This window comes from Pseudopodoces humilis, chromosome 8 (assembly GCF_049639895.1).
Source record: "Pseudopodoces humilis isolate 2021_Gansu_Grassland_sample_001 chromosome 8, ASM4963989v1, whole genome shotgun sequence".
NCBI lineage: Eukaryota > Metazoa > Chordata > Aves > Passeriformes > Paridae > Pseudopodoces > Pseudopodoces humilis.
Genome location: NC_142207.1, coordinates 26904277 through 27048455, shown reverse-complemented (window position 1 = coordinate 27048455; position 144179 = coordinate 26904277). Strand labels below are relative to the sequence as shown.

The window sequence follows — 144179 nt, the reverse complement described above, 5'->3', positions numbered from 1 at the left end:
AAACTGAGCCATTTGTGAAGCTGTAAACCTGGATCAGAAGATTCTGAGTTCAGTTTCTGCCCCTTCTGAAATTTTTCATGATCCTGGATGAAATATTTTCCTTTGTATAACCCTCCTGCCTCCAGACAGTAAGGACTGACTGGGCTGCTTTTCATCCCATGCTTTCTGCACACGTGTGCTCAGACCCAAGCACCAGATCATGCAAATGTGAACATGGCTTTATTGCTTCTGAAGTACTAGAGATAATTCTGTGTTTGTACAGCACCTAGCAGATGAAAAGCAGAGCATCATTTGGGACATCTAAGTACTATGGTTATGCAAATAATGATGGTACATTTTACCTTATAACAGAGACAACATGCATACTGTGGCAGTGAAGTCTGTTTTTGATAATTAGCTACATAGCAGATTGGGGAGAATTGCAATTAGCTACAATCACTAATGAAAAAGCATGACACTTTGACAAGGAAACAATTTAGGAGATTAATCTGCAGGATGGATGTTGATTGTGATTTCCAAAGGAGGTAAAAAGGTCAATACTAATACTGGAGTTTGTATGGCATTAAGATAATTAGGTTGAGGTATCTTTTTATTTTGAAGAAGTCTTTAGTAGCAGGATAATATCAGTTCTGCAAAAACTATCTTCCACTGAGGCTAAAATATGATTAGTGATATCAGTTCAAAAACTCATGCTGGGTAGAAATCATTTGACAGGAGCTTTATATATTGTACTGCTGTTGGAACATTGAACTGTAATTGGCATTTTTTTTCATCTTTTAAAATATCAAGCTTTGTTTTCCCAGTCAGCTTCTATACTGTTGCTCCACTGTTATTTAAATAAGTGTCTGTTCTGTGCAAACTGCAAGAAGATTAAGCATTTCCTGAAGTTGCTGGTTAAAGCAAAATAAAGACTGCATTTTTCCTTGGTCTGATTCTGTTTGCCATTTGTCTCTGGCTCTGATGGAAAACTGGAGAGAGTGGCTCATGTGTCTTATGCTGGATGGCAAATTAAAGCCTGTGTGTCATTAGGGTTTTGCTTTTCTCTTAAATTCTCAGCTGAGCCAGTGTCTGAACAGCTCTGTATACATTCTCAGTCCTCTCCATCTGCATCAAAGCACAATCTTTTCAACAAAGCATCTGATTCATGAGACAACCATACAGGAGTTAAAGTAGGAGTGTGCCATATGTGGCTGTGTTGGATCCATCAGGTGTTAGGAGAAAGAAAGGTAGTGGGTATTCAGTGCAAATCTATCCAGTGAAAACACCTCACAACTCACATTGTTTCTTGTGCTGGGATAAACTTGGGTGGAAAAAGCCTATTTGTCCTCTTTAATGTCTCGCTTTACTCTGTGTCCTCTTTCATCTTGTTAATTATGTACAGTGCACAGATTCTGCAAGGGCAATGTCTTTACACTCAGTCAGGAACCCACCAAGACAGGCACCTTTTCCTCATGGGAAATTCTCAAGAATGACTTCATAGGCCTGGGGTTGTGACTGGCATCTTCTGACTTAGAGCACAATGGAAATCAGTGAGTACCAGGAGAAAGGATAATACTTTTGCTTTTCAGCATCTTCTTTAAGCTCTACCCCTGACATTAGAATGACAGTAAAGCACATGTCAGCTGCATAAACTCTAGTTTGAGACCTGAAATCCTTTTCTCAAGGCTGTTTTATAACCCTGAAATTAAATTTAAAATGTTACATTATTAAGACTACAATTTCTTCCTTATGCTTCCAGATTTCTTGTTCCACCGCAGCACCCTGAGCACCACAGTCAGGTGAAAGCCGTCAGGGCTCTGACACATTTTCAGCCAAGCCTGAGATGCATCATCCCAGTCTGAAGGGCACATGGCACTTTCAGCACTGGAAATACACAGTATCTGGTGGAAATCAGCAAAGTAACATTTACCCAGCCCTTTATGAAATTATGAAAACCCAGCCCTGTTTTCCTCTTACTTGAAGAACTTTATTATTTCTATAAAACACACAGCCCTCTGTTATAATTAGATGCCTTTATATGACCCCAGGGTCACACTCTTCTGGAACCTGAGTTCAGCTGTACTGACAGCAATCTCTGCTGTCATGCTGGCAGCAAAATCCTCTGTTGGTGACACACCTACATTTCAGAGTGAGCAAAACCAACAGGTTTCATTACCACAGGCTGCAAAGAAAACACTTTCTTCTGTATTCAATGAAATTCCATAAAGCTGAAGGGCAAGGTTAAAGTGAAAACTGAGCTAAAACAAGAATTCAAGGGAGAAAGGAAGCTGGTGCCAAGAATGCTTTAATAACCCTTTTCTCTTCCAATGTTTGTACCAAAGTGACCTCTTAACTTCTTAAGCAAAATACTGTATTTGTTGTCTACCATTCAATCACTTAAGGGAAGCATTTAGTCCCCCATTTCATATATGCTGTGATGCTGTAATAGGATTTGTGTACCACTGACAAATCAATGTGGGAATAGTATCCTATTCAGAAAAGCTTTGAACTTTTCCTTCAGAACAAAAAAAAAAAAAAACCTGAAGTAACAAATCTGGTTTCTATAGATTTCTGCATCATGATTTATGCAAACTTTGACTTCTTTATAGCTGCAAAATTTAAAAGAGTAGCATTCCAACTATGTTCTCTGATGTCAAAAGCTGTTCCCTCAGCCAGATGCTGAAGATAGTGTCCTCTATTTAGCTGCCTGTTTCCTCTTAACTCTGAATTGCCCATTCTTCTCTCAACTTTGTTTGAAATCTGCTAATAAATTTACAAGTCACACAGGACATGAGCCTACATGCACAAAAAATTACTCCTCCATTGTGACTGTCACAGTCCCATTTCCTTTGGGAACCAGCTGATTAACCCAAAACAGAACTCCTTGAGCTGCCAGGAGGTGCTCTGTAGCTGAGGGCTAGACTTTGTCACACAGCTTGGCAAATTTGAGCTCCCATTACCAGTCATTGACAGAGTCAGGTCAATCATTTTTTCGTTTGTCTGAAGTCTGGGTTGCAAGATGTGTGGTGGTGTAAACACCTCTGTGTTTGTTGAAATAGATCCATATCCTGTAACACAGACTCACTGAAAAACATGGCTCCAAGAGAAGTCTGGAGTCTGACAGGCCATCCTTCCCACCACATAGTGGGCTGATACATGATTATATCCTGGTCTGTAGTCATTTGCCTTTCTTATTCTAAAGTAAAATTCCATTGACTTTCCAGGTAAGATACTTTCAGAACTTTCTTGCTGCTATCACAAATTGTGCTAAGAATTAAGAGACTTTTGAAAGTTGTAAAGTCTCCTATTAGTTGTATCCAAGTGGGAGTCTGTTGGCCACAGCATCATTAGAGGAAGATGTAAAGTATTATTTTATTAACTGTGTTATTAATTAATTTCTTATAATTATAATTAATTTATTTATTAACTGTGCTCCGCTGACCACCCCATATGCAGATTTGGAGCCTCCTTTATTAAGAGCTACTTGTTAAGAAACAGTTGCTAATATTTTCTGTTGCATTATTAATCACAGTAATAACTATGTTACTCATGTATGGCTTAAGTATTACTCAGAAGTGCTCTTATGTTAATGCTAGACAGATTCCTCTGGAAAATTCTAACATCCCTACCTGCAGTGTAGAACTTAAGAGTTCTGAAGAAAAACAGTAGAACAGGATTTGAAAGGCAAAATGCCTTGGTACTGTTAAAAACATTGCAACCATGGATAGATCATTTTGCTTATTGGGTTCTCTGTTTCACTTGGCCCTTGTGTCAGTTTAGGTCATAGTTTCTGAGGAATGTATTACATATTCCTGTATTATATATGTTCTCTGACTTATGCCTCTGCCATAATGCAGTTAATTAATACTTTTTAGTGGCTGCAAATAAGCCACAGTCCATAAGTGTTTAACATCATTCCTTCAGTGATATATCCTTAGTGGTCACAGAAAAGCAATGTTAACTTCAGTTAAGAGATTTGCCAGAAGTATCTTTGCCTGCTCATTCACTCCATCGTTCTTGCCCATGGAGCTGCAAATGACACAAAGCATTCTTACCACCACTGCATCCTTCAGGGTAGGTAAACAAATATATTTTTGGCACTTATAATTGGAGGCCAGCTCACTACAAGCTATTAAAAATAGAGGGTTTTGGTACAGATCTATCCTACCTTGGCACCTGAAAAAATGGGAATAGTGAGTTCAGTGGCTTTTGGGACAAATTTGGGACTGCTAGAAATGGGTGCAATTCTGTTAAGACAAGTGAGGTTATAGTTACTGTTTTTAATTTAACAGTCAGAATTCATTATTAGAGTACAGTAAGAAGTCTAGAAATTAGAGAGGCTTAGTTATTAAGAGGTTAATGGCTTTTTAACCTAAAGTTTGTGTGTCATTAATTCATGTTATCTCAAGGTTACTGTGTTTTGATGCAGGTGTACTTCAGAGCAAGAGTTTTGTCCTCTGCAATAATCTATCTATGACAGCACTGAAAAATGAGACTACAGTGGTGCTTTATGTATGAGCACTGTGCTAGAGAGCAAGTGTGTAGAAAGCTGATACAAAGTGTGAAAATGTAAATCAGGTGCCTGCCAAGCCAGGACATGTGTGAAACAAATGTTATCTCAGTGGTGCTGACAGGTGTTAGCAGCAGCCAGCACAGGGGGTTTCTGCTAGTGCTTTGTACTTAGATCTTTCTGTTAAGTGAATCCCAGTTCTTGTTTTTCCATGTGGAGAGCTTCTGTCTTTTTACTGTTTTTGTATAACAGCAGATAGGTAATATGGTGGAGTGATTTGGTTCTGGACTAGTTCAGGCCCTGCAGCCCCTGGAAAGGGGTGAAGGGTCCTGATTTCCTGCCTGCCTCTGTCTCCCTGTGTAAACCTTGAGAGTTCACCGTGCTCGCAAGAAGAGATAAAGGGCTGGAGGTGACTGAATGCTGAAATTAAGTAAGAGTTGTGTTAGATCTCTAATTCTTGTGTTGTGTTGCTCTAGAACATTTTTTTCATTTAAGTTTTCTTGCATTTGGCAAGGATAGAGATGGTACTTGTACAGGTGTTATTCTGTCATGTAATGGTGGAGGAAGAGACTGTACAGGGAAATGCAGGGACCAAATGCTCTTAGTCAAAATTACCAAAGCACTGCATACAGTATCACTGGCAGGGACTGGGGGGCCATCTGAGTGAGCAGTTGCATGTGCATTCAAAATGAATGTGTGTCTATGCATTCAAAAGTCAGTTGGACACTTGGAATACATGTAGAAAGTAAAATATTTTTGAGAATGGGGAAGGACTTGAAGATGAGGGATTTAAGGATTACTGCATTTCAGTCTTGTTTTAGAAAGAACTTGTTTTCTGCTAACAAATATATAACTGGGGAAAGTAATTTAGCAGCTTTTAGTTTAGTAGAGGGTGATATGTAGCATCCAATATTTGGAAGCTAAAGCTAGACAATTTCAGTGAGGACTACATCACAAGATTTTAGCTGTGAAAGACCAAGGTATTTTGCATGTGATGATCGTCAGGAGAGAAGTATCTGGAATGCCAAACTAAATTTCCTATATCCCTATTCTAGCTCACATGAAAGGTATATAGATGGAGAAAAGTACTGGAAAGTAGAGCAATAAATGATTTAAAAAAAAAAATACAACAAACAAACAGGAGATCCCAGATGAGGCTTTCTCAACATGAGATGTACAGTGTTTATCCTGTAGTGTAAAGAAAGTATAAAGTATATAGAGACTCTTCTGTGCTGTGTGTGTCCTCGTTGGGCATATCTCATTGTCTGCTCTGTGTGGGCCTGACTCCTGTTGTTGGCTTATTGGAGGGTTGCTTCTTAGGCTGTTATCTGCCTTTCTTCTTGTTCCCTTCCGGTTCCCCTGTTCAACTGACCAAAAATATTCCCTCATTTCAGTATATGGGTAAAACTCTAATAGAGAGTTTGTGTATTCATAACAACAGTGTGAGTGCTCCCCTTTACTCAGTTTAATTATTTATTGCAGAAGGCTGCAACCTTTTTGTGTTTCCCAAAACTGCCCAAAAAAATCCATAAAATGCCATAAAATCAGAGTGGATTGACTCCTTTTGAGATCCTCATAAATCACCTTAAATGTCTGTAACATTAGCTAGAGAGAGTTGACAGCATAAAGGAAGCCCTTATGAGGTCTCCTAATAAAGAGCTGCACTAGTTTTTGCTGTGTGAGAATCTAACCTTTAGTACTGGAATCTGCTATAAATTCTTCTAGCTATACCACAAGGTCCAGGTCCCATGAATATGTACACAGGCATAATTTTACTTGCTGGTTGGTGCCATTGCTGTGTGATTCTGTCCCCTTATTTAAAGAGACTAAGATTACAGAAAGCATTGCTAAGTAAAGAGCTGTAAAAATCTGTGTTGTAGGGGGTATCCAGGCTCTATTTCCTGTAGAATTAGAGAACACATCCAAGTCATCTACAAAAATGCCCAAGGTCATCATTAAGTCTGTTATGTGATCTGTTGGATCAACACACACACAGCCATGTATTCCATGCAATTTAATATTCTCATTTTACCACAATTTTTTATCATGGGCACCAAACATTATTGTCTCAAGAGGCTGTTTACACTGAGAGGTATTTAAAAAGGTTACTGTTAGTGTGGAAATAGAGTTGATTATGTTGTAGTATGAACCAGATTTTTCTTCTTGTGGTAAGACCTTTCCAGCTTCAGATGTAAAAACCTTAGGCCCAGATCCAGTCTCTCCAATGCTTTTGCTGACAGCTGGGATAGGCCTTCAGTGCTCTCATATTGGCCCAGTACCTGGTAAGTCCTTGGCTCCTCCATTTTCTGACATTTTCTGCAATAAATTAGATTATACAAAATGCCTTGGCTTCTAGTTGCAACTTCACATATGGTGAAATGAGCTCAGCACTTAGTTATGGGGCTTTTTCCTCAATCCTCCCTCCTGGTGACAATTCCAAAAGCTTATGTGGAAAATAGGAAAAATTGAAGCAAGTACTGTAGGTCTGAAAGCATGGAGCTCTTGATACAAGCATATGTCAAACAGAAAAACATCTTCAAATCATCTCTGAGAACTCACAGAAAAAATATGATGCATGGGTCTTGTGCAAAAGATGAAGAATCTGGAATGTTAATGCTCTGAGCTAATTTGGAGGCATCTGTACTGGCCTGATACAAAGTCAATAGAATGAATGAGAAAGATTAAAACCTATCAGTTAGCCAACATTGGCTGGAAACACAGAAACTGAGTGAAGCCCTAATGGAGCCAGAGGGACAGGAAACATCTGTCGTACTGGCATAGTCAGCATTATTACTGGAAAGGACCTTACCTCACAGTCTTTGCTAGGGTGGGCTGAAGAATTTTAGGTTGAACTATATGTAGTTAACATTTAAGAGAACATATTCCAACTTTCTGCATTAATGACAACTATGTGTTATTTTGTTCTCAACTTTGATGAACTAGAATTTACTTCTTTGATCCTGACGATTTGGTGTGGTTTTTTAAGCTATCTCTTGACCACTGTTAAATGTTTTCCTCACTTGTGCACATTTGCAGTTCAGCTGCTGAAATAAAAAAAAAATAAATTCATCTGTAGTCATGACCATTACGTCAAAACATTTATATCTTCTTAACTGCAGTATTTCTGAAGTAACTGTGGGTCTTATTAAGTGACAGAAAAAGCAAAGTTGCCGCTAAAAGCCAGGCACTGGATTTATAAAGTTACATCGAAGTACAGTAACCACAGGGTGCCAAAGTCCATCATCAGTTCTGCTCCTTAGGGTGGTAATCGAAATAGGACCATGTGCAGGTGGGCTCACCAGATTGCTTTACACAGGCTTACCCAGTGATTATCTCAGCTCTATGTAATTACCACTCAACTTACAGCATCTGTCAGGACATGCATGTTTTTGACAAACCTTGTAACAGACATATATCTGCTTTTGAGCCCTCAATTTCCTTTTCTTGCATAACCACTTGTGATGCTTTATACTACAAGATTATATTGCTGAAGCTGGATGTCATAAAATTAGCATCAAGATACAATGCTGAAGAATAAAAGAACTTTTAAGAAGGGAAACATGAAAGAGCTAATAAATACTCCCGAACAAGCATCTCTGCTATGAAGGTTTGTTTACATGTTTAATTTAACAGGCAAATGATTAAACAGCAGTCTATATCAGAAGCTTCTTTTAGTCTGGCTTGCTCCTACTGTTCTGCTAGTAACTGAGGAGAATGCTCCTAGCCATTTTACAAGGCTGGTGGAGGGAAAGACCCAAGAGATTTCAGAGATACAAGCAAGTTCCTAACAGCTGTAAATAAAAAAATGTATTATAATGTCTTCACATTGGGTTGCATTTATAGTTTCAAATATATCCTGCTGTGGTCTCTGTGGGAGATGTGCTCCTGCTGTGCATCTCCCCAGGGATACGAGGCTTTTCCAAGGTCACATGGTGCTCTCAGTGCTGCTCTGCAGTGTGTTTTCCTCACTGATGTGCAGCATCAGCGCTCTGTCCACAGCAGGCTCCAGATATTCCCGAGGGAGAGGCTTCACTCCTGTACTGTGCCATATGGAGCTGAATGCTTTCACACAGCCTGGCAGGCAGAGTGCTTCAGCCTTGTCTCTGAGACCATTAGGATTGATGCCTCACTCTTGAACTTGATGATCAAACAGCTTTTATTACCAGCTGAGCTGTTCTTTTGAGGAGGAGAGTCCTTGGCTCCTGATGACACTTGAGACAGGGGACTGTTGATTGTGGATGCACACAAACACCCTCTGTCAGGAGAGACTGAACTAACTGGACAGCTGTGTAGCTGTGGCAGGGCCACTCCCACTGTGGCTGGTGGGGCAGGTGTCTTTCCCAGTATAACTGCACTGGTTGGTGCGGGTGCAGGAACAGGAGAGCTGCGTATTGTCACTGTACAAGTCCTGGGAATATGTGCCCCATATGACAGGAGCTGAGGAGGGAGGGACAACATTCTCTAATCTGCTCTATTAAGTCAGCCTCTGATAGGGGACTCTAGCTAGATAATGTGGCTGCAGTGGATTTATACTTCAGCAGAAATTGACTTTTAACCTTTACCAAAAAAACGGGTGAAGGAAGCAGAAGCTTTTTGATCCATAAGCTGAGTTATTCTGAAATCAATACCTACATTTTCCTGGAACTCCTAGGCCATCATGTCTGAGGATTTCTTCAAATTGATTAACATAAAGCCTTAATATTTGCTTTTTCTGCAATAGTATTACATAGATACATCCTGGGACCATGACATCTTTCTTACTAATGTGAAAATTAAATCAGACTGATGCTTTTTGCATGAATATTTTTTTTTCTGTGTATTCCCACCTCCTAGTATAACTGGAGTATGCAGTGGGATTTTTACTAATTTTTATGAGAAGGATGGGCAGAAGTCCAGTGATCTGTGAGAACTTTAGCACAACTTTTGCATTCTTAAAGCACAGGATTGCTCTTGAACCTTATGATCGTTGCAGCTGCTTGAGATTCCTTAATTTAATAAAATTTGTGCCCCAGTTCTGCAACAACACAATTAACTCTGTTGTCTCTGCTACCTAGAAGATGTTTGTTTTGAACAGGTGGCATTAGCATCTAAGAATTATTAAAGTTTTAGTAATTCTTGAGGATTCTGATGGAAAGCAAAATGCTGCCCTTCTAAATTGTTCTTTCAAATTAATTATATAATGGCTAATTGCAGGGACTTAATAATTACTTAAAAGAAGTGCTGGTACTGGTAACACTAGCATTGAAGGAATTCAATAATGGCCAGAGTGATTCAATTTAAAGTGCTATTAATATTCTTACTGTGAGAACTATCAGTATGTTTGAAGTATCTGACACCCTACTGAAATCAGTAGGGCACTGTTAATACATAGGAGATCTTTTATGGGTCACCCAATAAGTTTCCTGTAAGGACTTGATGACGGGAAAATTTTTTGTTGCATGAGCTTACACAATTATCTGAATTTTTGCAGTGTACAGTGGTAAACTCTGTGAAATGAGTTCTGAGAATCTATGTAATTAAACTGCTAAGAGCTATAAACCCACTGTGTTAAAGTACAGTGTGTACTTTTTGTAAAGAGGAGCTGTAAATTTTCTGGAATAGAATCTAGCTATAAATTACCAGTAGTTTTCAAAACTCTTAAACAAAGTGGTTCAGTTTTTCCAAAGTTTCATTGTTTGGTGTTGACAGTGGTTTCCTTAAAAAAATTATGGTCTCTCCTCTCTTGATACATCCACAGCCTCTTTATTCACATTTATCCAGTGGAAGTTAAAAATGTGAAGCAAGAGAAGAATCTGAGATGCATTGCTTTGCATTGTCATGCATTGCTTTGTATGTGGACTGTGACTGAGCTTCCATGGTGCACGTCTCTGATATAGAAAGGTGTGGGGGTAATGAGGCAGAACTTTCCTAGCCTGTAACTGTGGGTCTGTAGGGGAAGGCTGTGGGATCTATGTGGAGAATTGAAACTGTATGAAATCTATGTGGAGATTATTGGAACCATCAGTACTTGAGTTCTTAAGTAGAGGAAGATTGTGTATTCCAGTTCCCTGATATAAACTCATACAAAGCCTATTCAGGCTTTTACACAGGGTGAAGAAACTGAATTGTCAGTATCCATGCAACATTTTATTGCTTTTAGAAACTGGATTTTGCTACCTTTACCTTCCACCTAGTAGAGTAATAAATCCTAGCTTTGCACTAAGTGAGCTCCTGGACTAGGCCACAATCAAGTTGTGTGTGTTATTCTGAATCTGGCCACTGTGTGCTTAACAGAGGTTTTGGATGAAGGGTAATGCATAGGTAGTGTAGCTGCCTTGTTTTTCTCGAGTCATAGAACTGGAATAACAAGACAGTTTTGTCATATTCACTGAGCTGCTCATTTGCATGTGGAATTTATTTGCATGCTATTGACATTTGGGGGGAAAGCGCTAGGAAGGTTCTGGGTGGATCTGCACTTGATGCAGAACAGATCTCTGGCTACAGTTGGATGGGAACAAAATTATCCTGGCCTGTGAGAAAAGTTGACAAACTTGGCTTCACAAAAATGTCTCAGTTGTGTGCATTTTTTGTTTGGAAAGATGTAGCAGTGCCTTGGAAGTAAGGCATAGATGTTAGGTACTCATAGGAAGGAAAATTTAATTTCAAATCACCTTCTGCATGGCTTCCTTTCATCTTTGGTAAATTCTTGTAGATTCACTCTTTCCATCTTCAAAATATTTTTCTGGTTTATTGAAAGGCTCTGTATAGTCCAAAGTTCTGTCCCTTACTGTGCCAGCCCAGTTTGTGATCTTGTATGAAAGAGACGTTTTCAGAGATAGCCTATGATTGCTTTCTGGGATTCTGAAATACACCAGCTACACACTTGTCAGCAGAATGATCCTTTGGTTTAATAAGTACAGGAGCCAGGAAAACTTGTTCTGTGTTTACCAGGACCAAACAGTCTGGTGGAATGAGTATTCAAGGTAGTGAACCGTGGCTGGAATGACGCAAATGTGTGTGGACACACTCAAAGCTACTCTTTTGCTTGGGGCAAATGTTAATGACACTTCCATGTCTCATGATAAATTCATTCAGACATTAAGTCACTGGAAAAATTACTCTCTGAAAAATATGCATATGTTCCTGCTGAGTCAAACCCTTGTAATAGCAGCATGCTTGGGAAGAAAAAAGTTTTAGTTATTTTGTGATCTTAAGAATGAAAACTTGGCTGAAAACATCATGGATTCAGACTAACGTGGTCATTTCAACTTGTCCAGCACATCTAACTTCCCTATGGCTTGGACTATATTAAAGACTGGGATCTGGGATGTCTGTGATTAAAGGAGGATATAGCTAAAGAGGATTTGGAGTAATTGGTGTACATTTGCACTGGAGAGAAGATTTTTGTGTTCAATTATTGTGTTTGGTAATTAATTCTTTAAAAAAAATATTTTTCAGAGATAACATGGTTGTGATCTGATTTATTTACTTATTTCTATAATTAATTTCTAGACTGGTACTGAAATGTTAATTTTAATTAGTGAAAGACTACTGCCTGAGTAAACAGTGCAGCACCTTTTGGGACGTCACCTGAGGTGAATGTAATAGAACATTTTCTACACAGTCAAGCAGTAAAAGTAATTGTTCAGCTTGTGCAGTGGTGATGTGACTATTCTTGGCAAGGAATAGCTAATTCTGGACTTGATGAGCCTTCCTGTGTGATTTTGGTCTCCTTTTACTTGATCTTTTTGTGCCTCAAGTACATCTGTTCAAAAGGCTGGTCATTTACCTAGATTTGTTGGTTTGGTTGTTCTGTGAGGATCATGTATATTCTTCCAGGCCGAGCTGTCTCCTTCCAACTCGTTATGTGTGTAGCACCTGGTATAGTACGTCCTCAGAGGTGCTATTGTAACACAGAGCTCTCTCCTATTAATAGTTATGAAGCATTTCCATTCATGTGAGCAGGAGCTGGACCTTGGTAAAACCAGGAAAAGGCTTCCCTGGGTGCTTGGAGGCTACGCTGGCCTCATGAACCTCAGAGAAACTTTAAGTGTCTGCAGCATGAAGCAGGGCTGGGCATTGTGTATGCCCCCCTGGTGTTTTTTCATGTGAGAAAGTTGCAGGATGAGCTTTAAATTCTAGATTTAATTCAGGCACCTGGAATATTTGATATATGTTGCATATAGTAGTTCTACAGTGAGGGTTTAAGGGAGCTCAGTTTGGTGTGGAAGGGAAGAAATCTATCTATGGAAAAAATTCCTTTCCACTTCTACAAAAATATTGTCTAGATGACCAGTGGCTGCCATCTCCTGTATAGGGAATACTTGTATTTATGCTCATATATGAGCAACCCAGCCCCACTAAGATGCTTTCTGCTAAGAAATGCATAGCAGTATGCATAAGGCAGGAACTGATAAATCAGTCACAAAATAAAGGCTTGCCATTTTCTCCTTAAAATTTTTTTAAAGAAACATATATACATATGTTCTTTATATGCAGGAATATATAAGCTTATGCTATTTTTTACTGTGTAGACAATACACACAAGATTACAAATCAGTTCAAAACTAAGTGCTTAGGTAATATCAAGCTGGAAGATGAATTTGCAGCAGAAGTTGCTGCTAGGTGATCACTGAAAGGAACACTGATTTCCAGTTTTTCCTTCAGTGGCTGCTGATAGGAACATGGATCCCTCAAGCCTGACATTACATAAAAATATTAGTATATGGATTCAAAATTTTGTGCCTTTTGGGTTCTGAACTTTTAGATTTAACCATATAAAGATGCACCTTGGAAAGGTCTGATGGGTGCTGATTTCCATCAGCTGTGGATCTGATCCAGGGGCTGTGTCATCACCCCAACAGGCACAAATCCCACTTTGAAGAGTTTTCATCAGTTCCTGTCCTGTGGGGACTAACTTCAGTTTGCACAGTGCACTGTAACTGAACTGGAGTCCACAGCAATCCCAGAGTCACTTCTGGAAATCTGTTTCACAAGGGACTTTATTTAGGTTTGAAAGCTATCCAGGCGCTTAGAAATGGCAGGTAAATCCCTCTTTGCATTAGAAAATCTCATTTAGTGCTTACTGCCAGTTAACTTCCATGGGAATTGAGTTTATTTGTGTTTTTGGAAAATCCCATGAGTACTTACGTGAATCTTTATCTACTCAAAATTCTGACTGTTGACAGTTTTGAAAGTATTATCTGATGATTAGCAAACTGGAGAGTTGTTTTGTGTCCCTATATTGGGATTTTAGTGATTGCTAACATGGTCCTGTCCAAAGGGTGCAACTTGTGTTTAGGAGGAAGATTACCTTCTGGCAAATGCCAATTAAATAATTTGTTATTTAATTTACATTTGTGATATTTCTTCTGCCACGTTTTAAGGTGTGGAGCTGCATGGACCAGAAAGGATTTCTGTGCCTGGAAGTTAAAAGCATTCAAGAGAAAACAGTGTTTCTGACCTTTAGAGTTGCCAGCACTGTATTTAATGTGCTTGTAATTTATTTGAAGGCTCCACTGATTTTTGTTTTAGGTTTTAATATCTGACACATTCACTTTACTTAAGGGATTCTGCCAAAAGCTATTCTAATCGCAGTTGAAAAGAAAAAGATGCATAGTCAAATGCCTCGCCCCTTATTCACTGTTCATAGAAAACCTCTATGAATGGGGATATCAGATATCTGCCTAGTCTGAGAGATTAGCGATTTTTGGAAAGAGCATCAGCTACTTGCACATGTAAAAAGTGTCTGATTTTTAACAGCCAAGTAAATAACTAGAAACACAGAGTGAATTTCACCTTATGAAGTGTTGGTAGTACAGAAACTGACAGATCATGAAAGTCATCCAGCAAAAACAAAGTTGGACTTGAGTAATATATGAAAGTTTCAGAGTCATTTGTACTTGGAGTTCTGGCAAGAAGCAGTAGCCATGGCTGTTTGTCTTGCTGCAGTGATAGTCTGCAAGAATAGGCAGCCAAGCCAGGACAGACAACTGCAGCTGACACTGGCTGCTCAGTGGAAGAGCTCAGATGGGTTTTAGCCCTCTGGATAAAGTTTACTTGCTGCAGCTCCAGACCCAGAACTGCTTTGAGACAGCAAATCTTCGATAGGAAACAGGAAAGTACAAACACTGCAAGTAGAGGCAACGGGCCCCACACTGTGCAGCATTTCTGATTGAAATGAGTTATTTGGCTTCAGAGTTGAGTAAGACTGTAAAAATACAGAAAAATACTGCTGGAAATGGAATTTTTGCCAAATTCAAAATTAGCAACTATGAGTGACAATAGTTAGCAGATGTCAAGTTTCTATTTATTTACTTGTTTTATGGAATGTTTATAAGTTTCATTTTAATCTTTCTTTCATTTTAATTTAATTTCATTTTAATCCGTCTTTCAAATTTTCTCATGTGAGATGCAGAGAATTTGTGTACCAGCTCTATAAAATAGCATCACTGAGGCATCTGTGTGAGATTCTATAGGATAAAGAAATTTCTCTGTATGTTTATTGTTGCTGTTGATCATGTTTGTTTACACAGTGAAACAAAATTAAACAACTCAGCAAATATGCAGAATAACCAATCTACTCTCACTGGCCTTTTGTTGGCATATCACCCACCTAGCTTCTCTGCAGGGCCTGCTGATAAAATTAACGTCCCTCCAAACACTAAGTAGCTGTCAGACGAGGAGTCTGGGCCCAGGCAAGGCAATGGCAAGACCATTTCCCTTCCCTGGAAGAGAAGAGCAAGGACTTGCCACAACTTACCATGCCACAGCTTACTGCAGCTGCTTGGTGCTCTGGAGCAATCCCAGGAATTGGCCTCTGCAGAGTAATTGCCACAGCTGTGGGTGTCTCCTGTGACCCTCCACACTTGCAAGGAAAGCATGAAGAGAAAAGGAAGAGGTGTATAATTTTACTTCCATGGTAGTCCTTTCATCCTGGCTGACATTGTTCTTGGTAAAACAGACACTGCAAAAATCTGTGTTAGCAGCTGTTTTCCCAATCAAAGAATTTGCTTTGGATGAGACTGTCAGCTGGCTGAAAACTGTCTCCAACCATCTGACTTTCCACAACGGGGTTGGGGATGTTACTTTTATCACCAATAAAATATGAGAACCTTTGGATGTGGCATTACCTGTCTGCCTTACACATCCTGGTAACATTTCCAACAGCTTTTTTTATTACTGTCAGCTTAATTTAAATCTCCTAATTTTTCTGTGCAGGAAAATGAGTAATGCAAGCTGAAGGGTGGATTTTTCAGTTGGCTTCTTCACCAGAAGGGCATATATTTTGTATGTTGAGGAGGGTATAGATGGAATGGGAAGGGACATAAGTTTACTTCTCTGCAGTTTGAAAGAGAATTTGAAAAATTACTCTTAATTTATTTCCAACTTCCTTGTGTAGGCAGCTAGACCATTGGCAAGGACTTAGTGTCCTTCACTTCAGGAATGACGTCTTGGGAATCTTACATGTTGACTCTCTGGTTTCATTCCATTTTAGAACTATATGGAAAAGAGGAAAAAATTTTCAACAGCCCGCTTCAAGAAAACTGAAAGGTGGGGTGGAGAGGACAGAATTCTGAGAGGCCAGACACCTAAGTCCTATTCCCCTATCTCTCATTTGATGCCAAACTGCAGGCAAATCACTTTAGATCTGTCTTATCTTTTCTTCTCATGCTTTTTTCTGCTTGCCTACCACCCTTGAAAATTCTGCACCTGACACAATAAAAAAGAGAGGTCTGGGTGGGGCTACCATTATTGGCAGTGTCTCTGCAGTGTTTCACCTGTGTCACATCTTCCAGTCCTTACCTGTTCCTATTTGGCAGCAACTGCTTGGTTTACTCACAGGTATTGTCTGATCAAAAATGTACATTTCAGTCATCTGGAAAATTCTACAACAGTGAATACTTCAGCCAGCATCCGGGATTCATATAATTCTGTTGAGCCTTCCTGTGCTAGTTAAATTGTCCTCAGGCTTAATGTGTCCATCACACTCTTTCTGACTTCTCAGTTCTCTCCTGGACACAAGGTATTCCAAAGATCTCCCAGGCACAGAGGTGTTACTGAATGTATGCCCAGATAACTTTGCTATTACAAGTGCTCCCATGTGGTTGATATTGCTGTGTTGCACACAGAGAACAAGGGTTATGCTAGAAGGTATGGAATCTTCCTGAAGCCTCTTCATAACAAAAGAACAACAAAAAAGGCACATTATAATGCTCTTTTCCTTTGGTGGGCATTGAGACAAAATGGTGGAATTAATTTGAATTTATTTGATTAATACCTTCTTTCATCTTGATGGGTGAAATTGTAACTCCAGGCAAGACAGCAGAAAGTCTGTTAAAGACATAACTAAGAAAAGTTATTCCCCTTCTGCATTTGCCTTCTGCAAAAAAGAAATTTGGATTTGAGGCTGCAAACTACTGTCTGGAGCTATTGCTTATTCAGAGCTCTAATATGTTGCAGAGATGGAAGACAGTGAAAAATTTTTCAAGGTACAGGTACTCAAAAGCCTGTCTTCATTTCAGTGCTGGCATCCTTTCAGCCATAGGCAGGGGTGACATTGCTTAGCACTGTCTGCACCTGCCTGCAGAACAGCATCTTCCATCTGTGCTGTCAGACTGCTCTGCTTTGTTGGCTCTGATGGTTTCAGGGGCCCCCAGTGAGTTACATCAGAGATGGACTTTGTCCAGGGATTCAGTCTTAATTTGAATTTACCACCTCCCCACCCAGAAGCTGGGCTCTGAGGTTATTTTAGGAGTGTATGTGTATATGTAATGATTCTCATGTGTTTTCCTCAGCAGGGTCTGATGGACTGCTGTGCTCTTTTCTTTATTTCCCATCTTTGGCATAATGAATTGTAGCCACAATTGCGTGAAGCCATCTACGAAGTAAGTTTTTCCAATGTTGACTTTTTTTCCAAAAGGTTACAGACTACTCTGCTGCTCAGTGTTTACTTAAAGAGAAAGAATGTAGCCACATATGTTCACATATATAAACCATAACTGGTCTGATGTTGTGCTGTGTACAATGCCTTTTTAAAAATAAGTGAAAACAGACCAGCACACAGCTTCAAACGCTAAGTGTACAAGAGAAAAGGAGGAAAAAAACCCTGATATTCTTGTTTCAACTTTTTTGCAAAGTATTGTGAGTACTGCACAGCAAATAAATGGGTAACTTGTCTGAAGTTTCTGCTCAGTCAGGACATAACTAACTGATAAAACTGAAACCCTGTTGTAAACATTTGGGGAGACAGCGATACTGACGTGAGATCCCCTGGTACAGTGTAACTGAAGCATATCTAGCAGCAGTGTTTCTGAACAGGGCGGGAATGGCTTTGTAAAATCCTTCTTGGCTGATGATTTCTGAAGAAAATAGGTCACAGACTCTTGATGGTCTTCTTGTGAAGAAGTCTATAGTCCTCAAGATAACCTCAATACCTAGCTGAATGGGCTTTGTATCTTCCTGCCAAACGAGGCATGGCTTTCAAATTAGAGCAAACCACACCGGTAAATGATTTCTGAGGCCCCGTTATGACACCCTTGTTCCAAAGGCTGAGGAGGACACGGCATTTCCAGCTATCCTGCTCTCACTCCAGGACTGTCAAGTAATTTGGCTACTGTGGTTCCAGGGACCTGGCAGAAGTTTTTTTGTCCCTGTAAAAATTTGCTAGAGCGATTGCTACAGCTTTTAGTTTAAATTACAGAACATGAGAGGGATTGTGCAGAAAAACATTGGGTTATGGATAAAACACTGAGCAGAGATGTGCAGGAGAATAAGCCACAAAATACTGTAAAGGAGTAACACGGGCTAAATGTGGCAAGTAACAGGGAGGAAGATAGCTGACCGTGGTTACATTCAGCAAAATTCATAGCTGATGGTTTGGATACATCCAGCAAAATTTAGTGTTGATTTACCAGAGCCTGACCTGTACCCCAACTGTGGTTATAAACATGGTTTATTCCATGCATTATGTATAATGACATAAACCATGCAACCCCAAGATCCATGAGGTTCCTGTGAAAGGTTCTGAAATGTCTAATTGCTCTTCTGGTAATTCATAAGTGGTCTGCACATGCAGACCTTGCTGCTTACATCATAGTATTGTCCTGTGAATTCTTGGTTTGCTAGTAAAAATACATTATTTCATGTTAAAGAAAAGGAAGGAAGGTTGCAGGAACAAATAGGAGATGTAGTTCAGGTCAGTAATTAATTTTCTATTTCTGTTTTCCCAGAAGTTATATATGTGTGTTGAGCTATGCTAAGTACATAGATTTTGTTGCAAGTATATATGCAGCATATCAGTGACCACAGAAGCATGCAAAAAATTATCTTCACTAGGACCATGTGCCCTGGCAATAATGTGCATTTCCTGCTAAATGTTTATCTCATTGTATCTGTGTTTACTTAGATGGTTTAATGTGTGCTTTGAAGCTATGGGGCTGCATTTGCACTTGTTTCCCCCACCAAGATTATGTGGCAGACAAGGAAACGAGCTTCTTAATGAAATGTGCTGAAGGGAATTTAACACATTTATATCCTCTGAGTACTCCTCTTCCTCTGGATTGAAGGGCTGTGGTGTTGATGGTGAAATGATGCACAAAGGATAGAGGATGATCAGTTAAAATCCAGTTGGAGTAACTGATAAGGCTTAAGGATTCTTGCTTTGATTGACAATGTAATTTAATGATAAACACAGAGGAGTCTGTTGTTGAACTGGGAACTGTGCAAAGAAGATTGCTTGGTGATGTGCACTGTCTTTGTGGGATAGCTGTAAACTTACTGAACTATCTTTGTTTCTTCTGAAGATCTGACAACAGGATGTGTAAGTAGCGTTGGAGTCTTAAAAATAGCAGAGAAGAATGTGTCCTTCAGATAACCCTTGATAACTTGTCACTGAAGGACAAAGGGCTCTTCTACACACCAAGGCCCAAAATACTGAATTTCAAGAATAGTTTCCACTATAGCTGCTGCTGATGATCTGTGCTGTTGGACTCCACAGGATTCTCGATTATTCTGTCCTTCTGATTTTTGCACTGTGCTTTCCTCTGGTGTGTTTACTCTAAGTTGTTCACCACACAGAATTCCTTGTGACTAAATAATACATGTTGAAGCTTCTTCAGAGTTTTTGGTAATCTCTCTGGCCATATGAAAATTCACAGACAAATTAGGCCCATTGAGCCTGAACCATTCTTTTTCTGAACCCAAGGCTTTTCTCCTCTGGTTGCTGTTCTTGGTAGATATGTTCTTTTGCTGTTTTTAAAGGGAGTTCTAAGAGGACAAAATACTAAGTAAAAAAAAACCACACAAGCAAAACACTTTCCTTACTCTTCTGTGAGTATTATGACAGAGAGTGAAAAATATGTGTCCATTTAGGGAAATATAAAAGGCAAGCATCTAGCAGGAATCCATCTGAGCTTATAAGAATACAGAAAGAATTTCTGATTTGAAACAGGAGTAATTGTGCTGACAGAGGAAGACTGACTTATTATACCTGACTAATTATCATGTGATTTTATCATTCTATAAAATCTCCTTCACAACTGTATGCAATATCATACTGAAAAATTAATCCTTTAGTTCCTCTATGTTATGTGCTTAATGACACTTAAAAATGCAAAAAATTCTGTGTGAAATGGAGAATAACTTAAAGCAGAAAACCAAACAAGGCTTATGGTATCAGCCAAAGTCCACCAAATTCACTTGTGATTTGTATCAGGCCCAAAATAACGAAATGAAATTTATAGATTATCAACGTCTTCATTTTCTCATTATCAACATGTTAATTTTCTTGCTGACTTTCTAATGGAGTAGTAGACTTTTTCAACAAAATTGAAAACTTACATAATTGTTTTAGAAAGGGGGAAGTAAGCACCTCAGATTACACACTGATTTCTGAATATACATAAACATTTGAAATCACTGAATGCCATGCACATGCTTAGAAAGTAAAGCAATTTTAAAGATGATTGATCTGCTGTCAAATTGAAAGAAATTTCCAGAAATGCTTTTAGTGAAAAATAATAAATAGTGGATGAAAAACACTTCAGAAGTGTACCATTCTTATTCCACATTATAAGTTATAGTTGGAAAAAGCTGTTAAAACAAATCTGATTTCTGTAAATGTAAACCAATCACCTCATGACACATTTTTCAACTGCAGTTTGTAATCAAATCATAGGCCCAAGTGAAAAGACTGATTTATTAGTAATGTAACCCAGGTTACACCCTACGTGTGTGCAGTCAGTAGATTCACAATGTGCTGTGTGATACGATGTGGATTACCCTGAGTTTAGCAACTCTGAGGAATCCAGCTTGAAATAAAGTGTGAGCACTGTTGGATGCTCCTCTGGATGTGTGCATCTGTGACCTTTGCAAGAGTTTTGCTGGAGGACAGTCAGTTATTCAGCTGCTGTAAATCTACCACATTCCAAAACCATCAGTCCCTCTGCATTCCTTTGCACAAGCTGATACTCCCTCTCAAAAGATACTGCATTATCTTACCCCGATGCTAACAGCAAAAGCATGTAAATCAATTTATTGAATTTATTAAGGGGAGTAGACTCATGAAAAACCTGTTGGATCACATCCTGTAAAATGAAAAACTTCAAATAAAAAAAAAAACTTCAGCTTGGCTGGAAAAAATCGATTATTGTTTTCTAGAATGGACATTTAGCAATAGATTATGGTATTCATATTTGGGAAGTTCTGAAAAGTGCTGAGAATTGAATTCTTCTACTCATATGTGCTGAAAAGAACATTTCTGTTCCAAAATCTCACTACCCATGCAGAAGATATCCCACTGAGCTGTGGGGAGGCCACCCGTGGTGCTCTGGCCTCAGAGCACCAGAGGTTCAGTGAGCAGAGCAGTCGGCTATGAAATGCAAAATGTTCTAGTTTGAGTTTGATCTCTGTTGACATGCCACGAAGCAACCCACTGCTTCCACCAAAATGTTTATGGTGGAACCAGTGGGAGTTCTCCCATCAGGTATGGAGCGAACCCATTGCTGGGAGCTGGAATGTGCTGGAGAGGGAGGGATGCTTTGGGACACAAAGCTGCTGCACCTGAAAACAGAAAGATTTGCTGGTTGTGAAATGATGCTATTTGTTTGGGTATGAGATTAGCACAATCTGTCATATGGTGTCGTTTCTTCCATTCATAAGAGGTTGCAATTATGAAATACTCTTATTTTGAATTATATATAAAATTCATTTGGTTCATATCATAAGTGCCTCTCCAAGCTTATCTGTGAATTTCATTATAATTCATAGCTTTCTCCTAAGGTAGCCCCAAACTAATCAGTGCTTTACAAGCTAATCAGCTCATACTGTCACAAGTGGCATAATGCAAGTAATTATGCTTTAATTCAACTTCTAAACAAGGAGGAGAAAAAATCAGATTGAACAAAAAGAGGCTTATCATGAACTCATGAATTGATAATCATGATTAATGTAGGGTCTCTGGGAGAAGATGTGGCTAAATCTCTTGCCTGTGACCTTTTCATTGGGTAAGGTAGAAAAATAAGCACATGTACATTGACTCAGCCAGCAGCCAAGAATCTGTTATCTCCAGCATCTTCTCCTAATCAAATCCATTATCACTTTCACATATGAAAAAAAAAATCTTTTCTCTCTTAGACAATCTCACTATTAAATATGGATGTTCTGGTTCTTTATGTCACCCAAATATTCAAGTGAAAGGACAAACTGTTTCTCTAAAAATGCCCAGTTTTGACAGAGAGTGAGGGTTGCCGGGTCCCATTCTTCATTGTGTCCTTGAATTCTGATAAACATGTCAACAATAATTGTCTCTAATATTTATATCAACATCTTCAAGGAAAGATGATATAAGAACAAAACAGTTTTCCTAGAGAAGCTAACTTTTAGTAGGTCTTTGTTTTGGAAAAATACTTTTGTGGCTTGGGTGACATGACAAAAAGAGAGAACCTCTATAAGCTCACCAGACAAGCCAGGTGAGAGGGGAACTCTTTGAGAGGGGAAAGGGAAGTAGTCAAAGTTCCACCATTGTATCAAAACCAGATGATACAGTGTCTACTCTGTATCAGAAATCACAAACCAGGTATACCTTCTTTTCCTGGAAAATAAATCAATATCAAACCAGAAGCTTCATCTTATTTAGCGCTGGCAGGAATTACTTCTAACTTGGGCCCATAAGGCTGCTTAGAAGTCAGTCACTAATTCAAATAGAACTTGTGTTGCATTAGAACTGGTGTTTCAGAAATAGATGGATTAGATTTCACTTGAATATTTGCCTTCACCATTTTGCAGAAATAATGAAAGGCATAAAAAGGGTAAATCAGGATAAGACCCAGACACACAGTCTGTCAGCTCTGCAGTTTCACTTTCTTGGAAATGAAATTGAGATCCATATGAGTGTACAGGGTTGTAAATGGAAAAGCTTTTCTATTTCACTGGACTGAATCTAGTGTAATATTCGGGATATTTTCATGTGCCAAGAAATTCTGCATTATATCGGAGCTTTAAATTTTATTATTTTTAGAATTTACATATTCTTTAAATTAACAGAACTGTAATTATCTGATTAGACTGAAATACGGGTATTTTAAACCAGTTAAAATAAAAATGCATTTGTTTAATATATAGTGTCATTTGGTAATGAGTTCCATCAGTTTAAATCCCAGAGATTAGCAGGATTTAAATATCATTAAAAAGTAGATGGCAAAATCAACTGTTACATATGCTTTTTAAGATTAGGTTATATATTCCTGAACCGTATAACTGGAGGATGTGAGAAGAAATCTCCCATTTATCAGGTCTCCAGTGAAATCAACTGCTCAATTAACCAGGCTAGATACTGGAGAGCTTGGTTTGTTCTCCAGGAGTGTGTGATGTGCAGCCTGAATGTGGAATGGGCTCTTTAGGTGCCACAGAACTGAACACCAGCCTCCACTTTCTGCATTCAGCAAGGAGCTGCAGCCTGGCCCAGGGTGCCAGATATAAGTGATTGGCATTAGTGGCTACATTTATGTCTCGGGGTTTTATATCAGGCACATATGTAGGTAAAGTGCTCCTGAAACTATGTAGTATTGAAGGATTCTTGAAGTGGGTGAAGAAATTCCAAGCAGATGCTGTTCTTCCTGTAATAGTGGTTGAAGCTGTGGGTAGTTGCAGTAAATTCAAACACTGAAGTTAGATTTATTTTTTTCCCCTTTTAATGCAAGGCAAGCTCTGTGAAAGCACAGTACTAAATAGTGTCTCTTCTTCTAACCAGCACCTGACCCCAGCCAGCAGCTGCTGACACTCCCTGCAGCAGCTCCTCACAAGCGGGGAGAAATTAGGAAAAACAGAATTGAGAGAACTCCACAGTGGAGAGAAAAACCAATTTAATAGGTGAAGAAAAGAATGGGGTGGGGGGAAACAAGTAAGGCAAAGGAGATGGCACCACCTCCTGCAGGCAGAGCGATGCCCAGGCAGTCTCTAAACTTCCACTTTGGAAGCCAAAAAACACACACACACACACACACACACATCTTTTTCTTCTTCCAGTTTTTATTTCTGAACTTGAGGATACATCATATCAAATGTCCCTTGGGTCACTCTGAGTCCCAGCTGTGTCCCATCCCAGGCTCTTGCCCACCCTCAGCCTGGCTGTGGGGGTGTAGTGGGAAACAGAGGTGGCCTTGACACTGTGCAAGCACAGCCCAGCAACAGCCAAAACACTGGTGTGTTGTCAGCAGTGTTGTAGCCACAGAGCCAAAACACAGCACCATAAGGGCTGCTGTGAATAAAGTTCACTCCATCCCAGTCAGACCCACCACAACCCCAAATCATACGACTTTTTTTGTTTTTTTTAGTTTACCATTGTACATCCTAATTTAAAATTCAGCTTTTCCTTTTTCTTTCAAAGTAGTTTCTCACTGTAGATACATCAAACACTCAGTTTCCCTCAGGTGGTTGCCACGTTTCATTGTTGCTGAGACTCCTTGGCCTATTCAGCTATGTTATGATCTCTGTCATGTTTTTCACTAGCACACTGAGGCCTATATTTGCTTATGTTACGTGCAAAATCTGTTTTGCTTAGCCTGGCATTCTTCTTGGTACTCCTGGTACGTCTTCACAGGTTCTTCAAAACTATTCATTTAGGACCAGTAGAAAAAGTTATTAGCCCTCTTTGTTCAGTCACCACATGTCTTTCAAATTTCTCTCTTTTATGATTGCTTTTCTACCCAACACTTCCAAATCATCTCTGTTATGACAGACATCTGCCCCTGTCTTGGCAGATCATGGCCTTTGCCGGCACAGAGAACATTCTCCCTTCATTCCAGTTGTCAAAATCATTATTGTGAGATTCTGAGGCAATGCTGCATACCCATTATTGTTTACTACCAGACAAGGTGTGTCTAGTTTTTAATCACATTGCTGGGTATAATGCCTAGCTCTAGACTTTGTATCACTGCATATTTGCATATACTCTGTATTTTTCTTGGGGCAATTGTGAGCAATTTACTTTTGCCTTCACTAGTCCCTATGACTGGAACCCACTTAATCCCTTCAGTTTCTCAATATCTTAATTAAAATTGACATCCCACATCCATCCTCATCTTTGCACAACAATTCTTTCAGGTTACTGGTTTGGAGGCACTGGATGCCAATTTCACTCCCTAATTCACAGTGCTAAGGAGCCTTTGTAACCCTTATTTGCCTGCAGGAACAACCCCAACCTTGCACTAATCCACTTAAAACTCTCACTCTGCTGTAGTCTCCTGGCCCAGCTTCAGAAGTTCCTCGTGGTTGATTCCATCTTCTCAGGTCAGTTTATAATCTCCTCCTACAGCTTTTCTGCCTTTCTTTTCACATTTTTAGGTTAAAAAAAAAATTACTATGTTGTTCTCACATGGAGTGAAATTAGTCATACAATTTGCCCCCTTCACCTGCGAAGATACTACAAATACTTGTTGGATCTGGGGAATTCTTTTGATCTCTTTTCCTTTCCTTAGCATCTGTGGCTCCAGACTTTTGAGCTTCTCCCAAGACTTCTCTCTAAGAAGAAAACACTAAAAATTTTCAGAATGTCATCACCTTTAGAAGAAATGTAACATTCCAGTAACTTTAAAATGTTTAAAATTCAGAACTACTAGTGATATTATCCAAGGGTTTTGTATATTTTCTTAAGTGTAAGGTGCACTACAGAATAGACATCAGTGAAGCTCTTCAACCAAATGTAATTGAAAAAAGTACTGCAGGAAAAGAGGAAGATTGTTGTGGAGGGGTCATGAATCGTTTGGCACTGATGACACCGTTGACTGACAAGTTAATATAAATATGTTAAAATGTAATAGGGGTTGGTTTTGATTGTTTATTGTTGTTGTTTATATAAGTATTTTTTTGGGTGTATATATAAAGTAGATCACAAATTTCTGTGGAAACTATACAAAGAACCCGAGCCTAGGGAGGTTGGGATAGTGTGAAAGCTAAGAAAATACAGCTAATGAGATAAAGTGAGGAAAAGGACTTCTTAGTCCAAAAAAAGGAAAAGCAAAATGGAGATAAAAATGAAAATATAGAAATTGTTCTAAGAACAGTGATAAAATGTCCTTCCACTAGACATGGGGAATTAATACACAACAAAGAAAACAGAAGTTGGATAAGGAGAAAGATGTTTTTGATTATACAGGCTTGGAAATGCTGGAGTTTTGAAGGAGGAACTTTCCTCAACAGTGTTGAACACATACCTGCCAGGATGGGCTAAGTCTGTTCTGGCATTCTCTTCTGCATCCCATCTATTTTCATACACTAACTTGATTTTTATTTCTACAGTAAAGGCAGTATTTTTTCCACTTTTGTTCTCACAGGAATTCTGATTCTTAATATTATTAATGTGCAAGTAATAACAAGACTATAAACCTTTCGGGTTTCTAATTTTTCTTTTTTATTTATTTTTTCCTAATTTTTAAAAAATGTGTAACTTAGGGACACATCACACCTTCCCCCATTCAGTTCAGTTTTGTTCATTTTCACAATTTTATTATGATCTTTGCACTATGTTATATTTTGTTTTCAAGTTCCAGCTCCTTGGCAGCCATGTCCAAGTGAAATGTTGCTTCTGCTTTTTCACAACTAGCAAAAAAATTATTCATTATGGGAATGTTTGACTAAACAGCACTCAAAAAAACCAAAGGTAAACCAATTATTTCTGAAAGATGTTACTGTTTGAAAACAAACTCATGCATTTGGGTATGCCTGAACAACAATTTTTAAGGCAGACAGTGCTGAGCTCGTCTAGACTGTGCTGAGCTATTTTAATATATTTCCCCAGAGTTTCAGATAGGAGAGCTGACTGGCACTTACATGACTCCTTGCTTCAGCTCCTACATAGCAAACAGGAAATGTTTTTGTGCAAATGGCAAAAGTGCCGGATTTTGTTAAAGCAAGTGAAAAGACTTTCAGAACAAGGATTTTGGAAACTGTGAGAACTTTATACTGATATAAGTTACTTTCATTGAAATCTTTGGGTAACTTGCTGCTGAGAGCAGCTCTGTATTTGATTTACATAATTTGGCTTTTTAATTTGTATATTTTTTGAATGTATTGCAAATGATTATGAAATTTTTCTGCCCTGCATATGAGCAAACCCCAAGCTTTCTACATTTGTCACCTGTGACTCTATGTAACAGTCATAAATTTCTTTTGTCGTTTAATTTTATAAGTACAAATTTTGGGATGATACAGAAAAGTGTTTCTCCTTAATTTATCTTGCACTTCTGACAATATTTTTCTGATTTATTTTACTGATGGTTTTGAAAACATGTATCTTCTTGTTTGCAAGATTTTCTGAATCCTAGGCTTCTTTTGGTCTCTTGAGTAAGAAAAAGATGCAAGAAATAATTATTCAGTAGTTATTATATATTTAACATGTTCAGGAATTAGGCATAAAATTCTCCCTCAATAAAGTCAGTTGCCTTTAAAGGCATTAAATCCCAAAGCTGGGTTGTTTCCTTTCCTAAGACTGAACTGCAAATAAGTTTTCCTTATGAGCTTCATTTACCTTAGGCTGAAATAGTATAACACACGCATAACTTGTTAAAGTTCTTCTGAAATTTGCAGAAGTGGAATGAAAAAGATCTCCAGTCTTGCCCAGTGTTTCTCCAGACGATACCTTTGAGTAACCACTGAGATCATAACACAGTTTAGGCTTGCCTTCTTCCAAACTCTGTCAGCTTCAGAGTAAAATCAGCCAGGATTAAGAAGTTATCCTCCATCTCCCATGGTCTCTTAGACTTGAATGTTTCAGTTCTGCAAGGGGCTGAGGAGCCTGGCCTTGACCCAGACAACTATTTGGATTTTAGGAGTTGTCACCCATGTAAAGTGATACACAGGTCAGTGCTGCTGTTCACCATTTCCCTTGTTCAAACCCTGAAAGATAAAGATCTTCATCCCAATAATTTCCACCAGAAGGTGGAAATTTCCACCGCCAGAAGGAAGGTGCCCAAGATGCACAGTCCTGGAAACTGGAAGGCTTTAGTGGAGAAGCCACACTGCCCGCTTTCATTCTTGTCACACTCTTTCTTAACCATCAATTACTGACTGTGACTGAGAAATGAGACACCGAGGTCAGGTTTATGATATGCCCCTGTGCCACTGGTGTTAAGTTTGAGTTTTCTTTCCTGGCTGAAATGTTCAGCTTCTGTCTCAGTTGATAGAAGGTGTGTCTCCTAATCTTTAAAATGTAGAAATGAGCATTGCTTTACTTTACCAAACAAATAATATCTGAAAACCACAAGACTGACAAAAATGTTTTTAGTTCTGGTGATGCAAACTGCTGAACTGGCAGGGAAGAGAAAGTGAAATCTTAGTGCCAGTAACGGCGGTGGGCCCCTCATTTCTCCTGAATTATTTTTCTGGGACCACGTGTTTTAGATGATTGGTTCAGAATTTTACTGCCCAGCTTATCTTTTAACTCTTCTATTCCAAATAAAATATGGAAATAAGTATTTTAATAGAACGTACTCAGTAGAAGATTTGAAATGCTAAAAGAACTAATCTTATGGGTATGAAGAAAACTCTCACTGCTCTGAACCACTTGCAGGTTATACTTAATGCCAGTCCCATAAGTCTGATATGATGGGAAAAGATCTTGATATCTTAAAAGAAGTTGCTGGTTTATGAATATTCTTCGGATATGTGTTTTTCCAGATGTTATTTTTGCAGTGGTTATTCTAATTATTGTTAAATAGTCAGAAACTGTCAATAAATATAACTGAAATGAAAGATTGTTTCAAAAGCCCTCATAGAAACGTCTTGGTTCATTCAACTATCAGATGAGCAGGTTGGCTAGCAATAAATCACACTTTATAAGTGACAGTTGATTATATTTTATTTGGAGTGATACTTAGGCAAGAGTAAAAGCTGTCAGAGAACATTAAATTTAATTGATAACATCAAAATATTAATAATGGGTGAAATTTGGAGGTCCTTGGGTTTTGATTCAGTGCTCTGCTTTAAAAGAAGCTGAATAAACATTAAGTAACAACTGATTCTGAATCTCAAAATGTGACCCAGTAATACTTACCACTTATATTGTGCTCTAAACTTTCAGAGCTCTACTAAGGGTCAAATTTGGAACACAAAGGGGCTATTGAAGTGAGCATGATTTGGTCAATTAACCTGTTAAATCTTTGCGTGCAAGGCAGTCAGAGGCCTGCTGTGGTTTTGGAGAGGGGTTACTCAGATCCAGCAAGTTACAATATGTTGAGAATCCTATAAAGGTTGTATCCAAGTAGGGGCCTTGTTGGACCCCTGCTCCTTGTGGAATAATAAATCACATGGAACTTTTTCAATTGGAAAAAACATATTAACTTGTCTGCTACTCCAGCTGGAGAGAATAAAATCATAATGTTTTATGATAAATTGCATATATTTCTAGTATATATACCATTTGTGAGACATTTTTCCCCTGAAGTTGAAACCACAATGACACATATAAACGGGTTTTTGTAATGCACCATCCATGGAGACTGGAGGAATATTAAGGATTAATTAAAAGCATAAGTCACCAAAGTTGATTAGAATGCAAACTAGGTCTAATTTCATGCAGGATCCATTAATGGCAGCCAAGGTTGTAGCAGAGAGACAAAAAGACTGAAGAGCTGCTATATTTAGATGAAAAAAATACACTAAAGGCAAGAATCCCACAAATGGGAGATGAAGGGTCAAAGTGACAAAGGCAATAGGAACCACAAACCAAAGAGGGGAATACTGCTGCTGGATTTCAGTCACATTGAGGGCTTCTCTGAGGTGACTTACCAGAACAAGCTAAGCGGTATTTGGTCAGAATTGCTGAGTGTTCTTGAGTTCTGCTTTCATGGAGGCAGAAGTGCCCAACTGGTTCTGCATGGACAGTCTATGTAGGTCTCTCACACCCTGCCCGATAGGCAAGACAGAGTGCTAACAGTGGCCCAAGCAAAATCAGTTTTGTGTGACAGTGGTATTCCCGTGGCCAGCTTGGGAAAGCTATTTCCTGTTGGTGCGAATTGTTCACTATTCTGATTCTTTCTCCTGGTGCTCCCTCAACATAGCCTATGACTATAGCTGAATAAGAAGAGAACTAAGATTTTCTGCTTATACCAGGTGAAGAGATGTATAGGCATACCTTTTGTTTAAATTGTGAGATTGTGAGCAGCAGGCATAAGCATTCCTCCTTCAAAAATCAGCATGACGTGATTTGGTTGGTTTTTAATAAAACTTTTGATATCATTCCTGTGTTGTGGGTATTAGCAATTACCATGCTGCTTTTCCCTTTCTCTGAAGCTTTCTACATGTTAATAGCAGCTTCACTTATTAATTTCTAGCACCATCCCTGCGGCCAGCTGTGTCATCACAATTGCTCAGCCATTTGACTCACTGTAGTTACTGGTTTGATGGATTACAATCAGGATTTTGATCCCAGAGCAGATTTGCAATAGCAATCAATGCTGAGCATGACAAATTATATCATCCTGAATCCATATTTGGCTAACTGCCAGCATTTCATCTCACTTGACCACTCTGTAGCTGTCTGTCTTTTTAATCACAACACCTAGCTAAGGGGTTTGTTGGTATCTGGAACAAGTATTAGAACTGCATTTTACTGTACCTTAAAGTCCTACATTAGATTTTATTGTAAATCTGAAGTTTTCTCCCTTTGGAGAGCCATTTTAGAAGAAATATGTATAGGCTTTTCTTCATTGCTTTTTGTTGTTTGGGGCATTGGTCTTGGAAATGCAGCTGGTCCTTTATATAATTTAGTCTAAATTAGCAACTGCTTCCTAGACTGTTTTATTACAGCTCAGTACTTCTGGGACTTAAGGTTTGATATTGCAAGTAGTCAAGTTTGCAATTCTTAATTTACAGCTGTTCCTGAAATACAAATGCGCAGCAACTATTTGTTGAGGCCCTCTTCATTAGTTCTCATGGAGAATATAAAACTTTGGGAATTTTGGTACCAATATAAGTGCTATCAAATCTCCAAAGTCCTGATGATCTCATAAGTAGCAAGGGTGAACCCTTTAAATACTAAAGCAAGATCTGTATAGTAGGAAATAACAATGACATTCTCCCACTGCTGTGTGTGGACATTACCCATCATTTTGAAAGCTCTGTTAGACTTGCCTCCTGTCCTTCAACTTTCTGGTTTTAACAAAAGGATAAATTATGTGGATTTGATTGGCAAAATTGCCAGCCTTCATCTGGTAGGTGCAAACTTAGTCTCCATTCAGGAAGTTATTTGCACTTCTGCTTGGTATTTATAGTCTAATTTAATGAGGTGTAAGAGAGAGGAGAGTGCTATGAAACCCAGCTCAGCAGCTTCAACATTTATTTGTTCACATTGGATATTCTCTTTTGTGGCTCTTGAAGATCTTTTCAATCATTGAAATTCACAGAAATTATACATATTATTTTTCTGTAGTTAATTCAGACTTTTCAGTTCTGAAGCTATACCATTCAGCTTGTGGTTTGTAGGGATGAAGGTAAAGTTTTTGAACTGTGCTTGCAAAACAATGTAATCTGTAACTGTATGACTCAATACTGCTGCAGCTAGGAAGTGTTGGATGTAGCATGGGAGCTATGGGAATGACGAGGATCTGCACGTAAATTTTCCGCTATTTTTTTCAATGTTGAATATCCAGTTTAGAGTTCAAGTGGAGTAATTTTTGCAATTGTAAACAGTGGTGCAGAGTGAAAAGCAGCTCTTTTAACATAAAAAACCTGTTCTACTTCAAAGGGTTTATTTAAAGCTGGGAATCCAATGGCATAACTGTTGCAGCCTGCAGCTTCACTCTATCCCCTTTCTTGATTTCCTTTTGTCTGCCTCTGTTCCTATGCGGATATTAACTCTTACTTTGCTGTAGACAAAACACAGCTTATACAGTGTTTGTGACATAAGGGGGGGAACAGCTAAGTTCTTCATTATTTTGTGGTCAGCTCAGCATGATAAACTTGGATTACATGACAGGTTTTACAAGAGGGAACAGGTTGTTCAGGTAGCTGTCTCCCAGGACCTACACGAGCAAACTACACTGTTGGGTGGAAAAGACCATCTGGATCTTTCATGATGTTCTCACACACACACTCTGAACCTCCGGTCCAGAAGAGTAGGACTTGCTGCTTTCTGCTTTGCCTGCATCTCTCTGTCTTCTCAACCTTCTCTTCCAGTTGTTTTCCAGCTTGTTTGTGTCAGTTTTTGTTTCACTAAGCCTTGCCCTCCTGCCTTCTATATCTCTTCTCAATTGCTTCTACTCAGGAATGGTGGGAGAACTCCTATGAGTTGTTTATCCATGAAGCTTTGGTGAATGGGATTAGTGGACTAATTTTTTTAATGTCACAGTGACTCCTTAATTATTTGATCTGTGTGCAGCCAGATAAAGAGCCCGAACCAGTTAGGAAGATATCATATTCCTTAGTTTTTTTTGTCTGTGGCATTCTTTCCCCTTGTTTTTTATTCTTTAGACAAGCTCTAAAGTGTCAGAATAAATCAGAAAATGCAATTCTGATGCCCCAGCAGTCTCCTCCTGCACCAGTTGTCATATTAATATTGATAACCTATTGGATATGCAGATGTGAAGTGTAATGATGGCTGGCATGTTACAAGTTCTTGACTACTCCTTTGGTGTGCTCCACTTAGCATTTTCCACACATTCCTGATGAACCTATTGTAGTTTCACTGTACATGTTCCTTCTTTGCAGTCATAGGTGTCCTGTAGGCAAGCAGCAACATGCTCGTTGTTGCACAGGTGTGTGAGCAGGAAAAGAAGATGCAGATAGTTTTTTGGGCACATTTTAACCAGAAAATGCTTCATCTGAGTTTTGTTTGATTCTTTTCATGCACATTGTTCTGCAAACAGCATAATCAGCCTCCTAATGTTCAGTTAGCCTTACGAAACGACAGCCTTTTGTTCCACCTTTTCATTAAACTTCATATCAGATTGAGCTTTCAGGACACAATGCAAAATCTGGCCTCAGACATTAGTTTCTGTTAAGATTCTGTATTTGGAAGTGAACTGTCAGTTCTGAGAGAAGAACGGGGCAGAACAAAATGGTCTTTGCCTTGCTGCCATGGTAATGGCAGTGAAGTGCTGATAAGTAACAATATCCATCTATGTGTGAGTTAACTCCTTATGTATTCTTCAGGGAGAAGTACTCTGGCATAGAATATAATCTTTCTCATAAAAATTTGAAGCCATACTAAGGATTATAATTAATAAGGGATTATATTCTTGTATAATAAATTGGGTCACAAATGGTACATGTTCATTACATTCTAGAAGATTCAGGGACCATGACTACAGAAGTATTGCGTGAATTCTGTGATGTGCAGTAAGGCACTTGTACAAAGGATGACCTCAAAGTTGGTGGGTTTTTATACTGCATCTGTATCTATATATCTCTCTTTTTTCAGTTTTGTCTTCTAGGTTTTTTAATGTTATCTCTCTCTTCTCTTAGTCTATGAGCTGTCCTTTCTGGTCTTTGAGAGTAGCAGGATGTATTTTGTGCATTAAATCAAGTCACTGCACCTAGATGGGTTTTGTTCTTGTTTTAGCCAGAGCATTGTTTTATGCAGATTTTTTTTTTTTTAATTTTAGGGTAACTTTCAACAGCCACTATAAGGTAAGTTTCCTGGTGGAGGGCTGTATTCTGTCCTCACACAGCTTTTCCATGCATTCATGGGTGAAGCACTTTCTGAGCTGGGACTTTCTCCTTGTTAAACAGAGGTGCTGTTTTCCTAGTGCAGAGCCCTGGGGGCACTTTCCTTTTGCTTTTGAGGAATTTGGATTCTACACTGTTGTGCTTCCCTTCAGTCTTTTCTGAGATAAAGCAAATCTATGTTTGGCATCATTCCATATTAAACCTTAAGTTACCTTGGTAATTTCTGAATCACATTACTCACATATTTTCTGTTATGATCATTGGACTTCTAAAGCACCCTGCTGATTGATCAAATCTTGGGGGTTTATACCTTTTCGCTTCTGTAATTACAATGCTTTAGTACTTTCCTTTAATTCCCTATATGCTGTGTAACAACACTAAAGCTATAGTACTTGCATTTATTGTTTCTTCTGACTTGATTATATGTTTCTGCCTGTTGATCAGCCCTTCTTTCAAATACCATCAGACATGTCACTGTCTGGACCATAATCTCAACTGCCAGGCTCCTGAGTTAGTAGTTAAATCATAATTTAAATGCGCCACTTTTGTTATTTACATTACTTCCCAGGTAAGTTTCATGTTGATCTTGAAACCACACTTCAAAGCACTCAATTCTTTTGTTCGCTTTTTCCTTCTGGCTAGGATTATCTTGTGCAGATAACTTTTGATGTGAAGGAGACCAGAGTAATGTCCACATGCAAAGCCAGTCCTTGAGTGTGGTCCTGTGCATGGCTGCCTGTTATATACATTTTTTATTTACACCAATGTAAGTGCCAGTAAAAGTCCCTTACACTCCAAATGGCAATGGAATACTTTGTTACCAGATTTGGTGTTTAAGGGAGATTGTCTTGATTTGTATGATTAGTAAATGACATGCTGGTTTTTTGCATGGAGATTTTTGATTGAATTGAGCCTGGCATATTAAGAGTAGAAAGTAAATTGTCATCTATAAACTCACCCAGCCCAAAGGAAAAAAGTTCAAACTGTTGTAAATTATTCTTGATAGCAGAAAGTAGAGTAGGGAAGGGGCTGAAGTAGCATTTTGCACAGTGCCTAGAACAGAACTCTTAACAGAAATTGGAATTGCTACACTTTTTGTGGAGCTTTTTTTCTTGTCCAGTGGTGTGAGAGAAAGGATTGTAAATAGTTTCTACTACAGATCATCTTGCACTACAAAACTTGGAAGCAGATCCACATCTTTCAGATGTCAATTTTTTCATCTGTCTTTAGTTCCCACATGAGATTAATCAGACACTATGACTGAATCCACTTTAGAGAAGTGGGACAACATTTAGAAAGTAAATAAATTAATTTAAAAGTCATGGTGCACAAACTAAAGATTGTCACAGAGTTGCAGCATTTGTACACCATATACGTAAAGCTGGAAAAGTATGTCTGTGACTCAGTACTGAGTTTTTATGTTTTAGAGTTAGAGTCATATAAAAGAGAAAGGCTTTTTTGCTAAATTTTGTTCAGTTGCTTTGCCATCAACACTTTGAGTTGGCTGTACATGTTTGAAAGTCAAAAGGGAAGAAGTAGCCTCTCTGTCAAAAGCCGCTCTCACAGACCCTCGCTTACTTGTGCCTAGAAAGACAGGGCTGTTGGCTATAAAATGAAGACTGTAATGTTCAAAAGCTCTCATTTAGCTTGTGAACTCTTGATTTTCTTCTCACAGTATCAAGTCCAGACAGAGGACAGCACTCTACTAGTGCTACCAGCTAATGGAAGTTTCCTGTTCTTCTGTTGCTGAAGTTCTGGGGTGGCCCAAGGCCTTTTGGAATATAAAGCTGCTAGATCAGACAGTGGCACAGTGCCCCCGGGTTTCTGAGGGTAGTTTTCTTTACAGGCAGGTGCTGCAGGAAAGTAACGCAAGTAACGCTGTGACAAAGTCATCACTGCACTGGGGATGTTCACAGTTCAACTGCAGGCACCTAAGTCTAGTGATCATGGGGCTGAAGGCTCCTGCAAGGTCAGTGGGACACCTACGGCTCCCTGACAGCCCAGGCCCTGAGGCTGCTGGCTTAGGCACTCAAGCTGGATGCCTGAAGCTAAACAGCAAAAGTGGCCTCTTTAGCCCAGGGTCTAGTTCAACCACAGGGCAGGAGTCCAACACAGCTGTTAACAGAGGTACGTTTTTGGCTGTCTCCAGTGTTGAGAGTATACCAGCACTCTGAATGCATGATGGAACTCCTCAAAAAGATGAGCATTAACCCTTCTTCAATATCCTGGAACTGCAAGCCATTTTCAGGAACTCTTCCAACCAACCACGTTTTGTGTGTATGTTTGTTTGTTGGTTTGTTGGTGGGTATTTTTGAGATTGACAGAGTTGTCCCTGTATCTTTCCCCTCCTTTTTGGATGCTCCCTCAGGACCAGGAGTGCTGTGGCCTCAAACAGTTCCATAAATAAGTATAGAATAATTTTTTATTCCTATGCTTTTCCACCTATTGATGAATTAAGAGCTTGTGCAAAAAGAAAGAGAGGACCAAAGATACCGAGCCTCATCTTGCTCACACAGAATCTGCTGCTTTGCAGACTGCCTTTCTCTAGAGTCCTGGGAAACACAGTGAGGAAGAGGATGAGGTTGCTCACCCTGTGTGTTGCTCAAACAAGAATGGGTGCCAAAGTCAGAGTCAGAATCCCAGGACCTGATATATATGGTGTATTGTTAGCCGTGTTTGTTTTGGGAGCTTTTGGTAATTTTTCTTCTAGGTTTTTGTCTCTCTATTTAATTATCCTTTTCATTACTGATTTCCTGACTTAATCTGAATGTGCATAAATCTCCACCACAGATTTATCATCTCTATAGAAAGCGCTTTCAGAGTGGTTGTGCAGCTTCCCAGAAAAGGGACACCGTTGGAAATGAAGCTTTCAGATTCAACAATAAGGCCACTATTATGCTGATTTTTGCCAAGCTTTCCCTCACTTTTTTCCCATTTACTACAAGAGTGAGCTCAAGGCTTCTTTTTGTTTGTTTTTGAACTTCAGTCATTCTTAAGTGTTTACCACCCTGCTCAAGTCCACTCACTCTGAAACATCGGACACTAGAAGATACGGTTGTGTTGCTTCTGGAATCAGAAAATGCTCAGGTTCTTTTTTTCAGCTGCATGTTTCTGTGAAGATTTTAACCAGCCTCTTTGCCAACCTTAAAAAAAAAAAAGGAAAAAAGAAAAAAGAAAAATATTTCTTAGAATATTGAACTTTGTCACAGTCCTTTGGGGACTTTGTACTTTTAAACAAATGTGAGATCTCAGAGAAGCAATTGAAATTATCTTTGATATAAATAATCTCATTGCAAAACAGATTTTTGTTTACACAGTATATAATCTGTATGTTCATAAGCATTTAATCAAATTCAGGTCTTGTCTGAGGAAACATAATGGTCATTGACTTATGTGTGGGTTGTGAATTATTCTTTCTGAATTTGACCTGCTTTGAGAGCTAAAAAAAGATACTGTCCTTCATTTTTTTTGCTTGGGATCACACAGGAGAGTGGAGAGGCTTTTCTATTTCTAAATTTTTTCAGCGTGTTGAATATGAGTTTCTGCTGATAACACGTAGGAAGCCAACCTCTCTAGGGTTTTGGTCCACTGTGGCTGTCAGAATTTTTTATAGTTATCATGAATTTTTTTTTTCTTCTTTCCATGCTTACACTCTATATAAAGCTCTTTGGGATTCCACCCAGGTCCCTTGATAGGATCCTCTGTCTTTTCTTTGCTTGGCTCCTTTCTCATAAGCCAAGCATCTATCTCCTGAAGATATATTCCTGTTAATCACTTCTGGTGCCTCTCTTTGAACTTATTTCCTCTAACATTCCAGGTTTTAACTGATGTTAACAAAAGCCAGGATAAAATGTTATTATCAGTCCTTCTCCTGGCTTAAAAGACCCTTGTTATATTTATGCCCTAGATTAGCAACTGCTGCACAACATGTAATTTGCTGTTTTCCATATCTTCACCCTCAGATCTGTTGCCAGACCACTGTGACTGTACTACTTTATTTCCAAATTTTTGTGTTGAATCAATTTTCCCTTGTTGTGAGCCAGGAAGAGTTTTGAGCCAGGGGAATTTCAACTGATTTAATTTGTTGCAAATTAACAAACTCTTAATCACTGATTCTGTTATTGAAACCAACAAACTAATACATATTTAGAGAAACACACCTCACTCCCTTCCAGACACCTCTCCTCCCTGCTCCACGCCTCCTATTGCTACTGCATGTGGCACACAGTCCCTTTGGGGAGTCAACAGACCTCACCAAATAGCAGGAGATGAGGCTTTGTAGTCAGTGCATTGGGCAGGACTCAGAAAACCTGTGCTTTATTTCTGCAGATAAGAAGTTCCCTGCACCATTTCTTTCTTTGCTACTGTCTCTTATCTGTAGTCAGGAAAAACGGCAGTGACCTGCTTCAGGCAGTACTTTAAAACTGATTGCCAAGGAGCAGTCCAAGAGGATGTGGTGTTACTGATGCAATGAAGTGTTGGAGTCTGTCAGTCTTGTGGGAGCAGTAGGTGTTTGAAGGAGATAATGGAGATAAAATATATCCCTATGTAATTGTTCTATTACCTTTGCTTTCAGTTGGCTCCTGTTCCATCCCTAGCCCCAAGACTGATCAAGTAGGACCAGATATTGAACCCATATCATATGTGAGGGGTGTTTTTCCCCTTCAAAAACAGTGACTTTACAAAGGCTGTGCTGTGACATCCCTCTGGATTACTGCAGCTCATTATCTGATGTTAGAGTATGACATGTTGCTTTTCAAGGTCCTTTTCATGACATGTCACCAGCTGCTGGAGCTTCAATAACAACTGGATCTCAGTAAAAAAAACCTTTAAAGAACTGGGGGGGTGTGGTGTGCTTTTTTTAACCCAGGTCATTTCAGTGGCCTGGATGGATGGTGGGTAGGCTTCAAAAACTGAATAGAATAACAAATTACAGTGTCAGGATGGAGTCAGGGAGGCTGCAAGTGAGCAAGAAATCATTCAGACACCTTTCCTGCCAAAGTTACTACATTGTACAGTTACACCTGGAGTATCTCTTAATCTTTGTCATATACACTGAGGTCTGGAAATTCTTTCTTCTTCTGCAGATGGCAAACTGAGGCTGAGAGAAATCAAATGAGTTGACTGGGTTCACATCAGAAATATGACCATGGTGGTGCAGGAAATACAGTGACCTAAGGATTTAATGCAAAATCCAAAGTTGGTGCTTTGAGCAGGTCATCTCACTTCTAATATAGCCCAAATGTTCCAGCTGGGGTGGTTAATTGTTGTTGCATATCGTTTTACCTTTATCAGATACCAACCTCTACACAGAAAGTGAACCACTGCAACATGTGTTAACCATAAGGTTCATACTGCTATTTGGCATGAACAGAAGATGAGAACTAAACTCTGGGCAGCTGGTGTCCTCTTTTTGCAAATGTAAGCTCAGCATACAGTCAAATATGGTGCAAGTCAATGCAGATTTGCACATTTGCTGCAAAAAAATTAAAAAGCTGGTGGAGTAATGCTAAAATTCTTTCAATGCTGCTGTAGAATCTGTGTCACCTTCTCTGGAGATCACCTTCTAGATATTGGCCCATTATTTCCTAGAAAAAAAAAAAAGTGGGAAGACATTGCATCAGTCTCTGTATGAAGAGCTCCTGTTGCCCAAAGACTTGTTTGAGGCAGCCATTTGTGACTCCCACAGCAAAACATACATTATCCCTTTTATGTTCCCATTTCAGCCTCTACTTTCAGTTGCTGTGGATGGCAATTTCCTTGTGCCAGCTTTTGCATGAAGCTGAAGGCTTCCCAAAGCTGTTATTCCTCCTCTATTTGTTTACAGCTGCCTAGTATTTAGTGGGTTTTTTTTTCTCACTGGTGTTTAGAACCCAGAAAACTCCCCCTCAAAACTGTCCATATACACCATTTCTCACAAGAGCAGTAGATGAAAAAAACAACCCTCAGGAATTAATATCAGAATACACAGAGTATAAAAACTTTATTGGAAAATACATTAAAAAGTAGACCACTTAATTTTTGTTTAACTTCCCTAAATAGATTTACAGTTCATCTGAAATAATTAACTTTAAGTCACTACTTTTTCAAAAGTCAGAAGTAAAGATCTGGAATGAAGTTTCAGTTCAGGTTTTTCTTCCTGCCACACTGTCACACAAAAAACCTAAGCTATTTCTGGCTGTTCTTATTTTTAGATTGCTCTTCATATACCATTTACCGTCATTGAAATTAATGAGAAAATAAAAGGAGTGACCTTTGACTAGGCACATACAGTTTATGCATGAGCTAAACAGCAGGATCCTTTTTTCATTCTTCTTTTTCCCACATTCTCTTTCTCCCTGCTCTCCCCCATCCAAATATAATTTGTAAAGCCTTTATAGCCTTTCATCCTGTGAGTCTCCACTGTGTTCCTTTGGATGAATCTCAGGTCCCTGATTCACATCAATTCTCTTGTGCTGAAAGGTCAGTGGCACCCTTGTTTTATGAATATAATCCACCATTCTCCTGAACTTCAGAATCGTTTCCAAAGCTCCCAGGCAAAAATCATACAGCTCAGGGTGCAGACAAATGTTAGTATTATTGTAAAGAGCACTCTCCCTACAAATACAAGCCAAATACAAGCCTGGACATTCCAAGTTGCGTTGTTTAAAATAAACTAGTGTTTACTGAAGATCTGACTAGTTTTGAAGACATGATTCCAATTGCAGACATAACTCTCAACCTGTGGCCTCACCGCAACATTGACTATGTAATTATTGCCCAGCTTTCTGCAGCAGGTGGACGAGTGTATTTGACAGATACTCAATGAAGCCACGATGCCTGACTAGAGCAGAAGGTGCTCAGTGAGGTTTCCTGGGGCACTGCTGTTGCAGCGAACCTTGCACCATCCCACTGCCGTGGTTCCCTGCCAGGAGGAAATGCTGCCGGCTCTGCCCAGTTTGCAGCGTGGGTCGGATACGTTCTCGGTATAAGTTGCACCTTGGATGATTTTCAGTGCAGCAGTTTCTGAATCCTTGGCTGAAAACAGTAAGGCTCAAGTGCTGTCTCCAAACTCTGAGGGTGAAAGTTCATTTCCTGGCTGAGGGGAGGGAGTCAAGTAGAGGTGTGGTACGAACAAGAAAGTCCCATGATTTTCCAGTACTTGTGGCACTCCTTGCTAACAAAAATTAAAACTGATATGTGTTTGGGTTAAGGGAAATGCTTACAGCAGTGTAAGACGTCGATGCTGATATTAAAACCAGTCTGTAGTTGTTTATGGAATTTTGGAGGGTTTTTGGTTGTGAGGTTTTTTTTCGGTTGTTTGGTTGTTTTTTTGCTCCAGTAGATGGTTGTCCCTCTGCATTTTAGTGTTTAAATTTAAGTGGATAGTTATTTATTGCTTCTTAATCTTTGTGTTAACAATTCTGACTGTATTTTATTTGCATCTTTTAGGTGGTATTTTAAAATAGTGATTACTGAAAAAGTTGTGGTAAATTTTTGTATTCTCATTATTTGCCATGAGTATTCACAGAGATTTACAGCATCACAGAATGGGTAAGGTTGGAAGGGATTACAGTGGGTCATCCAGACCAACCTCCCTGCTCAAGCAGGGTTATCCCAGAGTACAAAGCACAGGATTGTGTTCAGATGGTTCTTGAGTATCTCCAGAGAGAGAAACTCTACAGCTCTTGGGCAATTGGTTCTCATGCATGGTCATTGCACAGTAAAGAAGTTCTTTCACATGTTCATGTGGAACTTCCTGTACATGAGTTTCTACTCGGTGCCTCTTGTCCTATTGCTCAGCACCACCGAGAAGAGCCTGATCCATCCTCTCAGCACATCCGCCCCCCGCCCCCCCCCATTTAAATATTTATACTCATTAATGAAGTCCCCTCTCGGTCATCTCGAGGCTGAAATTCATTTGCTGGCCGTGATTGATGTCGCCTGTTTACTTTCACTTACGGAGAAGTTCGTGAACAGTTCCTTACAGGAGGCCCAGCGCTGTCCTTGCGCGTCGTGGTGTTTTATTTGTGCTTGGCAGCGGGGTACACGTAAATCATGTGCCCGCGGCCGAAGCCAACCCCTGGGGCCGGGGGGGGCCGCTCTCCGTCCCTCACAAGCGCTGTGGCCCTGCAGGCAGTGGGCCCGGGACCCGCGCAGCTCTGCGGAAGCGCCGCGGGCCCGTCCCGGAGCTCCCGCCCGGCGGCGCCCCCGGCCCCGAGCCCAGCCCGGGGCGGGCCGGGGGCGGTGCTGCCGCGCGGGGCGGGGCGCGAGGCGTGTCCGCGGGAGGGCGGCGGTGCCACGGCCGCCACCGGCCCCAGCCCCTCCTCGGCCTCCGCCGCGGCCGCACCAGGTAAGGAGCCGCCGCCGCCTCCCCTCAGCGGCACCTGCGCGGGGCCGCCGGGTGTTTCGTGCCGAGGGGTGCCGGGGAGGGAGGGGTGCGGTCGCCGCGGCGCCCCACCCGCTGGTCTTTCGCCTCGGGTCCCGGCGCCGAGCCCCGGCTGCGGGTGGGCCCCTCCTGGCGGCACGGGAACCGCAGCCAGGCCGGCCCCGGTCCCTGGACCCCGCCCGGCGTGCGCCGGGACCCGCTCCGCCAGCGCCCGGGAGCCGCTCGCCGCCGCTCCCCCTCGGCCGCCGCTCCGCCAGCCCTCGGCGCCTCCGGAGCCCGAGCGGGGCTGGGCTGGGCTGGGCTGGGCTGTTCAAGGCTATTCGGTAACAGCCTCGGCCATAAATGATTAACTGCGCGCCCGGGGAGCCGGGTGTCGCCGAGCGCAGCCGCCCGTGCCCGGCGCGCTGAGCCAGCGGAGCGTTCGGTCCCGAACCGCCGCCGGGGGCTCTGGCACGGCTGAGAACGCTGCTGCCGGCGCTGCCACACCGCAGGGTAGGCACGGAGCTTGCCGTGCCTCGGCTGCTGTTTCGGCATAAAAGCCACCCGTTTGGCGTTCTTTTTTATCTCTGCCAAGGTAAAAGACCGCCAAGATGATGATGGGAGGGGGCGGGGGTTTTTACTGGTTTTGTGTTTGGTTTAGGGTTTTTTAAGTCTTTGTTGTCTTTTTTACTATGCATTAAAAAAATTAGTAGGTATGGAATTCGTTGATAAGCAGTGGCAGCTGGCAGTACTCTTCTGTTCTCTATCAGAATGCAATGCCTCCTTTGTTGAGCTGTAAATTAATAGTGTAAGCTCCTTCCCCACCCTCAGCCTCATCACTTGGAGATGTGAATCACTTATACTACCAGATTTGTTTTCTTTAGGAGAACTAAGAGGCACCACAGACAAATCCATCTGCTTCATTCCAGGTCACATTCCACTGGATTGATTTGGTTGGTTTCAGCTTGAAAATGTGCTTCGAGGCAGCTAATGATCTTCTGTGGGAAATGTTTTTTTTAACCTTTAAATTTGAATGACCAGTGTATGCAAGAGGCAATTTTCATCTGTTTTTTTGGGCTCTTGATGCAGTTATAAAGTATTTTCCAAAATATGGTGATTCAGGGAGGTAAACTAAAAACTTCCTACACCAAAAGTGGAAAAGGCTGCTGCATGTAGAATATCAGGTTAACTAGAAATGTATTTGTACTGTCCATGAAAGAAATCCTGGATGGCAACCTGTTGAATGCCACTAACTAGAGGCTTTAAGCTGCTGTGAGTGGGACACTGTGCCCTTGCCACAATTGTTTCTGTGAATACAGTCAAACCGTGCAAATGCAGAATGATTTCCAGGTCAGAACAGGTTGATGAATTTAGTGAGGCGCCATCACAAACTGCTGGAGCTGAACACTGCTGCTAGGCTGTGAGTGCTCTCCCACTAATTGTGCTAGGGGAGTGGAAGGAGTTTGGCCCTTTGAGAACAGCAGGATCTGTTAAATGTAATGAGACGCTAATCAAGATAAGGCTTGTACTGTGTCAGGTGCTGTATAACTGTGTAAGGAGGTAAGGTCACAACTCCAGGAAATTTACTGCATAAAAAAATGCTATGATTAAGATGAATTAAACTAAGTACCCTTCAGAATGTCCTCAGGGTAATCCTTAAGTGAAGAGTCTGTTTCCACAGTCCTTAGGCTGAGGCAGATGCCTGAGAAGAAATGTGCTTGAGAATTATTGTGTTGGCTGACATACAGTAATGAGCCTAAGAATTCAACACAGAAAGATGCTTGTGTTCAGAGGTTTGATTCCGAATGTGGAACAGTTATTCTTATCTAGTCCTTCTTGCTCAAAGAATCGGAAACAAGGCTATGTCAGGACACCTTCCTGCTGTTTCCCAAATCTTAAGGAAATGCTTGTCTGGAGCTGAAATTAATTCAGGCCTGTTTTTAAGAGAAAGTACAAAGTTTCCAGTGGCCTACAATGTGTTTTATATTTTCTTCAAGTTTTTCTCTAGCAATCATGGAAGTACCAAACCTGTGCCTGTCAGCAATTGTAGACAGCCTGTATTTGGTATTAATCCCCGCAAACTGTTATGTTTGTGTACCTTTTCACCCATGCATATGGCTTCTGTTGGCATTCTAAGGGACTGTGTTTCCTGGTGAGTTTTCAGAGGCCACCTCTCAGATGTCTTTAGACAGTGTTAGCAATGTTAGTCATGCAGAATACATAAAAACCCCACCTCAGTCATGTTCTCAAAACAATCTGCTGTGGTGCTTTACAAATCTAAAGGAAAGGTCAAACTCCACTTTTCATTGTGCACTGGAGGATAAAAGTAAAGCTGTGTAATGACTTGGAGCAGAACACCAAAGTGAGACTTCGCACGAAGATCTGGGGAGTAAAAATAACAGTTAACTGTTAATTGTAGTTGATTTGTAGCTAATATCAAGGATTTTATTGTCCACGTTACTCTTGAGAATTATGGTTCCTGTCTGGTGTTACTCTCTCTGTTTTTCTGCACTGTTCTAATGCTTCAGTTTCTCTGTTCCTCTTGCCTTCCTTCCTCAGATGCTTCACCAGCTTTCTCAGTTTTCTTCCTCTAGTATAAAAAGAAACAGTAGTGAAGCACCTTTACTTTAGACTGGGCACCTTCTCCTGTTAAAAGTTGTTTGAAAGCAGTGCTCCATATCATTATTAAATCAAAGAATTTGGATCCTGCACTTCAATGAGATTAACAGGGGGCTTTGCACATCACACCTCTATGCCCTGTGTGTTCGTGAGCACCTTGAGCTTCAAGATGTGCGGCATTGTTTAGCTTCTACTTTGCATTGGCAAGAGTCTCTTTACAGTCCTCAGAACAGTAAGCTCTTGTTTTGGAGAGCATGAGATGAGGGGGTGTGTGTAGTTACCTTGGGGGTGTATTTATCATGGCAGGACTTTTACTTCCGATGTATGTATGGGAGTGGCATTGTGGCTGCTTCTTAGGACAAAAATTTTGGCCCTTGTGCAGTCTTGTAACATGCCAAGGAGCAGCTCCTCACCTGATGTAATTTGATAAGGTGGTCAGAAGAGCTAAATGTAACTGGCACCTTGACCAATGGTGTGTACAAAATACATTGTTTCATTTCGGTGCCATTGTGGGAGCACAAGAAATATAAATTTTTGGATGTGGCAAGGAGTTGGGAGTGAAAACCGACACTTTTTGACTGTTTAGTTTCATGGTATGTGGGTGGAACATACTAGGAAGAGGACAAGTCTGTCAGCTCTAACTCTTGTTTCTGAATGGAAGTGTAATAATTCCCTTGTTCTGGGTGTGGGTTAGAAGAAATCTGTTTTAGGTTTTTATCTTCCACTGTTATTCCTGCTGGAGGTTTGTCCATCTGAAGCTTGTTCAGAAACTAATGAAATCATGTGTGCAAGTCCCATTTTGAATGTGTATGCGCCTTTGCATGTAAAATCTGGGAACTGAAGTGTCATCAGGGTAGATGGAGAAGTAAAACATTTTCTTCTTCTGGGAAGTTTTTGGCAGTTGTAATTAACTTTTTTTTTTTTTGTGAGTGACTTCAGAAACAGACTTCAAAATTAGAGTATAATACTGGTTTCTCAGTATAAAATAAGTCTTTTTCTTGAATTGGCCATCTTATACTTTTTGGGTGATGCCAAATTTGCTCAATTACTAAAGTGACTATTAAGCATCAGTGACAATGGTTTCACTTAATATCCCAGTACAGTTACACTTTTACTGGATGTTGTACCAGAAAAAGCTCCTGATGATTTTCTGTTTATACAATAGTGCTGCAGACCCTAATTAGTGTTTGGGAATAAAGTCAAAACTCTGCAAGTGTTTTAAGCTTCTCTTGTAAAACAACAATAATATAGAATGCCAGCCCATCTTTTTATAATACAAAAGAGGCTGACAATATGCTCTGTATGTACATAGTAGGAAAGGATTGTGGCATAACATTTTCAAAGCTTGTTCTTTTCTTGGTTTGCTTTTAACTGAAGTTCTGCAGTTTCTTCAAAAGCCATGAGTTACAAATGAATCTGCAATACTTTGTGACTCCGTGTCCTTTCCTTCAGACAAAAGGCCCTTTCAAACCACTGTGGAACAGTCACTGATTTTCATGTGGTCATTCAAGAAAAGGATAGCGATTGGCCTTCATAATAGGCCTTTCAGTACTCTCTCGAGTGGTTTGCTGGCTGAAAAAAAAGCCTATGGCAGTGTACTGTGTCCAGTATTTAAGTTACTGACGAATCTAATCTCCCAAGTGTTGGAAAGGTGAGTTCAAATGGCAAAGAAGCCTCACCTGTTTGTTAATACCAGTGTGCTGCTACTCAGAGTTGGAGACAGATTTTGTCCTGTGTGAACTGGTACAGTTTTATTTGATTTCCTTTGACTGAAGGTCTGGTTGGTTTTTTTTTGTTTGTTTTTTTTAAAGTGGTAACTTAAGCCTGGTGTTACCATGAACTGCATTTTTGAGAGGGTTGCTGCTGGTTTATGTCCTGGGTGGAGTTGAGCAATGTTATCTGTTTGTGCTATGCATAGCCAAGGGAGCTGTGAGCATGATTTCTTGGAAGGTGACTCTCCTTGAAGGTTGTGGGTGTGTTTCGAGTTGGCATTCGGGAAGCTGCTGCCACTATTGTGCTCAGTCTCACAGAGTTATCTTTCTGTGCTGGTAAAGCCAACCTGCCTGGCAGCATTTCAAAATAAGCACTTTGCATTTGGGGTAGGTGGAGTGGTGTTTGTTCGCCCAACCTTCTGTAAAACCTGTGCAAGAGTTTATGGTGATTGACCGAGTCTTACCTGGAACACCACCAAAAGATATTGTTGGTGCTGTGAGACATTTCCAAATCAGGATAGCTCTTCAGGATCTTGGCTAATTTTATTAGAAATGTGTGCAGTACTTGCCCTGAAGGTTCAAACCTGGAGTGTCTGCCTGAATGCTGACTGTTGCACCTGGCTTTCATTGCTGCAGAAGAGTGGTTCATAGTGGCAGATCAAGACTTGAAACTTTCTTATTCGTTAGGTACAACTGCCAATAAAGAGTATTTGGTCTCTGGATGGCTTGAAGCTCAATCACATACTCAAATGTTTGTTTGAGTTGTTTTAGACTAAATTACTTAGTAATATAAAACCAGCTTTGAGTATGTACTGTCCAACACACATCCAGTTTGTGGCTTCCTCTTCTGCACTACACTTGAGTTATTCCCTTTTAGTATCTAAATTACAGTGCTGTGTATGGTTCTCTGTGTAAAATTAAATGCAAGAAAACCATTGCACATGCAATTTGGGTGTGGTGGCACTTCTCAGAATGTGTTGAGAAGCTGTGGTTTGTGGTAGCAGTGGAAAACCTCCAGGTCCCAAAATATCATCACTATGGGACTTATTTCTGTGTCACTGAGGGAATAACTATTTTATGCAGTAATACTAGCCTGTGTAGAATTTGATTTAGTGACCTTTAGGGCAAGGTCTAAATGAGATGTTGCCTTTTCTGTGTTCCTGTTTTCCATTAATAACTTTGTTTTGGCTAGAAATTGTTTTGAATTGGCTGGTTTATGAAGGTGCTGTCATGATGTTGTGCTTTGGTGTTAGAATTGGAGCTTGTGGTCCTTGCGCTGGGTACGTTGGATGAGGGATGGTGTGGGGATAGACTACACAGCTTTAAGGTGTAAAGAAGCTTCATCATCTGTTCCCACAGCTACTGAGGTCTCCCATGTGCTGCATGCACTTTATTACTACGATAGAAGAAGGAAACCTACTGCTCGTTAAAATTCTTGAGGGTTTCTTCCTCTACAATAACCAAATTATGTTGTATACAAACAGAGTGGAAGCCAAAAAGGACTGGGTAATTCATCTGGCCAGCAGAAAGGCAGCCAGGTCTGAAATGTAAGGAAAGAGCAGGAGAAAGGAGTCAAAATATCAGATGCGTGCTGTCAGGTGCACAGAGCTCTAGTGCAGGTGGGGCAGGAGGTGCCCTGAAGAGATCTGAAGTATGAGGCAAGTACAGATGGACTAAAGCAGCTGCTATGTAAGAAAAGTGCCTGTGGGCTTGTGAAGAGAGCAGAAGGTGGTGGTTGGAAGAAGCCCTGGTGGCGAGGAAGACTGGGCTTTTTGATACGAGATGATCCAAATTGTGTGTTATTGGGTCTGCATCACCACATGGCTGGTAGCCACACAAATTTTTACTGCTGTGAAAAACGCAAGCCCCTCACATGTCTGAAACAGGTGCAGTCTACATCCCCTGTAGCTGAGTTTCTGGGGAAGAGATGTTTTAAACTTAGGTCCTGTCAGACCTCTACTGTATTGGCAGTTTTGCAGATCTTTGATGTGAGTAGGAGTTTGGTTCTATGTCCTTAGCCAAGAATATGACATGAGAGCCAGCTGTGGAGCAGGCTGCAGCAGTGTGCTGCTGTTTGTTCCACTGAGTGCTCAGTCCTGAAACTTCTGACTGTTCTTTGAGAGGGTTTAGTGTCCACAGGGTCTTTAAGGATGAAGGGTACTCTATAATAAGAAGTGTTGTACTTTTATTTTGTAGTAAAAAATTGTAGTAAAGAGAGTAAACCTACAGAACTAAGGAAGTTCTGAACAAGGAAAGCTGTTTGAATGTGGATACCATCCCTGGAGGTGTTCAAGGCCAGTTTGGATGAGGCTCTGGGCTACCTCATCTAGTGATTGACATTCCTCCCTGTGGCTTGGGAGTTGGAGCTATGTGATCTTTAAGGTTCCTTCCAACCTAAACCATTCTGTGATTCCATGATTTGGCAGTCTGGAAAGTCACTCTACTGTTGCATAATCTGGCAAGGGATGGTTATGTGTGTAAATTCATCAATTGCACTACCATGAGTACAACAAGGATTGCAATGAAGACGTGACTGAAAGGGGACCTCATTAATGTGTATAAATATCTAAAGGGAGAGTCCTAAGAGGATGGAACAGGCTCTTCTTGGTTGTGCTGAGCAATAGGACAGGAAGCAATGGGCAGAAGTTGAGGGTTTGGAAGTTCCGTGTGAACAGGAGGAAGAATTTCTTTACTGTGCAGTGACTAAGCACTGGAACAGGTTGCCCAGAGAGGGTGCAGAGTCTCTTTCACTGGAGATATTCAAGAACTGTCCAGACCTAATCCTGTGCAGTGCCACATGCTCTAGGGTGGCCCTGCTTGAGCAGGGAGGTTGGAGCAGCTGACCCATTGTGGTCCCTTCCAACCCAACCCATTCTGTGATCTCTTGACAAAGAATGATGGGTTTGTGTTTTCTTTGCTTCTGGAATGAGTTTGACACATTGGCATTTTAACGCCTGTTCCTCTCTTTGAAGTTAACCTGTACACAACCATGATTATTTTGTACATTACCTTCCAGATGAGGAAGTGTTCGAAATTTTTAGTTGCTGTCCCAGTGTTGGATTTCCAGAAACACTGAATGCAGTCAGGTCCTCTAAACATCAACCTGTGAGTGAATGTTGGTGTCTTCTAAAGCATTTTAGTGAGAATGGCTGAAAAGCAAAACATGGTTTCTTAAGCTGTAACAAGGGACTTCTTTAATGAAAGAGGGATCATCTTGTAGTTGCAAGGTCTACTAAACTGCAAAAAAGGGTTAGTTATTATCATTGTTGCCTCATATTAAAAGAATGCAGCAATGTAATTAGTTAACCTGAACTGCACACCTTTAAACTACTGTTCACTATTTTAAGTGAATAATATCTTCTTCCATCTAGAGAGCTGCTTAGCCTTGTATTAGATGTTTTTATGAATTAAAAAAGAAAAACCTCAGGATTGCTGTTACTGATGACAAAAAGACATTTTGTACCATGGTATGGTACTTATTCTGGGCTGAACTTGACCTACCAGGCTGTGCATCCTCACTGAGCTGGCTGTGAAGTCAGAGCCCAGCTCTGCAGAAGTGGTTCAATAGAGGGAAATGGTCAAACATGTGATAGCATGGGCTGTTTTTCTGCAGTGCCAAAAGACCTGGGCAAGGACAACTCATTTTGAAATGTCAGTGTGTAAGGTCAGGGTGTGCTGAGGGTGCTTCCCCATGTGTATGGGAGCGAGGCTTCTGCAGAGCTGCATTCCTTCTCCAGGCCTCTGGCTGACATGGGGAACTGCTGGAGCTGCTGCCAGCTGTCAGCTGGGCTGCTTTGCAAGGGCTGTTGCTGAATGTGCTGGTTTCATTGGATTTTCTTTTTAAACAAATTTGGTACCACAGTCCTTAAAAGGCTTTGCCTTTTCCTTATTTGGGATTTTTTTCTGGAAGGGACCACAGGGACTCTGGTGTGCTACATTTTGGGACATTTTCAGTTTCCAGTACTGACCACAGAGCTTTGGGAAAGAATCTGCTGTTAATTGAAATAGAAGATACAGCAGATGGACTCCTTAAGAGACAGGCCATGCATCATTAACTGTCTATGTTAATAAAAAGGTAGAAAAATCTGTTCATGGATTACAGTTTAACACCCCCTACATCCAAAAAACAACCAGCAACACAACCATAGAAAGTTCCACCTTAATATAAGGAGGAACTTCACTGTGGGAGTGACTGTGCACTGGAACAGGTTTCCCAGAGAAGTATTCAATATTTCTGGAGATATTCAGGAACTGTCTGGATGCAATCCTGCACAATGTGCTCTGGGATGACCCTGCCATCAGCAGGGAGCAGGGAGGTTGGTCCAGATGACCTACTGTTGTCCCATCCAACCTTACCCAATCTGTGACTCTGTGAAAAGAAATAATCAGCTCTTATTTTCAAATTTGATAATTCTGCTTTTAATCCTTAGCTTTTACAGTGTGCTGTATTCCTGAACATACACCAGGAGTTGCTTGTCTGGCTTCTCAAGTTCATTGACTTTGGTAGTTCATTAGAAGTCTACTTATGCCCTGAGGCAGCTGAGAAAATTTTAGTATTTAATATACTGGTGATCAAGGTGAACATGAGGTGGTCAGGCAGTGTGTGTGTTTGAAATCTGCAGCTGTGGATGTTGAGGGATTTGCTTACAAGTGAAAGCTTCAGTTGTTCATACCGAGGACTGGATTTATGGATGATGTTGAGCAGAGCCCCCACCATGCACGTCCATCTGTGAAAGCTATGAGACCTTGGAAGCAAGAAAGATAGGTTGTTACTGTGTGCCACTCCTCTCTTCTACTGAAGCAGCAAATATCTTGGGAAATAAAATGGAAAAATAAATAACATCAGTGTACTATAACTTTGCAAAGCTAAAACAAACAGAAGGCTGATAATTCACAAAGCAGAGGTTGGGCTGGAGATGGCAGCTTAGCCATGTGGTTGTAATGTTTTCTGTGCAACTTTGTCATTAAATGGAATGCTGCTTTTTTTAGTGGACCATAAAATATTCAGACCATTGCTTGTGGGTGAGTGGTTATTACTGGAATAAACTTTACTCTTGGTATCTCAAAGGCACTTGGTGCAGAGGTGCCAAGTCATAGATCAGTTGCTGAGGCTCAGTGTCAGCAGTAAATTCATGTTTGTTCCTAGGAAAGTAAATGCAGACATGAATTCAGAATAAATGATCCTTATAGAAGATGCTATGCCAATAAAGTGAGGCAGACTCCACTTTGCTTTAACAAAGGCTTTAGCTGAGTTCCCTGAAGGCATTCCAGATTTGCACCAGCACCTACTTGCTTTTATCCAAACTTACGAGCAGAATAGAAAACCACACTGTATTTTTGCTTTCTTTTACCCAGATTGCTTCATAACTAAAATACTGATGCAAGCATTTCAGCTGAAACCCAGGCCAAAATAATTTAAATTATCAGTGAAACAGTCTAAGTTCCAGTGTGAGAAATTTGCTTAAAAACTTTGGGTGTTATTTTGTTATTTGTATGTCATTCCCATGAAAAGGCTGCATTGATGAACAAATTCCTTTTTCATTGAACCTTCTGTATCAGGGCTGTGTGAGCTCTGTGTTTTCCTTTGTGATGTGAAATACCACATGGGGATGAGATCTCATTTACACTCATGGCTGAGTCTGACCAAGATTCCCTGGGTAATCTTGCTCCTCCTTCCTAATAGGAAGCTTCAAAAGAGGCTAGAGTTATATTAACATTTGTGAATTGATTTCATCCTTCATTTTTGTTCATTATGATCCCACTCTTAGAATCTGAATGCACAAGACAAGAGTATTTCTTCATTCCAGGTGGATAAGGATTGGAGTTTTATATGTCTAATCTCTGCTGTACAAATGCTCTTTGTGATTGTGTTCGGCTCATGTAGGACTGTCAGGAAGAAGTGTGAAACTGCTTAGGTGATGGTAGTCTGGGAGTTCTTAATCTTCCTCCTGTCCACACATCAAGGCAACAACAATGGAGTGAAGTGGAATTGTACTTGAGGATCCATTGCTGCTGCCGTGCTGGGCCCTGGCACAGTGCTTTCTTTCTGAGCAGGATGCAGTACCTCTTCCAATGGGTGACGCAGAGTGTACGTCGCTCTGCTGGGCTACTTCCTGGTAAAGATTCCCAGGAGGTACTCTAGTCTTTGAATCTCACCCACTTACACTGTTGCAAAGGCACACTCAGCACATGCTGTCATGTTGACAAACAGTTCTGCTTTTCACAGTTGTGGTGTGGTGTTTTTTCAAAAGCCCAGCCATGGTGGCAGTAGACCAAGTTCCCTGATGCCCCCTTTTGTCTGTGTCTAAATGTAACTTTCAGGGGACATCTTTAGATGTGGTCTCTACTTGGGGGCTTCTTGGTAATTTTAATACTTATTTATTGTAACCGTTGATATTGGGTACTGCACAATGAAACCCAATATCAGCTAGATGTCAGTATGAGGAAAAGTTGAAACCTGTTTGCAGGGTTGAGCTTTTTAATGCACTCTGTGACTCCCAATAGCTGCATACTGTGTGTCTTAAGCACATATCTGCTACAGCTGGGCTGCCTTGCTTTTGGTACTGATCTCACTGTCTTACCTGTGAGACCAAGGTGCTGTCTGCTGGATGGCAGCATAAACTCAGTATCCACAGCCTTGATGGATACACCACACATTGGTTGTGTGCAGTAGTCACCCTAAAATAACCCTAAAAGTCATCTCCTAAAATAACCCCTCATTCACTTTAAAGCATATGCACTCAGACATATTTTCTCTGCCTCTGCTTATTTGAATAAGCAAATAATTTTAACTTTTTTTAAAAAGTGTAATTTGCATGCTTTTCTTTCTCAGAATATGATTATGTCTTGAAATGTTTGTACAAAAATACATAGATTGACCTTGTTATTAAGAAAATGTCTACTTTTGTTTTGGAACGGTTTAAAAAACTGTTTTATAAAATGCTGAATAAAAACCATCTGACAGAGTGAGGGCACAAGTGATTTTGCTTAAGTGTGGCAAGTAAGAAGTATTGCTTCCTTCAGAAGCTTGTCTCCTTCTGTTGGGAGGCTGAAGACTGATTGCATGGAGGATGTGCCAGTTTGAAAATAGTGCTGATTGCACTTGCATGGAAAATGAGTTATTTCAGCTGTTGTTCATTGCAGAAGCTGTAAAATGCTTGATTGTTCTGATGTGCTTTTCTGTCCAGAAAATAACATTGTGGAATTTATTTTTTTTTTAATTTAGTTACACTTTTTTATCATCAACATTTAGTTACAAGGTTGTGTTCTGTGTAAATTAACATACTCAAATTCATGTGGGTCCACAGTGATACTTCTAATAAATCCATGGGTGTAATTTTTAATTTCTTAACAGTGATGTAGTCTGAGACACAGTATTTTTGAGTTCCCAAGCCTTGGTAAGTGGAAGCTCTGCTGACAGATTGACCTTCCAAAAGTGGCAAGTAAAACTCACAGTGGATTCCCAAGTGGTAGCAAAATTCATTTCATTGGGAGGCATTTTTCACACTGAGGCTTGGAGAGTCCACAGATTGTACAGAATATTTTCCTCACTCTCTTTAGAATCTTGTGGACCCTGGAGTAAACAGAAATGGAGATCTCATAGCTCCTCTAGGCATTGAACACATGCTGGTTCATCAGGGTATCAGCAATTGTCTTAACTAGGGCTTTCCAGGTTTGTGGTGTTGCTTGGTTACCATAATTCCCACAACTCTCAAATAAAGAAAGTCAAGCAAATGTGAAAGAAAATCCACCTGGTTTCTATTTATGGGCTAGGCTACTGTACAGCTCCAAACAAAACAGAATTGTAAATCCTCTACAGCTTCTTTAATGGTAGGTTTTTTTCCTCAAGTATTCCACTTGGCTACTTCCAAAGGCTTTCTCTTTTAAATATGTTTTGTATTGAACAGCTGCTGGGATTCAGCACAAATTTGTCTAGTTCAGAAGCTGGCATCTTCACAAATTATGGCTTGTGTCATCAGCCAGCCTTGGGAGCTCTGGCTGGGATACCTTTTCAGGTAGACTTGGTGTGCATCCTTAGGACAAGGCAGAGCGGGAAAATCTTTGCTTGGAATATGTTAGGGAGTATTTTCTTTAGTAATGATAATAGTGAACTATCATAACTGTTTGGCTAAAGATGTCATGTCAATTTTTTAATATTTCCAAATGTAGCTTCAGAAGTCCTCACCTGCCCTTAAGGGGAATAATTTTGGTGTGTGGGCTCATGTGTTTCAGGGAAAATTCTCATCTTAATTTCAGTTAGCTGATCTTGACCAAGTCCACAGACACTCTGAGAACTTGATTATAGCATATATGTTTTGAGTAGCTGTTCTCTTGCTATTCCTGTTCCACCAAAGAGTTCTGCAAAATGAAAGGTACCCTTTTTTTAATCACTTCCAGGCTGAGATAGATAACTTTTAAGACAGTCATTCTATTGCTGTGTAACAAATCAGTTTAAGTTGTTTTTCATGAAGTTCACTCCCAAAATAAGGCATTTTTGGGAAATTGTGGATGAGTTTCTTAGTGAAGAGAGCTTTCCATAAGCCTGCTAGGGTCACAGACAGTGTACCTCATTATGGTACAGTTGGTTACAGAAACCCTCTTAGTTTTTCAGAATGGAGAAAACTAAAATTAATAGAGCTATCTGTGAGTCAGAGATTGAGGGAAGACAAACATATCCAAGTGAAACACAGCTTTTTTTTTTCCCCAGCTGTGGAAAAAACTATCCCCATCTATCAGAAGAATGGTATGTATATGAAGTAGACATCAGTTCTTGTAGGAAGTAGAACTTGTGTTGCCCTGTGTTCATTGTCTGAGAACTCGTGGTTAAGTGGGGCCCGCAATTCAGTCCTCTTACCATTTTGGGCTTCCAGTGGGTCCAGTTCTTCTGACAGTGGAGAGATTTCTCATCTGGTGAGATACCAGGTGTTCAGTGATGTGATGTTGAAATTCTAGTATTATCTGGCTCATCTATGTCTGTGTTACAGATCTGTTCTGGCTCCAGTACTGTCAGGAGGAATTGGATTAGGCCCATAATGATTTGGGAGTAAATTGTTGACTGATGTTACATTAGGAGGAGTAAGAGACTGAAATAATGAGAGATCCCTGGTAGGAGAGAGAATAAAGGTGCTTACAGACAGCTGAACATGAATCCTATAATTTACCCAACTGTGATAACATTGTCTGACTTGTGTCACTGAACAGAAATCTGGTATAGGATGAGAGGTGGTTTGGTCCTGAAGCTTTTATTTGGTTGTTTCCCAATCCTAATGCCAACAGATTCTTTTGCTATACAATCTCTGGCAAATACCAGATGATGCTAGTTTTAGACAGAAAGCCCTATGCTGCTTTACAGTCATACACATCTCTTGTTGCAGTAAGAGGCGCATGTTGTAAATGTGGATACGAACTGTCCTCTAAAGGCTGGATCCTGCTGAGTGTGCTTTGCATTGCATGCCCTGGCCAGGGTTAGAAACTGCAGTGCACAAAATGGAGCATCTTGGGTTAAAGGCAGGCAGTTTCAGCTTTGGAAGTTGTTGTTACTAATTGACTGATACTGACAGGATCTTACTGTCATTGAAGTGTAGCAGTGACAGACAAGGAGAAACCCTGATTTACTTTGACTACATCAGAATTTACAATCTCTGTTGGGCATAAGGTTGAGAGTGGATGTCTTAAGGTCTGATGAAAGGTTTGTTTTCCACGTGCTAAACAGCTGCATTGGCAGTTAGGAAAATGTGACTCACTAGCTAGGCCCAAATCAAAACCCAGAAAAGGGCCAAAAATCCCCAAGTACCATAATCATCAACAAAATCTCACTTTATGTGTGGACCAGCAAGCTGTAAATAGCCTTTGCAGTCATTCATATCAACATTCAGAGGATCCCCTGCCTTGTGCTGATTTTCTTCTCACCTATATGTTCCATCACCAGAGAAATACCCTGAAATGAAAGCTAGCTTATCTGTAGTCCAGTGTTTCCTTTGTTATCAGCATTCGTCTCAGCACACTGTGCCTCCGATTCCTCTATAAACCTAGCTTTTAATATTTTTTTTTTAAATAGCAAAAAAACAAGCTAAATCAGAAGCCAAACAAACTATTCTTAACAGACAACTTCCAGTTAATTGCAGTGCTGCTATAGCTACTATATACAATATGGGATATATTTAGCACAGTATTTTGCAGAGGTGTGCCAGTCCTATTTGTATAGGGTATTTACTTGGGAATGGAGGGATTGCAGGTTATGTTTGTTGTAAGGGTCTAGAAGGCTCATGAGTCTTCAGTGGAACTAGAAAAGTGCAGTGTTAGAGTTTTTGAGTTCTTCTGTGTGATGTGTGTGTTGTGAAATGCCTAGGTTAAGGCTGCGGTCAGGGTTAGACATCAGAAGAAAAGGGATCAAAGGCCTTGTTTTACTCTTCTGAAGAGTAAAGATTCCTGTACAATGAGAACTCCAATCTGTAGTGTTACATAGCTCATGTTATGCTTTGATTCTGCTCTTTAGGTTCATTAAGCGCCATGTCACAATGAATAGCTGTTCTATAGAAAATAAATAGATTTAAACTTTGTGTCTGGTTCTTCTGTTGTCACATATCACATTAATACTAGGATTAGGGAACTGTCAAAAAAGTCACAGCTCAAGATGGGTAGGGATTAAAATGATTGGTTTATTTGTATGTTCTGCTGGGCTGTAGCACTGTGATGAGCACAGATGCCTGGCAGGTATTTGGTCTTATGTTGGTTTTGGTGCAGTTGTTTGTTACGGAGCTCTGGTGCATGTGCAGTTCAGTGATGTGTTATCTAAAGCTCTGCTTTTTCCTCTTCATACTCTGCAGTGGAGGACAATGTGTCAAAGGTTCTGTGAGGGGATATCATGTCGTCTCCATGCATGTGGCCTTCATTGGCCATGGGTCTGCCACAGAGGAATATGGGCCACTGTTTTTCAGTCTGTATTCTAAGGCCTGCAAAGTAGTGACAGCATGCCTTCCCATTTCAGGGTCTTTTTGTTGTGTGGGAATAAAAATCACTTCAAGAATTGACCTTTCATTATCCTGGGAAATTACCTTGAATATTTGCACGTTAAACAACAGTATTTTCTGTGATGATACATAAGTGGAGTAAGTTTCCTTTTTACTGTTGTACCTTTACTCTCAATTTTCTTTCTCCGCCCTTGAGTCATTTTTTCCTGCGTACTGTTTGATAACATGTCATGGACCATTGAGTAAAGACAAAGTGGTGATTTAGGAAGGTGATCAAACTGTGGAAAGATGTCCTGTAGAGTTAATTAATTTTTTTCAAGGTAACACATCTCATTTGGTCAAATTTGATAGATGTAGTATTGCTTAGAAAGAACAAATCCTTACTGCACCCAATAAAATGGGGAGGGTTTATAATTTTACATACAGTGTACAGTTGGCTGTCTGCGTTGTTACTTGATGGTGATGCAAAACAAGAACTTCGGACTTCAACTTTTTGCTTATGTTCTTTTGTCTTTTAGAATAATTTTTAATAATAGCTCTCAAGGGGCAATAATTATAATTCTAGCTTGAATAATTTCAAACCAGTGACCGTATTTCTTGACCACATCAATAAATGGGATTCTGACATTATCTATCACTTTCTTCTTCAAATCTTGTGAAATTCCAAAGGCCAAAAATTATCAAAAGAACTCATTAAGCAGGAGGAAAAAATATTTTTTTTAAGTTATAAAGCTCTTCCCATTTGACTTTTTCAGGTTTTAGTTTTCCAGTGAAGTTGGAGATGATTCTCCTCTGTAGCCTTGGCTGAAGAAGATCAAAACTAGGGTTTAGCAGGTGGTGTGATGCAGGAAAAAAGAAGAATCACTAGGGTGCCTCAGTGCAATAATGTACATGATCTGATCTGCTGTGTTTAAATCCTAAAAATACTTCCTGCAGACTACAGGCAATGCTGGAAGCAGTTAAATGTCTGTATGTTGGTGTAAGAAATGCAGTAGATATTAGGAATGTTGCTGTCTTCTCTGTTTTGATTCGGGTGCTCACTGAACAAACAGGATAAGTTCTCAGCCGTTCCTTGTGTCCCTTTGAGGAAAATGGCCAAATCTTCCCCTTGCTTGCCCCAAAGGAAAAACTCCTGGTAGGGCCATCACATAGGCCTCCTTCCCAGTGCTTGGCTGGGGTATCCTGCCCAAAGGCAAGGAATTGGGTATGCTTCCCTCACCAGGTTTCCAGCCCTTCTATTTATCTCATGGATCTGTGCCTGTTGTGTAGATCCCAACACCCAGAAGTGCTCTTTAACACTGACATGTGTGAGTACTTGTATTTCTTCACTGAAGCATCACATTTTAAATTGCTCTATTCATTCCTTTGATTTTGAACATAACTGTGACTCAGCAAGCCATGCAGAAATGTGTGTTTAGATTGTAATGGACTTTGGGACATAAGCTGTGAGAGTCTTTGTTGTGGGAACCTTTGCCAGGTGAAGTGCTTCAGGGAACATCTGGTTGTTTTGGATGCAGAAACAATTAAAAGCTTTCTGCCGTGTTTTAAACTAAAACCTTTGATGCTGACAAGACTTTTACAGTCTAAAATTCATTTTGGCCTTGGCAAAATACGTAGTTTTAATAAGGATAAAATGAATAAAATATGACAGCAGTCACACACTTCTAGTCTGTACATAGAGTGAGTATTTTCTAGTACAGAAGGGAAAATTTGTAAAGACAATCCAGTCATAGTGGCTTAGTAGAGGCTGTTTTCAGCAGTCAGGATGTTCAGAAATGCTGCAATATTCTCTTAGCATTAGCTGAGGGACTGCTAAACAGATCTTATTGCAAAGCAAACAAGGACCAGTGTGCAACTCACTTAATAGTTGCCAAAGAGGAATAATTTCTATCTGGCATGCATGGTAAACCATAGACCATGACTGCCTTGTCCTCACAACTTCACAAGAGAATAGAAAACTTAACTACTTCCCTGCATTAATGAAATTGGGAGATCAGTTTCCATTCATCCGTGTATGGGTGTAAACAGGCACACAGTTTTCCATGTGGTTGTGTGTCTTTAACTTTGGGTACAATTCCTCTGAAATTTATATGCAAATCAGCAAAGGCCTTGTATTGCGAACAAAGTGCTGGTGTCACTCTTTGGGTTTCCCTTTGTTTCATCTGAGTTAGTATTCTTGAGATGATAATGTTGTTTCTGGAGAATGACCACAGTGAAACTTCACTAGTGCTGCTCAGAGGGGTTTTTGATTAGTACGTGCTGCATTACTGTAACTTGCACCTACAGCTCTCTTGCATTAATGATAAAGTAGCTTTTGTTGCTTAAGTTTATCTTTCTGCACATCCCATGTGCTGACTAATTTGAGCTTAAAGTATGTGCTTTAAAAATGGGTTTGTCTCAGGACTGGATTGTATGTGTGGTCAGAAATGGGACTAACAGTGAGCCTTAGGTGATTGCCTGAGCTTTCATGGCAGTGAAGATAGGCCATTAGGAAAGATAAGCCCTGTAAAACAGGTAAGGGCACCCCCATGTGTTGGGCACAGTAGTAAAGGAATGAGGGATGTTTTCTTCACAAAAGTCTCCTGTGAGAAGACAGTAAAGCAAATCAAGAAAAAATTAATTAAGCACTTGTTTGTTTTTTTAACTTCCAGCTATTTTTGGGGGAGATACAGTCTATTGGAGAAGATAGAAAAATAGGAACAGAAACTGGAGCCATTTGCAGTGGTAAGATACTTTTTATCTCTCTTTGCTGATCATTCAGATGGGAAGGTTCTTTACTTACAGGTCTATCAGTGCAGGAACATGAAGCCAGGAACTTCGGGGGCTCTTTCACCACAGAAGTGCAGTCTATTTGAACATCTTGGAACCTGAATCATATGGAAATCATCGAGTTGCTTGGATTGGAAGAGATCTTAAAGATTGTCTTGTTCCAAGCCTCTTGCCATGGCCAGGGATACCTTACACTAGACCAGGTTGTTGAGAGCCCCATCCAGCCTGGCCCTGAACACTCCCAGGGTTGGGGCAGTTTTTTTCCAGAGTCTATCATTCACCATTCCATATAAATTTCTTGCCTTTTGTCTTCTTTCTCTTATGTCAGTAAGTTGACCAGCTTATGCTATATGGTCCTACCACTTCTCGCCATCTTCTGTAAATGTTTGAACCACTGTGAAGATTCTGAGCAACTGAAAGTTCTACTGAAGTTGTATCACACCAATTATAATCCAAAGTGATATTCAGAGGGTAGTGGGAAGGGGCACCTTTGTAGTAATTAAAAAAAAATAATACGCATATAGACTACAAAACTGAGAAATGGGGTCTTTGCAAATGCCTAATTTTAGAGGTGGTCTAAACCCCATGGTTTTTGTCACTTGTTTTGAAGAAATTACTTGTTTGAACACACCAAATAATTCCTTTTGCCATTTTGTCTAAAGGAGGCAGTTTCTCTGTGTCTAGCGTGTTAAAAATCATAAGCTAAGTCTGTTCCAAGCCTGAATCTAACAAGTGGGCTAATATGATCTCATCCTTCTATGTAATTCTAATGGAGATAACCATTTTTTTCAAATGTCCATAAGGTTCTCTAGTTTCCTTGCAGCTTAGATGCTTGGATTGTGTCCCCTATGAATGGCTTCCTGAGAAATCATCACTGAATCACTTAATTCCTCAATTTTAAATCTGTAAAATGTGCTAACAATACTCCTGCACTTAAGCATGGGTGTCACAATGATAAATACGATCATGTATTCAAGTTTCTGAAATACTATTATAATAAATAGATTGAAGGAGAACTCATTTAATTTGCACATTATTCACTTCACACACCCTGTTTCTTTGGTGGGGGCAGTTATGCTGTTTCTTAAGGATTTCCTTTCTTCTTCAGACTTTTTACACAGAATTGCCACATGGCAAACTTTCAAAGCTTTGGGTAGTGGAAAGCTCACAGGGAGTGGCTGCATAGAATCAGTCTGGTAGTTAATAGTTCAGCCTGCTAAACTCGGTAGTGGTGAGCTGTGTGACTTCCTCAGAGGAAAGAAGAAAAAGATACGTGCCCAGAGTGGTTCTTGCACATCTGCTGATCGCAAGTGTGGCCAAGTACATGATGAAATATTGCTTGTCTGGCTCTGAGCTCTGTATAGTACAAGCAGAGTGACTCATCGGGTCAGTTGCTGACCAGAAGTTGAGCTGTCAGAAACAGATGGGCTGCCTAGAGAGCGAGATATCTTGGAAGCATCTCCACCCTTGTCAGCAGTGTTATACAGCACAGGGTTTTCTCAGAAGCAGTGATTTCTGTGAAAGATGCTGGTTTTTCAGCTGCATTTTGGTCTTCCACACCAGAACGATGCCTTGTGGCCCTGAGAATAAGGAAATTTGCTGGCTTGCTAGTGAACATATTTGTGAAAACTGTACTTGGAGGGGCGGTAGTAAGGAGGTCAGTGAAGTTCTTAAAACTTGCAAAGGGATTGTTTTTCAGCTCTGAGAAGCCTTCAGATTGCTACTAAAAGATGGCTGTGTGTAAATGTTCTTTCTGCAAATGAAGCCAAAAATTTTAATCAACTCTGAAAATCCTTTCATGTAGTTCCCTCCATTTCTTTACCCCTCAGCAGAATGAGAATAACAAGTTCTTCCTCAGACTGTAGAGTGGGGATGAGGATTATACTCAGCTCAGGTATTTGGAGGTAAAGTGCCCTACAAGTATCTAGAGGAATAGAGTTTTTGTAGACACTGAATACTGGGGCAAGTTGTGGCTCAGAATCTGAAAAGAGAGTACACCAGTCTGGGATGGGATGGGTTTTCAACTTGACTCGCTGTGGTGGGTTCACCCTGGCCAGCAGCCAAGCACCCACACAGCTCACTCCCTGCAGCAGCTCTCCACAGGGGGATGGAGGAGAAAATAGGGAGAACAAAGACAGCTCTTGAGTGGAGTTAAAAAACAATTTAATAGGTGAAGAAAAAGTGGGTTCAGGGGGTGAAAAACAAGCAGAGCAAGGGAGATGGCACACCAGGTGATGGAAGACTGATACCAAACCAGTCTCCAAATAACAGCCAAAAAACTTGCTTGAAAACAAAAATATCCTTTTCTTCCTTTATCCCAGTTTTTATTTCTGAACTTGAGGATACATCACATGAAATAGCTGTGTCCCATCCCAGGCTCTTGCCCACCCTCAGCCTGGCTGTGGGGGTGTAGTGGGAAACAGAGGTGGCCTTGACACTGTGCAAGCACAGCCCAGCAATAGCCAAAACACTGGTGTGTTGTCAGCAGTGTTGTAGCCACAGAGCCAAAACAAAGCACCATAAGGGCTGCTGTGAAGAAAGTTCACTCCATCCCAGTCAGACCCACCACAACCCCAAATCATACGACTTTTTTTACTTACTTTTGAATGTAAACTGAAAAAGGAATTATCAGAACAAAGTCCTATTGTAAGATCTTAAGAACAGAGTATTCTTGATTAAAAATGTTTTGTTGTACATGAAAATGTGAAATTTTCATTAGAATCATGCATACTTCTGAAACTTCTTTTTTGAACTTGTGAAAAAGTTCAAAAAGACTTTTGAGAATTTGCTGAAGTTCATTTTTTCGCTGAAAAGTGTCTCAAAATATCTGTTTTGGGGAATTCAGTAGCACTTATGTACTTGTCTGAATGGGGCCTGCATATTCAAGCTGACTCAGTCCTGCAAGAGCAATTCTGGAGAAATTTTAGCCAGTGTGAACATCAGACCTATGTCAGAAAAGGGTAATTCTCTAATTGTCTGTAGGTGCATCTTGTTACTGTCTGTATAAGTATGTAATTTTGTGCCTTAAAATAATCAACTCTGTTGAGTTAAGGTTCATTATTAAAACAGGTGGTTTTTCTTTGCCATTGATAACTTCCATTTTCTGTTCCCTCTATGGAGTTGAGGACAGTTGGAACAGGTTGGAAGAATCATGGAAAACTTTGTTTTCGGTAGCAAAGGAACAAATGTTCTCTGAGGCCACTAGGATGGAATGTGTATTCTGCTAGAAGGGAGGATCAAGGCAGTAATTTGTGCCCTGTCCAAAAGCAGGGTCTATGTGGAGATAAAGTGGTGAAAGAGTTCTTGTATTTTTTCCTACAACTGCACAGTTCAGGCAATTTAAAAAGAGCCAAAGCATTCCCTGTTTGCTGTGCTCTGATTGTGAGCAAGGTGGCTAGACTGTGTGATCTCAGTTAATGAGCAGAAACCCTGGAAAAATAGTGATAGATAAAGTTCAGGTCTTGGAAAAACTCTGTGTCAGTATTATTGGGAAGTAAATAGTGTGTTTAAGGAAGATAGCCAATGGAACTGAATCTCATCCTGTGTAAATTGTGTCTCATATGTGGTTTTTTTTTTTTTTTTTTTTTTTCTCCATTATTGGAGAGTCCAAACATTAAGCAACTATAAATCCAGATCTCTTAAGCCAAAGTCCTTGGTTCTGTGGATGCCAATGACAGAGCTCTGTCAGCCACAGAATTCAGTCACAGCTCATGTCTGCTGCCTGCAGAGCCAGCCCTTCTTGTTTTGGTGTGTGGCTAAATTGGAGATGTGAATTTGTGGCATTCACAGCTCTGACTGTGCTTTTGTCTACAGTAAGAAATTTGTATGAGTGACTGCCAGAACTGCTCATTATGAATGAAGATGATAACTTGGTGCATGGCTTCATGAAAATACAGTCAAACACTTTGTAAAGGACTAGGTATTCAGGAGTCACCTCTGCCTTTATTTGGTGAGGCTTTAGAATAAATGAAGGAAAGGCGTGACTGATAGTGCTTTACTTGATAATAAATGCTGTGGTCAGTTCCTCTGTGTCTACACAAGCCATGGTAATTTCCTGCTTTGTTAAGCTGAACTTTGCTTATCCCAAGTTGTGCTGTGATGTGGGCTTTTTTGGGAAACAATAACTGGCTGACAGGGAGTTCAGTCAGCTTTTGGGGAGCCCTTGCTTAGCTGGTGTTCGAGAAATGTTTCGGTTTTGCTGAAGTAGCTTCATCCAAACCCCAACAAAACTCATTTGATTGGGAAATTCCTAGCTAGCTCAGTTTGTCTGGCAGTTCTTACTACTGACAGGATGGTTAGAGCAGGTTGAAATACTGGGAGTGTGACTTGCTGAGACTTTGGCTTGCTTGGTGTGGTAACTCTGTTAACCAGCAGTGGGTTTTTTATAGCGCCTACATGCAATATATAAGAACTTGTCAGCGCTGCTGTAATGTTGCTAATTAACAGAGTGAGAGTTAGCAGTTAAAGCAATTTAGAGGTTCCCATACAAAACATGCTGTTTTGCATGCTTGTAGTGGATTGACCCTGGCTGGATACCAGGTGCCCCCCAAAGCTTCTCTGTCCCTCCTCTTGTCAGCTGGGTAGGAGAGAGAAAACATAACAACAGGCTCGTGGGTCAAGAGCACAGGGACAGATCACTCAGCCATTACCATCACAGACAAAACAGACTAGACTTAGATAAATTAGCCTAATTTATTACCAGTCAGTAAGAGTAAGATAATGAGAAAAAAACCCTGAATTTAACACACCTTCCTCCCAGCCATCCTTTCTTCTCAGGGTTAACTTTATTCCCAAGTTCTCTAACTCCTCTGCAGAGCAATGCTGATGGATGGGTGATGCGGGTTATGGTCAGTTCATTACACATTGCATCTGCTGATCCTTCCTCCTCAGGCGAAGGACGCCCCACACTCTTCCCCTCTTCCAGTGTGGGGTCCCTGCCATGGAACACAGCCCTCCGTGAAGTTCTCCAACATGGGGCCTTCCCACAAGCTACAGCTCTTCACAGACTGCACCAGTGCGGATCCCTGTACTGCACCAGCAAGGGTCCCTTCCCATGGGGTGCAGTCCTTCAGGCACAGCCTGTTCCAGCTTGAGGCCCTCGTGGCATCACAAGTCCTACCAGCAAACTTGCTCTAGCATGGGCTAGGACCCTTTCCAAAGGTCCAGAGGTCACTGCCAAGAGCTTGTTCCAGTGAGAGCTTCCCACAGGGATACAGCCTTCTTAAGGCATCCACTTTCTCCAGTGTGGTGTCCTCCATGGGCTGCAAGTGGATCTCTGCATCCCTGTGGACCCCATGGGCTGCAGAGGCACTGCTGCCTCACCTTGGGCTGCACCACAGGCTGCAGGGGAATCTCGGCTCCAGTGCCTGGAGCATGTCCTGCCCTTCTCTACTGACCTTGGTGTCTGCAGAGCTGTTCCTTTCACATAGTCTTTCTTAGTCCTCTCTCTACCCACAGTTGCTGCTACACAGCTTTTAGCATCCTGCCCTTCTTACCTCTGTTATTCCAGAGGCTCTACCATGGTTGCTGACGGGATTGACTGGCCTTATGTTACCTTATCCTCCAAAGCTGTGTTGAGTACTCATCTTCAGAAATTCTGGACAGATGCAAAGTAAAGGTTTGTCCACATGGATTCTGGCATGCCAAAGATAAGATTGCTTTCAGTGAATGGGTGCAAACAGAAGAGGTGAAAGATGCTTTGTATCTGTGCTATACAGTGTGACTGAGCTTACCTGCCTTTGAGAGAAGTACCTTAAAATAAGCCATACTTTTATTTTCTTGAAAATGTTCCTCAACAAATAAGTATCTTCTTTTCATTCTGTTGATAAGATTACTCCATTTGTTGTCCATATGTCTTAGCTAGTCAAACAGCTTTATCTCTGGATTGCCCTTGCCAAGTTAAGAAATCTGTAATTTAAAAAAAATTCAAAATCTTAATATACCTGACTAAACAGGGACTTCAGTTCATGCATGTCAGCAACACTTCATATGCTATTGATCTTCAGAAGCAGAACAGTTTTTTGAGATTGTCTCCTAACTATTGGGGAGGGTATGGAAGGGGGGGGACTGGTCAAGGCACCTTTGCATATTTTTGGCAGTACACAGTCTGTATTGATTGACTGTACTTCTAGAATTAATGTTGATGTAGCTGGGTAGTGTGGGTTTCAGTTTAAAAAAATAATGGATTTCTTTTGGATTTTACCTCTAAAAAGTGCAGTTCAAAGTCCAGTAAATGCTCTAATAGCTGCTTATTCATGTGTAATAGCAAACAGATTGAAGGGTCTGTATGAACAATAAGTTGTTATGGGTTAACTTATTTATGTGCTTTTGTTGTTATTTCCAGGAATACCTTTTGTTAACATCAGAAAATCAATATTTTCTTTGGCAGTAGGAAGGTGGGGGAGGAAAGGAAGACTAGCATTTGTTGTAAATCTGAGAACATCAAAATGTCTGTGACAGTGTAGTGTCTGTCTCTACAGGTTCTGTTAATATGGGAATGTGTCTGTTCATTGTGGATATACATCAGGTCATTTTACTAGAGAAACTTGTAAACATTTGTTGGAGCTTTTATGTACATATATTTGTGTGTGTGCATATGTATATAATGCATAATAATTTATATACTGTTCAAGGAAAAATTTGCATCTTCTTCAAAGGAGCTATATGAGGTGACTTGCTTATAGAAAATGAAAGGCTGCATTTAATTTCAGTGTTTGGTTTTGGAAGGTTCAGACTGCTTTGGCACATTTAAATCAGGTGTTTACCTTCAAGGAGATATATATAACCTCACTGACTCATAAAGTATGCTTACCCATACTTTGAATATATGTTACTTACCTGAGATCTCACCACGCTGAGGCTTCTTCAGGTCTGTCTTGCCTCCAGTTGAGCACCTGGCTTTTATCAGCTCTCATCAGAAACCTTTTATTCAGGGAGCTCTTTCAGAGCTCTGGTAAAGTGCTTCCTTTCCCCATACTCACTGTAAACTTGCCAACACATCATGACTGTGGCACTTTCTTATGCTCTTGGTCAGGGCAGCTCTGATGACTTCTCTGTCTGCAGCTGGGGAGGGCTCTTGTGGGACCATCAAGAAGCTGCTTCAAGTCCATGTAGCTCTTCAAAGGGTTATATTTGCTGAGAGTCAGCCTTGCCCATTTAGCAATGGAAAACTAGTTTTTCAGAGATGTCTGAGCAAGAAGGAAAGGTGATGTGGACTTCAAATACTTAATAGAAAGAAGGTTGAAATCAGAATAGCTCCAGGACCATCTTTGAAGTTGGGGTTTATTCCAAGATCGAGAATTTATACTGTACCAGTCTGCTGGTAGAAGTTTGATTCCTTGTGATAATTTATTTCTTGATGTCCAAAACAAGTGTGAATTTGAAAATTCCTGACGTTCACTTTTGTACTCCTGCCCTTACGGTTTAGAGAAACCACTGTGATTGAGGCTAGTAATAATGCTTGCACTTTACATACTTCCCTGTTAGCATTCCCATGCCGTGCTCTTGTAGCAGTCCACATTTGGGCAACCGCAGAAGCAAATGAAGCGACGCTGTCTCTTGGCATCCCATTCTGAGCTGAAATAGGAGCCAGCGTAAATGGCTTAATAGCTTAAGTCCCTGGCAAGAACAACTTGGAAGATAATACCTCGTTTGTAAAAACTGGAAGTTAACCTTTTTGTTGTTTTGCAGGAGTTTTGCATGTTGTTTTACACACAGATGTAGTATTTGAGTAGATTGTTTTTTGCTATTTCTGTGCTCTTTATCACTATGCTTAGGAAGATATTTTGAGGCGCTTGAGGAAGAGCAAGAGGCTAATGTTTATTTTGGCAAGTCTTACTGTGGAAAGTGAGTTTTCTCAGTCTGAATTTTTTTTTCCAGAATCTCCAGCCCTCCCTCCTGCCTATCAGAGAGAACCATTTTACTGACCATGTAGCTGAATTCATCTATTTTCAACTGGGCTCAGGTCTACTAGTATGATATATGTAGTAAAACTGGGAATTCAGATAATGCTGAATCACAGTGATGCTCTGCAGATGTTTCTTTAGGACACCAGCCAGCAGAACATGGGTTCTAGGCTTCTAGCAACATTCTCCTGCAGAAGTGGGGCAGTAGAGCTCCCGGGTGCAGTCCCTGAAGTGGGGACCATCAGAAGCCAGCAAATGGGTACTTTATCCTGAGCAGTTGTGGTTGTTATGCAGTGGTCCTGGGTTTCTTACCTTTGGATCTCTGGGGATATGCTTTTGCTGGCTCTTACCTGGTTCTAGGAGGCTAATAGATGTGTTTGAGGAAAATAAGAAAACTCGTTAGAGAAAGTCCTCTTCTAAGAATGGCCTAGGGGTTAAAGTACTCTTGCAGTGTGACAGCAGGCTGGTTTGGAGCAGGCACTAGATCTTCAGTGTCTGTAGGCTGGAGACATTCCCTTGTCACTGGGCTGCTGGGATGAGTTTTTTCTCTCTCTTCTATTTGAGCTGTTTCATGTTCTTTATATAAACATTTATAGAACTCCTCATTTTTTCCAAAATTCCAAAGATTTTAATGAGTTGATAATTTCCTACTATGAAATGAAAAATTGTTGGGTGACTTTCTGCCTTACACTGTTTCAGCCTTTTGTTATTTTCATAGCTTGCTATAGCTTCTTTATGTGGAGTAGAGTTGGTGTTGCTGAGTGTTCCCTTCTTTGGTAAATAGGTGTTATAAATTGGATGGGTCAGAAAGAGGAGCAGTAGGAAGTATTGTCACCTCAGTTTAGAACTACATGTGCATTTGACCACTCACAGGCTTTTAGCAGTATATTTGATATTTATTTAGGTGACAAAACCAGCTGGATATGGAGTTCAAACCATGTACAACGGTTTAGGTGGGAAACGGTTGGTTTTAGATTGCTGACTCACTGCTTCACATGGCAAGTTGTGCCGTTTTAGAAAGGATCTGGCTTGAAAATAAATGTTTGGCTACTAATTAGTATAGAAAGAGGATGGGAGGAATTTTCAGAGGGTGTGCCTAAGTCCATTGAATGTTCACTAGAAAATAGCTCTTCTATCCTGTAAAATATCCTTTAATGGAAAAGCCTGCTGCTGTGCAATAAGCCTCCCTTCCAGAAATTTGACATTTTTTTGAATCTGAATTCCTAGGTTTTGTTTTAGATGTGTACTGTCACATGTGTTTTGGGGATATTTTTCAATGTTTAGAATGCTATTTTTAAAAGAAATAATGGTACTTTATTTTCAAATTTATTTTACTTAAAAGTGTGATTATTTCATAAAGCATTTTATTTATTCTTTGTATGTCTATGTGCCTACCTATATGTATACACATATATAAAAAAATATATATATGTATGTATGTCAGCAGTTAGAGAGTATTTGCTTTGTACTGGTACGTGTCTGTTGAAACATGGATGCATAGCTCTACACAGAACTTTCATGTGTCCCTTCCTGCAGCTCTGTTCTTCATTCCAGTAAATTGCTATAAATAATGCAGAGCTGGCCTTTCTTTATGTGCTTTTTAAATTGATCTCCATTGCTCAGATGCAGGATGGCACTAATGATCTTAATATAAACTACTGATTTGGATCCTTCTCAGCCTGAGCCATATTCTGGAGGTAGCAGGTTGTTACGCTCCCAGGTCTCTGAGGTGGTAACTGGTGGTCACTGTTAGAGGGTGTCAGTCGCTTGCCATGAGTAACCACCAGCTCGTACAGTGACCCCGGTCTCTGGGGAAGCCACACCAAAACTTGTGTTAAAGAAGAGCTTTGCTTTGATAGGACAGACCCAGCATTCAAAGACTGTACAGGAAGAGGGTTTGCTAGCAGCCTCACTTGTAGCCAAGGGTGAGTTGTTGTCTGTGGAGCAGTGATAGAAAACACAGGCAGAATAGTTCGTGATGTCAGTATCAAAAGATATAGTTATGTAACTGAATATTGTAAACTGGATGAAATATTAATGGAGATTGGAGAAGATGCCAGCTTTCTTTTGACCCTCTCTTAATGTGACCTTGGTAAAGGCTAGAATGTTCCTCTGCAGGATCCTCACACAGTGGAGCTGCAGCACTAGGTGCAGGGAGGACCTGAGGTTCCCTCACACAACACATCTGTGAAAACACAAATGCCTGTGGAGCCCACATAAGTGGTGGTCTGGCTTCTCACACATTGGAACTGGGAGAGGGAAGCAAGTCAGCTGGCAAGAGGGGAGAAGTACAGGCACTCCCTGCATTACATGGGTACCATCACTGCTTAGGAAGGGGAGAGCATAACAAGGTCAAAGAGCAGTTGGTTTTACCAGAATGAGGTACAGAACTTACTGATGCCTAAGCATTTTGTTGCAACACTGATTGGACACGGCAGTGTGTCTGTGGTACATGCTTAGAGCCATTCCTGCCCTTGGCAGAAATCTGAGGAGAAGACAGAAGGACATTGACTCAGGTACTAAGGACTGTTCTTCCTCACATATCCCACTCTCACCTTTGTCCCTTTTTTCTTTTTAGCAGATAGGTCTGTGGTCTCTCAGATATGGACTTTATAGTGTTAAATAGCATAACTGAGTTCCTGATGCACCACTGCACATTTACCAAACCTTTACCCTTTACTGCCCATTTCCAAGCACACAGCCTACAAGGCTGTAGATCTGAGACATCTGCTTCTTCCTCAGACTGTGTAGTCAGACATTTCAGAAATCCTCAGGAGGAGGTGATAAACAATGGGGGAGCATAAGCCTCCTTTCTGGAGGGATCCAGAGATACATGTGGAATCAGTGAGACGTTTTATTTCCTGCATCCTGTTTCCAGATCTGCAGCCAATAGGTTTCAGGAAGTGTGGTGACCAGTAGAGAGTCTGGCTGCAATAGCTGAGCAGGAGAGAGAATGCAGAGGCAACAGCTGCATTCTGTGATTGAGACAAGTGTGACTGGGGATGGTAGTGGGACTGGACTCTGCAGATGGGGAACATTCTGGAATGTGTGTGCACTCCCATACATATGTTTATGCAGACATTTAAAGGAAAAGATTTTGAAGGCATCAGATGTCATGAAACTTACCCGGGGTGCTTAACTAGTCTGGAGTGGCTAATCTCAAACTTCCAAAAAGAAGGAAATACCAAGTAATGCTGTGGATAGAAAATTTCTACATGCAGTCATTAGATAGCTATAAAACAGTACTGGAAAACACCAGTTCTGTATTAATAACATTTATGTTTGTTTTACTGGATGTCTTCATTTCTAGTGACACAAAAGGACTTAAATGACATAAAAGGACAGCTGTGAGGATACTTGTTAATATGGCCTGGGTGTTCCTGGTTATGTTTATGCATTTAATTATTATGTTTATCTTTAGGCACAAGACTACAGCAGATACAAAATCATACCCATTGCTAATCTCAAGATACTGAAGACAAATGTCATGAATCTTGGTATTTCTTGTAGTTTCACAATCAGTGGCATGCTAATGTTTGCCCATTTGACGTAATTAATTTTTTCTTCTCTTTAAATACAATCTGTGTGAAAATCAAAATAATTTATTTCTGAAATGCTTTAATTTTGGAATCTCACTCTCGGGAGTTTTTTCAGTCTTTCTGGTGCAACAGTATGAGCTTAAAACTGCATCAGAAAAATTGTGTTCATCTCAGGCTTCATGTGCAGTTCTCTAGTAGTATTTCTTTATAATGAGAAACAAAGTCAAATGTGAAATGGAGGCCATGTGTCTGTGATTCTGCTGGTTTTGCTTTTACCTGGGGCATGTGGAAGTCTGCAGGCAAGGCAGTGTAATATAATATATATGGATGGATAGGAATCCCATTTGAAAATGAGATGTAATTCTGTAGAGAAGGTAGAAATAGAGAAGATGAAAGCATAGCACAGGCTGCTACAATCTCATTAGGTACTGTCATGGTTTAATCCCAGCCAGCAACTAAGCACCACACAGCTGCTCATTCACTGCCTCCCCATGGGAGTGAGCTTTGAGTGGCAGAGCTTTGTATGCTGAGCCTGACATCATATGATATGGATGAAATATCCCTTTGCTCAGCTGTCCCAGCTCCATCCCCTCCCAATTTATTGTGCCCCTCAGTCTCCTCGCTGCTGGGGTGGCGTGAGAGGCAGAAAAGGTCATGATGCTGTGTAAGAAATGCTGGCAGTAACTACAACATCCCTGTGTTGCAGCTACTGTGAAGAAAATAAACTCAATCCCAGCCAAAACCAATGCAGGTACTTAGCATTTTTTTTTCTTATTTTTTGAAGTTCCTCTAAAATGGTGATTCCTTTGTTTGGCCCATACATGTCTAGCTTTTTGGAGCTGGGGGATTTTGACTGAACTATTTGGAAATGAGAAAAGACTCTGTAATTAAAAATAGAAAATAATTAAAATTAATATTCTGGTGTTGTTCTACTTAATGAAAAAATTTGAATGACAAAATTGTAAACTCTAGTTTTTCTTTTAATAGACAAAGCTCGCGCAGTGACTGGGATTACAGAAGCATTGGCAAGAGTCAAGTCAGTTAGATCTGCAATTCTTGGTTTGCTGGGGTAGTATTTCCCTATAAATGGAAACAGTTGCAATGGGCAGATGAGGAACTATGACATTTTTTGGGGTGTAGGAAAGCATTCATCCATAAGCCTACAGATGGGAAATCCTCCCAACAGCAGATTATTATATGCTGTCTAATGGGGGAGTTTTCTGAGTCCCCCTTGCCAAAGTTGCGTTTTCAGATGTCAGAAGTGGTGGAACAGGTGTCACACAGAGTCTCCACTCTGATAGACTTTACTGTGACAGGGTTTTTTCACAAATTGTATCTTTCTGGCAACCCTTATGCTTTCATAAACTACTTTTCCTCTCTGTGTATTTGCAAGGAGATGTGTTGTTGTTGTTGTGAGTGGGGAGCATCTGACAGAGTTTTGAAGTGTGAAATTTAAATGTGCCGGGTTTTGCAGTGAGACAGAGAGTTGTTGTGATTCTTTGAAGCTTGAGATGCAGGCAACCCCACCCACCCATAATGTTGTATAGGATGGAGTGTTCGTCAGCTTTACCCAAGGGTCTGGCTGGCTGGAAGGTGTCTGTGGGCCAAACACCTCTGATGCTGGTACCAGTGGGAAAGTGGTGGGCATTCTTTGGAAGCTTAACACAGCAGTAGTGGGATTTCACTGCTGCTTGGAGACAGAAAGGACACTTGTGTAAAGGCTGGGCAAGCAGCCCATAACATACTTTAGGCTGTGACAGGTGAGCTCTGACATATTTTTCTGCAGTGGTTAAAGGCCGTTCCTGTAACTGTCTGCCTGCTGGACGTTGCTGCTTACAGTTAAGGTCAGCAGGACAGAGCATGTGCCAGCACCATAGATGCCCTGGTTGAGGTTTGTGGTAGCTAAAATTTGCACAGACTAATATGAATTGCTTCATTTGGTAGCAGAGAGAAGTAAAACTCTGCCAAAAGTAGTCCTGTCTTCTCTGCAGCATTTCCTTCAATGCTATTGAAACGCTTAATTTTACAAGGCAAGTGAAATGTCTCATTTGGATGTGTGTAATAACTGTAGAAAAAACTCCCTGTCAGTATTTGTGGTCAGGATGTAATGAGAAACTGAGAGTGATTTCCTGCTCCAGGTAATGCATTTGGAAATCTGTATCAGAAATTAATGATCCATTTATATAAAGGATTTTGTAGTTTTGTAGTTTGAGGGTTTTTTTCATTAATTTATTTTTCTTGGAAGTCTTTTGGGATTTGCAATGACATTTCAGGAACAGAAATGCAAGCAGGAGATGGTGGAGAAAGACAAAAGCATGTAAGCTGACATTCGAGCTGAGAATCTCTCATATACTGTATGTTTTGTGTGTTTTAAATTTAGTACTCGTATTACTTAATCTTGGCCAATGCAGAAAATGTTCTGTTAGAGATCTTTGTCCATTCTTTTCTGTGCCTGCTGCTGGTGACATGTAAAGTACTGTTCTCCACTGGTTTTAGGTGCCTTTAGGGCTTGGCTGAGGGTCCTATTTTGATGTTCCACAACTCACAGAGAAAGGAGTTTTGCTGCAGAACTCGGGGTGAGAATGTAGCAGCTCAAACTTAGATCCAAGCCTGGAGATAAAGCTTGTCAACTTCAGTGGGACTATTTTGTTCATAAAAGTATGGATATCCTGTAGTCTTCTGTCACAGGATTAGAAACTAAGTAGTTGTTAAATACTGAGATTAAAATAACACTAGAGGAAAAAACACTGGTTAAGTCAATAAATCAGTTGGTGCTACAATGAGAAAATTAAATTTGTTAGCTATTAAGTATAGCCATAAAGGATGATGCTTTTAAAAATTAGTGCAGCATTGACATTTTCTTTTTAATGTATCATCTGTATTTTATGTAACAAGCAGTACTGGACTGAGTTATATAAACGATCAAGTGTTTTATGCATGTTATTTCAATTATCTGTCCTTGGAGAAGGTGAATGAAAAATAGCTCCAACTCAGTTTTAGCATCTTCATTTTGACAGTTGTAATATGCATATTAATGAAGTCTGTGAAGTGTAGAGAAATGGGTCCATCCACTTGTAAAAGCTGGTGTCCTCTTAGTTTTTTATCTTAAAAGGAAAAGAAAAGAGAGAGAAAGGAAGAAAGAAGTAGAGGGTATGTTTTGTGGAGCATGCCAGGTCTTTTTGAAACAGCTTGCAGTTGCAAGCTAGCTGAATCAGCACCACATTTACTAGTGGAAGGCTATAATCATAGTAACACCTGCAGTGCACAGCAAAGGAGAGGAACATCAAATTCTGGCAAGGTGTTGAATGAAGCTTTTATATCTGGTTTAAAATCAAGTCAGAGCATTGCTGAAAAGAGTAGAATTGGTTAGGTAGTAGGGTTTAATCAGCAAAATTATTTTAAATTTCAATTATTATTTAACTAGTATCTCTGAAAAAACCTTAGTTGAGAGGCATGAAGTTCTCACAAAATATTGTTGTTTGGATTCATTTGCTTCATACAAGGTGCAGTTTTAAAATGTACAATTTTGGCACAAAATTGGTAACATATATCTTGAAAAAGAACCTGAGGATTTTAAGTGACAAAGATATTTTCCCATTACTTATTGTTTTTTATAGATTAATAAACTTTTAAGGCCAGAAGACTTTGTTAGTGCTCTTAACTGTGTTGTGTGTTTGATTCTTCAGGAACAGATTTTACTTTTTTTGTCAATGGTGTTATGAGGTGTTGGATCGGATTAAGTGCATTTGAATCAGTATGCAAGAGTGCATTGATCAGTTGTCTCTAACATTACAAAATCTGCTCGGTACTAAATACAAGAGCAATCCAGTTGAATTCCTTAACTATTCCTTACCATACGGGTATCTCTGAAACAGAGAACAGGACCTGTCCAGCATGGGTTTGATGTCACTAGGTAGAAGTCATGCTTTTATGAGAAGCAGCAAGGATGATGAAGACTTAGAGTAACTTTAGAGCTGATTTTTCCAGTTTGCATGGGGAAGTTGGTTATCTGTATCTCATGTTCTTTGCCCTTTTGGCATGAGAAATAGCTGACAGCAAAGACAAGTGGAACATTAAAAAAGAGTTGTCTAGGGACTACAGGCTACAAGCATTTCTCAACCCCTTCCTTTTGTTACTGGAACACACTAAATATTGGAAATGGAATTGCCCTGAACTTACCTTCTGTGTGATCTTCCTGCCTGCTCTGTCCAGATGTTTTTAATTCTGCTTCTAGCCTTTGGGTGGGCTTGACAAAGAAACTAATTTAAGCTCTTTCATTCTTGACGTAAGGAGGGGGCAGGAAGGGCAACCTTCCATTCTGAGATACCAGCAGACAGTAAGGCCTTCAGAGTGGCACAGTGGCCCACTTGCCAAGAAGGCTTATCAAACATAGTGAGACTCTAGTCTTGGCTAAGCATTTGAGCCACTGATTTAATATAAGCATTTGAGTTCTAATAGAGCATTTGTTCATGGTATAGTAAAATGGAGATGGCACAGGAGCCTTACTCATTTCAAGACTGTCTTTAATAGCTGGCAATGGAAATTATTTTGTCTTTTGGCTCTTCATCAGACCAAAACTCAAATGAACTTCTTTTTTGTCTTCCTATTATCTCTTCCCCATATGCTTCCTCAGCTCTCATCTCTTTAGTTAGAAAATGGGTGCATACAGAACTTAATTATAAGATTTAAATGTTGTCAGTGAATAATGTAGGAGAAGTGCTTAATTTCTGGAGTTTGGGCTTTACTAAACTTCTATGTTTCAAAGAAGAAGTTAAAGGAGGATTGTTTAAGGGCATGAAAAGAGATTTAGAAGAATTTTTGGAACATGTATCAGTCCACATAGCAAATGCTCAAATGGGAAAAAGGAGGTGTTCCAACTTAAAAAATTAGAATGAACTTAAGGGTTCATTCTCATATGTCTATACCTATACCTTTTTATCAGTGTAGAGTAGATTTAAAGGGAGTGAGCATACCAAACTTGTATTTCATTTGACTTAGTCTTTGCTGTAATTCTTTGCGTGTGATTTAGTTTTAAAACGTGAAGATTGAGCTCTGTTCCTTAGTGAAGTTTAAGGCAGTTGGTTTTGATGGAAGCACTATCAGGCAATGTCCTTTCCCTGTGTTAACTCTTCATCATGTGATAGTGTCTCTCACTTACCCAGCCACATAACTGGAAATAGAAAACGTATTGCAGGGTTTCTTAATCACATGCAAATTCCATTCATGTGCCCAAGATTTCAGAGGCGACTTAGGGATTTAAATCTACAGACCCTGTTAATTTCAGTAGGAGCTGTGTGACTAAATCCTCTGAATTAGTTTTGAATTAAAAACAAACAACAAACAGCCGTGCAGCACTTGTCAGCCCAACCTTCTGGCACATTTAGCTGCTTTTTAGGACTGCATTAATTGATAAAATTCTTCTGGCAAAAATTGAGAATACTGGTGAATGAGAAAACAGGAGCTGTTGAGTTCATTTAAGGTACTCCAGCTCTTTACAGTTTCAGAACAAGGTATGGGAGGCATGGCTGGGAGAAGTGTGATATGCTTTCTATCTAGATTTATAGCTATAAGGCATTTTAAATGTGCTTGCAGAACTAATCTGGGGAAGGTATGAAATTTGGTCTAGCTTTACCTTTTGGCAGGATTGAGAACTGCTGTGCAGGACATTGTGTTCTCATGTTTCTCTAATGCTTACTGATAAGCATATGCAATTAGTCATTACATGTGTAGCTTTGACAGGTTGGGACTAAAACCTCCAAATTAATCTCTTTGATTTTTTTCTCATTTCAGAGACACTACTCTCCTCTGAATAGAGATGGCAGAAATCAATTCTCCTGTAAATATCAAGGAAAAGGTAGGTTCAAGTAACTGTACAATGCAAACCAAAATTGTATTTGCATACATGTTTAATTTATGCTCTTTCCAACACTGTTCACATACTGAACTTCATTATGTGTTGACTCTGTGCATGAAGTTAAGTACACAGACAGGTATTGATAGGACTAATCTGAATCTTGCTTGACAAGAAGCATTTTTACTTTTTTTGCAGAGAGACAGTTTTGTCAGATAGTCTTCCCTTATTCCTTTGTAATTCCTGTGCACACTGATGCTGTGGAGAACAGCACTTTGGGATGATTGCTTCTGTACAAGATGCAGGCATTGAAGAAACATGCCCTTTAGAAATAATTTCCTGCCAAAAAATGTTAAACCTATACTTAAAGTAATTCCTGAAAGTGCAGGACCTGAAAAGAGTAGATTACTTTTCTCTGTGAAAGTATGTCTGCTTTGAACTGCATTCCATGTGCTTGAGTGAGTCTTCTCCATATCCTTGGCTAGAGCTAGAGCCTTCTCACCCTTTCAGGAGCAGTAAGGGACCTATAGCTAATTAGGATATGAGGTAGGTCAGGAGAACTTTTGTGATTCTCAGCAGGCAGATTACGAAGAGACCACCTAACCATAGAACTTCTTTTGCTCTATCTCTCCTGATGGGGAATAGTTCCTTACCTGTTGCACTGCCCAGGTTCCTTTTTATTGAGTAGTTCTACCTTGTATTTGTTGTCAACATCTCAATTGGACCAACGTTCTTGAAGATTTGCGTGTCAATATGAATCTTTATCTTGGTGATGAATATCTTCTTTAGTCCTTAATAACAGTACAGGGTTTTAAAATTGAGTAGCATGATGATCTTGCAGTAGAAAGTAATGTCATCAAATTCTATTCCCTGGTGTCAGGGTTCTCAAAGGTAAACTACAGCAATTCTCAAAATACAACTCAGTAAATCAATTGAAGCTCTGCATATTTACTGTGTAGCTTGAATTTTTTTATTTAAGTCTGTTTTACAAGTGCAGGATTTTATAAATCATGTGTTTGTCTTCTGCAAGTTTGAGAATGAAGAACTGCAACAGGAGTTTTATTCACAGTAGATATCTGCTGTTCCAGGGTGATTTCTGCTGGAAGTGCCCAAAATCAAATGTTTATGAGCATATGCATTTTAAGGCAGGAAAATTATAGCATCAATACACTCTGTTATAAATTGTTCCACTCTTTATTCCTGTATCTTCCATCAGAATTTAGTGCCACTAAATCCCTACACCAAATTGAAAACTTAGTTTAATAGCAATTGAAATTCTTTTGCAAAATCATTGGGTTTTATTCTGGAAAATAGAGATTAATAACCTACTGCATAGTTAGTGACCAAACAGCATAAGCCGCATGCAGTCTACATATGTCATCTGAGAAGGTGTCGTGCTCAGAGAGCCACTGCACCTGGGCAAGTCCCTCTTGTTTTAAAACAGGATTGCAGTGGCTCTGTTTGGTGTTTTGTACTTGGTTTACCACATGGACATCAACAAACTGAGGAACTATGAAGTGACTAGCTTCAGAAATCTTTGAGTGATGCACTAGAAATACAAGGAAAAAGTTGAACAAGTAAGTCCTGCAGAGTTGCCTTTGATAATATTTGCACATAAACTGTTAAAACATGAGGATTTCATTTGCATATTTGAAAAGCAGACATATTTACAAGGTGCTGGTAAGAGAGTCAAAGTCACATCCTTTTCTCACTTAGATTACAGAGCTTCCATGGTCATGCCTCACAGCACTGAAGCAGAGCGAGTTTAATGTTTACTTTTATCCATCTTTTGGGAGGCAATATTTCTGGATAAAAACCCAAGGTTTATAAATATAATACTTCTACTGCTCCACAAATCCATTGCCATCAGTGTAAATACAAGCAGGCCTGGTTTAAAAGAACGGACTTAGAATACAGTCCCTTCCCAGTTCTCATTTTCTTCTACCTTAGTGCTTGCAATCATAGTACTTAAGACTTTGATCTTGCTAGGACTTGCATGAAGCCAAAGGAGCTGTACCATCTGCATACAAATACTCATCTAAGTTTCTACAAAAGTAGCACACAAGTTTCTCCTTAAATTAAAGGTTGTTTCACTGTGATAAAAATGTGGTGCAGATCCCATTTAGATTTCAGCATGTTTGTTCTCTGTTTGGGGGGTGTGGAAGGGCGATTGTTTGGGGTTTTTTTCAGTGGTGACCTTTCCATGTGTTCTCCCCATGATCAGCTTCTAGTTATTCAAGAAAGTAAAACCTCTGCCACTGTTTTAAAAGTGGTGTGAGGCCAATGCAGGTATTTTGGACATTACACTCACACCCAGGCTCTGTAAAGCCCCACCCACCCCTGAATTTGAGTCATAAGAGAATGCTACTGTGGTAGTGATACTTGTATAGTTCATTCTTGGTATTTCCGCTGAAATAGTTCATAGAGTCAATAGGTTAAACATTCTATTTTATATCTTCTTTTTTTCTCCCCCAAGAGATTTATATAAATGTTGGCCTGTGATGTTAGGAAGGCTAATGAAAGTTTCCATAGTTGGCAGAGACTCCTGCAGCTGTGATACTTTGTGGGGGAGTCAGGACTGTTTCAATTACCATATTTTCAGGCATATAATCCACAGATTTTCTGGAATAACCTAAGTTCTGCATTTCAGCCGACACAAAGGTTATTAATTGCCTGCATAGCTAGTATAAGAAGTTTACCATCGGGTTCTCTCTCAGAATAATTCCCTCTGCCCTGACCCTTGCTGTAGTCTTCCTTCATTATTCCACTCTTCCTCTTGCCTCTCATAACACTCATAATCATCTCTGTGCCTGAAAATAAGTACTTATTTTTTGTATCAGGATTTTCAGAGATGGAGTGTTACACATAGTTCATATCATATGCACAAAAGTTCACTGGATTAAGGGATAAAATGAGCCAAACTCATTGGCTTGCATCCAGAATCCATAAAATCAAAGGAGGTATTCAAGCATTAACCTAGTACATCACCAGAAGAGGTGCTGAGATTCTGAATTACAAGGCTTCCAAAGAAGAAGCAATTGGAGTGAGGAAAGACAAGAGATGTATTGTCTCCTAACAATTAGACCTTCTTAGTTTAACAAGAGAAGAGTGAATATCAGGCACTCCCCAGAATAACCATTCATCTCTGGCATGTGACTTTGGTTTTGATCCAAAGAAATATCAGGAATTGTTTAAACTTCAGGACTTGCTTTTGGGCCCATCTTTTTTCTTTTTCTTTTTCTTTTTTTTTTTTTTATTTTTTAATTTGCTGTGTGTCTAAACATATTTGAACAAGTGAGATCTGCTGTGAGCTGGAATTAGCAAAATACTCATTCAGATGAAAATTCTCCTTTTGAGATTCTGTTAGTAGTGAAGCTTTGCTGAAGTTCTTCTGAAAGGCTTGATTTCTCATTTGTCATTTCAAGTGTCAGAGCTGGAGGAGCAGATGGGCAGCACTGCAAGAAGGAAATTTTATTCAGATGTGGTTTTGGAGGTTTCACAGTTTTGTTTGCATTACACCATAAATGTGGTTTTCATAAGCAATAGTCTGCATGCAAGGAAAGAGTAGGATTTAAAGTGGAAGGAATGGAAGCAGTATGTAAATTTAAAATCATGCATTACAAAAGCAGATAGTTTCCAATCTGTGATTTCACTTTCACCTTAAAGCTGACCTTTGCAGCTGTTTTTGCCCATATGTTGAAGTAGATGGACTGTTGAAAGACCAGAAAAGTTGATCAAAATGCACTTTTTTCTCTTGATGAGCCATTTAACTTAGGTTAAGGATATCACACACTCATATCTGTAAATGGTCCTGTCATCACTCAAATAGAACAGTTCTTACTAAGCCAAACTTCTCAGGAATCCTGAAAGAAAATATTAGAATGTCTGGCTTTCTATTTGAAGGATAAGAGTGAAATAATAAATCCATGACAAGTGCCTAGAGAAGTTTACTGCAGCAAGTAGAACTTTTTTGGGGCTTACTAGGAATAAACAATCAGAAGGCATCAGGGTGATAAATAGATTATGTTGCAGAAAGAGAAGCACAGATCTAATCAAAGCTGTCATTTTGCTCAAACACTTGTTCGATTTTTTTCAGAATGAACTTAGTAAAGCTTCTGGAAAAATGTCTCCAGTGTAAGAAATAGCTTCTTAATGCAACCAAGTCAAATTGTATTCATGAAATAGGTTTGTATAGAAGTTCAAAACATTTTTAAAAATTCTACCATAAATGGTTTTAAAATGCATTTTCTTGCTTAATGGTGCAAGGACATCTGTTAATGCTAAATTCTTAGATTATCAAAACCAGCAGTTCTGCAGGCAGCCCTCCTTCCCCACTTCACTTGCAGGATTTGGGAAAAATTGGGGGTGTAATGGAATTGAATGGTGTATATGTGTACATAAAAATTTGTTACTGACATGCACTAAAATTAAAGTAGGAAATGTCAGTGTTTATTGATAACCATAGTTATAAATTAATTTAGTTCATAACTTAGAGAAAACCTGTTGATCTTAATGTTTAGTACAAAGTGAAGGTGGATCAGCATTAGTTTTCCTAACCAAGCATAAGTAAGAATATTTCTTTCTAAGTGATCATAATAGTAACTTACTTCAAGGGGATTAGAGCAGCTGTGTTCAGGGGTTTCAGAACAGCCGTGAGCTTTCAGCAAAGAAGTTTAATTTGTCACTATGTCAGAAATACATAAACAAACTCTCTGAACCCCGGATATGTTACTTATTCACTAGAAACATCCTCTTTGAGATGATGCCAAGGGAAACCAGATGGAGCAGAGCAGCAAACAGGCAGTGATTGAGTCCACGTTGTTACAGTTGCCTGGGAACCATTTGAAACTTGACAGAGAACTTAAAGGGCTTAGAGGAATACACATCACTGTCAGCTTGGTTCTGCATGTGGAATAGGTAATCTGGTATCACAACTTCCAGGCAGGCTCTGTTTCTTTTTGAGCTTGACTTACCTGGAAACTCTTGTGAGTTGGGTATTTGTGAGGACTTAGAGTAAGCTGCCATGAGAGGGTAGAATTCAGTGTCCTTTCCTGTATGCTAAAATCCCCAGAAGTAACCTATTACTGATTCATTTAATTTTTATTTTATTTTATTGTGAGCCAAAACTTTGCCCCACATGAGATGTTTAACAATACTCATCAGAAAAATAGTCAAGTATATCTGATCAGACATTGGGGATTTTATTGTGAGGTAGAAGCTTATCTGAGGGGACATGAAACCTTTTTCAATTTTGATTCCACTTCTGGGCAGTCTTCAACATTTTTTGTAAGAGACAGACAAAAAACATCCTCATGCCTGTGGAATTCTGGTCCTGATGAGGTACAGTCTGGCTCAAATTGCAGCAAGCATTAGCAGGACTTGAGCTCTGGATCATGGGTATAAATGGAGGTAGACCTGGGTTCCCTTTTTCATGTTCTCGACTGTATACAGGTTTTTTCCAAGATCACAGATTTATATTTTAGATCTGTGATTGATTTAAGATAGCTTTTGTAAGCTGAAATTCTGAGGAAGTTTTCTTAGTAATACACAAAGTAAAGTGCTTTCGTGTTAGGCTGCAGAAGGGAAAGCCCAGGAATTTAACTACTGTCAGAGGCAGATTCTCAACTAATGCTGACATTAATAGCATTAATTATCTGTGGTTCTGAAGGTATGTTTCTGAATTCTCTTGGTGTCCTGGAATGCTGTCTATCATCCAAATGATGACAGCAGTTCATTGGGAACCTACACTGGATAAAAACAGGATGTTTCACAAAATACTTAAAATAATTAACTTCCCTGTAGTCTTGTCTGGTAATGCTGTTTCTCCTATGATCAGGTTTCAGTAAGTAGGAAAAAAATGTTTTCTCCCACATATATGGAAATCTAATAAAGTAGACTGCTAAGTTAGCCTTTGCAGAATGGCATTAGTGCAGTACCATTACCTGGTAAGAGATTCTTTTCCTCTGGTACTTTCTTTCATACTTTAGGATGCTAAATATTTTTAAAGGAGTTGTTGAGAAGCCATAAATACCAGATTATTCTAGTTGCATAATCTGTTGTTTACATATTAAGAAGATAGATATTCTTGCTGAGTTTGAGGACTATGAGTTTAGAGAGGGAAAGTTAGGAGCTACCTCCTGCCCTGGCATCATCCTGTCACACCTGTAATAAAAATGAGCTCTATACAGTTTTTTGGGTTGGGACTTCTCTCAAGCAACTGGAGGTTTGTAAGTAAGTGAGGGTATGTATAGCTGTACTAGCACAAGGGCTGTTCTATCACCTGAGCTGGCAGGTCAACCAGAGAGGAGCCAGCATACCTGCAGTGCCTAGATCCAGCTCACATTGAGCCCTTCCGTATAAGTCCATATTGTCAGCATATATACACAAGAGAAGCAGATTAAAAAAGTCTAAGCAACTTCTGATTTGGGATTTCCTAGGTCTTGGGTGCTTTCCTTTGCAATCTGATGTTCTTTTCCTGAGGGATTCTTTCATTACACTTATAAATTTTTTTTATATTTTCCAAATAGATAAACAAATGTATTTTTTGTGCAACAGTCAACAAAAAATATTTTCGAGTTTTGGCAGTAGAACTGTTGAGCTTTACAGTATATTAATTCCCTACATCAATTTTAGTCCAATTTTTGTCGATTAGTAGTCCAACTAAACCAGGGCTGTGTCCACAGTTTGTCATATGCTAAATTTCTTTGCTCTGTACTGTTAAGCATTTTTCCTAAAATCATCATCCTCATTTTTTTAGGTTATCTCCACAACTAGAATGTTTCCATAACCTTTTTGTATTTAATTAAAGTACTAGTTGGATGAAGGACAGTTTAGCTTTTAATTCTGGTTTTTCTGTAATCAAAAAATTCCTAACAAAGATCACACAGTGCAAACAGAAAGCCTTCAGTTGATTTTGTAGTCTAAAATGTAGCCTTCCTGGCTGAGTGCTTGTGCATCAGTGTCCTCTGCTCTACAGATATTCTTCTTGTCTTTAAGAAGTTTCCAAAGTGCACTGTGTGGCAAGTTGCCTGATCCTCCAAGTGAGGTTTTAGCCTCACTTGGTTATTTCCAGATGCTTCCTGAGGCTTGCAGAGCTTTCATAGCAAAGTAGGATCTAGAAGCCATGTGAGATCCTTGTGCTTATGTTTAAAGTTGGTTAGAATACTCTAGATATTTCTTTTACTATTTTTCCTGTAAGCAGTTACCACAAGGAGATTATGCAATTTTGAGTAGGCAGAGAGACAATCCACATGATTGTGAAAGAAGAGGAGAGTTTTTTGTGAGGATATGAAGATGTAATCCACATGGTGAAAACGTTTGGGAGCTGCGAGCTTGAACATAAAATGGACTGCAGCTTGTGGCCTGCTCTACCTTAGTGTCTTTGCCAGCTTTTATTATGGAGCCAGCTTGATTCACACTTGTTGCAGCTTTATCAGTAAATAGCATGCCTGTGCCCATAATCACTAGAGTAATTAACTCCTTTTTCCAGTGCTTTCTCTTCACATCCTATTGATTTGAGTTAGTTTTCACTTGGCTGCCTGCAGTACATAGCAGAGAGTTGTATTCATTACTTCCTTCCCCATGCGTGCACGTCAGCTGAAGAGAGAAACTTGAGCAGACAGGGGATTTTCTGCATAGTTCCTGGCAACAACCACCTCTGGTTCAAGCAGTCCACTTGTCAGACTAGTCTGTATGAACTTCGACATGAAGTTACACCTGTTTGGTAGATATTCTAAAGCAGCCTCTGTTGGCTGGGGACCGAGTTTGTGGGCAGGCCTGGTGCAGTCGTGGTATGGCAACATTAGACAGAATGAGACAGGCCTTTGGGAAAGGCTCCTGGGGAAGTAGACAAGCACTTCAGCTCCACTGCTTTCTAAATTATGGGCTTGGCCTGGACTGCCCAAAGCTAGACTTGCTACCTGAGAGATGTGGGCAAACGTGAAGCTGCAGAGAGGGGCGTGATGGGATGATGGACAGGAGCACAGTGAATCATCCTAAGCAGCTGTACTAACATGCACCGAAACCAAGTATGAGCCTTTTGCAGTTCTAAAGCTGAGCTCAGTAGGCTCAGGGATCTGAGCTGTCCCATCACTACACTGAGAGAACCTGCCATGTTTCCAGAGAACCTGTGTACAGTAGTATACAGGACTGGCAAACACAGTGGTTGAGTGAGGAGTGGGGCGAACATACTACAGCAAAATAAGATTTTTTTGGTCAAATCTGAGTACTTAAGTGTTCTCAATCACTTCTGATGTCCCCGTTGATGGAGACTCCGTAGAGATTGTCTTTCAGCACCTAACTGGGCAGCTATGACAAGGTAGTATGAATGCTTTTGCCCTGTGAGCCAGCCTAATTCCCTTAAACAGCTCTACCTTCACATACTACCTTTTTGCAATTATATTTCACAGTACAATAAAAACACCAGGCTGCTTCACAATTAGCATGATGACATTGGGATGCAGTAAATAAAGTACACCCTAATCAGGGATGTATTCCCACAAAAGGATGACAAAGGAGGGTGCCAGATAAGCATTTGCAGGACAATAACAAGTTTCTGATTGTATGATGCTGGATATTGTGACACAAAAGCTCATAAAGCTAATTTGGAACAGCTAAACTGGTTTGGCAGAGTCTCTTATTTTTTATCATAGGCTTTTGTTTTGTTAATTATGTTTAAATATTTTTATTTTGGTCTGATCTAGTAAAATTTTTATAGCATTAAAATGAAACAGTAATAAAGTTTTATGTAACTATTTGCTTTCAGCTATAATATGTAGGGATGAGAAGATAAATTATCAATATGCTTCCAGTAGGAATACTTAACACATACTTAACATTAAAACATCATTAATTTAATTCTATTTGGTATCAATGGATACTGACAATACAGCAGTAGCAAATGCTGTGAAATTTAAGCATGGCATGCCAGAGTTACCTCATCCATCAGCAGTTTCCTGAAGGAAGCATTTGGGATCCCATGTCCTTTGTTCAGGATTTTGTTACACAAGCTTCCTAGTCACTTGTATATGGAGCAGCAAACTGAAATTATGTTGAATAGCCACTAGAACTTTTAGAAATTATATTGTTCTTTTTAGCCTCTGTCTGTTTTCATGCCCAAAAAAAACATCAGCCATAACTTTGATGTAGCAAGGCCATGCAAGAGCCTTGTTGAAGAAGTTGTGTGCTCACTAAATTTGTGTAGGTGATATGTCGAGACCTTTGGCAGCAAACAGACCTTTCTTTAGGAAAGAAGCGTAAGGCTAAATTCTGTTAGTTGAATTGAGCTAGTTCTTCTGCTGTGACTGAGAGTAGGATTTGTTTCCAGGATTACTGGCAACCAGTTCTATGATCTGATGTCATGAAGAGATTGCTTCATTATTTGCCCGGCTGGGTAGGATAGATGTTGCTTTGTGCAGATACATTGCTGTGTGTTCATGAGTACATCAGTGTAACAGGTGTTTATATAAACATGCATTGGCACAGAGGTACCTTGTAGTCTAAAAGAGTATGATAAATTCATGTTATTGTCCTCTTTTACTTACAGATCAATGCAATCCGATCAATTGTTCCGAACAAAAGCAATAATGAGATAGTTCTGGTATTGCAGCAATTTGATAACAATGTAGACAAGGCTGTTCAAGCTTTCATGGATGGTGAGTACAATGTACCTTTTCCATTAATGCAGGAGAAATTCAATCACATGCCAAAGTATTTGTTGTCTTTAGTGGCTCAAAATATATTCTGTAGTTCTTTTTCAGAAGAAATCTGATGTGTGACATTTGTTAATTATAAAAAAATTGATCCTCCTGTCTGTATCTTTGCTTCTTCCCAGTACAAGTTTGACATGGCCGTTCATCTCTTCTACCTCACTTTGCCATTTTTAAAGCCATTCTTACTGCAGACCTGCTTCTTTATTCTGCCTGAAAGTTAATGCTTTTTAAAGTAGTATGTCAGGAAATTATTCAGTATTGAAGATACAGTAGCTAAGAACAATTTGGGATAGTTCTGAAGCACATAACCAGGCCCCTAAACCTCTGAATTTGATGCATACATTGACATTCAAACCTCAATCTGAATTTTGCAAATAGCTTTGACATTTATAATGGCTGAACCAAGACTCCATTGAAAGTTCGAGCCATTTAAACCTGGATCCATATTTGTATTTTGCGTCATAAGACCATCTCTAATGAAAGGTCACTTGTATTTTAATAAAACTTTCCTGGTAAATATATAAAGTCAAGTATTTTAAACTTTCACCAGAATCTTTGAGAAACCCTTTGCAGAAGTAATAGCATATCATGAGCAATCTTTTCAAAATTTTTGTAGCTTAGGGTTACATAAATGATAGAAGTCTGGTGGTCTCAAAGGGCCCTTATATCTTAGAAATTTTTTCTATCTCTGTAAGTTGCTTAATTCATGCCTATTTTACTTCAGAATATTTTCAGGTTTGATTTGGAATAACTTACTAAAATGTATTAGCCAAAAAGCATCATCATATACTAGGAATTACCAATATGCAAAATGCAGATGCAAGCAAACCGAACTATTTATAAATATATCAAAATTCTTCCATCAGATCTATATGGTCCTTTTTGCTTCAGGCAGCTGCACAGTTACGTTCTGAGGGACATACTGAAATTGTATTTGTCTGTGCACACACACGCAGAGAAAAAGGAAAGTGTGATGCATCTAATAAACAATAATTTTGTTTTCCTGCAATGTATGTCCTGGGGAAGGTAGTAGAGGGTTGTTCTATTCAGTAAGTTGCTTTCACTTTATTTTCTCGTAAGTTACCACAGCCTGCTTGTGGCTTATGAATTGTTTCCAAAGGTTCCTCAAAAGAGGAAGTGCTTTCACAGCCGTGTGTCATCACCTGCTGTAAGGAAGGAACAGGGCAAACACAAGCTCGGCAAGAAGTGCAATAAAGTCATGAAGAAAAGCAAGCTGTTATACTCGAGTTCAGATGATCTTTGTTTGAACTTGACCAGTTCATGATTACTGTCCAGAAGTCTTTGTGAGGGAGCATGTGAAAATAGCTTTGGAAGGAGCAGAACAGATATGTATTCACACAGCTGCCACTGCAGATAGACTGAATAACTGAAATATTTTTTCACATGAATGGCAAAAATTGCTAAGATTGAAATAACACTTGCTGAGAAATCCTGCAGTGAAAAACATTGCTGTGACCATGGTGAATGGAAAGGTTGAGCCACCTCCATGCAGTGCTTCTCTCAGAGGTGCTGTTTGCTGAATCAAGAAACATTCAAATATAGTTTCCTATCTTGCTTCATATCTGGAGTGACATTTAGGTGATGCCTCTGTTATGAATTTTATTCTATATGTGAACTGTGATTTAAATGAAAGAGGGTTCAAATGTTTTACTTGCTATGCTAGTTTACCTAATTAAGCATAACCAGAAGGTCTGTTCAGCTGCTTTGTAGATGTGTTTGAGAAGATATACTGGTGGATTCAAATGAGGGTTTTGGAATTTGGACAGTTAGTGCATTTCCAATTGGAAGAAACAGAGGTTAGTTGGATGAATCCCTAAAGTAACTCTCAGCATGCATAGTATTCACAGGGAAGCTGAGGGAAGCAAAGCAAAGACACCACCAGCCAACTCAAAAAGGGTGTTGGTTGGTACTGTGAAAACACTTAACAAAGCGGTCACGTGAAATCACATATTTTCAGCATCATGGAGTAAAATGAGCAGCAAATGTCTATTAATTCATACAGAAATATGGTGCCTGTCAAAAGATGATGTACCTTTAGGAGAGGGGATTGTACTTACATGTACGTAAGTATGTGTGTAACTAATGATAAATATGTATATAGTTATACACGAAATAAAAGTTGTCTTAGCCTTCTAGCTGCATTGTCATGTTATCTAGTAAATAAAACACGACTTTGATGGATTCCATTAAAGTTTTTTCACAATTTAATAAATTTGGCTTAGCAAGATACGTAATCTTTCTTATTATGTGTGATAGGCTCACCAGATAATCTTGGATCTGGTTCATTGTGATAGAAAAGTAATTTTGGTACATCTGAAAATCTCACACATCTTTGGCTGAATACTAGTTGACAACTCATGGTGGTCTGAAAACAGCAATTCTTAATGCTAATATCAAGATTTCACTGAAAGGAGTGAGAAGAATGTCTGACTATGAAATCCACTTGATAAGGCTAATAATTGAGTATTTACTAAAATTACTAGATTTGTGAAGTGATGGTAAAGTGATTGTTAAATTCAAGCAGAAGACCTTTAACCTGATGGTGATTAAAAGTATTATTGTGGCAGATACTGCCCTAGTAGTTTGGATGACATTTCAAACTTATCATGAGATCTATTTTCAGAATTAGGCTCCAGGAGAACAAAATGATGATGTTAACTAGAAGAAGAGTTTTCTTTTAACATGGCAGCAGGCACTTGTCTGACCAAGGCTGTACGTGCTTTTTGTCCATAAGTTTATCTAAACAACTCATTGTGGCTGACAGGCAGAATTTCAATTATAACTGTAATTGCTTTTCAGTATAATTTTTTACCATTCTTTTCTGCCAGGCCTAAGTTTACTGCGTTTGTGTGATGCAGATTTCATGCAAGAGTCCGCAAAATTACTCTTTTGCATGCTAATTCTTTACTTTTCGTACTCTTGTGTCTTCTGAAGATATAACAGGTAACACATAGAAAATACATGATAAAAAAGAAGCATTTAAAACTTTCAGATGCTCCAGTCAGGGTCTAGACTATTTAGTGTACTCAGTGTTGACTCTGGGTGCTGAGATACTTTCCTTTTCAGGCAGGAGATTTGAGTGTTGATTTTTTCTGGGTCTTATGCTAATGTTTTAAGTCAGGCACACAATCGCTTTGTGCAGTGAAGTCCATAAAAAGCCTGTAGTGCCAAGTAGACCATCCACTGTAAGTAGTGTGATCAGAACAGGTAACTGAGAAGAAGAAAGGCAGCAGTGTCCATTTTGTTCTCCCCAAGTAAGAGAATTCACAGCAAATTGAAATGCTCCTCAGCTAGGGAACTGGAAACTGATCATGGACACACTGGTTCTTTTTCACAGCTGAACTTTTGTTGAAACGTTTCTTTTCTTTCTATAGGCAGCGCAATTCAGGTTCTAAAGGAATGGAATATGACAGGGAAAAAGAAGGTAAGAACTTGCTCTTGAGAGTCAAGGCATTGAAATCACTTGTCAGCTGTCTGTACTTGAATTGTACTTTGGGTCAGTACTTGGCCTTTTCCAGCACAGGTGACTTCATTCACACCTGTAGACAGTACTTGAAAGCAAATGTGTGCACTATTTTTAATCCTATTCTTCTGTCACTGTCTCACTAAGCCCAGTGTTCTGAACGAATTTCTGGGACAGCACACGTGTGTACCTGGGTGTGGGAGACAGACCCTGGACAAGCACGAGACAAATCCCAAAACAGCCCATGCACAGAAACACTTTTAATAAGAAACTGTATCCTGGATAGTCACAGCCACTTACAGGGTTCCATTCACTGATTTTATTTTGAGTTTGTATGATTTGCATTGAGTGATGTCTCTGTTCTTGCAATATTTCTCCATTTAGAACAATAGGAGAAAAAGAAGCAAATCTAAACAGCACCAAGGCAATAAAGATCCTAAAAACAAGAATAGTGGACCTGAGAAGGCATCTCAAGAGCCTCAGCAAATAAATGACTGTCATATGAATGGATGCCCTAAGGACAACTCTGGCCGTGGTTCTGCCAATCAGAAACTGGAAACCACTTCTCTTGAGAACAAAGACTCTGGATTTGTAGGGTCAGCTCTGGACTGTCCAGAAATCAGAGGTCAGTTCATCTGACAAAGAGCACCTTTTCAACTGGCCATAGCCAAGCCTTCATTGACATAAAGATTATTGTATTTTTATTGCTATGAAGATGTAGAGATGCTTTTGTGGAAAAATAATGCACATAACTGTTAAAGTCATGCCAATAGATTTATATCTGCATGCTGTTAATGTTGCAATATGTTTCCTTGCAAAATGTTCCTTTTTCTATAGACAGCCCAGCTGATACAGAATATTACAGGTTGAGTACAGAAGAATTCAGGCTTAGAAAATGGCTTGAGTGTCAAATTGTTAGCAAAATTATTGGGTCCCTCATGTGGGGTAAAGAAATCTGAGCACTGTGAGCTTGTGGCATATTACTGGATTTCTTTATTGCTTAGTCCAAACTAGTCCATTTATTCTTTTTCTCATCTTCCCTACACCAGCTAGTTACATTAGCCCTCCACTGGCTTTTCCTAGCAGGGAAGGGAGGGCCTTTGTGGTGTAGAAAGGCACTCTGATAGCCTTTCAGTACATGCATTTAGTTTCTTACATGTTCTAGTTATCTAGTTACCATTTCTGAAACTGGGAGGGGCAGTAAAACACAAAGTTCTTTCTCATTGTACTAAGTACAGAGTTACAGTTATTCCAACACCAGTGTGAACAAACTCACTGCTCTGGGACAGAAACTCTGTGAAAGTTTTTGCCTACAAGTTCATAAAACTCATATTTAATTGTTGCCAGTACTGCTAGTGTTTCTTCAGCTCTTCACATTTAGACATCTGACAGGCCTGGATTATTGCTGCTTCCTGTGTCTTAAGACCTTACCTTGAAATCCCTTTTTCCATGGTTGCAAATACAGCTCTCAAACCCCATTTTAAAGGAATGTGCTAAGGTAATAATTGTCCTGAAATGAATTATATGCTGCTTTCAGATGACTTTGATGGTGCCAGCCTCTGGTTAATTAACTTAAGACTATGTAACCTATAGCAGCCAAGCAAACTACTTACCAAGAAATTTTGTCCTAATTTGATGCCTCACAAAGGACCAGAGATACACTCCCTGCCCTTGCTAGACTCACACTTAATTTTGGATAAAATATGCCATAAGCCATAAAATTCTGCATTTCCATAATACTTAAAAGCATTTTTGCCACTTACTTTGCAGGACACAAACATCTGTGGTATAAATCGGACTTCTCAGAGTGACATTATTTGAAATTATATATGCATGAATAAAACTATCTAGACTTAATTGCCTGTACATGGGGAATGTTTTCTAGGGGATACAGAATGTAGGAAGAGTACCTATGCTGTTAGTGATCTTTTTATGGGTCAGTGGGATCGAATCCTGCTTTTTTCTCTTTGAAACAGTTAAGAGATAGTTGTACATATAAAGGGCAAAAAGTATCTGGAATTTTTTCTTTGCTTTTGCAAGTGGTGAATGAGAAATTAACATAGCTTTACAATTTTTTATTTCAACTTAAACACATCTCTCCTGTTTCAATAACAAGGGAGAGAGAGAGCTTTCAAAAACAAAAAAAAAAGAAGATAAAGGAAAGAAAATAGAGAGAAAGGAGAACCTGAAACTTTAATATTCAAGTTTCCCTTACGTAGTAAGGTAATTTCCTGGCAAAATTTTTAATGGAGAGAAGAAAATAATTTCTTCTTCACTTTCAGTTGCACTATCTTTGCAGTATCCTTTTCCTTGCAGTTAGTATAATAATTACTTTCCTAGGGTCAAAAGCCACCTATATTCATATTGTTACATTTGTGCCGAAGTGATCAGGATCCTTCAGGGGCCAGCAGCTTGTGCCCTTGCAGTTTCTGAGCAAGTCATACAGACTTTTTTAAAGCAGTGTAAAATGTTGAAGTGAGTCCAAAGTGCACCTGTTTCATATTGCTCTCTTGTGTTTTAATCTCCTTTGTATTGTCCTTGTCTGGTTTGTTTATTTTGGTTCCTTTCCTATCAAATGAATGTTACTGTAGTCATTTCACCCTCTCTTCAGAGGACTCACAACTCAGAAGGATCATAGGTGTCTGCTGAGAGTCCCTAATGCTTTCCTCCCTGTGAGAAACATGAGGTTGAAGCTTTGCCTGTATCAACTCCCAGACTGTGAGATTAGGACTTTTAGAGCCATAAAATCGTGGCAGCCTGGAAGGGACTTCAGAAACCAGAAGGGAGGGTGCATCATTTCTCCGTAGAAAATTAGGGAGGGAAACATTTGGCAATTTGCCTTTAATTCAGGTCTGCTTATTTCTTGCCGTTATTCCATCTTTCTTTTTCTTATACATCTTTAGTTGCTGTTACCCATTCTGTGCATGGTCTTGTAAAGAAGCAGTGTGAATGCACTGAAATGATATTTGGTGCTGCCTTGCCATGCTATTGCTTTTGCAGGGACATCAGTAAAATCAGATCCTGATCTTTTCCCTACTTACTTTTCATGTAGGAAGATTTTTAATGAATCTTTCAAACTTCCTGTTTGTTTCTCAGGGGACATACAGCTTTTTTCTTCTTTGAGCCAAAGAATCTATGAGGTTCACTTGATTTGAAAGACATTCAATGGCAAGCTACTGCAAAAAGATAAACCACTCATTTTGAAGATGGCAGCTCAGCAGATTTCAGAGCAAGTTAATCTGGGCTGTTGCCATTACTGGCAAGTGTGGTCATACTTGACTGTTAATGCAGCAGATGTCGCAGGATAGACTGGTGCTGAAGTTCCAAGGCACCACATACAGAACCATGTAACAGTTCACTTCCAGCTGCTCTTATTCAGACTTTTGACTTGTCTTGCAGGTATTTGAGAAGGGACTTTGTTACTAGATTTTGTTATACATATGTTTTAGCTGGTGCAAGTCTTCAGAGACTTGCTGCAGACTTTCTCAATCTATTTTTAGTTGTGTTGATTGTCTTCAGACAAATTTGAAAGTTCAGTTGCAGCATAAAAAACTACTGTTTGCTATCCTAGTTAGTCATCTTTCTGCTGGGTCTCAAAGTAGCTCGTGTGTAATTTTGGAAGAATCAAAGTATATTGCAGACAAAAGATGATCAAAAAGTTCAATTTAGAGTATAATCATTGTTCTAGGTGAGCTTCTTTAGGCAAAAAGCTGTCAAGTTTGTAATTTGTCTTGACAAGCGTACCAAAGCTGCTAATTAAAGGCAGTAAAAACAATTATGCACATTAACAACAGATTTCAGAAGATCAAATCTTAGGGACAGAACTGAAGAGCCCTGGCCTTTCTTTATAGGTTAGCTGATAGATTGCTGGTTTCCAATTACCTGTTAGAGTTATGTAGCAAGGGCAGCCTTAACTGAGAGTAGAAAGCCTTGATTTATAAAGCATTTTCTGTTTGCATTAGTGTGAGACACAGCCAGGGTTGAACAGGGTTAGTGGCAGTTCTCTCACAGGAGAGTTCCTCACCATGTGCAAGACCGGCGTTGGCATCAAACCTTTGGCATGTTCAAAGCGCTGCATTACTGGTATTTCTTGCTTTCACAGATTCACAGGTTTCTTTGACTTCTTTCACTACTTTCTTACCTACTGTTCTATGCCAGGTACCTTTTCTGTTTTCAGACTCATCCCTTTAAAGCCCTTAAATTCTGATTTAAAATATGAGCACTGATGTTCCTTCTTGTTTCTCTGGTGTTACATGATTGCCATTAAACATACCAAGATATGCTTTCCGCCTGTCCTAATGCCCAGCCAGAGCAGAAAGAAGTCACTAGTTGATATGCTGCACCTGTCCATGTGATATCCCAGCAGTGTTTATCCCATTTCGTGGGCCATAATCCAGCTGTTAATCTGAAAAGTCCCTTTTCTCTAGACACCATGCATCATCAGTTGAATAAAGTGATCTGTAGAAAGCATCTTCAGAATGAAGAATCATTCATTTGTTGAAGTGAGTACAAAAATGAGAAAAATTAGTTAACACAACAAATCACTTTCTATGCTTGTTTCCTTAACTAAAATTCACAGTGGCAGTAATAGCTGGCCTTGCCTGTCAGTTTTCACAGTCAGGCTTTGGCTGCTTGATCCTCTGTTATGATGCTGGTGTCTTGAATCCCTTTGGAGTTTTGGAAAGAGGAAACCAGGTCATCTTGTGGCAGCCAAACAGGCTCAGGCATTGTTATCTTATCCCTCTGAAGCTGTTGAACCCAGGAGCCTAATCTTTGACATACTTCCATTTCCTGCTTGGTTCCTCTTAGCAGCAGCTTTTGATAGAAATCTTGTAGTCAGGCAAGGTAAGTATTTCAGGTAGGAATGTTTTAATCAGTGCTTTTAAAATGCTGATAAAATTAGTGACATTTTTTGTGTGAGATAGATATATAGATATATTTGGGCAAATATTATAATTGGTAGCATGCTTTTTATGTTATGAGGTATTTTCCCTATTGGGATGAAAGGGTTGATTTTTTATTGAGTTTTTCTTTTATACACTGAAATAAGGAGGTGTTGCAATTAGTGTTTAATTACCAAAAAAATTTAATTTGTTGTCATAGCTCTCTGAGGTTTTATAGAATGTGTGCCAGGAAAACACCATAAAGTCATTCTGATTTAACAGTAAGGCTTCATACCTTTCTTCATCTTACAACTCCCTATTTTCTTCCTTAATGCTTTCTTGCAGACAGAGAACAAGAACGCCAGAGAGTATCTGTGGAATTAAACCCAAAGACTATGAATGGAGTAGAACAGCATGAGCCCCTTCAGCCATCAGTTCAACTCCCATGTAACCTAGGCAGGCCAAAGTCAAAATCTTCCTCAGTTAAATCACCCAGTGTGTCTACCCAGCTTGAAACAAAGACAGATGATTCAGTCAAAAAAAGAGGTAAATTTGGTCTTTGGTTGCTATGTTCCGAGGTCAAAAAACAGCTGAGAACTCTAGGAAAAAAAACTAAATTCACAAAGGTTAAAAAGATGTTTTGGGAAGTACAAGCAGAATTATAACAAAATTAATAAAACCTTTTATGGTCTATTTAACATATTAAGCAGAATGATTTCAACTAGTAATGCCTTTCTAATATTTATTTGATTGGGGGAATGTATTTCAGCAAGCTTGTTTAGAAACTGAAGAGCATTAGGGAGGGACTATGGAAAAGTTGGATTTATGGACTTAAGTAGAATAACCACTTCATTCTAATCTGAGCAAATAATATGTTGAACTATTCCTGGTGCTTCATTCAGAAAAACTAAAGCCAACTTTCTGACTACCGTGCAATTTTTATTTTCTATTTTAGGGCCAAACATTGAAAAGTCAGTAAAAGACTTGCAGCGTTGCACTGTTTCTCTAACCAGATATCGTGTGATGATCAAAGAGGAAGTGGATAATTCAGTGAAGAAGATCAAAGCTGCTTTTGCAGAATTACACAGCTGGTAGGTAAATCAGCTGCAGAGATCCATCAGCTCCACTTAGAAAGGGACCAATTAAGCCACTGGCATTAGTGGAGAGGGGTCATTTACACCCTCTTTGTTTGCTGCATTTGGTTTCATAACAAAAAAAACATGGTGCCATTAAGTAATGACACTCCTCATGAACCAGGAAGTAATATGTGCATATATTGTATACATACATAAAGGTCTTTGAAAAAAACTCAGGTTTTTTTATTCCTATATTATTCATCATGACCTAATTCTTTTGCATCAGATTCAGTGGCAACATATATGAGCAAATGAAAGCTGTTCTAAATATCCTGTCTGGGATTTTCTGAAGTCTCTTTTACCTTCTTTAAATTTCTTCTTTCTATACTGCATCTTTGATCTTATCTCTTTTGGCAGACAGTCCTTTACTGTCTCTTCAGGTTCCATCATCTTTGCTTCTTATCCTACCATTGTTCTGTTAACTTTCCCTCATAGTTCCTTCTAAGTTTCCCATCCGTCATTTAATTTCCAATTTACATCTCTAGTTCATTCTTTTTCCTCATTTTTTGTCCTCAATCTATTTTTTCCATTATCATTTTGATTACTGATGATCTTCAGCATTTACACCTCTCAAAACTTATAGCAGAAATAATTGCTGTAGTAGCAAGCTGTATATTTGGTATATTCTTGTGATAGAAAAGTATTTTCTGCTTTGAGTTTCACTCGGCTTTGGTTAAGCGTAGATGGGATATAAAACATATGAATTAGTGTCAAAGTAAATAGAGGAAATACATTAAAATGTATGATGCTTGGTTACAAATCAGAGTGAAAAAACTTTCTCCTTTAATTCAATCACAGTATTTGTCAGTGTTTTTATGAATGTATCTTATAAAAGAGCAGTAGTATTGGCAAAAGTTTGTTAGCTCTGGACTTCAGTGGGTGTATTCATTGTCTTCAAAGATGAATCTAAAATTACTTAAGGGCCATTGGGGCTACACTTCTATATGGGCAGAAAATATAAGGGCTGCGGAGCTGATTTTGGGGAAGATTCTGGTTCACTGAGCCCCCAGTGTACTTTACTGTATAGCAGGGGAGCTGTGATTACTCATTGTACTAAATTCAGTAGCATTGTCAGGCTTGTTCTGGAGCCATTACAGTATTTTTTGCTTATAAACTTAAATGTAATAATAATATTGTTGGGATAGAAAAACTGAGCAAAGTTCATCAACTCCTTGCACCTTTTTTTTGGTAGTTCTCAGAGGGGACCTTTTCTCTGCGAAAACTATAGTTGGATTTTGTTTGCTGTGTAGCTCACACTTTTTGTATTTTTGGTAGCAGTGTTAAAAATACCTTATGTCACATGTCTCACCTTGGTTGCAGGCAGTCACAGGCAATTCAGTCTTTAAGCAATCATCACTCTGGTCATGGAACAGACTTAGAATTCTTTTATGATCTAAAAGTGCAGGGAGGTGGTAAGTTCAGAACTGAAATTCTTCATTCTCCATGTGGTCGTTTTTTAGTTTGAAAAGCAGTGAAGTGTATTGCCTAATACTAAAATACCCCGCAAGAATTTGTAAGTGCAAGTACTTAAAATTATGAAAATAGCCTGGAAAACTTTTCAATAGGCTTAATTTCATTTTGCCTCTACCAGCTTCAGTGCCTAAATTATTGAAGTGGAGTCTGCTGGAAGCTCTAGAATGTAACAGATCTGTGGCCTGAATATTTGTGCCTCAGCATAACATTGCAACGAGGACAGTACAATGTCAGGAGATGTTTATGGAAATCTCAGTGCTGGCTATGTTGCTTTTGGCAGCTCATAAGTCTGATATTTAGGTTTTTCTTCAAATGAATGAAGGGGATTTTTTGTTTAAACAGTAAACTGCCTGGCTTTGTTAAAGAGAGTTTTGTGATATTTCATATGATCTTGTGGCCTAAACTTTGAAGAAGATAGGCACAGCTGTTTTAATGCCTTGTTTCCAAAAATTCCCTGACAACTGCTGTAGATTTACTGGATTTGGGTAGAAATCACCCAAACTAGTGATAGATACAGCTTCAGACTTCATACAAGGATCACATTGTATTCCTGAGCTGCATTCTTTAGTGTGAGTTAACTTTCATGGGAGTTTCCTTGCTCCAGAATTAAACAAAACGTCCCCAGTGCTAGCAGGAGGATAAGGTTCTAAGTGAGCATATTATTACCCTCCTTTGGCATGGAGTTTCACTGTGACACAGACAACTTGTCTGTCATGGAAAAATTAAGGAATTTGGCTGAAGTGTTGCTCCCAGAATGGTATGGAGTGACCAAAGCAAGGGCATGATGTCAGGTCTCCATTGCGATTGTGATTCCAAAGCTTTTTCCAAGTTCCTCTCCCAGTTCCTGCTGGACTGTGGGCTGGTTGAGATGGACAGCAGATAGAACAGCCACCAAGTGCTGTCTGTGTTCAGAACTGCCAGGAATACTGGAATGAGCTCAGTGCTGTAACCCCTTCCTGTTACACGCAGCTGTCACCACCTAAGGGGTTTTAGTGAAGCTAAATGAAGTCAGAAGATTTTATCTTGCATTGCATCTGAATGCTGAAACACATACTAATTTGTCTCTTTTAGGTTTATTTTTTTTCCTCTGATAATAGGATATATGACCAGTTTTGTGTCCTTTTTTTGCTATCAAGGCCAGAATCAAAACTGCATTACAAGAGTCAGTAATATTTTTGACTTTCTGCTTATCTGTTTTGGTTTTTTAAATCTTTCTATTATTTTAACAATCACAGAAAGAATGAAGAATGCAAAGATAATATAATGTATCTTCCTCCAACTTCCAGACAGTAAATGAAACCATTATTACAGAGTTAAATGAATAGCACATGGGGCCTAAGATGTCCTGAAATCTTCAGCAGCAACATTCACAAGAACATCTCCTTTTAACAGGAGAGACTATTGAGTTCACTCAGTAAAAATCCACATTTCTCTCTGGTTCAGTATTTCACAGCTTGATCTAACCAATAGGGAAGTTACTTATGCTACTATTTAAAAAGTCACCTATCTGGCAAAATAGCACATACCCTCCCACGATCTGAAAAACAATGCTAGGGAGCAGATGTGCTGTGAGCCCCTGTAAAAGCTTGGGGGGAAAATGCAATGTTTGCTTCAGTTTTGACTTTGTAGTAAAATGGGGCAAATAACAATCCCAGAAAGATGTTTGTTTAAAAACATTGCATTGGGCTCACTTCCTCTTTCTTAAAGAGCCTCACTGAAGTTTCTGCTAACTGGAGTAATTCTCTGTGTGCTCAGAAGTGGTAAAAGCTTGCATTTATTCAGTTCTTTTCATGCCAGAAGACACTAGCATTTTACAAGCCATGAGCTGGACCAGGCAGGGCATTTTGCCTCACAAGAAGTATTTTGCAGTCTCATGTGGATTGTGCTCCTGCTGTGATCCAGCATTCTGGTCACCCCTGCTCTTGCTGGGCTTTCAGTGATATTGCTTTCCCAAGGTTGTGAGAGCACTCAGCAGAGCAAGTTGAAGGGCAGTGTTCCTCAGGCTGCCTGAAAGTTAGGAGAAAAAAGTCTTCTTGATAGTGCTTCTTGATCCAGTATTTCTCCTTGTTGCATTCAGCTTTTGGTGTATGGTTTTCAGGAATACCTTTGTGTGAGTGAGAACATAAGGTACTCCCCTTGTTAGATTGATATAAAACGTATCAGAGCATAGCTATGTCCTACAGTAGTGTAGAGCCCAGAAAAGAAGACTACCAAATAGTCTTTAAGTTGCAGGGGAAGGTTAAAAATGCTAAATGAACTCTCCTCTCACTAGAGTGCACTTGAGTCATTTGTTGCCGAGCTTAAAACCTACGTGCATTAACTGTGTTCTCACTTCTTTTCCACCAAGAGACTGAATAACCATCCTGGGGATAAAAGGAGAGCCCCAGGAAATCTGAGTGAAATGTGTAGAGCACAAAAGGAGCCACAGTTCCCCATAACACCTCTTGCCAGAAAATAATTTTCACATATTGGGCATTCATACAATCATATGGAAAACTAAAAGGAAACATCTGCTACTTGCCCATATGGTCTGCTGCCAGCCACAAATAGTCTGTAGAAAACAGTAAGAACCAGGTTTAATTACACTGCATGCAGAACTGAACCACATAAATACAAGCTTCTCTACTCTTTTCTAACATGTTAGTATGTCCAGTGCTTTGTAGAGAGCAATGAAAACACAACTGAATTTTTGGAGTGAAGAAAAAGCAGTCTAAAGCTTTACCACAGGCTAGATTAAAAGAAATTATTCTGACATAGTGCTGGGAAGATGGAATTTGGCAATACTGACAATTTAAAAATACGTTAAAATAGATTTAGGGTAACAATTAGAGAGCATGTGCTGTATGTTTGGGGAAAAATAAGTACTTTGTATATTGCTTTTAAGTTAAAGCAGAGGAGTGGTTGAATGGGGGAAGAAGTAATCTAAAAGAACAGAATTATGTCTGTACTTACATGGTTGTGTCTGTACTGACTCAGTGTGGGGTAGTGAGCAGCGGTGCCAGTGCTCACAGTTGCAGAACAGTTGCCTGTAGCCCAGAATCAGTGGCACCAGATGAGAGCTGCCCGTTTGTGCTGTGGTAGTTTGGAGATGGGCAGATGGCTGGAAAGGCCAGGACTAGTATTGCTTTACACTGAACAGAGTTCTGTGCTGTTTTTCTCTCCATTTCTAGACAGTTCTTATGAGGTTACTGTCTGTCCAACAGCCAAACTTTGGTAATCCTTATGCCTCTAAAGTCCAGGTTTTCAAATCCTCTTGCAGTTTGTTGTGGTGTTTGTTTGCCTATCAGTCACACCATCCAGTCCTTAACCTTGTCTTTGCACTCAGGTTTCCTTGGCCCCACTAGGTTTTCAGGTACCTTCACAGATCAGTGCTTTGACCAAGGGCCCTGGCCCTGATGCCCGGGTGGTCTAGAAGAAGCCAATCCACCAGGCTCTGGCCCCAGGCTGGCTACCTGCCTGGAGAGCTGCAGCACTGGGAGAGGGGCTTGTGCTGGCACTCTTCTCACACCCCCCAACAGGCTGGGATCACCCTTGCTGTGCATTGGTGGAGAGGACAGACAGAGTTCATGGAACTGGGGGGAGTTAGGTTTCACTGAGACACAGAAGTCCCCCTTCTGACCCTTTTGTCTTTTACAATTTACGTATGTCATTGTGGTATTTTTTTAAATAAGTTTGTGAAGGTAGATTGAAGAGGTGAGATTCAAAGGTTACGTTACATTGTTTCTTAGCTGTTGTCTGCGTTTTATGTGTCTATAAAAATATCTTTCTATATATCTATGGTACTATGTCTCCCTTCTTCCCTCCCAGTCATTCATAGGTGTGTTTGTCATCCTCTAAAACACAGAACACACAGGTTTTGAGGCCGTGCAGGTTGACTCTCAATTTTGTGCATGTCATTGTGGATGAAAAGCAAATATCTCCTTTCTGATCTCACTGTTGTCTGACTAATGAGAAATCTAACTTAAGAAACACAAAAAGAAAATAATTATCTTGAAAAATTTCAACTGACATTACACCAAAAAGCCAGACCTTTATTTGAGGCCACTTTCCAATGTGCTTTTGAGAAAGTTGCTTCTTTCCTATAGCAGGATCTCAGCAACATTCCTTGCTGGAGTGTGTTTAGGCTGAAATATATAAATCCAGCAAGGTATTCAGATACCTCAGGAATCAGATTAGAGCTGAAACTCAAATAGGAAAGAAATACTTCACAAGTTTGTGTAAAAATATGCAGGATGCTAATAAGCCATGGTGCAACTCATACTCACCATTGTTAACACTGCCAAATTGTGAGACAATGCCTTCATTTCTAAATAACTATGAATTTAGAAATGTTCATTCAGGAAAAGGTTTTCTATGCCAGTTTTTAGCTTAAACAGTTTTTTTTGAGGAGACAATAAATTTCTAATTGTTTGTAAAGAAATCTTAAAAGAAAATTGCATGTAGACTTTTAATTATGGTGTATTTAACAGATCACACTGGCTGGCTTCTAAAAAGAACAGTTTTAGTGAAGGTAGATAAAAAATTACACAAGATGAACTTGAATAACTAAATGCCTTTGGGCATTTTCAGTTCTACTAGATAGTGCTCTGCAGAGGGAAGGATTTCACTGAGATTGATTTATGCTGTCTTTTGTTCATCTTCTTACTGTCAGACTGTACTACTGATCAGAATGAAAATTCATGTAATCTGGTTTGCTGTGTAAACATTGTGCATATGCTAGTATGGTGATCAAATAAGCATTGTGAACATTTAAATAATATTGAGCTAATACTGGAAGTATATAATTACTGAAACATTGCAAAATATGTAATGTACCAGCTTTTCCTACAAGGTATTTTCTACTATATATATATTTCTTATTAATATAAAGAAAACTTGAAGTATAATTTCTCCAATTACAAAATAGCATGGCTAGTCAGTGATCCTGTAGCACTTGTAATCCCCTAGAACAGGTGATTTGGCTTCATATTTATGTTCTCATACATCATTCTAGCTCCTTGTGCCAAAAGTTTGACAGGGACAGTTCTAGTTTTTGGATTGACATGCAGGATTCTTTTGTGAAATACACAATTTGATTAGAGATTCTTATCAATTGTCTTTTCACACTGCCTGTGGATGAAGTATGTTCATGCTAAAAGGGAAATGTGTGCAAGAAAAAACCCAAAATATTTAAAGACCAATGCAGAGCTTATCAGGACCATGATCATGAATTTGCATGTAACCTCAGCTCAAATACAGCAGAGACAGTAACAGTACTAACATCCCTCAAACTGGCTTGGGCTTGTCAGCAGCTTGTCAATCAGCACAGCTTCAAGGAGCTACTTGGGTCTGCTCCAAAGTGTTGACAGAGCAACATCACTGGAGTATGTTGTATTTTTGTTGATGCCTAAACTGTCAGACTCCAACAGTATCTCAGCACTCTAACTCCCTTCCTCATGAAAAAAGGGCTCAAATTGTACCTGTCTTCAGCAGCTTTCCAGCTGAACCATCCCCCAGAGGATGCTCAGGAAAAAATAGCTCTTCCCCCTTCCGGATGAGGAGCCCTGCTGCAGTTATTCAGGATGCCACAGCTAACACTGTCTTCCTCAGTCTCCAGAACAGCAGTCATTCTCAATCTGTGCACAAAGCTGATTCAGGGAGAGTAAAGTTTATTAAAAGCCCCAAGAAGAAAATTGGCATTTTGAGGGGTTTAACAGGGTTATGAAAGGGCTCATTCGAATTACACTTAACAGTAAGCTCTATGCCATGCATCTGGGTCTTACCTTTGTGAGCTGTGTCAGCATGTTTGCCTCCATGTCAGCTTGGTCTTTTTATTTCCCCATCTCTTCAGGCACAATAGGTTTGTCATAATGCCTAAAAGTGGTACAAGGAAAGAGGAAATCCTGGTCATCTGGAAACCTTGTGATTCTCATCAGTAAAGCTATAAATCAGCCAGCATGGCAATCTGAAGCAACTTTTCTCAAGAGGCACTAATAACTTTAATCATTTTAGTGGAATTTGGAGGTATTGCAGCTGACTGAAAATATCTTTTCTTTAGCACTGTACAAATACTAGATCTCATGCTGTAAACTAGAGGAAGACTAATTTGTTTCCACTAATGTCAGAACAAATTCAGAATTTGTTCTGAATATGAAACTGTGAAATGAGGCAGCTGTCAGCATAATTTTCCCCTATCATTGCTGTGCCAGCAACTCATTGTAGTTTGGCATTTGCAGCTCTTGCCATTGTACACTAGCATGAATCCTGCCAGCCTCTGTAAGGCCAAGGCATGAGTACTGCTCATTTGACCAGGAATAGGGCACTTATATATTTGCCTTCAAAGTCACTTCAGCAAAATGATTCCTAGAGAGCTGCTGTCTCTCCTGCTGCATCTCATATCCCTACAGCATGAGCACTGACTGTGTCTCATTTGCATGCCCTCTCTGTTAGGCCTCTGCTTTACCATATCCCCTCAACAAAATTGCCTCCTTCCTGAGCCCCACTTCAAAATTTCACCTGGATATTAAGCTCAGACAGTGCTAAATCCTGTGCTCCAAACTGCAGATACTCACCTGTGGTGAATTGTGATATAGTGCTGATAGCTCAGTTTGGTACCCAGGTCCTGATCCTGAAAATGTGAGGGGCAAGAAAAGGAAGAATCAGTCCTTTCAGGAGACAGATGTCCTGTCAGGGAGACAGAAAAGAAAGAGATAATAATGTTACTCTGCTTTTTTTCTTTATCATCAATCGCAAAGATAAGGCTCACCTGATTCAGGTCTGTCTTGAGTCTGATCAGTGAAGGGAGGAATTGAGTCAGTGTTTGGTCTACTACAATATGGGAACCTAGGGACTGATAATTAGGGCATGGATTCAGGTACATTCAAGGAAAGAAGTGGTTTTGAGTTGTGTGTTTGTCACCAGAGTTGCAAATAGTATGTGGGAATATAATTAGGTGTTGATATTGATATTCAAGGTAAGGAGAATATTTCAGGTTCTTAGTGCTCAGAGTAATCAGAAAAAATTGACAAGATTATGAACTCTTCAGAACATAAACTGAAATAGTATGTTCATGATTTTAAACCCGGTTCCAAACATCTATAGAAAACCCAAGAGAAGTAACATAACTGGAGATGAAGAAATTAGCAGAGTGTTTTCCTTCATGTGTCTTTAGATCTGAAATGCATTCTGTTCCTTGCTCTGCTGGAGCTCAAATCTGGTCATACCTGAGTGTGCAGAAAGTTCCTGTAGCACTCAGTAACCAGCTCTCCACAGCACACCGATAGCTGCAGGCTGTGCACTGGAGTTATACCGGCTTGATGCAACATTTAGTGCCAAAGGGACACTAAGAAACATTAAAAGAAAATGCTTTCCTGGGAGGTATTGCTGCACTGAGCTTTGAGCAGTTTTCAATAATGCTTTTGCTGTGGTCTAATCACAATCATTGTATTAAGGCTGAGTAGGGCATTTTCCCAGAAAATACATTAAAAATGGTTGAACTCCTAAGGAGCTGTTCAGTTTAAGTGACTGTTGGACCTTTGTGTGAAAACAGTGGGATACTAGCAGGAATGAGAGACAAGTTTTGATCCATTGATTTTTCCACACTGTTCTTGTCCTTTCTCTTTCTATATGTGAGCATTAAGATTTCTCTTTGTACTTGTCATTTGTCGGTTTTTTTTTTCCCCCAGCCAGGGTTTTTCCCAGTTTCCTGTCTGTTGTTTTCATTTGCTTATAACTTTGATAAATTCTTGTTGGAGGCAATGTTGCTCTGTTTTGCATTTGCTAGTGCTGGTTAGCCTAGGACATTTCTAAAGAAACATTAAATTTCCCTATATATGACATGTGGCAGTTTATGGTTTCCAAGCTGAAAAATGTGGCTGTACGCTTTCAGATGAAAATTAGTATGTTCTTTCCTTTAGCCGAGAGAGAGAGAGAGTACATGTCCTCTGCTGATATAAATTAGTAGAGCTGCATTGTCTTCAGGGAAGGAAAACCTTTTCAAGGTCTGGCTGTTAAAGAAACTTATTTTCTTACATGGACAAAGGCACCAAACAGTTTCCCTCTTGTACTATTCTTTAATTTTTCCAATGATAGTTTATAGCTACAAAGGAAGTACTCAGGTGGTTGTTCTTTAAATTCATCAGTCCTGTCCTCTGCTGCTACGACATCCAAACACTTTCCTGAAATGTTCATCAGAGACCAAAATGGAACATTAGGAGTGGAAAACTGTCTAGTAACAGATAAGATTTGACTATAAAATATGATAAATATAGGACTGCTGTGGCCTTGTTTTCATTCGGGTATTAGAAGTGGTTTTATTTGGCACCAAAATAAAATTTTAGGGGCCACCAGTTTACTAAGGATCTGTTGTTAGAGTGCAGAGAGGGCAATCCTGGAATGAGCTCCACTAAAACACTTTTTTGCTGAGCTCTGCTGTTGTGACCTTTTTTTCCTGACAAAAGTTTATGTTTATATAACCTGTGTAGTGCACTAGGGAGGCACTTTAATAGCAGAGACAGAAAAAGCAAAAATCTGCATTTTTTCATTTAAAGTGGTAAAGGTAACTATATTTTCTTTGTGGAGGATCGAAATAGGTAAGGACAAGGCTCATTTCAGCCACATGTTGTGAAAGTCAAGGAAGTTTATTAAACTGTGTAGTTACAAAAGCTAATTGAAAATAGATTAATTCTGAGAAGCTATGACTATTTAGATTAGCAAGCTGGAATCATCACCTGCTTGTTTGGCATTCAAGCTTAATGCTTATGCCTGGAGAATATTGAGTGCCAACTGGAACAAGCATGTCCTTCCATTGTCAGAGCCTGCCTCTTAACTGATTTGCTCTACCGTAAAAAAACCCTGCTGTTTTATTTCCTCTGGTGTGTAGGTCACACTAAATTGATCTGGCAGGCTAAAACAGTAATTTTAGTCTTGTTCCTATGTATGAAACAAAAAAATGTGTTACACTGCAATTGCCTTGCTGCAACCTTTGCCATCAGCCAACCTGCTTCTGTCCCTCTTGTTGGCTACTGGGAGGCAGCATAAAAGTCTCCTCCTCTTCAGGGGGCATGGTAGACTGGGAAAACTCAAGGACGGAAGATTGCAGAGCTTCTGTTGCAAAACTCCTGTATGAGGTTGGTTGGAAGAAGTCAAGGAAGGATGAATGGCACTTGAACATATTGTAGCTGGTAAATGTTTAGTTGTCAGCTGTGTGTTTGCCATGTGTTCCCCACACTGCCTGCTTCACCAACCTTTCCCTGTTTTAGTTAAGGACCTGTCAATACCTCTCTAAATCTTCTGTCTCTCTTTACTGCCCACTGAACTCTGCACCATTTTCTCTTTCTTGCTAAGGATGTTCTAGACAAATCTTTTGGTTTAAGTTTTCTATAATGTCTTCCTTCAGTAGAAGCCTATTCACATGTAACTCAGTGTCTTCACTGGGAACAAAAGCTCCTGTTTAAGGTTGATTTTACTAACAGGGTTGAGAGCTCCACTCTTCCCTTGAGTTTGTGCCTAGATGTACTCCTGGTGTTTGACCTACTTTTTTCAGTTCCCCCCAGCTGCTTGAATTTACTCACGCAAACACAAACATTAACATTGGTGGTGATTATGAAATGTGAACTTAAAGAATAATCTAGTGAGGGGAAAACAGAATGGCACACCGGAGCACTGTCACCTGGAGAGCATTCTGCAGAAATGTTACCCCACTGGACAATGTCACTGCGTTCATAATGTGACCAATTCACCACATGTCCTGTCTGCTTTCAGCAGATCCACCTAATCAGTTGCACTTTGACAGCTTATAAGCACTGTCAGGGATTGCACACCAGGCATTTGTAAAAGGAGAGGCAGACAATTCCTTTAGGAAGGCCAGGTAGAAGTGGAACAACTCCTTCCCAGTCCTGGAGGGAATAGGGAGCAAGGAATCTGACTTCTGTTATGGAGATATTTTAATGCTTATTTAAATCACAAACCATTTTCTTGTTTACCCTGACATATTTTGCAAAAATATCTCTGAGGAAGAAAAGGACCTCATTCCACACATCTTTAATTTTGTTTCATTCTTAGTTTTGTTCTGAGACCTAAGCTATATTAATCTGGGTAGCTGCAATGGTATATCTGGCTTGATTAGGAAACAGACTGTTTAGTCATTTGAGGATTGCTGTGATGAATCAGACTGATTTCCACATCTGTGCAGATACGTGGGAAGGCCAGTCAGGTGTTTGTGTAAAGCAGCACACACTCATTATCTCTAATGTTTTGTAGCTGGCTTGCCTAGGTATGTCTTCAGCTTCAATTCTTTATGCCTTATTAATTTCAAAACTGCCCATTATTAATGTCTGAAGTCTGTGTGTAGTTAGAGCTTTTGATTTTGATGGAGTTCTAGCCTGAATAAAATCATGATTTTTTTCTTTCTTTTTTTTCTTTTTTAGCATCGTAGACAAAGAAGTGTCATTAATGGCAGAAATTGATAAAGTTAAAGAAGAAGCCAGTAAGTAAAAAAAAATACACAGGGAAATTTTGGAATACTGTTGAAGCAGTTGTTGTGTTTGGCAGAAAATTACACAATCCAAAAATTTGGTTAGCATTCCATCATCTTTCACTCTATGTGAATAGTCAGATAATGCTGTGATGTGCCTGGATAGTTTCTATGATGATCGTGCATCAAAATTTCAGTGTTATGAAATTAAGGTAAACAAAGGTGATATGGAGCTAGATTTAGATAACTTACTCCTTCTGCTTACTTATCAGAGCTTTTTGACCACCTTTTTTTTTTCCTCATTTCTATCGTTATTCAATTGCTTGGTTTCCACTTATCAATCACTGTTTGCTTGCTTATATTATCTTCGTAAGTTAGAATACTGGAATTAGGGAGTAGGCGTGTAGGTTATTGTGTTGCCTTGCATAGCTTTAAGGGATAGTGATCAAGCTCATGAATTAGAACAGTTTTTTAAAAAATGGAAAACAGATGTTTACTGCAGTCTGTTTTCTTAATAATCTGTGGGAGTTGATCTGATTCCAGGCTTTTATGTTGTCTTTGGTTTTTGTATTTTCATGTATATTTTGTTTTGGGGTGGGGAAGAGCAAAGATGAGCCTTGTATTAGGATACCACAGTATCTAACACTCCATCCAAGACACAATGTTTGTATTTATCCCCAGGAAATACAGGGGGATGTTTTTCAGTAAAGAATGCTAAGCAAGAAATTGAACACTAATCAAAGCATTGTTAGAATGATACTTTTCCTGGCATGTATCCCCTTGCTATGAATGCATACAGTCCTTTTACTGATTTGTGAATTCAAGGTCCTTCCAAGCAGTGTCACAAATATATTTAGCATTCTTGAATACTTCATCTGCATTTATAACTCACTTAGTTTAAAAAAGTATACTAATTGAATTTTTGTTGAAAAAAATGCTCTCAAGTCTCTGTTGCTGTCCAAGTCTCTTGCAGTTGTATATGTGTAGAAACTAGAAGGTACGAAGTTACAAACGCAAGGATTTGCAATGTTTATGTTTCAAATTTTATTTGCTAATTTTCTAGGAATAACATGAAAGAGATGTGAATTTGGAGCTTTATGTTATTCTGGAAAGGACTTGTGAAGGGATATATATCAGCAGGTTTTGGTGAAATAGATACATACATACATACATATCAGTAAGTTTTTGGTACCTGCAGATACCAAGATACCAGATAGCTGTAATCAGCTACAGAGCACACACTCATTCCCAGGAAAACCAATGGCAGAATTCCTACTGATCAGCAGACACAGGTTTAAGCCTGAACTGCACAAACAAAACCACATATTGGAAATACACTGTCCAGGGCTGATGGTATTATAGGGCCCTTTCATTAATCTTGGCCAGTTACGGGAATTTTTGTAGAAAGTAAACCTAATTCCTGCCTACCAGCATGCGAAGTGCTGCATTTGCACATGGCATGTTCTGTTTCCCTGCCAGCTCCACACACAACAGTACCTGTCTCCTGTGGTGTGGTTTCTGCTGCCTCTCAAAGCTGCTGTAGGTTGTAAAGTGCCTTCAGAAACTTGAGCAGAAAGTTGTTACAGGACTGTAACATGCTAACCAAGATTTAGAATATTATTTATTTTCATATCTCTTTGCTGCACTCAAGGACTGTTTTACAGTGGGTGATCTTATTCTTCCTGTCAACACTAGGAAAAATTCCAATTACAGTTTCAGGGTTTTTTTAAAACATGGGTATTTGGCTGGCATCTCATGGAAATAAATGCCAGGATGAAATGAGCTCATATGGTCTGGGCAGTCACTTCAGCAAAGAGAATATTGGTCTTGGGGAGAAACAATATTAGCATTACCTAGAACAAGCAGTAAAGCAGAGCTATTGGACAAGGTAAGCACCTGGTAAACTATTCATTTAGTTTGATAAAATTTTCTCACTCTCACAGACCATATTCTACAAAAAATGAAATTGAAAAGATCAACTGAGGAGATAGGAGCTGTTCTTAGCATAAGTAATAATGTAGGCACAGATTTACCACAGGGCTAAAGGAACTCTGCCTTCCCTTCTATGTGTGTGACACACTTCTCTACAGTTGCACAATTTGTTTGCTCCCACACAACTGTACAGGTGCAGCTGTGTCTCCCTGTGCCTGCTGGACCATGTTGTACTCAGTGAAACATTGGAACAGGTTTCCCAGGGGAGGGGGGACCCTCATCCCTGGAAGCATTCAAGATCAGGCTCTGAGCAGCCCCATCTGTTGAAGATGTTCCTGCTCATTGCAGGGGGTTGGACTAGAGACTTTCAAAGATCCCTTCCAGCCCAAATTGTTTAGTGACTCTGTAATACTTTGAAAATAAGATGTTATCTGATTAAATAAATGATAACGGGTTGAGAAACAAACTGTCTGTGAAATAGCATTAATTCTCAGCTTTAAAAATAGCATTAAAAAGTATAGGCTGGTTACATGACCTGTCAAGTGTGCTGTGGAAATTTGTGGCCAAAAGGCAGAGAAGCCAGAATCTCTATTGCTGTAATGGAGTCTGTGTCCTTAGGATGGTTTACATTAAGTACCACTCCCCCTAACTTTATGTGTAAGTTCAAGACAAAAGACTATGATTTGTTACTATTTTACATTTAGATGTTGTTTCCTCTCTGACATAAATACTGATCCCATCAGCAAGTTAATCAGTTGTTGATTTTACACTGAGTCACCATTTAGGTAATAGTTTGCATCTATTTCCACCAAAATTGTAATGTCATATTATCTTGTGTGCAAGTAGACCATTGCTTTGTGGTGTATGATTAATCTTTCCCTATAAGAATATAACTACTCACCCCTTCCTTACATAGAATATACAAGAAAGGCAGTAATGAATATTTAGTATTTTTTTCATAAAGACTGTTGGCCTTCAATGCTGCTTTGCTGTTGAAATGGCAAATGTGTATATTCCATACGTGAAAGCAAAATTGCAATGCCAGTGACTTTAAGACAAACTGTATATTGAATAGGTTATGAATTCAGAGGAAGTGAAATTCCCCTGTGTAAATCAAATACAGCATGTCTTCAGAAACAGGCTGGTGACTCAATGTAATGCTTCTTTCCATGTCTTCGGAAGGCTCCCTGTTTTTGTGCTTCAAAATAAAGCACTGGAGAACTCAAAACAACGTCTGCCTCTGTTATTCGGAATGTTGGAGGATTGGTTGAACTTTGATTTTCTGACAGCTATCATATTTTCAGATCTTTTTCAAAATCAGGCAGTTCAGTGAAATATGTTAATCAACTTAATCTGTGCAAGTACCATATTGGAAGTCCAGTTGAAGTCAGTGCTCCATGTCTTTGTCTCAAATGGGATGTACCATGTTAATGCCCAAAGACCAATAAATTACAGAGCAATTTACCTTCCTAGCATTAATGACTGACTATTGCTATTTGGCAGTGGAAATCCTGACTGCTCGGCAGAAGAAAGCAGAGGAGCTGAAGAGACTGGCAGACCTAGCCAGTCAGATGGCTGAAGCACAACTCTCTGAACTCAGGGCTGAAATTAAGGTCAGGCATTTACTTCTGCTTGGATATTTTAGCCATTTGCAGAAATGCCAATGGAAAAGCTGTCACATTAACGTGGCCAGGCTGTTCATTCCTGCTATGGGCCAAGGGGTAAATAGCTTTCCATAGGGAAGGTGTAGCTTCTTAAAGCATTGTAGCACCTCTGAGCAGTGTACAGATGCTATCAGAAAAATGTTAAGTTATCCCCTCCTAAGTGTAGCAGTGGGGAATTTTGCTGTTTGCGTATTATTTATACTCAGCAAGTAAACCTGATAGCTTCAGGTTCAGTGATCAAGCATATATTCTCTGCTGACATGAGCCACTTCCCAAGTGTGGGAGTGATCCACCCATCACTGGGCTCTGAGACATAATTTGGTAAGGATGGGAAAATACTTGGTTCTGCACAGAGATCTTGTGAACAGGGCAGGTTCAAGAATTTGCTAAGCCTTAAAGCAAACTTAAGTATTGATTGGTTCTTTTACCATCCATACAGTCTTTGCTCAGAATGTCAATCACTGTTAATATGTCTGTGTGTTGCAGCACTTTGTGAGTGAACGGAAATATGATGAAGAGCTGGGCAGGTCTGCCAGATTTTCCTGTGATACAGAGCAGCTGAAGACCCAGATTCAGCTCTGTGGAGAAAGTAAGTGCTGATGATCCCTCTCACCGAGTTTCTCAGAACATACCTGTTCAGCAGAGCTGACAGTGCGTGTGCTGTCAGTGTGTGAGTGTGCAGTAAACCCAATATGAGTGGTATCTGCATGTAGCAAGACTGCTGAACACGCACAAGTCAACTTCACATTTTGCAACACGTTAGACTCACTGTGCCTGTGCTACACACTCCATCTGCAGGTGCACAGTACCATCTGTGTCAGAGATTTCCAGGTATTACACAGATCAGTTGGAGTTTTTAATCTAAACAGGATCCCAACTCTAGAGAATTCATAGATTCAGTAATTTATAAATAAATAGTAAATTGAAAGCTTCTGTGTGTGAGCATAATGTAATGAGACCAATTGAGATCTCTCCTGCTAAGAAGTAACTCCCCAGCTTTATAACAGTATTCACTGGGTTTTTCAGGAGCCATCTAGAGTCCCAAGTCATAGAAACACTAAGGTTGGAAACCTTGCTACACCTTGCTACAAACCTCCTTTGAGGTACTTGCAGAGAGCAGTAAGATCTCCCCTCAGCCTCTTTTTCTCCAGGCTCCTGTTTCTAAATCATCTGCCCTTCTGCTTGGAAACTCAGATTCACATTTTTTGCTTAAAGTATCATGTCCCTGTTGCAAAATAGGAGCCTATTTCTCATCTCTGTCATGCTTTTTTCCCCCGTAAAGCAAAGTAAATGATATAAGACTTTGCCCAGTGTGTTACCCTGTCCTATGGTATTCCATTCAAGAGAGAAGTGGTAAAACAATACTGTACAAGTGCATCTTGGTGGAAGGAAAATAATAAATGTTTTCAAGTAGTTCCTAAAAATAAAAAATGGAGAAAGTACTACACAGTCTGCCAATACAAGCTTCTGACTGCACAGCTAAAACTGCTTGGACGCATAACCAGTTTAACTCATTAGACCATAAGAATTGCTTTTGCAGAACACTTTGAAGATCCATCTAACCCCATATCCTGTCTCAATGAAACCAACCCAGGATATTTCAGAGGAAGACATAAACTTCCCAGTAATGCATTTAATTGTTTACAGTCACCTCATAGACGCTGTCTAATACCCTGAAGCATAAGAGATTGAAAATTCCATCAAGATTATCTTGACTAATAATACCACAGCTGCTATTGATACAACTACAGACTGTTTTTTAAAACTCATTGAACTACTTTTCTAAATAACTTCCAGCTGCAGTTAATTCTGCAAGTTAATTATTTATACCTCATTTCAGTAAAGCATTACATAAGCATAGTTTGATTCAGGCCTGTTTAAATCAGGTCAGTGAAGTCAAAAGAGCAGCTATTTGCAGGAGAGCATTGTCAAACTAGAAATGACTGATAGTGCACTGACTGTCTGAAGAACTTTGCTCATACCTGCCCTCAATGACCTTAGATGAGCAATTTGTGATGATTGGTGTCTTCGATGGGAGCTTTTGAGTGCAAAAGATGTTGCTCTTAGTACCATCTCTCAGTGAGCCCCCTACCCTGCTAGGAGCTGCAAATATCCCCCAAACAAGAGATTATACAAGGCCTATAGCTAAGAACAGCCACTCTTGAGGGCTTTAACAAAAGGAATAACCAAACCCACAGAGCTTGTGCAAAGGAAGGAGTGTTCTAGCATGAGGAGATCATGGACAGCATATATTCAAAATGAAGGATAGGAAGAAACAAAAATAATTGGATTGACTGACATATATTAGAATGCCCAGTATCCTTTCCTTGTACATCTTTTTTGTTATAAATACATTTTTATGACAGGCATCTGGATTTTTATATGAGCTTCCATGTGCAGCAGTCTGTTTTAGATAAGAGAGAATTAATAGAATTCAGGAATGGTTGGCCTCATTGAACTCAGGAGAGAAAATTCAGTCCATTGTGTAGATCATTGCATTGTTTTTCTGAAGAGGACACCTAGTGGGAGAAGTAGCTGATGTTGGTTTAACTGAGTAAGATCCTCAGAAACCCCAGCAGATGATGCTTAGTTACTAAAATGATTGCTCATCTTCTTTCTCTGTACTAGAAGTGAAAAAATAGAAGTACCTCTTAGATAAAAACAACAGGTACCTCTCTGGAACAAGCCTCAGATTTGTCATCTGTACCAGAAGTTAACAGAAAAATTCCATAATCAGAAAAATCAGGACAACAGATTAAGATCAAGAACTTCATTAGCCTCAGAATTCTCCTCAAGACTGCTTGGGGGCCATTTCGCAAAGGCAGCTTGAAGAAATGCAAAGAGGAATCGAGGATTTTTTGAGTGCATTTCATATCCAAACATGACAGGGCTTAGTAAATTAGGTGATCTCAAAATACTTAGAAGTAGAAATTAGGAATATACTGAGATGGGCAGTAGTGGTTCCTGATGGTGCAGACTGCTGTGGTCTGCATGAAGTGGATTAGTGCATTGCATTCAGTTCCAGTTTTTATAGATACCCATGATACAGAAGAACCTTTTTTATCCATTTCCTTTAGAGAGGAATAAGTAAAGTTCTCTTGGATGCCAAAAGCCTGGCCTTCTGCCAGGCTCCTTCCAATTTTAGTGCAGTGCCACCACATTGGCTCTTTTATCTCCAGAAGTGCATTGCAGTGAGGCAGACTTACAGTTGTAGAAAGCTATGGCCTGACTCCAACCAAGTTACTTCAATAGTTAGCTTGAGTTGGCTTACTTCATTATTTACAGTGAGACTGAAACAATGCTTCCAAAATTAACTGTAAGCATAAGAATACAGCCTTCTGTTTAGATGTTGATCATTTAAATGATAACACATAATCCCTTCTTTTTTACAGTTTCTCACCCAAAGAACAACTATTCCTCAAGAACACCATGTAGTTTAGTGCTGTCTTCAATGACCTCGCATGCAACAACTGGCAAGCAAAATACGCACAACCGAAAGTCCTCTAGTAATGCCAAGAACTCTGATAATAAAACAGCCAGCAGTAAAGTACAAAGTTACTCTTCTTCCAATCCTACAGAATCTTCTTCTCAAGGAGTCCCAACAAATAAGCAGGTAGGATATCCATCAGTTGTGAAATAAACTAAATTACTTCAAAACTTTCAGAAAAATATGTAGCATTGAAAGTTGTTAATAAAAAAATCAAATACTGGTTCGTGGTCTATATTTAATTAGTAATTTTTGAAGGTAGTAAGCATATATTTTCCAGCTTCATTTTCAAGTCAGCGTGAACATACGAAGTAGAAATACCAGAAATAACATGTAAGTAAAGACAGCTGTCTGTATACAAGTGTCTAGTGGCAGTAATATAGTGAAAAAGAAAACCCCTCCATTATAGCTAACTGCTATGGAGGAGAAACATTTAGTCCTTGACAAATGGTCAGCTGTTGTGCTGTTGAAGCACAGTTACTAGATACACTTCGAAAGTAGAATCCTGCCAGGTTTAAAAGCATATTATTTCAGAAGCTCTATAATACAGGTTATAGTATTGTGCTATATTTGTAGCATTATATTATATATATATATGATACATATATTAATTATATTTTGTTGTAATAGCGCCTTAGAATGTCCCTGTACTATTATTCTTAGGTAAAGCTGCCACTAAAGTTGATCTGAATTTTGTCCCAGTAGGAATTTTAGGCTCAAGTAGATGCCTGAAGGGAAATATAAGATGTTGCATAATGTCAGTGCACGTATGGAGTCACCTGTCCTGTCAGGCATGCAAATAAAAGTAATTCAGCCATTTCCCACTAAGAATCAAAGCATCCTCTGAGCAAAATACCACAATGGACATGTCTTCCACAATGAGTATGCTGTGACCGCTTCCCTGGGGAGCCTGTTCCAGTGCCTAGCCACCCTCTGGGTGAAGAACTTCTCTGATACCCAACCTAACCCTCCCCTGACTCAACTTCAGGCCATTTCCTCCGTTCCTGTCACTGGTCACCAGAAAGAAGAGATCAGTGCCTGCCCCTCCTCTTCCCCTCACAGGGAAATTGTGATTGCAGTGAGGTGTCCCCTCAGTGTCCTCTCCTCCAGGCTGAACAGACCAAGTGACCTCAGCTGCTCCTCCTCCTCAGCTTCTCCTCAAAGCCCTTTATCATTTTCACAGCCCTCCTTTGGACCCTCTCTAACAGTTTGTCTTTTCTATATCATGGCACCCAAAACTGCCCCCAATGCTCGAGGTGAGGCCGCCACAGAGCAGAGCAGTGTGGGACAATCCCCTCCCTTGCCCAGCTGGCCATGCTGTCCCTGATGCCCCCAGGACAGGGATGTCCCTCCAGCTGCCAGGGCACTGCTGACTCCTATTTAACTTCTATTGACCAGAACCTGCAGATCCCTTTCCTCAACAACTCTTGCTGAGATGTCTAGAATTTCATCCCCTTTTCTGTATTCTCTTGAATCATGGCAGATTTTAATTTGGCGTCAGTGACGAACTTCCCATCTTCCTGAACATTCCCATTCCTGTGTCTCCAGGCTACTCAGATGTAGTATGGTGCTCATAGTTCTGGTTATAGTTACTATAAAGAGAATCTGGTAACAACCAAAACTTTTTAGTGTTTTCCGTCTCCTGTTCCCTCCTTACAGTAACACTGCTAATTTTGACTGCTGTGTTTCTTGGCCTGTTGGAAGGATTCAGACAACCTAACAGTTATCCAATTTCTTTCTGGGTAGAATGGGCCTTCTAGCCAGAGACGAAGATTCAACCCACAGCACCAAAACATGCGACTCAATGGATCTCATAAGTCACAAGGTGCCAGTAACGAGGCAGATCAGAATACAAAGAGTGGTTCCAGGTCTGAGCAGAGAAGACAGCAGCATAACAGCTTTCGATCTAAAAATAAAGGAGCTATGAAAAATCAAGAGCAGTCTACAGCTGCAAGGACCACAGAGAATCCAGCGCATTCGGAGAAGTCCCGACGGAAGCATCACACACCGGACACCGCAGAGCACAGGCCTTTCCAAGGCAGTGTTGGCAGGGTGGCACAATGCAATTTATGTCCTGCAAGGATGGAGGTCTCTGCTGATGCCACTGTTCTTTCAGTGCCAGCTGTGACTTTGGTTGCTTAAAATATCACAGTGATGGCAGGCAGAAAAATTCAATCTCTTGATTTTAGTTTGTTGCTTGAAAAGCTTGTTGAAGAAAATAAGTCAGAACATAGTCTTTTAAATCTTTTGCTGCTTAAAACTTGTTGGTATCTTTATTACTTACTAATTATCAAAATTAAATCATACTTTCAAGGCTTTCCCCAATATGTTCACATTTATTTTGTCACAACTGTATGGAATCTTACCAAAGCAGCATTTACTTCTTAGAAAAATAAAATCTAGATTGGAAAGATAAATTGATAATTAAACTTGCAATAGCAGAAACCTGTTGTAGATACGTGGTTATACCAGTCAGCATTATTATTTCATAGAACAGCCTGTGTTAGAAGGATCCCAGGAAGTCTGTATGCTGTGGTCTGCGATGAAATCAAATAATCTTGTAGAATTTTTCAGCAAATCTCTATACACCTCTTTCTTTCTGTGCGTGTATACACGTACATGCATGCACACTGTATACACAGAGAGTATTGTTCTATACAAGAAAAGTTGAAAAAGCAGTTCATTTGATTTTAGCTTATTATTCCATAATCTGAGATCTTTAAATTCAAGTATAAATTGTATTAAATGTATTACATATTGGTATTTTTCATGGACAAACTATTTTTATGAGGCTGAGGAAATATGCTCATTTAAGTTTGGAATGTATATAGTAATGGCTATTCAGATGCACAGCCCTGTTCTCCATCCTTATCGGCCACTTTTCTATGACTAGTTGGATTTATTTTTTGCATATGAAAAGTTGCAGGTCTTCTAGACTTGAATTCAAATTATTTTTCTATATTTTTGCTGTAGGAACCATCTGTCCATAACAAGAGCTATGACTAATAAATTACTTAGTCTTTATGTTCTGAGTCTGTATTTCAGAAAACCTGTTTCTTCCAAATAATTAAAATCTTCTTTCTAAAATACTCTGGTGTTTGCTGCTTTGCAGTGCCTAACCTTGTGCTCTTACTCAAAATGTATTTGTATAGTGGAGCTGGTATCACTGGGCGGCTTTCAGCCGAGTTTGGACTGGACTAGACTTTTGCTTCTAGCTTGATTCTAATGCCACAGCGCACAAAACAACCTTGCCATGAGAGCCACCTCCATGCTGAACACATTTTACAGTAAGTTACTGTTTCACATAGCAAGGCGTCAGAATCCAGAGCTGGCCTCAAGTGACCTGTTGGCCTAAGCGTCAGAATCAGAAAGCTGTAAAGGTCAGTAAGAGCAGGAGGACACTTGAGTAGCTCTAGAAGTTTACACCTAGGTGATTGTTCACTATTGCTTTTTACCAGTTTCCTCTGCCTAATTTCTGTTCACTGACTGTACAATTCCTTAGTACTGACTGGATTACCCCCCTCTGAGGCCCTTGAAAAATAATCTCTGAGGGAAGAGCGAAGTGCATTCCCTAACTTTTACTTTTCTTTATATATGTATACAGTGTCCCACATGTAAATATTGGTAAAACCTGATTTTAAAAGACAAGTAACTCATCATCATTGGGAAGAGTGGTGAAAGAAAAATAAACATGTAGGTAGACACCAGATTTCTTAGCATTGCAACACTGCTTTTATCCTAGTTAAAGTACCTATCCCACTTAAGCTGCATGTTTTGGAGCAGATGGAACTGAAATTCCAGAATTTCTGTTGCGCATACCTATCATATAGGCAGCTTTTCAAAATTTATCTGCTGCCTTACAGTTTCACTGTAACCTCACTCTAAAAGATTTAATTACAAATTCCATGCAGATATTACACAGGGATTTCTTATATTATCCATATGTAAGTTGTGAAATGTGTCTCTTCTTGTAATCCTTCCTAAAAAAAGAAAATCTAACTTATCGGTAATGACATTTATTCCTTCCTTATAGCTTCTACGCTTGATTATTGCATTACTGAAAGTTACTTTATTCCATAAGTCAGTTTCTCACAAGCGACCTTCTGCAGATAAATAAAATCTGTAACTTAAGTCAGCACAACAAGACCATCTTGTGCTCTTCAGTACCGGCCAAGCTTTGATGCACTGGAGTCTTAGTATGTGACAATCCAGGACTAACAGGTGAGAGATGGCATTTCTCTTTTCTCTGGTGATGCAAAACATCTTCTTTGTTAGAAAGCTTTGCATGGGTTTGGTTAGGCTGAGAAGGCTGGTTGTGGGAATGATGCAGTTTTAGCACACCAAGTTTTGTCTAGTATCTCTACTGGTTTGGGAAGGTTATTCCAGTGCACATTTTAACCACATGTGGCTGCGCTCTGAAATTGTGTCAGAATCTTCAATTCATGCGTGTCAGCAAATACAGCTGTTTGGCCTCACTCAAAAACAAACATGGAATTCCCACTGCACTTTGTGCTCTTCCCAAAGTGGAAACACATCTTAAAGGGGCAGCATTTTTAAAGTGGGTTGAACTATTTGTCTTTTGTGTAAGAACAAATTCAGAGTAAGAGCAGAACCCAGCAAAGTAAAGATCTACATACACAGCTGGAAAACTAAAAACTGAAGGTAACTTTGATACCTTGAGAAGGCTGACCTCAAACAAAGCAGATATTTATTGAAAGGCCTTAAAGGATACACCTTGGGCAGTACAAGAGCCTGGCCAGGGCTACACCCAGGATGGACCTAAAAATGGTCACAAAATGGACCACTGGTCATGAGGTCTCACATTTTTCTAAGTTTAGGTCCATCTGCATATTTGGGTTCATTGTCCAATTACAGCTTCAGGTTACGAAGTCCCATCTTTCTTGTCCTCTCTCTTCAGTCCACCGTTGTTTATGCTTTTGGGTCTGGAACTTGTAACAATTGTCCTTGGTATCAAACTAGAAAAGGAATTGTTTTGTCTTCTTACTCTGTGAAGAGAGCTCTTAATAAGCTCTTAATTAATTCTTAAGAACTAACACTTAATATGAAGCTATAAACTACACACCTAGGCAGCACAGAATCTGAAAAATATGAAAGTTATACTTAAGGCATCAACTTAATGCAGTCAAGCTCTATGGAAAACTTGCATTAGTTAACCAAGTTTGGGAAAAAGAAAAGATAAGAAACCCAACACTTAATGTGCCTGAAAATGTCTCCTTTAAAGAAAACCCAATGATTCTGAACATGTATGGTTTTGGGTTTTTTTAATATGATCTCTGCTGTAATGATTTATAATTTTACAAAGTTTCAGGGTAAACCATTGTCACACCACTTGACAGTGCATCTAGTTGTGGTCACCATGAAGGTTAATGCTATCCATCTCTCATAAAATGGTTCAGTATCAGTCTTAGCAGTTAATAGAAACTGAACAAGATTCTATGATATAAAAAAGCCATGCTGGAAATGCCTACTTAGGTAAGTTAAAAGGCCATGGTTGCACCCCATCCAGTGGAAATAAATAAATAAAATCAAGTCCTTTCTTTACCTTCAGCACAGCCACTTTGTCATTTCATCATGAAATGAAATTCAAGGGGGTTGTTTTTTATTATTTTAACCACAAGCTAGTATGTCCAGGACAAAGAGAAGACTCGTTAATGCTGCTGTAATGTAAATGACACAAATGTTACTCAAAAAATACTGTGCTACCAAAATAATTAAGTAAACACTGTTTACTGAGTAAAAATAACTCAGTAAACACTGAGGTAGTACAAACTCATAAAGTCCTGTAGGAATATGCTCAAAGTTTTTCTTGTATGTCTTTTCTCACCTAAATTACATTATTGGATTCTTTGTTTATAGATGCTTTCTATATTCAAAAGTTGAAAGAAATCAGCTTTAGAAAGCCTTGTAAAAACATTTTAAGGTGCATGGTAAAGTGCTCAGCTATTGAATAAATAAAGAAGTAAAACTCACACAGAAGATAAGTACTAAAAACTGCTTTTCAGCCAGATTATTATGAAGAACAAATTTCACAAACTTAATCATGATGAATTGCATGTTCAAAGAATACTAGAGTACATTATGTTAGCATCCTTCCATAATTTCTGCTTTGTCCTTTGTTCAGTGAAACTTTCATTGAGGTAGGAAGAGCCTTGCAATTGTTGATCTTCAGGTTTATTTTTAAAGAAAAAACACTAGTTTAAACCCTCTAAAGGTCAGCTGATCTTCCATATACAGATCAATAGCAGAAGATTATAGTGCTCTACACCTTTATAGTGACTACTGTTCATGGCAAAATGTCTCATTAAAACATGTTAGTACATGAAAATTTGGGAGTTTTCACTTGTGCAACTTGTGTTTCAAGTCCTTATGGTCAGGAGAAACATCTGAAAATGTGATGGCTTTAAATGATCTAGCAAATAAAACATTTAAAGAACCCTTCTGTAATTCTAATAGTCTAAGGAATTTTAAGAACTTGCTTTTTGGCAATGTTTTCAGTGTTCAGAGACAGCTGTATTTACTGTGCTGGAGAAGCAAAAGTAGTGGTAAAAACGGCAAAAAAAACCCCCAGCACCCAACTCTAAGCAAGGGTACAAAACAAAGCCAGATTTTGTTCACTGATTCAAACAACTAAAAGGGCTCTTGAAAATCAACGATCCAAACTTGCCTTTCCTCTGCTGAAAGAAACATACAGCAGCTCTTTGTTTCAGTATCATTAGTCAACATTTGCCCTGGTACAAGAATGTCTCTTCCTGTCTGCACGGAGGGGGAAAGGAGGGAGACTTTTTCTTCAAACCATGGCACACAAGTTTTCTTTGCTGCACACAAGTTGAGGTTGTGCTCTCCTGACCTAAAAAGACCTGCAGAAGGACATGGAAGGCCAGGTGTAACTCAGACCCTGCAGCCCCAGAAAAGCCATCCGCCAGCTGTGTGACACAAAATGCCACAGCTGCACCAGCCCCGCCCCAGCGGCAGATCCGTGTGTGTCTGTAAATGTGTGTCTCTCCAGAAACAGAAGCCTTGTTACTCACACAGTCCACTTCTTCCCTTCCTGTATTTCTGAATTTTCTTTCAGTATCCAGGCACAGGTGATCCCTTGCTAGTAAGAGCAAAAATGACGATTTACCCTCACCAGAAGTGCCAGTAAGTGCATTCAACTTCCGGTGTTTCTGCAGCAGCGTAAGTTGTACACTTGTGGTAAACTTGTATTTAATAAAAGCTACTTATTTTTATGTATTTCCCCCCCCCCCCCTTTTCAAAGGTACAAATTGAGGATCACTGTAGTTAAAGAGGTTTTCTTTTATGCTGTGCAAGTACTCACTATACAGTACAGCCCAACAGAAGTACAAATAGGGATCACTGGAATGTTAAACTGCATTTGCTTGAGTGATTTTTTTTGATCCATTTTTCTTCCTCTCTTCCCAGCATCTAAAGAAATATCTAGAAGTAAAGCAGAAAACACATTTCAATGCTCACTTAAAACAAGTGTGCTTCCTGTGCTTTTCATTATCTTTTTCATCACAATTTTCTATCTAATCTTTGAATGAAGGATCACATGAGATAATGATCTCTTTTTGACCATATAATGCAGAGCTGTCCAGTCTATCAGACTGAGTTAAACATTATCCTTCCACTTTATGGTTCTTTAGTGTAATACTTTCTGCTAATACAGATGATTCTTTCTTGTTTAGTACTGTAGAAGTTGTAGGAATTTCAACAGCAACACTGTCCTGTTTACTTGTTTCACTGGACGCAGAAGAGGGTGGCTGAGATGGTGTCACAAGAAAAAGCAGAGTCCTTTTCAGCTTCACTGCGCCGTTGTTCACAGGCTTCTTACTCCCTGCAGCTTGGAATGGCATTTGGCTCAGTGTCCCATTGCCAGCACTCTGCCTTCCATGGGGAGCCTGGGACTTGCTGAGCACTGATGTGAGTGCTGTGGATGTGGTTTCAGAAGCTTCTTTGCGCAGCATCAGACTTTCACTATGGGGTCATTTAAGAATTGCTGCAGAATGTGAAGCACTGCAAGCAGCTACCTTTAATGAAGACGAATTCTTGACTTTTATGTGGGTACTTGTTGAGGGACCTGAGAATCTAATTGGCTGGGGACCCACTTTACCTGGTAAACTGCCTTCCACTTCAGTATAGTCAATTAATTGTCTGCAAACCAAAGAACTTAAATTTTAAAAAAATTAACTATACATGTAAATTGTTATTTTTATAACATTATTACACAACAGACCATCTGCAACAGCCTTTCACAAATAGGTTTAAATGATTCTGTAACAAGCATAAACTACAGTTCCAAACATCTCATCACTACAATCAGGGTTGCCTTTCTGTGAGTAGAACCATCAATCTCTTCTGCCTCTCTAAGAAGGCACATTAAAAACTGTAGCAGCGAAGTGGCTGTAGACTGGCTCAGGTGACAGTGCAGTGGCGCCTGCAAAAGGCTGCTTTTAGGTAATGTGTTGAGGATGGAGGTGGAATCAAAAATATTGCCATAAAACTGCAGAGAAGAAGTCCTAAAAATTCCTTCTAAAAAGAAGACATCTCACAGACACAAAAATCAGTTAATCTTTTGAAGTTTTCACTTAAATTTCTGGTTTAGCAGCCCATTTAACTAATACTGCTCTCTAGTTTTTGAAGTTACTCATTGCCAGGCTGCTGAGAAATCTCAGCAGCCTAAAAAAAACATAATTTGTTTTCTAGCAGGTTCAGTTGTGCAATTAAGCGCGCTATGATGTTTTATAAAAAAGTAAATTAAAAAAACAGAGAAATCTCAACATGCATAAATATTTAAGGAACCTGAAATTATAGAGGGGAAATAAAAAAGACAGCACTGTATTTGTTAATTAATTTTACGCCACCTATGCAAATCAGCATACCTTTTATGAACTGGAGGCATATCATGAAAACTGCCTCTCAGAGGTTGTTCTTCCCGAGTCCAACATTCAATCAGCTCCTGAGGCACTCTCCAGTAGCTGACACCTGCATTTCATAGCAGCATTGTACTGATGAGCTGAGAGAACACAGCCATACATGTTTACACCAGACTAAATACATGAATACATGTATTTTATTATGCAGAATTTCAGCTCTCAACCTGCTGACATTGCTGACAGCCAGCATGCTGCTTCATTCACGTCAGCTCTTGTCCCCTCTCTGGAACATCCCATAAAACATTATTTTCCCCACAAACAGACACTACTATTTTACAACATTATGAAGGTTTATGCAGAGTTTTTATTATACTTACTTGGTAAATATTTTTATTATTTTTATGTTAAAAAGTAGTAATAATGAAATAAAAAATTATTACCTCTCCCTTCCCAGGCATCGAAAGCATCCATCATCTTTTTCAGCTCAGCTACTGAATAATAGCTCCAGATATATTGGATGTTATTTCCAGCTTCTTTAGAAATATTGTTTTAAAGGTAACAGTCATGTCATTAGTTATCTCAGTCCTTAAAAATGTACCATTGGTGAAATATATCATTCTTTTTACCAAATCCTAACTACAAGGACTTAGCAGTAAATGTTTCATGAAGCAGAAAGGAAAATGTTACTCTGATTTTGTTTTTATTCAAATAAGACATTCTAATCCTCCTGTGAATGCCTATTGCTAAAAATGGATATTCATGAAGGAAAAGATGTTCATAGAAGAATGATTACGGAATTAATTATGTAAAACCTATTTTCTAGAATACACAGTACAAGAACCGATACCTGATATGTTGCCAAATACTTTTGGAATAAATATTAATGTTCCCAGCCTAAATTTAGGAAGATATGCATCCTAATTATAAAGATGATGAAGTATAAAGAGCTCTATCTTAATCAAAAGATGCACAGTGAAGTACACTTCTGACAGAGGCAACAGAAATAGTTAAAGGCAGGGCAACTCCTTAACATGCAGAGAAACTGAAAGGCCTGGAATTGTTTTACACCTTTCAAAAGGAAACAAGTAAGGGAGAATGTGAAATACAGAGGAAAATAACTTGCTAAGGGAACACAGATGACTGTCAGAATTAACACAGCCAGAGCTGGTAATATGAATTAATTTCTCACCAGTTAATTAGAAGTAGCTTTTAAGTTACAATACTCTAAAACCTTAGTATTTTACATAATACACTAATTATCTTTCCTCCTTTCTCTTTCTAAAGAAATGTCAGAGTACATTTTGTCTTACGAGTTTTAGGAATAATTTGTAAAACTGAAAAAGAAACCCAAACAACTTGAAGAGATCAAATCTAAATTCAAGTAAAATTTGAAGCCAAATAGGAACCTAAATGTTCTTCCTACTACACAAGTTCTGCAGCAGACTTGCATGTACAACACTCACATTTGAACTGTTGCTGTATTGCAATGATGATAAAAGCTGGTGTCCTTGACTATACTGACTGCATTATCAACTCTAGGATTTTTTAACGCTCTGAATTTACTCATGATTTAGTGTGGTCACTGAGAAGTGCTAACTTGGACATTCTGTAGCTTTAGTGTTTGGTGCTAATGAATGGTACAGGTTAGAGAGGTCAACATCAAAAATGTTAAGAAATGTCTGGACCTTTTTAAGCTCTATACTGGACCTTGAAGAGTGTGTCTCCATTTCATTGACCAAATGATCAGGCAGACTGTATGGATAAGGGATTCCAAAATAATCTCCTTCCTCCTGCAGTGCAGTTCAATCTTGTTCATCTCCAAGAATCTGAACTTCTCCATGAAGATAATGCAAAAGATATTTAAACAGGTTTACATCTTGGTCAATTAGACATGCTCCTGGAAACATGAAGTTATTAAAAACAATATTAAATATAATTATATGAATATTAATATAATATAATAACATAATAAAACATAATAATATAATCATTAATATTAAAAATAATTTACCAAATCATCAAGTACAACCTTTTGTACAAGAATTCTGTTTTTACTGGTTTTACTTAGGAGGAGTAAGTATTAGGAGGAGTCTCTACTATTTTAAAATGGTATTTTGTTATGTTAATAACATTGATATAACTTTATATTAATAATATATTAACATTAATAACCTGAATATTTGTTATTTAAAGATAAAATTCTTAGTGCAGTAAACATTTCTTTGGAATTTCAGTGAAATCACTAGTCTGCATAGGACCATAGCAACAAATAACCTCAGCTGTGCTGCACTCTTCTGCTTAAAATGCTAAAATCTAATTCTAGACTCATTTCTAATTCTAACCGCAGGTGCATCTTTACTCACCGTTGCAGGGATCTGTTCAATTTTACATCTAGACCATTTAAGAGAGTTAAAATTAGCACCAGTTCCAGTACACACCTAGACAAACCTCCCCTGAGTATTGCTCAAGTTATACTGTATGTGGGGTTTTTTTCTCTCCCCTGTCTGAAGGGTTCAAGGACCCCAAGAAAACCAACCAAACCATACGGTCTGTACAACAGGCTGATCACTGCAACTGTGAAAGATGGTAGCAAAGTCCTGCTATGTTGTTTATGTTAAACATTTTGGGTATTTTAAACAGTCTAATGTATGCAACAAGAAATTACTGTTCTTCATCCATCATCTCTTTTAACTGGGCCTACTTTGGCAGGATTTCTAAGTCACAAACAAGTGTGAAATTTGAACCATGAACAGGCTGAATAAAATTTTATATAAAGCCATGGCAGTGAAAAATGCAATTTTTACTGAGTAATGAGGTACTCTGAAACAAAGATTAGACCCAAATCTCTTTATGTAATGAACAGAGGGAATGAGATGTCTCTGGAGATTACAGGGTTTCACAGACAGATTCCAAGATAAATGCCTAATACTCTGCCAACTTCAATTTTATGCATTTTTATATTCTTACTGAAGAAGTACATTCCAAAGCTACAGTTTGGATGTGGCACTGTACAAATGTGTGTGTTTGCAAGCATGAGCAGACTTGTGGAATTCAGATTAACTACCTGTACATATAAAATCATGCATGCAGAACTGTTTTACACCCTGGCATTAGAAGCCAACTGATGCTCAGCAGACTGGGAAAAGAGATATACTGTAAAATGTATAAATATATATAAAAGCATGTATTTGCCAGAAACCTCTGTGATCAGAATATGATAGTTAGAGCTTCAATGTATTTACCCAATTCACCCACTTTCAGAGGAAAGTGTCTACTAAACATGGAAGTCAGCATGGAATCCTTAAAGCGGCACAGAGACTTGTGCCTGGCTGTGTACAAACAGCCTCACACATTCACTTGTACAATATCCTGCACCTCTTCAACCTTGCCCTCTTCCATTGCATTTGACAGTGATGATGTTCATTATGAGCTATTCGAACCTAAAACAGATACAAAGAGAAGTCAAACTAATGGCAGCTACAGACTTAATGTATCACCTACCTAAGCAAGGGTTCAGCTCTTGCATATCTGTAACAGGAGACCGCTTTGAAAACAGTTCTAGAGACCTAGTAATGCAAATAACCAAATAATCTCCACCTTTAGTGTAAAAAACTATGGCGTTTCACTGTGCTAGGAAACACAAAACTCGCTCTTTTGAAACAAATAGGCAAGCAGAGCTAGTGGTCAGGACGTGTGACCAGAGCTCTGGAAGGACATCCTCGGAAATCCTGCGCATAGTTCACAGTACTAAAACTGCAGCTCTTTCTGAATCAGTGACAGCGTGGCTTCTGTAAAATCCGATCTTTAACTAGGGCTGCTTTAACTTCCCGTCCCGCGGGGCGCAGCGCCGCACCGGAGCTGTGAGGGCAGCGCGCCCTCGCTCGGGAGCGCCGGGGGCAGCGCTCAGGGCCCGGCCCGCACCGCCGCGCCTTCCCTGCGATCCGCCGGGCCGCCCGCGGGCCGCGCTCCGTCCGATGGCGGTGGGGAGGGCCGGGCCGGGCAGAGCGGGGACAGCAGAGGGGGGGACCGGGTGCCCCGGCCGCGCTGTGCCCTCCCCGCGGTCCCTGCCTTGGGCCAGCCGGGCCCCGGCGCTCTCCGGCGCTGCCGGCAGGGCCTCCCCTCAGGCGCCCTCCGAAGTGTGGCTGAGCCGCCTGCAGTCGGCTGCTCTGTAAGGCACAAACCGTGCTGATGGGTTTTTGTTTTGTTTTTAATTACGACTACGGGTTTACTCAGAGTGGGTTTGGTTCTATTGCTGTTTCTATAGTCTCCACAATCAGAATCTTAGAATGGTTTGGTTTGGAAGGGGACCTTGAAGATCATCTACTTCCAAACAGCCCCCACCTTGAACATGGATGGGGCATCCACAGCTTCTCTGGGCAACCTGTTCCAGTGCCTCACCACCCTCAGAACTTTTTTTTTTCGTAACAGCTAATATAAACAGGTTCTCTTTTAATATGAACTTGTTTCCTCTTGTCTGGGCACTAGATGCTCACGTAAATACTCTTGCTCATCTTTCCTGTAAGTTTCTCTAAGGTACTGGAAGGCTACAATTAGGTAATTCTGGAGCCTTCTCTTTTCCAGACTGAACAAACCAACTCTCTCAGCCTTCCCTCAAAGGAGAGGTTCTCCATTTCTCTAATCTCTTGGTGGCCTCCTCTGCAGTCACTCCACCAGGTCCCTGTCCCTCCTGTGCTGGGGCCCCCAGAGCTGTGTGCAGGGTTCCAGGTGGGGTCTCAGAGCAGAGGGGCAGAATCTCCTGCCTTGCCCTGCTGCCCACGGGGGTTTGGATGCAGCCTGGGACATGTTTGGCTTTCTGGGCTGAAATTGCACATTGCTGGGTCATGTCCAGCCTCTCCTCCACCAGCTCCCCCAAGTCCTTCTCTGCAGGGCAGGTTTCAATATGAGAGCAGCTTGAGCTGACTCCTGACATAGTGCTGCTGGGTTGATGGCAGATGATCTTGAAGGTCTTGTCTGTGAAAAACAAAGTTCACTCTCTAGAATTTTTAGAAGTTTAATAAGGGAATAAAAGGGACAATGTCCAGTGCTGGTGTTTCTGGCTATTGGCCAAAGAACACACGGGTAGATTGAGACAGTGTTTTCTAGATACTGTTACGTTACTGAGGTACATGCATATTCACGTGTTTCACACTTTATTCAAACGTTTTTGTGAGCTTTTTGATATTTCAGGAACTCTTGTTTGGTTTTTACACTGCTTTATCTGCAGGACATCCTGTGGGTTAGGTCAATATATTTTATTTCTTCTTGTGTTTCCATCCTGTTGTTTCACACTCCCTGATAAGGAGTTAACAAATCCTTCTCCCTTGCTCTGGTTTGTGTCACTGTTATCACTTGGAAAGGTTGGTTGGATATGGGGGAAACAACATAATCACCTTACACCATTCCCTTAGTTACACAGGAGCATTTTAACATTTGGTGTTTTGCTAAGGCCTGGGATATAAACATCATCACACCACTGTTTCTACAAGCTATATGGTGCATACATAGATATATTCATCACATGACTATTTCTATAATCTACATGGTGCAAAACTAATAGATTGTGTTATACACAGCTAAAAGGAGTTACAAATTGTACCATATCCAAATACTTATGATCAATAACAACATGTAAAAGCTAGTACATAAATGCGAAAGCCAATATTATATTGTCATTTTATACATCTTCCAACCTTGATGATTTTATACATCTTCCAACCTTGATGATTCTGTGATTCAGTAATGCAGGCAAGATGCCTCACCCCCATACAGGCATTTTAAACTGACATTCAGAAAGTGTCCAGTTAAATTCCTTATGTCTGACATAGAGTTGTGTGGTCATCAAAATGCATGCAATAAACAACAGAAAGGTAAAGAAAATACGTTCATGTTACACTTTTGTCTCAGCCTCACTACACAAATTATATATACTTGAAAAATATTTCTAAAATGCAGCTGCATTTTCTAAAAAAAAATTTAAAAAAATTTTAAAAATTACAACATTATGTCTAGTTCCCACTTAGTTCTCCTTTATTTGCTCACAAAGTTTGGTTTTTTGCCATAACATAAAGTAAGAAACTATCCTTGTGGATACAACTGCCAAGTAACTAGGAGTTGTGTGCAAAAGTTTACAGCATTAAACTCTTTTTTAATTTCTTTTTTTTTTTTTCATTTTTCTTGGCATCTAATCATGCTCCAATTGCAGCAAAGAGAGAGAATGGCATGCCAAGCACCAAGGCTCTCCTGTGCTCCCTGAACAGCTCTTGACCAAGAGTGTACCCAGAAGCCACGTTTCTGATGCTTAATAGCTAATGAATTAACACAAGTTACATGTCACTGAATGCAATACAGGCTGTTAATCCAAGGATGTTGGTTTTACTGTAAAACAAGCAAAAATAAGTATAATAGATTGCTTTTGTGGAATAATAATATCTATTTTAACTGCATCTTGATATGTTTTCCCTTACTCACTGGGAATAGTTCACACATAGCAATTGCAACTTTAATGTGGCCATTGTTGTCAAATATTATAGTGTAAGTATAGTCTTTGGTCTTTCTTACTCTAAAATATTCACTTAATGAAGCTGCAGCTTTCCATGCTTATTTTCACCTTTAAGCTGGCTTGGTTTTGCCTCAAAAGTCTAAACAATGTTCCTGTATCTCTGCACTGTGAGACCAGAACAATATACACAGTTTCAGTCAATATACACACACATATATACAAACAAACAGCACAATAGGTTTTGGACCTCAGATTTAACCATGAGAATTATCATTACCATTCAGGCAAGTACAGCATGTACTTGGCATAGAAGTGTGCCACAGGCAAAGTGCCTTTTGAGCTGCATGTTTTGGGAAATGAGCACAGGGATGTTTTTGTCTTGGTGTTTACTAGCTTCCCAATGAAGCCAGGCTTACAAACTCATCCTCTGTATATTTGTGTTTTTCTTTACTAATTTCAGTCAAGTTTGATGGGGAGGAAGAGGCATTAAGAAATGGATTTTTCATTAAGCTTGTGCAAGAAGTGGTGTGATTAAAAGAAGGCAAGTTATTAATACTATAATTTCAGGAAAAGCTGTATCATGAGCTCAGGTCTTGTTGGACACCAGAAAATCCAGAAAAAGAGAAGCTGCTCTACATAAGCTACCCACCAGAAGTGCTTTAGTCATAGCTCACACTGTATTAGGCACTACAGGATTAATTCTTCAACCAAGATTCTTCTCAGACATGAATATGTACATATCTAGTAAGGTACAAAATCAGTTCCCACATGGTTAGAGCTTTCACAAGAGTCTGTGTGTCTTTCCCTCACTACCTTTCATTTCTATTCAGTTTAAAGACCAGTCATAGGATCCCAAGTGACTGTAACCCGTAATTCTGCCCTTAATATACATTTAAGATATATAGGCTGTGAAACTTGGCAGTGCTTTAAGTTCTTCCCTACTTTGAGTAGCTGGCAATTAACTGGGGATTTTTACATGTGAAGTAAAATACAGTGTGGGAGTTCCTCAGTGAAGTGTAAAGGAAAGTATGACCATGGGTGGAAATGCAATATTTCACATTTTATTTTAAATTTACTGCCCACAGTAGTGACATAAACACTAAATGGAAGCAAACTGGTGATTGCCTCTTGAAGAGTTGAGACTGTTGTGGAATTGGAGGAAATGAAAACTCATTGTTGGAACTGGAAGAAAAACACTGCCTTGTGGAAAGGAGAAAGAGGCAAGTTTTATTTGATTAGTTTTCTATTTTTAAAGTTATGTAAGGTTATTTGCTCTTTTATTTGGCCAGATTTTTATAGTGGCTACAGTCACTTCCAAGTTTCCTTGTAAGAGAAAATGTACGAAAGGTATATGATGTGTGCTGGATCAAAGCTGTTTTAAGGGTTTTGCATAGGGTTTTGCAGCTTCAGGGCCACACTGAGAAACTCTGTCATACATCATTCAATAATAAAAGTAATAAATATTCAACAATAAAAGAAGCAAGGGACTCTCCAGATGCTGTTTAGAGGAGATTATGAAAATAGCAAGTTCATAAAGATCCATTTTTATATAATGCTACTCCTATTTCATGTGTGATTCCTTTGACTTACTTTATACAATATTGTAATGTTGGCACACAGCAAGGTAAGTTTTTTTTGACAATTACTGCATTAAAGAAACTGATGCACTTTTTTTTATTTCAACCTTCTGCATCTCTGTAAATCTTCAAATAAAACATTATCCCTGCCTACTCTAAAATTACCAGTTCCTGGATCAAATTTAGCAATTAATGTCCACCTGAGCTAATGGCAGAACTGGGCACACACAGCCAGTAAAAGAGAATGTACGTGAAGAGGGTATTAAAGGGCTTTTGGACTTCGAAGAGATTTTAGGGAAAAGCATTTAATTAGACTAAAGTACTTCCATGCAATTCACAGTCCTAGTATTACCTGAACCACATTAAAACTGAGCTTGCTCAAATTCTGTTGTCAGAGACTTCCTGCCCTTCCAAGTCTTTAGGTATGCAGGCAGTATGTAATCGTCTAGAGTGTAAATTTATCACTGTTGTCTTCCTAACTGCCTGTCTTCCTGATGCCTGTTTATACATTTTTATTCCATGGATTACTAATAGCTCAAAATCAGCCAGAAAGAAATTTAACTTGTCACTAAGAAGGAATTATATGTTTTTCTCCCTTAAGCCTAAAGCAAATCTTTGAACTGAACCCCAAACACCTCAAATGCTTCCTAAAAATCTCTGACAGCTAAGTGGAGTGTCTGGAAGTATTCCACTCCCTTCCTCACAGTGCACTGAGATTGATGCTAAGCCTTCATATCCTTAATATCTATTTTTAAAATTTTAATTGTATGTTATAAATGGTATTGTTACAAATGACAATACAGTATTTGTTTTCACTTTTATGTATTGGCTTTAGCATATTATTATTAATCACAAAGATTTTGATATGGTACAATTTATATTTACTCTTAACTGCCTTTGGTATAGTATAATCTGTCAATTTCTGTATGTACTGTATAGCTTATATAAACAGTAGTGTGATAAATATATCTTAGACCATAGCATAATATTAAAATAAACACTATGTGATGTTAAAATGCTTTTTTCCTTTAACTCAGAGAATGGTGTTAAATAATTAGGTGATTCCCTGCATTTGTGGACTATCTTATCTGAAAGACAAGATGATGGTGACAAAAAACAGAACACCAAAAAAAAAAATTTATTGATTCCTCGTCATCAGGGAGTGTAAAAACAGGATGGAACCACGAGAAGAAATGAAATATATTGATCTAATCAACAGGATGGCATGCAGACAAGTGAAAGGTAAAAACCAAGCAAGAAAATCCCTGGAACATCTAAACTCACAAGAACGTTTGAAAAATATATAGAACTCATTAAATGTATGTACCCCTGTAATGTAACAGTATATCGAGAACATTGTTTTAGCTAAGGATGTCTTTTCTGGCCGATCGCCGAAACACCCCAGCGCTAGAAATTTGTCCCTTTTTGCCCGTTATTAAACTTTTAAAAATTCTAAAGAGTAAACTTTTGCTTCTCACGGCACTGAAAATGCTTTTCAAAGATACGTAGCTGGGACACCCAACTCCTTTTTAAAACACACAGGTGTCACTAGAGAGCCGGAGCCGTGGGTTAGCGGTGAATGACCTCAGCATACCCCACTTCCGAAACGCCCCTGACCGAATGTTAGAGCAGCGGTAGAACTATTTCAGGTTGGGACATCCCGCACCTCCGTGACCGCTCCAGCGCCGGGCGCTCTCCGCTCCCGCTGTCCCGCTCGCCCCGTCGGGCCCGGCCTGCGCTCGAGGCGCGGCCCCCGCGCGCCCGGCCCACCCGCCCCGCCGCGCGCGCGGCCGTTGGCTCTGAGGGCTCCCGGGGCTCCCAGAGTTCCAGGGGCTCTGAGAGGTCTCAGGGCTCCGAGGGCTCCGGGAGTTCCAGGGGCTCTGAGAGGAATCAGGGCTCCGAGGGCTCCGGGAGTTCCAGGGGCTCTGAGAAGTCTCAGGGTTCAGAGGGTTCCGAAGGCTCCGAGGGCTCTGAAGGCTCCGAGGGCGGGCAGGGCCTCGCCCCCGCCCTCCCGGACCTTTGCTGGCCGGCTGGTCCCTGCATCTCAATCTCTCCCCCCTCCCCCCCCCCCCCCCCCCCCCCCCCCCCCCCCCCCCCCCCCCCCCCCTCTTTCGGGTTAACTTTGAACCGTTTGTAATGCGGTTTATTTAACTGCGTCGGTTTTAAATCTGTCGTGACAAAGCTCAAGCTGGTCTGACCGTACTGTATAGTAGTAGAACCTTGGGGTTTCTCCCTTTTGTGTGTAAACTCGGATGCTTTATGTGAGGGAATAGACAAGCTGAAAAATCTATGATCTTTTCAGGTTTCATGGTTTACTAGTGAAGTGTTTTGCCTCTCTGTTTATGTCTCACTGTGTTGATTAATTCATTAATCTGTTTTAATGAGCTGAACAAAGGTAAAGACTGAAGCAATTCTTTCAACTTTAGATACAAAAATCCTCATAAGACATAATAAACTCAATTTTGAGAAGTGCCAAAAGATCATTTATTTATTTGGATGTTCCCCTTGATGGTGTACAGATTCATTCCGAGGATGGATCGAGGCGCAACTGCTAAATCGTCATCTGCTGTGTTCACCTCAAATGCTGCTAGAGGATGGATGAAGAAGAGGAATGGAGGAGCATTACAAGCTGCAAAATGGAATGCTTCTTTAGCTTCTAAAATCAAAACGAAATTATTAAGTAAGTCCTATTAAAATAAAACTGAAGCTGTATACTGTACTTAGAATGTATGACTTCAAAAGAAATAGTAATTGTATTTAACACGATGAGCTGAAATTCTGCCTATTAAAACCATTCTGTAACAGAGAGATAGGTTTTCATTAGGGGAGTGGGAATATATATTTTGAATATAAAGCTTTTTGCTTTATGTTGTCAAAGCTCACATTTATTATGAGAATGTTTGAACATTTTAATTTGTAATTTTTAAAAAAATTTTAAAATATTTTTATGTCTGTGAAACTATAATTTTTTTAATGTTTTCTTCTTAAAATAACCTTATTTTTAAAAGCCCAGATAGAGCAGAGTCTATCCATGAAATAAACTTTAAACAGAGTAGTCATCATAATGTCAGCCACATAAACAGTTTTATATTGGAAAGTGTTAGGCTTTGCTGTTGTTGCACCAAAAACTACAGGTAAAAACGTCATATAGTGATAATTCACACAGAGAGGTCCTGGAATTTAAGCTGTTGAAAATAATATTATTTTTTCTCCCTTAGATAACTCATCTATATTTAAAATATCTTTACAACAAAATAACAAAGCATTAGCTGTGGCTTTGAGTGTTGAAAAAGAAAATTCTCGCAAGCTAAAGAATGAGAAGATTTTTCTTCAGAAGGAAGTAGAAAAACTCCAGCTTCATAATATCTCACTTCGTCAAAAGCTAACCTGTTTGGTATGCTGCAAATTGTATAATTTAAACTTAGAACAGCTAAGCTAAGCTTTTATCTTTTTTTTTAAATTAATATTACTTCTTAAAATGGTAGGTTAAAATATGTGTCTCAAATTGGTGAAGTTACATCACCTGACAGCATAGTATTTACATTTGATTTTTCTTTCATAGCTTTTTTTTTATTATTTTGTCTGTGTGTATAGCTATAGCTATTTTAGTCCCAGGTTCACCTTTATATAGGTACTGAGATGAGTTTGTGCTTAATTAAGTCTAAAAAAAATAAATTGCAGCATAGATCCACCTTTTATATCTTGTTTTTTCTTACATCAGAAGCCACTTAAAATATATTTTTTCTATTATATGCAGAATAAAACTCTTCTTGGAATAAATGCATTTTTGAATGAGAGCCTCTTAACTGCAATAGAAATAAGCAGTCCTTCTGAGGTAAGATGTTTTTTCAACTTTACCATATTGAACTCATTTTCCAGGGTAAGATTTTCAAAGCATCAAATTGAGTGCAATGTTAAAATACTATTTGTGTTGTAAAACACTTACCCTAATTCCTTAAAATTTGAGATTAAACCAGCATAGTAAAATAGATTGAATTTTACTGTACTGGAAATTCAGGATTTAATATGGTTTCCAAAGTATCTAAAAGTCAAATATAGTTAGCCTGAAAGGAGAACTGTGGTTAAAAAAGAAAGCTTAGCACTTCAGTATGTAGTGAGCAATCTTTTTGCTTAGTGCTGCAGTAAATATCTTACATCTGGAAACTTAACCAGAAAACACAGTCCATGTTAGTCCTTAGTGTCTTGGAAAAAATACAATTAATTATTAAAAAAAAGGAAAATACTGTCTGTTCTCAACTTGCTTAGTGTTGCTCTGTGCTTCTATATGTACAATGCAGTTTGCATGAGTTTAGCTACATTTAGAAAGTCTGTACATTCTTTTGGGATAAAAGTAAGTTATGTATTTTGATGAATTTGTAACAAAATATTTTGCTTTAAAATTATTTCACGTGTTTGAATATCATGTGTCTTCCATCAGTGCATGTATTTTTTTCCTATTCATTTTTGTGGGTTTTTTTTTTCTGTATGGTTATTTCCAATACTTAAAACGTAAGAGAATATTCAACTATTTGTATTTCCCTGCTGTTCTTCTTTTGAAAGCTTCTCCAGAGTTCCTTTCCTCTGTCAGCTGGCCCAAGCAGCCCTACTGGTGATGAGTTCAGGAGCACACATCAGTCAGATCGGTAGGTGGTTTATTAAATGCTGAAGGTGGTTGGTGTCTGTGGCTTTCTCTTACAGCTAATCTTTGTACATTGTCCTAGGTAATTTTGAGGTTTTAATGAGAAACCGTTTCCTGTTTAATCCAGAATTACCTGTTTGCAACTCAGAATTTAGAGAGAGGGTGGTAGACACAACTTGGTTGAGTAACTCGCTGCTTGTTTCATGTGATCTCACCAGCCGAAAGCAGGATTCTCTATCATCAAAAATACATTTGCCCCAAGACAGAACCCGATATCATACTGCAGTTCTTGTTTTCTGCTATTATACATTATTAAGGGAACATTTTAAACAATTGAATGTCATGAAAAAAAAAGGAATAAAAATCTTCATAGTAAAATTTTCCATTTTCAGATCTGTAGAATTACCAGCAAAGCTTCCTTTCATTGCAACAGCTAATGCAAAGCAGCAAGGTAGCTCTTCTCTGGGTGGAGCATCAAATTCTCACAAGCATACCACTAATTTGACAGAGGAAATGCATTCAGATCAAGTCAACTTTGCATCACTCTTGCCTTCTGGTACAAATAAACAAAAGTTAGTTGAAACAGAACCAATGGTTGACAAGAATAGATTTTTGAAAGGTATGATGTATTTCTGTGTGATTTATTTTTCAAGCTCTCTGAGAATTAGTACTTAATAATTCTGTACTGTAAGTGCAATACAGAAGGTATAGTAAGATTCCTAAACTGTAATAAACTAGTGAAAAAAAATGCTTATCCATAAGTATAGGTGTCCTGACAATCATTTATAGAATAATATTCATTGAAATTAACATAGCTAAGATAACCAAATAACAGCTGAAGTAGTTATAGAACAATAGAGTTTTATTTATGTCCAATTTCAAAAGTCCAACTTCAGTAAATTATGAAATTAGCTTCAGTTTGCTAAATTTTTAAGGACCAACCACAGAATGTGTGTATTCCTCTAAAAAAAAATAAAAACTCAATTTTCCATACTTCTGGTTCAGCCTTCAGTAATTTTAGGCAGATAACTACACTCTATTATTTTCCCCAAGCTGCTGAAATTTTTCTCTTTGCAGAAAATCAAGGGTGTGCAGAATTAAGTCGCAATAATGCCTTCCTGACTCATGGAAAAAATACACAATCCTTAGAACCATCTGAGGAGCCTACAGAACAATATCATGGCAGTTCATTGCCATCCTATGAAAATGTGACTAAAAGAAAGAAAAATGCAGTACTTTGTAAGTCAAAAACTCAATCTTATCTAAAGGATTTTGATAAAAAATATAGGTCATTGAATCTGCCTCATGATGATATCAACAGTAGCAGCAACACCAATGATAGGAATTTGCAGGGAGGTTCAAGTGACTTGTCTTACATTATGCCTTCACCTCTTAAATTTAACAGTGAAAGTAAGACAGATTTTAACAAGCTGCTTTTTATTGACAAAATGAAGCCTGATGAAACTGTTTATGATGCTGACATGGAGTTGACTGCCAGTGATGCAAGTGAACTACTCACAGTTACAGCAAAAGGCAATTATAAATCGCGCCAAAGTAAAATTAATAGTGCTAATTCTGACAAATTACCAAATTTCAGAAAAGTAAAATATTCTAAGGATAAAGAAAAAATTAAAAGCAAGACTGAAGTCCATTCAAATGTCCAAGTAGAAGAAAGGTGCTCTAGGGCTGACAATAATGAAACTTTAGAAACTACTGATTCACCAGCTCAGCTATCCCAAAGTCAGACAGAACAGCTGCCTACACAAAATTCTGTGGAGCAACAGAGTAGAACAAGTAAAGCTAAGGACGCCAGGAGGACATACCAGATTAATGTAATGAGTCCAAGAAAACAAGAGACAAATAAAGGAATTTTCTCAGAAATGTCTGGAGAAATGGAAAGTAGAGTACAAAAAAGAGACTCAAGATCATCTGTTAACAAGATCCCACCAGAAGTTTATTGTGCTGAAAATTTACCATTCCAAGATAACATTTCTGATGAACTGCCTTTACAGAAGGGCTTTCTGAATACAAATGAGAAAGATAACAAACTGACAGTAAAGAGGAAAACTTCTCAAAACCTTTCCAAAGCAAACATAGCAAAATCCTGTAGAGAGGAAAATGGCCAGTACGGACAATATATTTCAAAAAAATCTCCAACAGAGATAAACCAATGTGACAGCAGCAAGAGAAAACAAGACCAAAAAAATATTATAAAGAGGAAAAACAACAAAAAAAGTAGTTACAGACAAGGTAGAGAAACTGAAAATGACAGCCCTCATAAAGTTAGTCAGAAAATAGACCAAAAGAGCAGCCAGCATTCACCAGGCAGATTGAAGCGTGCATTGTCAAAGGCCAGCCAGAAAGCATATGCAATACCAAAGGAAAATCTTACAAGGTTCTCAGTTTGTAAAAATGAGGAATTAAAAAATAAGAATTCATTGGTTGCTGGAAGGGCTGGAAAGAAAGTAACTGTAACTCAGCCAATGCAAGTAGTTTTAGTTACTCAGAATGGTGTAGCTCTGAATACATCACAAGCTGAAAAACAGGTTGATAATGATGCTAGCGGGTTAAAGAAGGTAGATTCCTCAGCGCTGGCAAATGAAACCTTCCGTATAAGTAATTTTCCTGATAAGCATGTAAAACAGAAACAGAGGTTTAGTTCTGATATTACTGAGACCAGACAAGAAAAAAGGAAAAGTTATTTCAGGCATAGTGATCAGGGGGGTCAGAATATTTTGGATGACCAGGAAGTCCCGCATGAAATGAATTCCTTTGTGAGTAAGTTGAAGCCCATGATTGAAGTTGAATGGTGTAAGAATATACCATTTAAGGCAGATAGCTGTTCCCAGGAGGGCTTTTCCGATGGGGAGCTCCCAGCTCTTGATAACCACAATGCTTCCATCAATTTCTCTATACTGAAAAGCCCTGAAATCCATGGGCAAAATGATCATAATGAAACACTGGATGCTGAAAAAGAAGAACAAAATATGGATCATATTTCTAAACAGAGTAACAAAAATACTCTGGCACCTTGTCATGGTAAGTGTGTGGGCTAGAAAAAGCAAGGCATTTTGAATTAGGTAGTGCGTGAAATAGTGGTAACATGTCTTCTCTTAATTCTGTCCTCTCATTCCTTGTTTAGAGCGGATAAAAAAGGAGTGGAAAAAGGTAAGAAGTAAAATCACCAAAATCTTCTATATCATGTATCAGTCACAATATCTTTATCAGTTTTGGTGACTAATATCTTTGTTACTTTTCAATATATCCCAAGATGATACTTAGTAGGGCAGATGTAAGTTGTCTACATTCTTGAGAAGTAATTTTAGTTAAAACATGTATTTCTTTCATGAAGAATTCCATTACATTGAAAAAAATTGGGGATTGACAGATAAAATAGCTTTTCTCCAAGAGAAACAAGACAGGACTACGCTGTTCTCTTCTTAAATGGAAAATATAGCTGGACTTAAAGATTTCATTTTTATTTCTTTAGAAACATTGCAACTCAACAGGGATTCTGATATGTCAAATAAGTATGTTGAGCAGTTTTTTCTATAACCTGCCCATATGCCAACTTTGATGTGACAGTCTCTTTTTTAAAGATACATTAAGAACATAATAAAACTTCAATGTAGTCTGGAAGATAGGTTTAAATTCTTATATCATAAATGTAATTATTATAACGCAATGTAATGGAGTTGATTGAATATATAACTAACATATCTATACAAGAGTTTAAATATACTTTAGAACATAGCTTTGAAATTTCTTAGCATTAGAGACCTATTTTGTAAACTTGTTCTCAACAAGTTCCTGTTTATTTCATAGTCTGAGAAAGCCCCAACACCTAGACAATATCCTAGCTCAAATAAATAGTTTGAATTCAAAACTATTAAGCTAATACTGCCTTGGCTTCATTTGGATGCTAGGACACAATGGCTAAAAAAATCTGTTTTGCCTGAGCACAGAATAGGAATGCCAGCAGGATGAGACCCTTGTGTGAGGTATCAGTCTTTGTGATTTGCAGTTGCATCTTCTCATCTTCAGTTCCTCCTTTGGAAGGTGGAGAAAGGATCCCATACTTTTAGTAATTTAATGGTAAATTAGTAAGCCCTTGTGACCAGCAGTATCAAACATTGCTGGCATAAAAAACAAGATAGTTACTTGATCTTCATCTATTTAAGCATAGTTCAAAAGATAGTTAAGTTTTCATCCTGCATCCAAATCCAGATCTTGAAAGAGTGCTGTGCTCATTTTTTTACACATAGGCCCAAAAAGAAGGCATAAAGCTAGAAAATGCAGAACTAAAAAAACTCTTGTACAGCTTGACTCTTCAGATTATACATGTGCCCTCCCCGTGTGTTCAAGGCAAGGAGCTGTGCGCTGTGATACTTTTGTAAATGCAATAAGGGAGTCCTGAGCAGTCACAGGACTGCTCTGAAATGTCCCATGAGCCAAGGCAGACCTCAAACAGCTCCAAGTTTGTACAGAATGAAAGCTGTTCTAGTAGCATTTTCTTTGATCATCAGTCCCATTTTGTGTTGAGTATCTTTAGTGTAGGAGCAGTAACCAATGTACCTGAATTAAGAAACACATGTTAAAAACAATTATTAATTGAAGTTTACATAAGGATGCAGGAAATAATTTAAATGAAGCATATAAACTACTGCATTTATAGGAAGAAGAGCTTTCCAAGATCTGACAAATACTAGTATACAACTTCACACTTCTGTCCCTAAATCCCCCCAAATTTTAGAAGACTCAGCAGCACCACTGAGACGAAGCAGACCCACTATTTGCTACAAGGAACCCAGTCTAAACAGGTAGGTACACAGAAATTGGGGCTTTTGTCCTTGTCTTTTGCGTACACAATTACCCCCAGTAAAGATTGGTTATTAAAGCCCTGAATAAACAGTTAACTATCACAAATCTCTTTTTTGAGATACTGAAGTATCTCAAAGATACTTCAGTGTTGATATGAAGCTTCTCCAGTTAGTGTGGCAGAATGCCCAAGTGGCAAAGTAAGACAAGAACAGTATTCAAATTCTAAAATATAGTTTGGACTAATAGAGAATAATAGTGAATCTTAATGTTTATCATGATATAAACCCCTTTAGAGATGAATAATTATCAGTGTTATATTTAAAGGTAAATTATACCATAATAATGTCCTTGTAATCCTGTCAAATGGGAAGGAAATTTATGTACTAATAAAATTCAATAGTTTTGTTTTAACTAGCTGTATGTAATACAAAAAAACATTTAAGATTTATTAATTTGATAGTTATATTGGATATATTATTTTATAACTAATTTGCCTCATAGTATTCTTAGTAAATTTAGTGGCACAGGATTTTATAGGCTATTAAAAGACAAGACATAAATTGTAAAATAACTTCTAAAATTTAAAAGAGGATTTGAAACCCAAACTTCCATTAAGAAAACTTATATATTTGGCCTTAAATGATTAGATCTAAATGTAAACAGAGCTTTAGGTTCATCATTTCTGAAAATATTCTGCGAGTTTTTGCCAGAAAGTTGTTGAGGTTTTTTTGTTTGGTTTGGATTTTTTTAAAGCATAGTATTAATTTAAGGAACAGTTCCACTGTGTTATGTGTTAGAAGGATGTGTATTCATGAGATAAAAACAGTAGAAAGGCTTCCCTGGAACAATGTTGAGAGTGAAAGGATTATAGCAACTTACTTGATGACAAAGCTATAAAAAGCCTTTTGGTCTGGCAATACTGTGGCAAGACAAGAAGATAAATGCACAAACTGTAAAAAAAATTGAACACTGTTCTCATACAACCTCAAAATATTTTTTACTTTTGTGAGTAAGTTAACAATTGAAGCAGTGAGACTAAAGAAAAGTAGGAGCTAAAAGTAAAAAGTCTTCACTTTACAACTGGCAATTCAGACATATTTATTCCAGATAACTTGTAAAATAAATTGGAAAGGGATTAGAGTCCCACTTCTATTTTACTAATTTGCTTATATGCTAAAATGCTGTAGTATTATATATTTACACAGTGCCACTCTTTTACCCCAAAATGATAAGGTTATGTATTTCTGAGAAACAGTAACTAATAACGGAAAAAAATGTTGATGTCAGTCAACATTTTAGATGATTGTCTCCAATTTATATTTGAGTTAGATTTACACTGTCCTTGAATGGGTGCTGTTAAGTGTTTGGTTTAAATAAGTTTTGAATTTTATTTTATAGGAATATCACATCCTAATATGATAGAGGTCACATAAAAAGACTAATATTTCTAGCATTATTTTAGAAAGCAGTAGTTAGCTATGCTTTTTCAGAAATACTTATTTTCCACAAATTTAATTTCTTTAGTGTATCAAGCTTTCATTAATACTATTTACCATTTTAATTATTATGATTACATTACTATAGTTGCATAGGTGCTTGATGATATTCATACCTGATGTCTTTTATTTCTTTTCTTTACAGAAAATTAAGGCGAGGGGATGAATTTACAGATACACAATTCCTGAATTCCCCAATCTACAAAGTAAAAAATAAAAGAAATTTTAAAAGCAAATCAAAATTTTATTGAAGAACAGAGAATTGCCTTTAGGGACAATACTTCTAAAATGGGTACAATTGTTTATATATATATGTAAATGTTTAGCAATATAGAGTATTTGTTGTTCTTTGATTAGTAAAGGTCTTCCACAGTGAAATTTTCTGGAGAAGAACCTCTATAAAAGGGACACAGAGTACCTTACTGAAGAAGGCATATACAGGTCAGGCTCACTTGTGTTTTGCGTTTCTGGTCAGTAATTTATAGTCTGTTCAAATGGCTTGCAGCACTTCTTAAATTGTTATAAAATACATGTTTTAATGAGAAATAAAAATAAACCAGCTTTGGGAATTGTACTGTGAGTTTTTCATATTTATTGTGAGTGGAACAATTTCTCAGTGCTGGTTAGAATAGACATATGCATCCAAAATTTTTATGAATTTATTGAAAAAGATGAAGGTAGTCACTCTT

At 39.2% G+C, this 144179-nt stretch overlaps 3 protein-coding genes across 5 annotated transcripts; 2 read left to right on the top strand and 1 right to left on the bottom strand.

Annotated features, from left to right (window-relative positions):
• Positions 1–41867: 41867 nt before the first annotated feature.
• Positions 41868–118650, top strand: SPATS2L (spermatogenesis associated serine rich 2 like). 3 transcript variants are annotated; one of them, XM_014249625.2, is made up of 13 exons: positions 41868–41960; positions 59928–60000; positions 77279–77342; positions 86884–86992; positions 90445–90494; positions 90918–91158; positions 95762–95962; positions 96372–96507; positions 108432–108490; positions 111914–112023; positions 112561–112663; positions 115467–115687; positions 117308–118650. In XM_014249625.2, the coding sequence occupies exons 3-13, from the start codon at positions 77304–77306 to the stop codon at positions 117701–117703; spliced, it is 1665 nt and encodes a 554-aa protein (XP_014105100.2). In that variant the 5' UTR covers positions 41868–41960; positions 59928–60000; positions 77279–77303; the 3' UTR covers positions 117704–118650. The 3 variants fall into 3 exon arrangements, with proteins under 3 accessions (XP_014105100.2, XP_005519970.2, XP_014105102.2); XM_014249627.2 differs by lacking the exon at positions 41868–41960 and adding an exon at positions 42385–42570; XM_005519913.3 differs by lacking the exon at positions 59928–60000 and having other exon boundaries at positions 41882–41960.
• A 4551-nt stretch (positions 118651–123201) lies between these two features.
• Positions 123202–127857, bottom strand: KCTD18 (potassium channel tetramerization domain containing 18). The gene is given in 5 exon segments (XM_005519912.2): positions 123202–123736; positions 124465–124567; positions 124899–124991; positions 125930–126355; positions 127701–127857. Coding segments are annotated over 5 exon segments (1314 nt in total).
• Positions 127858–134789: 6932 nt separating this feature from the next.
• On the top strand, positions 134790–143750 carry SGO2 (shugoshin 2). The gene is made up of 9 exons (XM_088059044.1): positions 134790–134929; positions 135054–135214; positions 135753–135928; positions 136292–136369; positions 137095–137177; positions 137566–137792; positions 138251–140212; positions 141849–141993; positions 143636–143750. Exons 2-9 carry the CDS (start codon positions 135067–135069, stop codon positions 143739–143741), a joined length of 2925 nt encoding a protein of 974 aa, XP_087915170.1. The 5' UTR covers positions 134790–134929; positions 135054–135066; the 3' UTR covers positions 143742–143750.
• Positions 143751–144179: the final 429 nt, after the last annotated feature.

Coding starts and splice junctions, on each gene's coding strand:
- SGO2 (XM_088059044.1), top strand. CDS start 135,067: ATGGATCGAGGCGCAACTGCTAAATCGTCATCTGCTGTGTTCACCTCA. Junction 135,215..135,752: donor AATCAAAACGAAATTATTAA/GTAAGTCCTATT, acceptor TTTCTCCCTTAG/ATAACTCATCTATATTTAAA. Junction 137,178..137,565: donor AGCACACATCAGTCAGATCG/GTAGGTGGTTTA, acceptor TTCCATTTTCAG/ATCTGTAGAATTACCAGCAA.
- SPATS2L (XM_014249625.2), top strand. CDS start 77,304: ATGGCAGAAATCAATTCTCCTGTAAATATCAAGGAAAAG. Junction 108,491..111,913: donor TAAAGTTAAAGAAGAAGCCA/GTAAGTAAAAAA, acceptor GCTATTTGGCAG/TGGAAATCCTGACTGCTCGG. Junction 112,024..112,560: donor AACTCAGGGCTGAAATTAAG/GTCAGGCATTTA, acceptor TGTGTGTTGCAG/CACTTTGTGAGTGAACGGAA.